Here is a 144,179-nt window from a genome sequence, read left to right as displayed (position 1 = left end):
ACTGCTAATCTTCTCAAGTAGGGATGGGCTGACTGTAGCATCTTTACAGTATGACCTTGATATAGGCCTGCTCGTTAAGATGTTTCAGAAGCTGTGGCTGGTACAGAATATGATAGTGAGGCTATTAGCTAAAATAGCACGAAACGCTATTACCTTCCCACCGTAGTGGTCCCTATTTTTCTACTTGCATTTTTACATGCTTTTGAACTGCTAGGTTGGCAGAAGCTGGGACAAGTAACAGGCACTCACTCTGTTATGCGGCACTCGGGATTCAACCCGCCAAACTGGCAATCTTCTGATCGACAAGCTCAGCGTCCTAACCCACTGAGCCACCGCGTCCCTTAGAAATCACATAACACAGTCCTAAAATAATTTCATTAATTGCCTCTATGTAACTGGTCATCTGGAGTCCAAGCTGGTGATAACCATCTGTTTTTTGCTCCAGGTAGAAGACCTGGTTTTAGGTGCTGACATTCTGGACTTAACATCCACAACCTAACCATATTCTTTTTATCCCTTAAGGGCCTTCTGTCAGTGTTGCTATTTTAAGGCTATATGCAGCTTGGAAATGATTCAGCAATGGTCTGGATTTCTGGTGAGCATGAATACCTTTCTGCTATTCTTGAAGCAGCTTGTCTTTTTCCAGGCTTTTGTATACTGTAATCCTGAAAATGATGCTGTGACTTTAAGGAACCCCCTCATTAAAATTAATGTGACTTTTATAACAACAACATTCTTTTTTTTTCAGGATTGTGTGAAAACAGGGCTGATTTATCAAGCAACAGAGTACTGCTGTGCTCATGCAGTTCCAAAGCATTTCTTCCAAATCATTTTCAAAGCATGTCCATTCCTGTCATGCTTATTATTGTGGGTTGTATTTTTTATTATTATTTCTTCATTTTATTGTTTTGTTTTGTTTATTTTACAAACCAAAACTCACCACACAATCCTCTGAACAGTCACTGAGCTTTAAATATTTAAATAAACGAAAAGGAGTTAAAATAACTCGGTGGAAAGAAAAGATATGATTGTGCAAATGTTCAGGGGTCTAACCGCACTATTCAATTTCCACATCTATACCAGGGCTTTTCAACTGGTGGTACGCATACCACTGGTGGTACACGAGCACCGGGCTGGTGGTACATGGCATCACGATCCTCCCCCCCTCCACTCCTCCCCCCCACTCTGCTCCTTCCCAGCTTGCTTGGTTGCAGAAAAAATGCTGCTAGGTGACGGCCTGCAGGAACTCTAGGCCGTGCGAAGAGTGCAGGTGCAGAGCAAGGCCCCGCCCTCCCCAGGGCTGGCCATACGGAGTCGCCAGCTGATCGGCGCATACGGCTAGCCCCAACCTTCACTGATGGGCTCCAGTCCACAGAGAGCTCCCGGCAGGTTGACGGTTTCCCAGCAGCAGCCCTGGCTGGTGAGGAGGCTGGGAGGGAAGTGGCGGCCTGGCACTGGGGCTTCCAGGGCTCAAGCGCCGGGATCAGCGCCGCTTTGCAGCTGATCGGTGCTTCTTTGGGGCTGCCAGGGCTAGAGCTTGGCATTGATCCTGGTGCTTCTGCTGAGCCATGAATAAGCACCAATCACCTGGGAAGCAGCACTAATCCCTGCTCACACACACACAAACACCTGCAAGCAGTTACAGCTGAAGGCGTTTCAGCCTTCAACTTTGGTTCTCAGTGCTTGCCCTCGGCTGCTCCCCTCCCCTCCGCACTGCCAAACCAATCCCTAGGCCAGCGTGTCTGACTGAGGAATTCTGGGAATTGAAGTCCAGAAGCAGTTTGTAATTGGGTGATGCCATTAAACTCTTGCACTGAGTGGGAGGGCATGCCACCGCGACTCTTGCTCTCTGATAGGCTGCAGGGGCCACTGTGGAGAGGAGGGTTATTTTGCAATGGGGCAGGTGAGAGAGAGACAGACAGGAGGGGCAGTTATGGCGGGAGACGAAAATGCTTCCAAGTGGCCTCATCATAGCTGCTACCTCCCGTTACAGGTTGTGGTTCTTTCGATCCTGGTGCGCAGCTCCAGTAAGCAGGCAGTTGAGCATGAGATAGTTCAGGGCGTCCCCAGCTGCCCCTTTTCCTCTTGAGCCTCTTTCCGGTAATGGAGGCCTTCCCCACAAGCAAGTGAGCTGGGCAGGAGCCCAGGTGACACCGGTGCCTGCGGTAGCACAGACCCAAGGGCTGCTTCATTCCCGCTTGGCCTCTCGCAAAAGAGGAAGGGAAAGAAGGAAGAAAGGAAGGAAAGAAGAAAGATAGGGAAAATGGGAAGGAAGGAAGGGAGAAAGAGGAAAGGAAGGAAGGAAGGAAGGAAGGAAGGAAGGAAGGAAGGAAGGAAGGAAGGGAGGGAGGGAGGGAGGGAGGGAGGGAGGGAAGGGAAGGGAAGGGAAGGGAAGGGAAGGGAAGGGAAGGGAAGGGAAGGGAAGGGAAGGGAAGGGAAGGGAGGCTGGGCAGATTGCGGGCACTGGCAGTGGCACCGATGCAGAGGGCGAATGCACACATGAGCAAGACAAATGCGCACGGCAGAGGCACTGCTCAGGGCCAGAGAGTGATTGCACACGTGGTATTCCCGGCAGCCAGTCAGGAGGATTCCTGGCCAGAGAGAAAAGGCAGGGGAGACAGTTGGCACTTTCCTTCTAAAGTTGAAGAGCAGCTGCAGTCTATCCCGACTTGAAAGGCAGGTGGGGAACGCAGCAGCCAGAGCAGCCTCTTAGTCATAAGGACACATCTCATTCGGGAACCAGGCGGGCTGGCTCAAAAACCTGGAACGGATCTTCCGTTTGGTCTGCACAGGGAAAGTGGGACCAATTGGAGGAGAAGCTACAGTCGGAGGCAGAGTCTGTGATTTTTTACAGGCTGGGGTCTGGGCGGTGTAGTGCTGGACAATGGAAGGGAGGGAGGGAAGGAGGAAGAGACAAAGAAGGAGGAAAAAAAGGAAGGAAAGAAGGAAGGAAGGGACAATGGGAGAGAGGCAGGAAGGAGGTCACCCACCCCAGTCCCACCCCCCTCCACCAGAGACCCATGGATTCCCCCCCACACACAAGCACCCTGCAACCTTGAGTGATGAGGCCCCCCCACACCCATTGACTTTGCTTGTCAAAAGTTGTAAAAGTGATCACATGACCCTGTGACTGTCATAAGTATGAATCAGTTGCCAAGCATCCAAATGTAAATCACATGACTCTGGGGATGCTGCAACAGTCATAAGTGTGAAAAAGGGTCATAAGTCACTTTTTTCAGTGCCGTCGTAACTTTGGTCACTAAGCGAATTGTTGTAAGGGGGGTAGTGAACTGGGGAATGAGGGTTACCTGGCCTCCTTAAATACCCGGCCAGGTAAGCTGACAGCCAATGGGGTTGGCCCTAGGTTTCCCGCCGAAACTGGGTTTCCCGCCGAAACCGTTCAGGCCAACGCCCCCTGGTGGCTGTTGCCATGCAGGTGCCTGCATACATAACAACTTTTAACCATTTGAAGTCCAGTCCCCAAAGAAAAAGCAAAAAAGAAATGTTGTCTATGTGTTCTACCATATTTTGCTAGACCTACTAAATGTAGATGTAATTTGTCACTATCTTGAATATAAGATACAATATTTCAATTTAGGAATGCCCCATCATTGTTCTTTGATAAATTCATTCCATTAATTTATTTTGCATTCAGCTCTCAGAACCCTTTATATGTTTTTTGCATTCATCTGGTACAACTCATTATTTGCATTGTTGTGGGATGCTGTTTTTTGGAAAGACACATAAATTTAAATTGAGCTACTCAAACTTGTCTAGAATTGTTAAACTTGTCTTGTTCTTTTAAGCCTGAATGCTAATAGATAAATTAATTTCCTCCTTCCAGTGACAGGATCAAGATTGTATCCTGTTCATATTAGTTGTAGTAAGAATGTTTGGAAATTGTCTTTCTTTATTTATTTTAATCCCAAATTCTCAGACCTGAATAATAAGAACTGGATTGCAAATATTTTTTTTTAAAAAATGATATAGTCATTAAAAATCCTGAAGGAAATTTCTTATTTCCTAGTATTAAATAAGCATTGCTTCCATCCTAAAGTTTGTTGATTTATCATTTAATTCCTACAGCACCTACCCTTACAAGAACTGGGATAAGCATGAATATGAAAATATGAAATATGAAAAGCTACCATTGTTTCAACTGTCCTACAAGAAAGCTTCATATCTGGCATTTAGACTTCATATGACAAACCTTGCATGAAGCCTGAGATTTCATTCAGGACACCATCCTTTCCTCCCTCACAGATACTATTTCACTGTAGGAAAAAATGAAAATTTGTACACATCCACTACATGCTAAAAAGACCTGCCCAGAGTCATTTTCTTACAAGATGGGTAGCAAATGGATGATACAACAGTAGTGGGCCTTATTCAAGATGACAAGGGTGCTTACCGCAAGGAGGTTGAGGGTTTGGTGGACTGGTGTAAGGAAAACAGCCTAGTGTTAAACATTGGAAAAACCTAAGACATGATTGTCAATTTCAGAAAAGGCAGGCACAACCACACTCCACTGTGCATTAATGATTCACCTGTGGAGATGTTTACCAGCATCAAATTCCTGGGTGTGCAGTTAACAAGTAGGCTGGCTTGGTCACTCAACAGCGAGACACTGGTGAAGCAGGCACAGCAGTGCCTGCATTTTCTGCATTGCATGAGAAAAGCATATCTTTCTTCCCCTGTCCTTACCACTTTCTACAGAGGGACGATTGAGAGTATCCTGTCATATTGCATTATAGTCTGGTTTGGAAGCATCACTGCTTCAGACGGGAAGGCACTGCAGAGCGTGGTGAGGATGGCTGAAAAGATTATTGGCAGTTCCCTCCCTTCCATCCAGGACATAGCATATAATTGTTGTTTGAACAGGGTCCGCAAGATTGTCTGGGACACTACACATCCTCTTCACTTCCTTGTTACCTTCTGGGTGGAGGCTTTGTGATATCTGAAGCAGAACATCCAGATTCAGTCACAGTTTTGTTCCATACAGTATTAACCTTGTGAACTCTAAAGCTTCCTCCTTTCGTTATGTATTCAAGATGGACAGTGATTAATATTTATATGTAACGTATATGTAAGAGTGTAGGTCTATACATATGTTGTATACAGTATGTTTAAATGTGTGTTGTGTATGTTCTCCTCCTCCTCCTCCTCATCATCATCACATAAAGAAAATAACATTTTGGAAAGCAAACAGAAGTCTTGATGTCTGACTTTGAATCAATCTAAAAAACTATCCTGAATGATTTGCTTAAATTTAGTTGCTTGTTCTCAACCATCCAAATAATGAACCCACAAAATTGTTTAGCATAAAACAAGAGCTGAACTAAATCTATACCCATAATAGGTTAAGTACAAGGATGGGATTATCTAACTTTTTTAAAAGTATATTCTTGAGATGTTCCTGCTTCTGTAATGTCACACAAAATGAGATTGTGCAAAATATATTTATTTACTTTTGTTTCTTAGCCAGAATGAAATGGCAAATGATTCATACTGTCAGTTATTTGGTCGCTTCTAGTAGAGTTAACAAGCTACAAGTGGTATTTCAAAACTATAAAGCTACAAGTGGTATTTCAGATTTAACTCTGCCACTTAAAAATGGTCTAAAATCATAATTCTGGGCTGTTTAAAACAGTTTGTGGAAGGAAATAGCAAAACACTTCAGCTAAAATTGTTGTTCATTGTATGAAATCACTAGTTCCTGTCACTTACTGATCCATCACCCCATCCTTCTCTGACTTATTGACTTCTCCCCGTTCTTCTTAGATGCACCAGTCTGCAGATCACATGGCTGATGCCCTTTCATAGCACCACATTGGGAAACAGTGTCCCATTTTCTCTTGAAGCTTTCACAATCAAATCAAATCAAACAATTAAATTTATGTGGCTGTCCTTCTCACACAAAGTGATTCTGAGCAATGTAAAATAAAGCAACTACTGAAGACAGTTAAAACAATTAAATAATTAACATGTGAGAACAAAATGGTGAGAGGATTAATTAAGATCAAGTATGGGATGCAATGCCACTATTATACAATGCTGCCCACTTTCACATTTCAATCAAAACATTTTAGAAAAAAAACATATTTCCAGAAAAACAGGAGGCATCCAAAAGATCAGCACACACACACACACACACACACAACCTTTTCAGCACCAGGGACCGGTTCCGTGGAGAGAGGTTTTTCTGCAGACCACAGGGGGTTTGGTTCCGTGTGCTGCCTGCATCTCATGGATGGGGCTTTGCTTGTTTGTGTGGCCCAGTTTCTGGCATCCCATGGACTGGTGCCGGTCCACAGACTGGGAGTTGGGAGCCCCTGCAAAAGATGTATCTGGGAAAATCTGGACATTTGGTAAACCTAACTGTCATGCTCCTCTACCTTCTAAATGTTATGTTTCACTTCAGAGTTGATTATTCTCCATTTCTCCCGGCTTTTCACTACCTTACTTGCCACAGTTGCTAAGTGAATAATTGCAGTTATTAAGTTAGTAACACAGCTGTTAGGTGAATCTGGCTTCGCTCATGGACTATGCTCGTATGAAGTTTAGTAAAAGGTGATCACATGACCCAGGACACTACAACCATCGTAACTATGAGTCAGTTGCCAAGTGTCTGAATTTTAATCATGTGACCATGGGGATGCTGCAATGCCCATCATCCTAAATCGCTTTTTTCAGTGCCGTTATAACTTAAAATGGTCACTAAAATAATGGTTAGAGGACTACCTGTACAGAATATCTCCCTCCAACTAAAAGAGTGAGTACCATGTAGCTTTTTATTTGCTTGAATGTTGCCCAAAAAAAAAACACCATGCAAAATATGAATGTCACAGAGATGCATGTGGAATTTTGCCTTGTACTTAAGGGCAGGATCAGTCCTATCATTCAGCAATCTGGTAAATGCTTGAGGTTTGGAATGGAAATGTGGGGAGTTGCCCTACATTTGTAAGCTACCTTCTGCTTTCAAGGACTCTGGAGAACATTGCCTAATTGCTGGTATTGAAGAAAGATTCAACTGCCTATGTAATCACTGGAGGTGGGGAGTGCACATGAGATGAAATGCTGCACCATCTTGTTGATCATTTCAGATGGCAGTATATCTTGGTTCAGCCCTGCTTGATTGCAACACTTGCAAATAAATAAAGAAATAAAGACCAAAACAACATGTGCTTTACTTATAGATAAATTGAGTAGCTCTTTGCTTCCAATTCTAACTATGGCTAGTGTAAGATCAAGAGCTCATGCAAAGAAATCCAATATTAGCCTAGTATTTCCCAATCTCTCTCTCTCTCTCTCTCTCTCTCTCTCTCACACACACACACACACAAACATATAATATATACAAAGCTGAAGACACCAGCCTGAAGATGATGAGTGGGACCTTGTTGAAACATTGCCAAGACACTCTCAATCTTAGACGGGAAAAGACCCGAATACGCCAAGACCTACATATACATATACATATACATATACATATACATATACATATACATATACATATACATATACATATACATATACATATACATATACATATATATATACATACATATATATGCATACACATACACACACACACATACACACACACACACACACACACACACACACACACACACATATATATATATATATATATATATATATATATATATATATATATATATATATATATATATGTATAACCTTAAAGCTATTTTTTTTTCATTTTCTGGCAGAGCCCTGGCTAATTTTGAGTCTCTCTGGAACAGCTGCTGTAGCGATTGTAAAATACAGGGATTTAATAAAAGAGTTTGAAAGGTTATCCCTGTTGGTGCCATTTTTTAAGATTTGATTTTTATCTATGTGCTCCATCTTATTCCTTTCTTTAAAGCCCTTCACTCATCCACCTGGCAAACCCATCTTTCTCGTCAACCTCTGACATCCAGATTAGTCAACATAGATCCATAGGTTTGTTATGTCTGGAAGAGACATGAGCATTCTTCAGCTTGCTTTTTATTTTTTTTCTCATAACCAAGAACAGAGAACGGTTGTTTCAATTTACCTTCATTTTTTGCCCTTTCCACTTTAGCTGAGATTCGGGTATATAAGGTAGCATCTGATTCTGAAGCAAGATAAGATCAGGCTGCTGAAAATTAGACATTGATCACTCTTTGGGAGTTGTGCACGCAGAAGGCAGGAAAGGAAGGGGAAAGGAGAGGGCATGCCTCATTTCAATGCCTCATTACATGCCTCATTACAATGGCCTTTAAAATCCAGAGCACGGAAAATTAATTTTGTAATGAACAGAACTTTAGAGAAATCAGACTTCTGGTCAAGGTTGATCAATGGATATATTTAAATCCTACTTATGTCTACATGCCAGCATGCATCGCAATGTAGAAAAAGCATCCTCATTTGAGATCTGCTCGCCTCTTCCCTACTCAGCTCACTCAGGGGTTTTCTCCTTGCTTTCACGTGACTCGAGCCTCTTAAGGTGAGCAATCTTAAATGCCTATGGAAGGCATTAGCCCTTCTTCCTCCCCTGCCTTCTGGTCATTGCTCAGCCATCTTTTTCATTTCACAATTCCTAATGCTATTGTGCAATGAGGAGTTGTGGCCATGGACTGGCTCTGCCAAGCAAGGCCCCAGATAAATGTTCCAAAGTTCTGTCTCATTCTCTCTGTTTTTCCTATTGTAATTCTTATTGGAAATTAATTAGATGCAATTGCATTCTGAATGCTAATGAAGCACATTGCCTGCTTCAGCTGGTGTCTTTCTCCCACAAGCTGTTCTATAAAGGTTCAAAGGCAATAACTGCGTACAGCGACATATACCATTGCTGATTTCTCTCTCGCTGTCTCCCTCCCCACTCACCCCCACACAAATGTACCTCTTCTGCATATAAAACACTTCCATTACCAATCATAATATTTTTTAATATAGTTGATCAGAAAGTGCCAAAGCCTATTTGCTGTTAAACCACAACTCCCAGCAAGTCTGACCATTAAGCTTTCTTGCTGGATCGCACTAGAAGTGGGATGTAAGACTCATGCTGCAATTGATAACAGGACTCTATGCAAAAGGATCGTTGTTTGTGTACGAAGGAAGGTTCAGTAGCAAGAACAGCAAGGTTTTTCAAGTTCTAGCTCAGAAATAAACATGGACATCCATCTTGAATAAGCACTGAGTTCATAAAGACACAAGGAAGAGGAGGAGGAGGAGGAGGAGGAGGAGGAAGTCCCTGATCATGTCAGCCTTTTCTTGCAGAAATCTTCTCTTCTTTTGTCTCAAACTGAAGTGAGAGAAGCACCTGCAGCTAGGAATTTTTTTAAAAAAATCTGATTTACTATCTACGTTAGCGTGATAGTAAAGAGAAAGGTTAGTTGAGAAAAGAGATTTTTAATTAGTAAAAGTCAAGTTCAGAGTTGACTTTCATGTTAGCATCCATGCCATTGCCAAGTCTGGCGGGAATAAAAGACATGTATGATATTCTTCTACATGCCTATGGCAAAATAAATTAAAACAGGATACAATAAAAGAATCATTTTGCTGAAAGTTCATTTTTATTCTAAGACTGTTTGTTAGACTGAATATTGGGGGAAAGGATTGCTATAATGGATTATCTAAGGATGGTCCTCCACTAGACATAATGAACAAATGCTCTGACAAATGATTTGAGCAGAAAACACCAAAGAAAGATGCCAAATAAACTTTGATGTCTGGAATTCAAGGTGAGGAAGTAAAGAAGAATGATTCATGCCTTGGAAATTTTTGAATTATAGTTATGCCATCAAAACCTTTGTCCTCCAGTATTAGGAAACATGCACAGGATGACTGTAAAGCATGTGCTTCAATTACTTTCCTAAAGGCCATAGACAGAACTGTGCATGCATAATGTTACAGGGAGAACTTTCTGGAGAACTTCTGCAACTTCTAAGAAAGTTGCAAATTCTGAAACTGTCAGCCTGAAAAGGTGTAAATCTTGCTTTCATGTGGAGCTTGAGGCAAAGGAGTAGAGTTGGAAGGAAGAAATGGTCACCCTTCACTTGGCAGGCGTATAGTTTCCATTGGTCAGAATACAGAATTTGCAAGCAATTTCTCCTTTTTGCTTAACAACCACACTTACTGTTCTCAGGTTAGCCCGTCCAGGTTTCAGTGATGGCCACAGTTTGTTATTATTTCACTTTTCAGATATGTGTGTTGCAGAGCTGGCTACGGGAGGAAGCCTAGCATGTTATACAGCAGTAGCTCCAATTCCTACCTCTACAGTTGGTGGACTTCATTTATAGAGATGCTGGAGATGAGCAGGATGAGAGCCCTTAAACTAATTAGGTTGATTCTCTATTCTTGCACTATTTCACTATTGGGTTGAGTCCTCAGCTGGATCATGCTGTTCTGTCCCAGCCTCCACGAATACTGCTCAACCACATACTCACGAGGAAAAAACTCCTTTGCATGGAACAATGCAGGACTTGGTAAGATAAACCCCTTTTATTTTTACACAGCTTTTATGGAACAAAACTCCAACCAGTCCTTTAGCTGTTGAAATGAACAAGGTTCAGTCTCAGAGTTCTCAGCTGGAATGCTCAAGGTTTAAGTCACTCAAACACAGAGAAAACTGACAAACCTGGTTAAATATCCAACAATCCTGAGGCAAGAAATCCAATGACAGAAATATTCCTGTTGGGTATTTTACCAGAGAAATATAGTAAAGAGAACACATATTTGATTATTCATATAACCACTGCAGCTAGGATTGTGTTTGCACAAAACTGGAAGGCACTGAAAGCTCCTCCAGAAGAAGAGGTGATCAGGAAAATAATGGAATGTGCAGAAATGAATAGATTAACAATGATAATTAAAGATAAGGCAGAGTCAGAGTATTATGAAATTTGGGGAAAATTTTATGAGTGGGTGAAAAAGAGAATATGCTTAAAAGACAGCTAATACTAATTTAGATGGAAGAAAAATGAGGAGATAAGGATATTATCATACCTAATATAGACACTGGAAATCCAGGGAGAGGAGCTGCTCGGACATCACCCCTGAATTGTATTGAAAGAGGAATGGGAGGGAAGAAAGGAGAGGAGAGAGGGAAGAGAGTAGAGGAGGGGGAAGGAAGTAGGAAGGTTGGAGGGAAAGAGAAGAAGTGGGGAGAAATGGGAGGGGAGTGGTGAGGGAAAGAAGAGAGGAGAGGAAGAAGAGGGAAGTAGGAAAGAAAGGAGAAAGGGAGAAAGAAAATAGAGAAGAGGGAAGAGAGAGAAAGAGGGTGGATACAGTGAAAGGGGAAATGGACGAGCAGCACCCAAACTTACGTGTATGTATTTATGTATGGCGATATATAATACCTACAGCATTATTGATATAACAAATGTTAAATACTTGAAAAAATGCTTATATTTCATTGTTTGGTTTGTGGTATATTAAAGGAACTGTGGGGGGGAAAAAGAAGAAGAAGCACGAAGCTATAGCATGAATGGTTGCCTTCAGCAACCAGCACCTCCTATGCCTCTCCTCTTTATAGTCTAGTCAGGCCATGGCTTCTTAGAGTCTTTTACTTTTTCTGGAGAGCCGCCTCACCATCCTCCACTGTCCTCCACGCCTCTCCTTCCTGGGCATCCATGCATCTGGAACAGGCCCCAGCTGCTCTTCGTCTTTGCTCAGTTCAGGCCCCCAACCCAGCTGTCTCTCTGCCTGAGCATGAGTAGATGGGCCTAGTGTCACATCTAGCTCTGAGTCTTCGTGCTCCTCAGAGCCTTCTACAGACTCCAGTGTGACCCCAGGCAACCCTTCCCCCTCATCCGATTCATCTGACTCAGCTGTCGGATCTGCTGGCAGGCGAGGGACTCACAACACATGCTGACATGAGAAATAAGCAGAAATAAGCAGAAAGTAACGGCAATAAAGTAGATAAAAACAGTAGATAAAAACTGAGCCTTGGTGGAGCAGTGGGCTAATGCCTCCTTAAGTAACACCAGCTGCCTGCAATTAGTGCAGGTTCGCTTCCCACCAGGCTCAAGGTTGACTCAGCCTTCCATCCTTCCGAGGTAGGTAAAATGAGGACCCAGATTGTTGGGGGCAATTAAGCTGACTTTGTAATAATGCCGCTTGGGAGGGGTGTGAAAGCCCTAATAAGCAAGCATATACATAGAATGAAGGCTACTGCTAAGCTTGTAAGCCGCCCTGAGTCTTTGGAGAAGGGCGGGATATAAATGGAATAAAAATAAAAAAAATAAAATTCTCCATCAGGAAAATTATTGGCTTCAAAAACGTTTCTCACCTGTATTCTGACAACAAGGGACAGGCTTCCCAAATATACGAAGGCACTTTGAAAACAAAATAACTACCAGTTGAACTTTCTGTCTCTCCAGCAAATGTTGTACACTTGGGGTATCCTTCTCTTCATTCCTTGACTGACTTATTTCTGAAGCTAGGGTTTCTGAAAGAGGGCAGCATAGTCAGTTTGGACTGTGAAAAAGAAATGACATTGCTGGGATTCCTTAGGGTTTTGCCAGAAAGCCTTTATCACCTCTATTGAGGAAGAAAGGAGAAGGAAATTAGCTCTGCTGCTAGAAATGGGAAAGTGACAATATTATATATGTCTTTCCTAAACTTATCGGTGCAGGGATGGTTGAGTCACATACAAGAATGCTGATGAAAAGAACCAGATGCTGATCAATCAGTCCTCAGTATAGCTTTTTTGGCAGCAAAACCTGCAAAATTAACAGGCAGGAGCAACCCAAATCAGCCTCGATAGCAATACAGTACACTGTGCTATACTGAAAAGTGCTAAATATGTACTGAAAATTTCTTGGAGAACTTAAATCACTTAACGTTTATATATTTTTTTTATTTTTTTACTTTCTCTCACACACGAATCATGCAACTCCCATGTCTCTGTCCCCACTTTGTTGGTATATTTCTTGAGAACCTGCAGTACACCCATGCCAGTTTTGTATATAAGCATTTATTTCAGGTAGGTTAGCTTTCAAAAACAGGTATATGTCATTTGTACTCATGGATATGATACACCATTTTCTCTTTCATACATCCAGATACATACACGTACACAAGAGTGTTAGATAAAAATAAAAATTAAAAAAAAAACCAGAAAAATAGCTGTGTGAAAAAGGAAGCACTTGCAGTAATATCATTAGCTACTTTAGCAAGGCTGCAGAATTTGCAAAAGCTTAATTTAATGTTAAACTAAAGCTGGATTTTTTTTTGCAGTAGAAACTCTTGATCAGCATCTGGTTCTTTGCATCAGCATTCTTGTATGTGACTCAACCTTCCCTGCAGTTGACTTAGGGTATGCAAACACAGCATTAGGTAACCAATACATTTAAATTAATAAGAACCACAACATGCCAATCATTTGACGACTGGCAGGGCTGCTGATTTGTAAGTGAATGACCATCCCATCCTTTCATTTTTTCAATCACTTAATGCAGCAATTTGGATGCAGTCTCTTCAGCATCTCCTACAAGTGAGGAAGCAATGCTCTCTAAATATGCTAAATTTTTTGGTAATAAATCTCATTAGTGCAATTTAATGAATACAAAACCCCAAGGAAAAGAAATGAAGTATTTGCTTGGCACAAAAACGATGTTTAGAGGTCCCTGAGCAGAAATGCCCTGTGTTTGTTTGTTTGTTTTAAAACAGAATTTGCATTTTGTTGCTCTAAGCAGATTATAAACAAACAGCATGCATTTTTTAAAAAAATTGTGCACCGTATGTCAGAGGGGCAAGAAACAGTAAATGTTTGTAAGCTGCTCAGAGTCACCTCTAGGCAACGTTGGCGTCCATCAAGTCTAATAAATAAATAAAACAGAAGAGTAGATAATCTTTGGAACCTGGCTTAGTATTTTCATTAGCTGTAGAGGACAGAGGGAATAGTCTTGAAGGACCAGGGGAAGAACTGCTACCAAAGTAATGGTCAGATAATGGAGACCTGAGTCCAGGCCAAGAAAGTAATTTGAGGAAATGTTTCAGACAAGATGCTCCTTAGTTCACACAAAGATAAATGAAAAGAGCAGGAAGCATATTCAGACTTCCAAGATGCTGTTGCTAGAGCTGTTACAATAAAAGTAGTACTGACTACATGCATTGGTTTCTTAATCTGGTTTACCTTGTAGGGTTTACATTAATATCTAGAAAATTAGCCAGAAAATATGCTCTTGCTTTAGGTTAATTTGATTTAACGTCACTGAGCATGTTATAGACAGTTTGTTGGTGATATTTTATCACTTGTATAGGGCTTTTTATGTTGTGCTGTTGTTTCTAATTTTGCGGTATCCAGAAAATGAGTCCATTTGGATTTGGGTGGGCTATAAATATTATTAAACAAACAAAAGAACAAACAAAACTGCTTTGCCAGCTTCTGTGGAAGCTATGTGAAGCACAAGTCTATGTTTGCTCACTCAACTGTAAATCCAGTCATGCTTAATGTTTCTGTTAAAGATTTTCTATTTTTCCCATAGTTAACAGCTGATAGAAATAGTATTTGTACATGCCAATTCTCTTGTTATACCCCCCACCCCCAATCAAGATACATTCTGCTTTCACACTTGCACTGTTGATGGTGTTACATATAAATTGCCCCCTGGAACCATTATTTCATTGCCAGGTACCCTGAATAGCTAAGTCTCAACACCCTCCCTGACACACTGCTGCTTCAGTATTTCATGCTTTGCCATCTGTATTGCTGTAACCTCATGTTCAAGCATTATTGATTGCAAACTGTCACTGTAATCACCAAACCTAAATCAGCATTTAGGTTTGTATTCTATTGACACAAGACCCATGATGCTGCTGTCAGAAGAGCCCTATTAAAACACTCTTAAGTGTGTGAGGAAGAATCTCAATTGCAGCCATAGGTTCACATATATCCTATCAAACAGCAGCTAAAAGTAAGCAGTCAGTCCATATCAGACTAGATACAGGGTTAGGTTCCAGTTTGCTTTTAGCAGGCTCATTTCATTATATTGCTATCTGTTACATTAATACACTCTGTTACACCTATGGATGAAATTCACATTTGCCCATATATGTATGTATGTATGTATGTATGTATGTATGTATGTATGTATTATTGATTTTTTTCACAATAACAGTCTTTAGTGCTTGGTAAACAATGTGTTGTCTGGGTTCATAAATTTTACAACAATCAATAATAGTTAATTTCTATGATTTCATAATCAACATACTAACTAGGAATACCTTTCCTTGGTCCTTTCTTCTTCCAATAATATTCTCCTTTCAAACAACATTGAGCAAATATAGCTCTTAGTACTTTCAATATATACAAAGTTGAATATAATAATAATAATAATAATAATAATAATAATAATAATAATAATAATAATAATAATAATAATAATAATAATAATAATAATAATTTAATTTGTATACCGCCCTTCTCCCGAAGGACTCAGGGCGGTGAACAGGGCAATACATAATAAAAAACAGAATACAAAAATTAAAAGTGATTAAACCATTATGCCCGTAATAATTAATACATATTAAAAATTAAAACTAATTATAAAAACCCAACCCCATCCCGTCAGACCAGGCCAGCTTGTTCAAAAAAGAAGGTTTTGAGATCGCGCCGGAAGGAGCGAAGGTCGGGGGCCATCCGGAGCTTGACCGGTAAGCGGTTCCAAAGGTCTGGCGCGCCCACAGAGAACGCTCTCCCCCTGGGGGCCACCAATCGGCATTCTTTGATCGGAGGCACCCTGAGGAGGCCCTCTCTGTGGGAGCACACTGGACGGAGGGAAGTTGACGCCGGCCGCAGGTGTTGCCGTAGGTAATCCGGACCCATGCCATGAAGGGCTTTGTAAGTCATCACTAACACCTTGAACCTCACCCGGAGAGCAACCGGTAGCCAATGCAGCTCGCGGAGCAAAGGTGTAACATGGGAGTATCGGGAAACCCCCAAGACAACTCGCGCGGCTGCATTCTGCACCAGTTGAAGTCTCCGGGTGGACCTCAAGGGCAGCCCCATGTAGAGAGCATTACAGTAGTCTAGATGAGAAGTCACGAGCGCATGAGTGACTGTTCGCAAGGCATCCTGGTCTAGATAGGGCCGCAACTGATGCACCAGGCAGACCTGGGCAAAGGCCCCCTTAGTCACAGCTCCAATATGCTCTTCCAAAGAGAGCTGTGAATCTAGAAGGACCCCCAAGTTGCGAGCCCTATCTATGGGGGGTAATAGCTCACCCCCCATGGCCAGAGATGGGATAATCGGAATTTCCCGGGATGCCGGCACGAACAACCACTCAGTCTTGTCAGGGTTGAGTCGAAGCCTGTTCCTCCCCATCCAGACCCGGACCGCCTCCAGGCAGTGGGACATCACGTCGAGGGCATCACTGGGGTGGTTTGGGGTCGAAATAAAAAGCTGGGTATCATCAGCATATTGATGATACCCAACTACAAAACCACAAATGATCTCACCCAGCGGCTTCATATAGATGTTGAACAGGAGAGGCGAGAGAACCGATCCCTGAGGAACTCCACAAATGAGAGGTCTCAAGGTCGATCTCTGCCCCTCTGCCAACACCGACTGCGAACGTCCCAGAAGGTAAGAGGAGAACCACTGGAGAACTGTGCCTCCCACTCCTAACCCCCTGAGACGTCGCAGCAGGATACCATGGTCGATGGTATCAAAAGCCGCTGAGAGGTCTAAAAGGACTAGGACAGAGGAGCAACCTCTGTCCCGAGCCCGCCAGAGATCATTCACCAGCGCGACCAATGCCGTCTCCGTGCTGTACCCGGGCCTGAAAAATATAAACATTTTTCTAGTATTTGTACAAATAACAATAACATCAGTATGTAGCGTCTTTTCTAATCTGCTTATTTTATAGTTGCGTTTGCAAAAAGTCACCGTGTGAATCACTATACGTCCTGTTTTCAAAATTCTTACTTAAGCTTAATTTCCCCTCAGTATTCAAAACATTTCTTGTCAATTATAATTTTCTCAGAATTGATTACATTTAAATATCCAAAACTTTTCGTACATTTAAATCATCCCAATATTTTTTTTTCATTTCCCATATCATAAAAAATACTATACTACTTATAACTCACATCTCTCTTACTATAAAAACCATTCATGCCCCAAATTTAACTATTCTTTTAACAATATTCAAACAAGTGTTTATTCATGTAGTACTCCATCTGGTAGGTCAGATCATCTCTCTTGGGTCTGGCTCTCGCCTTCTTCTTTTGCCAAAAAGCTTTCCAAATCAGTGTGTTCAGCTTACCAGGGGGTTCTTCCTGTATTTTTATGTGGTATTAAAGATGGGAGAGACCAATTGAAGCGCTTTTGAGGTGAGAGTTTCTCCCATTTATATTCATTGAAAAGCTTCCACTTTCCCTCTCCCTCAATTTCTCTTTTTATTTTTTGTCTCCCAAATTCTAGTGGTTCTCCTGACAGATCTATAGTCCATTTTATCAAATCTTATTTCTTATCTTCAGTTTTGTTTTGAAGTCCTGAAAAATAGAATGTCTTTTTCATTTCCAATATTATAGCAGAATATTGCAGATTTTTCTTTATCTGTGTTAAACTGTGATTTTCTTCATTTATAGCCTCCATCTTTAAATTACTTTCCTCTGGGTTTTTTTCTATTGTTTGATTTATTTGCTCATTCTTTACATTCATTTCCTTCATCGCCTCTATGGGGCAACTTTAGACCCATTTAGGGTCCCCCGGCAGAGCAAAACCAGCTGTGGGATGTGGAGCTCCGCAATCCCTTGGCCACATCGCTACAGCACAAAACTGGAAGTCAGGAATGCACTTTGTTTATGAGCCAGGTGGATGGTGCTTGTTTTCCTAATGGAACTTGTTTGTCATTTATAAGCATGTTGGCTCTTTCAAAAGCATACTGATAGATGTCCTTTCTCCACAATATTTATCCACTTTGAAGACAAATCTGCCCAGAATTACTGTGAATATGGTGATGTCAAAATAGGATGCTCTTAAACAGTCTGGGCAATAAGCAGCTATCACACTGATGAACCTATCAAATTAAGTCCAGAGAATAAACTGACAAAGACAATGCAGACACAAATTAAAAAAGTGTATTCAGGGCAATGTTTTCTATACTTGAAACAACTTTTAAAACTTTCCTCCATTAGAAAAAAAAATCAGACTTGATGTTCTTTATCAATAATTGTAAATGTCCTTTTTCAGATCAATCTTGCTTATTCTATGTTACAATCTGCTTTATTTTGCATACATATTTATAAAATAGTCCTTCAATATAATATAGCAATTAACTATTACATTACCATTTATAAGAGATAGTTCTTGAATGAAGTTTAAAATTAAGTTCAACTACCATCTAACACATGTCATTTTACTATATATCGTATGCCTATTGAAAAGGTCTTCTTAGATTTGATGTTGACTTTAACTGACTGGACATCTTACCATAAATATAAGGATTATCTATCATAACAGGTATGATTTATCATTATAACCTGTGCAATCTTAAAGGGGAAGTCTATATACCCTAGGTACTGCTCTGCTGTTAGTAAAATGCTCAAACAATTTTTGTGGCAGAATGTATCAAATACCAGCTTTTATTGGTACACTAGATACATACAAGGTTGGCCTCATCTTTTGATTACTATTATGAAGTCTGTTAAGATTCATTTTGATGTATATTTCAAAAAGCAGAAGCAACGTGGATGGAATGCAGGGGCTCAGATGATAAATGGAAGCCAGGCACACATAGGTTACATTAGAGATTGAAACAATAGTTTTATTTGCTTATTAGCAACTGTTCAAGGACCAGGTAATATGCTATGTTATGCTATTCAGTGTAGATTTGTGAGCTTGCAGGGAAAAATAAAGACAGGAATGTTATTGATCTCCAGTCAGTGGATTGTTATTTGTTGGTTATTCAGAGCTACCTTTGTCTTGAAGGAAGGATGGGCTACTAATGTTCATATGGCTGTCATTGGCCCACTTTCAAAAGTCTTCTGCCAAGATAGGAGTTCAAGGGCTTGGATAGAGGTTTCTCAGGATTTGTCCTAGCCTGCTAATGGAGCCACCACCACCCCCAACCCCAAAAAATGACATCGGAAACCAATAAAGATGACTCTCAGAAAAAGAATGAGACCTTCACCACTTTGGCCTCTGTCCCACCCACTTGTTGCTTTAGTCCTATCCACCAGGAAAATGTAATGTTGAGGTCCTTGGTATATGGGATTACAAGTAATCCTCGTTTTGCAACTGCCTTGCACAGCAATGATTCATAATTATGACTATGTGAAAAAAGTAACTTAGCAATCAATCCCCACATTTACAACCTTCACAGGCCTGTAAAACAAAAGTCATAAGCAGAGTCTTGGTTTCACTTAGCGACTACTTTGCTTAACAACCAAATTGTTGGTCTCAGTTGTGGTCCCTAAACAAAGACTACCTGTACCAGCTGTAGGAGTCAAAGATGCCTGATGAGACAACGTTTTATTCTTAAATGTTTTAACTAATAAAATTATAGCTATGTGAATATCTGAATATTTACCTGCAGTATATAAAATATACACCCACGTGTATCTACTGTATATCCATGTAGTTATATATGTGCATGTTGCTATTTAACATTGCTTTCTTATGTTTTATATATACTGCTTGGGAATTGTTCTATATCTGGTAGGATTGTGCAGGAGCTGATGTAATAAAATGATTTTGATTGGGCAGAAGCTGAGACTTAAAAGAGGTGCAGCATTTTTCATGCTTCTGTAGAAACTTGAAAAAGGACAGGCCGCCTTAATAAATGGCAGAGAGGTGCTGGCTTTGAATGAGCCCCAAAGCATTTCTTCTTCAGAATCATTTTCCAAACAGTCAGAGCCCTGATATCTGATAAATGGCACATACATCAAATGAACAAATGAATCAGTTGGCTGCATATGTCTTATTGTTCTGTGAGCAGAGGTCATGCATATCTAGACACACATTCGTTCTGTTGTAAACCACATTTGAAGATTACAGGAATTTGAAGATATATACCAAGCTACCATGTTTTACTACACTGATAAGAGGCAGCAGTAACAGAATTAAAATCATAGCTATCAGCCGGGAGGAACATCCTGGCTATTGTTACTGCTATTAAATAGTGAAATCTTTATTCTTAATAAAATTGTTCCATGAAATTACTAAGCATATATATTTATGGCAAACTTCTGTATTTTATTTGTGACATATATATTTACTGTTGCCTTGATAGCAGGCTTTTATGTCTCAATTTTTATCAGCTCTACCCTGTGCTTTTTTCATCAATTTCACAAATAGCTTTCTGTTTTTTATACTCTTTATCCTTCTGAACTGCAACAGAAGTGTGGAAGCTTGTCAACTGATCAGTGAGCAAATAGGAGGGGAAGTGTAGGAAAAGAAGTGTCAGAACATGGGGGCAGAGATAAAAGAGGAATCAGCCTAGAGTATCTAAGTAGCCATAAACAGACTAAGTCCAATGCCTCTTGAATTCCATTGGTCCTTATCTAACCAAGATAGTGCCAGTTGAATAGTTCCCTATGCATAAGCATGATTACAAAAAAGTCCCTTTAATGTGTGGTTCTGATCTTTCGTACCTGACAGGAAGGGACTTAATCCCAGGTAAGTGTACAAATATTACATTGATTATGTGTGACAGACTGTAGTCTCAAAATCATATTCAAACTTTTGTCTTCCATTTTATTAAAGCAAGTCTGCTTTGTCATCTGGAAGTAATGCTTCTCTTATTTTCCATACCAATAATATGAATGATTCACTGACTACATATTATGTGTTTGTTTGTGAGCCTGCATGTTTTGCTTTGTCACTTGCTTTTGTCTGTGTGTGTGTGTGTGTGTGTGTGTGTGTGTTGTGTGTTTGCTTGGCTTGCTTCATGCTTTTGTTTTATTGGAAATAATTCTCATTTTGTTAAAGTAGACACATCACATTTTAAAAAGCTAATTTGAATGGATTTCTTACTTTACCAGAAAATATCCAGATGATTAGGAAATGTCACCACCTATTTAGCCAAGGGATAAATCAAATTCTGAACTATTAAGCCAAGAGAGATGAACAGAAGATTGACTAGATGTCCGTTAAATTTGTCTGAATCCAAACCAAAGTAGACTTGGTTATTAAATTACTAACACAGAAAATAAAAATAAAAAGATGAAAATGAAGGCATACCTCTCCTTCCATCTCTCCCTCTTCCTTTATTGTCTTACTATAAAGAGGAATTTATCAGCAGCAAAATTTGTCTCCACAAATTTTCTTCTCCCATTAAGGTGCTGGGTGTGCATGTGTCTTCTTTCATTTGTAGAGTCTATGGAATGTATTTTAGCTATCTTTGGGGAATACTTCTTCTCAGCTTTCTTTAACCTTGTGAAATGGACAAAGGTGTTTTTCTCCTTTTTTTAAGAAATATGACACGCCTGCTTTAACACAGAAAAGAGAGCCATCCCAGATGATGTTTCAAAACAATTCAGACAGATTTTAGCTACCTAAAGCAACTCTTGGGAACTGCAAGAGATGGAAACTAATTCTAATAACATTATGAGAGCTAGTTTGGTGTTATGGTTAAATGCAGCCAGCTAGAAAGCAGGAAAGCATGAGTTCCAGTTCTGCCTTTGGGGACTGTCTGGTTGACTTTGGGACTGTCTCTCTTCTCTCAGCCCTAGAAAAAAAGCAATGGCCAACCATAAAAAAAATGCTGCCAAGAAACAGAAGTTGTCCCTGTAAGTCACCAACAGTGAAGAACGACTTGAAGGGGTCAATAACCAAGAAGATATATCTTCTCCTCAGGCCGGAATTTATCTAATATGGGTATGAACCTTAGCCATAAAATACATGGCATTTTGAAACTACATAATGGAAAACAATTGTAAAAATAGAAATATAGAAGATACATTCAAGATGCAAGCAGGTCAAAGAAATAATTTGGAATGCCACTCCAAAAAGAAAAAAGAAAAGGATAGATTTCCACGGAGAAGGAATTTCACAGCATGGGTACTCTTTTTATCTCAGTTAATTTACAAATAAGAGGTGTAGGAAATGTTCATTAAGGTGTCACAGCTGTTTAAATCTTTACAGCAATTGAAATTGTGCCCTGGAACTGATGCAAATCCTGAAGAATGATGTGCTCCATATTTTTGCTTTGGCAATTGGAGCATCTAAAGTTCCAGAATGCATTTTGGAATGATAGTTCTAATGTGTTCCACTAATTCAGCCCACTTGGATTGGGCAAGTTAAATTCCAACATATTCGAAAAGTTCAGCTCAGAAAACGAGGGAGGTATAGTGATTTTACCTTTCTGATCCTTTGCTGGCTGCGGTTTTAAGGGATGGACTATTTCTCTTCCAGGTTCAAGGCTTCTGAGATAACAGGATGGTGTGATGGTATACTGGGAGGAAAAAAAAAACTTTCAATTGTGTGCACCGACAAGCTGACTCCTGGTCACCCACTGAATGCCTTTATTTGATTCTTTCCAGCATTAGAGTTCTAATTCAAGACAGAATCCATTCAAAATCGGGAGTAGCCCAGGAGATAATTCTGTATCAAATTTCTTTCTTTTTTTATCACTTTCATTCTCGCTCTTTGAAATATTCTATGGATCTTAAGGTGTCACCCTAAGGAACCCAGATTTGCAATCTAAAGCATTGATTGCAAATAATAATAATAATATATATATTATTGATTTTTAAAAAAAAACTAACAACCTAGTGCTTAGTAAACAGCATGTTGTCTGGGTTCACATTTCACAACAATCAATAATAGTGAATTTCTATCATACCATACTCAACATAACACCTTTCCTTGATTTTCTCTTCTTCCCATATTGTTCTCTTTTGCAAACATTAGGTTAATACAGTTCTTAGTATTTTAGTAAAAAAGAGGTTAAATATAAACATTTTTCTAACATTTATCCAATTAGTAATAGCATCAATGTAGAACTTCTTTTCTAGTTAGTCCTCTTGGTTGCATTATATGTCCTGTTTTCAACATTCTCATTTAGACTTTTTCCCCACAAAATTGAAATCATTTTTATCTGTTAAGATTTTCCCAAAGTTGATTTGCGGTTAAATATCTAAGCTGTTCCCCTCATAATAATTCTCCCAACAATTACATTTCTCATATCATAAAAAATACAATACTATTCAGAATAAGAAAGAAGGAAAAAAAGAGAAAGAAAAACATATCTCTCTCAAACTAAATTCATTTATATTCCCCATTTTTTCATTTTTTAACTCTATTCCATTTGATATTTCCTAAGTAATCCATTTTATATTTTAACCATGTTCAAACAAATGCTGAAACTTTAAAAATTGCTTCTGATAAATCCAATCTTCTAATCCCTTGAATCTGATTTTAGTCTTTTTCTTTCGCCAAATGGCTTTTCTCATCCATCTATTCCACTTAGTTAAAAACTCTTGCCATTTTCTTGTGAATGTTGTTAAGGATGGGAGAGACAAATCAGGTAACATGTTGATTTCTTTTATCGTTTTTTGTCTCTCAACTCAGCAGTGGCGTAGCGTGGGGGGTGCAGGGGGGGGCGGGCCGCACCAGGCGCAACATCTGGGGGGGGCGCACTCGCACTGAGCTGCTCAGGGAGCCCCAAGGGCTGCACAGAGTCGGCTTGGCTCCGCTCTCGAGCTGCTCTTTCTTGCAAAGCGAAACGAGTGCGGCAGGTGAGATGGGCGGCCACATAAACTGAATAAAATAAATAGAAGCGCCCAACTCTCTGCCCAGGCTCAGGCCAACCGCAAGCGCCCCGCAGGCGCCCCGGCAGGCTTGGCCGAGCGAAGACGGACCCGCTGGCCAGCTGGCCTAGCTTTGTGCGCATGCGTGGCTTTATTTAGCGGGGCTCACGTGCGAGCTTGAATGCAGCGGCTCTTGCAGGTCGGAGCCCCGCCCAGCCGCCCTCAAGAGGGACCCGGAAGCATCCCGCATGCGCGCGACTCTTCTTGGAAAGTCTACACCGCTGCGGGGCGCGTCTTTTTGGCGGTGCCATGACGTCACCGGGTTAGGGGGCGCAAATTGCCCCGGGTGCTGACAACCCACGCTACGCCACTGCAACTCAGAGATTTTTTTGGTATCTCTGTAATCCATTTTGTCAGGCTTTTCTTCTTATCTTCAGCTTTGTTTTGTGATTATGGGGTGTGGACTATCTCTTCCAGTTCTGGTGCTTCAATCACGTCTTGTGTGTTTTCCTCCATCTGTGTTAAATCACGATCCCTTCCATTAGCAGATTCTTTCATTTTCTGAAAATTCTTATGCTGTGAGGTTAACATAAAGATATGTCAATTTATGTCATCAAAGTTCTTTTTAATTTCATTGTGGTTTAGAGCCATTGTTGTTTGGATTAGTTGCAACATAGCGAGCATTTCCTCCTGGAAAGTATTTGTGGTTTTTTTTCTTTTTGCAAGCTCTTGAGATTCCATGATAGCTAGAATTCATTTTCTTTCTTTCTCTGAAAACAGCTTTAAAGTCACACTCAGTAGGTATTTATCATCTAGGAAGGCCAGTTATGTTTTTTCAGTTATAATCTTTGCTTATTGTGGCTGGCCCAGAATGTTCTGTTTAGCTCTTTTTAAAGATCAAAGAAGTAGGTTATCTCATTCTGGGCATCCTGCTAATTCTTACAAGAAAACAGCTAAAGTTATATATTCTCTTCCACCACTAGATGTCAGCAACAGTATGTTTTTGTCCCCCTTAATAGTTTAATTTGCCGCTTCCTTCTGTGGGAGGGTGGGGCAAAGCTCCCTCTCCTTTTCATTTTCGGAGGCTTTTTTGCTTCTTAGGGTATTTTTTCTGAAAGTTCAGGATATAGAGTAGGAGAGAGAACATCAAATTTCTCACCCAGTTTCAGCACACTGTTCACCGATGTTCTGGTGAGTACTTGTGGACTTCGGCTGCAAGTAGCTTGGCCTTGTTACTGAGATGCAGCCAGCCTTTCTCCTGTCGGGTTATAGAGAATTTCCTGGTCGAACGTGATGACCGCTGTTGTTCCCAAATCTCTGGGGCACCCCTCTTTCTTCGCCGGCTCTTCAGGGTGGCTTTAGACCCATTTAGGGCAAAGAGAGCCGCAGGAAGCAGAGCTTTCATAATCCTGTGACCGTGCGCCACCAGGCAAAACCAGAAGTCCTGATTGCAAATTTTAAAAATGGAATAAATGATTAGGTAGAAGGGAAAGAGATAATACAAGGGAGCTATGGAGGTAGCTGGTATATGACTACTGAATAGCTACAAATGTCTAAACGTACACTTAGCTTCCACTAAAATCCATATGGCAAGGTTGTAGGGACACCTTTCTACAATCAATTTGCATGGAAGTTTTCTCTCCTTCATATAAGTCTCAGCCAAGGCACCCAAGATAGTAGTCTTACTCCAAATTCATTGGCATCCATAGTATATTGCTGCTTTCATCAGCATGACAGAAATAGAAAGTGATATTACACACCATATGCTCTTCTCCTTTTGCTTTGTCAATCTGCCCCTTTGTGCCACCCCACTCACCCTGTGGGTGTTCCTTGATTATTTTTTTTAATGAGAGGTACATTCATGTGAAGATTTCATAAATTACCTAAATTACATCTGTAACCCACTCCTCTGTGGGGACTGAGGCAGTAGATAAATTGCACAAATAAATAAACTATCCCATAAAGAAAATGTTATCCTTCTGAGGTTCTTATCCATCTCCAAATATAGAGATATTGCTTATGTAATTTATATTATGCTTCAATAACCCTTTGCCACTTTAAGGACCCATTGTGTGAAAATTGCACAAGTTAATCAGCAATAAAACATGAAGAAGCACCACCCTTTGCAAATGGATCATTTAAGTGGAGTGAATTCTAAAACAGAGTACCTGTCAAACAATGACAGCTAAGAATTAGTTCATCTATTACTTTCAGATATTTCCTTTATATACAGCTATTTCCCCCCCCCCCCCATTATTATTTTTCTTTTTCTTTTTTTGCAATTGTTCTGAACAGGAGTTTGTGGATTTTTAGTGCACTTTGTTTCCAACCAGCAATGTCCTAAAATTTAATTGGGGAGATGGCAACATTCAACTTAGCCAAATCCCTGCTCATATTTTATTCTATTCATCAACGGAAGGATGTAATAAAGCAGATGAAAGTCGCTATCATGCACTATCCCTGTGGACTATCTTCAGGTTAAGATTTTTTTCCCCTGCCTCCTGAGTAAGTATCCAGCTGAACAGGAAAATGAAGCAAAATAAAATAAAAATGAAGGCCAAGTATTGACATTTTCATTGTGCATGTCAAACCCCACGGTGGAGGTAGTAACAGCATCGCAACATGCTCATAGCTTAAGAGAATAATATTTTGAGCCACAAATGGAGCTACAGTTATGAGCTGAACAATCCATTATTTCTATTCTTTCAAGGAGTGAATGAGAGAACTGCCGATGCCTTGCCCTGATATTCACCAGCATTCAAATTCACTTTGTCCTCTTTGATGTCATTAATGTACTGATGTTTACATCACTATCATATAAAGATGCAAAAGCTGATAATAGAAGCTCAGTGCAATGCTGTTGCTGACATGAAAATTAACACGACAAAAGTCCTTCAGCCAGAGTTTTCTAGCACCCAATTATTCTCTAACACTGAGACAAATTTGTATCACCAGAGAAGCGATTCTTTTTTCTCCCCCCCCACCCCATGTGAAAGCACTGAGAGACAGACAAAAATAATCCATAATTTTCTTTAAAAAAACAAACACCTACAAGGCTACGTGCATATGAAAAGCAGCCACCTCCAGCACCACCCTTTTCCGTTTAAAGATGTCATCTGTCAATTAGAAATATGCTTTTCAAGATGATTGAGGAGGGACATAACCATTACAATTTAAAGGACATCTTTTTTATGGGACAGAGAATTCAATTGCTAGCACAAGCTGAAATCAAGTTGTCTCCTAGCAGCTCTCCACCTATAATGAAGTGTGATAGCTTCATCACAGCAGCTTTGCTTCCCTGGTGACAGCATTCAGTCTGTGAGATCCATTATATTTATGACCTTGAGATGAACTACAAGCCAGATTTTGCTAGTTGAAAACCAGCACTATTTTTTTAATGCATAGCACTGATGAAGTCAACCCGGGAATTACACTGCCGGGAAAATGTACCATATATTTGTGACACCAAATTATAACAGATGACACCTCACCATAATTTATAAAAGAAATGCATGCTGTCAATTTGGTCTAGTGGTTAAGGCACCAGGCTAAAAGCAGGAGTTTGGGAATTCTAGTTCTCCTTAGCCATGAAAGCTGGGTAGGTAACCTTGGTCAGTCACTTTCTTTCAGCCCAATCCACCTCACAGGGTTGTTGTTGTGGGGGAAAATAGGAGGAAGAAGGTGTGTTGAATATTTTTGTAAAAATATTAAAGGTAGGAAATCAATCAACAAATCAATAAATGTACATCTCAAGTTGTGACAAAGCCAGCTCTGTCTGTCACCATTTCTGTAATATGGGTTCTTAGAGTAGTGTTTTGAAACTCAGCAACAAAAGATGTGTGAACTCACCCAACATGGGGATATCCTGCATAAACAATTTCTCAGAAGATGTTCATCCAAGTATAGTGGGAAAAAGAAATTAATTTTATTACAAAAAAATGAAAATAGAAAAGGCAAACGGGAGGGATTTCAGTTTTCTAAAGGTCAACATAGGATTGGGTGAAAAGTTAACAATTCTGTTTTCATCTACCATAAATTTCATGCTTGATTCAGTCAGTTTGTTAATAAATAAAACCTATAGTACTACAAACGTTCTTTCAATCTGGAGTTTAGAACTGCAATAACTTGCAGTTGTGCAGTTGATTTTTAGGCTCTATCTCAGTATAAGACCCCAGATGATGTTTGACATATTTTAGAATTAGATTAAGAAGGGAAAGCAAGGAATAAGAGCTAACAGTCTTGTAATATTTCTAGAACTTGTTCATCTGCCATTTTTGCTAATAAATTAAAAAACAGAGAAGTAATTATTATGGATGGCATTCCAGGCATTTTGCTAGCAGATAAATTGTTAGTCAAGCAATAGTTTTTATTTCACTACTTTTCATTATATTAAACCACACAAAACTTTCATATATTCTAATAAAAAAATTGTTTGGGGTCTGTGTAGTCCGGAAGATAGGCTTAAGATACAGAAGGATCTGGACAGGCTTCAACACTGGGCGCTATCTAACAAAATGAAATTATATTGTGAAAAAAAGTTCTACATTTAGGCAAGAAAAACCAAATGCAAATTGATTGCAGGTATAGTATAGGGGGTACCTTGCTCAATAGTAGCAACTGTGAGACGGATCTCGGTGTCCTGGTGAACAATCACTTAAATATGAGCCAGCAGTGTGCTGCAGCTGCCAAAAAAGCCAACACAGTGTTAGGCTGCATTAACAGAGGGATAGAATCAAGCTCACGTGAAGTATTAATACCACTTTACAATGCTTTGGTAAGGTCACACTGGGAATATTGCATCCAGTTTTGGTCACCACAATGTAAAAAAGATGTTGAGAAAGAGTACAGAGAAGAGCAACAAAGATGACGGGAAGCTAAAACATATAAGGAACGGTTGCTGGAATTGGATATGTCTAGTTTAATGAAGAGAAGCACTAGTGGGGACATGATAGCAGTGTTCCAATATCTCAAGGGCTGCCACAAAGAAGAAGGAGTCAAGCTATTCTGCAAAGCACCTGAAGGCAGGACAAGAAGCAATGGATGGAAACTAATCAAGGAGAGAAGCAACCTAGAACTAAGGAGAAACTTCCTGACAGTTAAAACAATTAACCAGTGGAACAACCTGCCTCCAGAAGCGGTGAATGCTCCAACACTGGAAGTATTTAAGAAGAGACTGGACAGCCATTTGTCTGAAATGGTATAGGGTTTTCTGCCTGAGCAGGCGGTTGAACTAGATGACAAGGTCCCTTCCAACTTTATTATTATTATTATTGTTGTTGTTGTTTTATTGTAATTTATTTATTTTATTGTTGAGAGTGACCCAGAGTTATTGACAGTTGATGAGCAAATAAGCAATTTATTAAATTTGTATGCAGTTTAATAAATAATAACTATTAATATTATTGTTGTCATTATCTGCGCATTTGGTGGTGTGTGGAAAGTGAAAACTGTAATATGTTTTATTCCATTTTCTTCATCTAACACTGCATCACTTGGGTTATTTCCCCTGCTTGAAAACCAGAATGTCTCCTCCTATGAGTTATAGAATGTGGCTGTGCCTATGATTTAGATAAGGAAAAGAGCTTGAACCAACAGAAATACATCTTTAAATTTCACAGGCTTGTTTCCTTGTTTTTTAAGTAAGTTAATTTCTGATCATGAGTCTAACTTAGCTCTAAAATAGTATGTCTATTGTTGTGTACTGGATTCATTGCGCAGGAATGAAGACAAGGCGAGTGAGTTCAGCAAAGAACATGGTTTATTTCTTGCAGGATCTGAACTAGAGAACAGGGCTGCAGCTGCAGCAATTTATACCTTGGCCCCTAGGTGGCAGTCAATAGGTTTGAAGCAACCTATTGCCACCTAGGGGCAACCAATAGCAGCTCTGGAGATGGGTTGTCTGAGATGCTGGGACCCGTTAGCTAGCTCCCTGCTCTAGCAACCTACCAGCCATTACCACGTGGTGTTAACAAACAATCCCAATACATTACATCTATAATCAAAGCCTCTGTAATGTGAAATGCAATGGATAGGTTCTCAATATGTTATTTGCAGTTTAAGTAATAAATATAATTCATTCATTTAAAGATGCTGTTTTAGGCTGAAGTCTTACACAGAAATGCCAAACCTGCTTTTTTATTTATTTAAAAAAACAGATAAAATCTTTACTCTGTAGAACAGAATTGGCATGCCACATATTCACTTATTACTCATTTTACATACACTTCTCTCCTATATTTTTGCCATGAGGCCCCAGAGGAGACTATCATTATATAAATTTACAATCCAAGGCCAACCAATTACTAATAGCAATAAAGCATAAAAATAGTAGTACATAGAAAATCAGAAGAAAACAGCTAGCCAGCAGAAGCGAGCTAAAGCCATTTTGAAATTGATTCATTTCATTTCAGCCTTTGGTGGGTTACAAATTATATATATCTCTGTGCTTTTCATGTTCTGGGTATGGCAGTCAGTGAAGTATCACATCTTCTGGAGATGCTGGCTCCTCCTTCCCTGTTTTAGGGAACCCCCTTTTTCAATTTCCTCTAGCTAATGTGTCCTCCTGGGGTACTGCTCAGGATACCAAGAGCATACTGATCGAAAGGTGTTACTTACTTTGCATAGCTGTGGATTACTTGCCTCTTTCCTGCACAAGAATGACTCAGGCTTTCTGTACTATCTATGCCTATGTTATTCCTAAGCAGGAGGATGAACACACTCAAATTGGGGACCTTATATGGGCTGATCCAGCACTCCTACATAACAGAATAACAGAACTGGAAGGGACCTTGGAGATCTTCTAGTCCAACCACCTGCTCAAGCAGGAAACTCTGTACTATTTCAGACAAATGGTTATCCAATCTCTTTTTAAGAGAATCTCTGAGGAATCTTTTCTCATTTTATATATATATAAAATATACACACATACACACACACACACACACACACACACACATACACACACACACACACATACATATATACGAATGTATGCATGTATATGTATGTGTATGTGTATTTGTGTGTGTGTGTAATTTCCTTAAGTACAGAACCTATCTCTTGCCTTGTGGGCTAAGCATTAAGCCCAAATAGCAAGAATATAAAATTGAAGAAAAGTTTTCCAAGGGTTGTAGCATGAACCTCTAATAATAGGTTCTCCATAATGTCAATCCCCTCCCCAAAAAACAGGACAGAAGTCTTCAAAACTATTCTAAATCTTGATAAAGTCTGGTTCATTGTGTTTGTTTACCTAGATACAAAACCTCTTCTGTTCTGCTGTTATTCTACACTGATTTAATCATATCCTTAAGAAAGATGATCTTAAAACCCACTCTATCTTACAAGGGGAATTCTATCACTTGACATTTTCCTATACTTTCAACCCAGTCTCTGTTGCATGTTTTATGTTTACTTGTGTACATGTGGATTTTCCTCTTTTCTAGATTTTATTTTGAATAGGAAAAGCCAGGTCAGAAAGTACAACCCTACTTTGGACTTCTTGGATTAAAAAGCTGATGCAGACCTTATTTATTAGACTTTTCACCATGCTCCTCCACCAATTTCCATTCAGTTCTAGAATAAATATTTCACTTCAGCACAAAAGTTTCAAAAATCTCCTTTGTGAAGAAGCTTGGTAAAACAAAGTTTTATTTTTTAAGAGAATTAGATTTAGCTATTAATTATTTTTCCTTTTCAGTCTCCCATCCATTCTTTAGTGGTTGTGAATTTGCTTTTTTCTTTCTTGCACTAAATTCTGCCCAACACTAAATTTCCTTCTTTTTAACATATTTCTCAAAATCTCTTGCATTGAAATTGAATGACAGCATTTCCTTCCCACTGCTAATGAGTTTGGAAAGCCTAAAATAATAAAAGGCTGGCTTGCTTGGGTTCCAAAAATGATTCAAGACCATCCATCATTCTTTCTTCTATCCAAGTCTCACTTATAAATTCTTTTTTGATACTCACTTGCTGCACTTCCATTGCTAACATTGTTTTGTTTTGTTGCTTTGTGTCTCTTCCTCTTTATGTTTTACTTTGCATTTGTAATGAAAGAACAACCATTAGAATATGTTGTATTGTTCTTATTTTCTTTCATTCCCTAAGGAATTATCATGAATTCCTTGCTGTTATAGAAGTGTGTCAATAAAAAACTCTCTTATCTGTAAAAGATGGTTATATAAGGTTTTACAGGACTGAACTTATCAACACATACTTCAGTCTTGGGCAGATCTCTGGGCAAGAAGAGCAATTCACTTTCTTGGGGATCACAGGAAGCCACAATGTTGTTATAAAAAGGAGTGAAGTGGATTTCAGGTGGGAAAGAGAATTGTGACTGGGAGACTTTAAAGAGCAAGAGTGGGAGCATAAAGCCACTTCCATTTCCATTCTTATCCTTTCCAGAATATGAAAAAACCAGCCAAAATTTTGACATTTATTTTCAGTGTTAAATGACCATCTTGGATGAAAGTAATTGCTTGGATAGGAGGGTAAGAGAGAAAATGGAAGCGTTTTGATTCCCTTTTCCATTTGAACTTTAATTTTTGAAAAATAAATGAAAAGGGGAAAAATGTTGCCAAACATCAGCTCTGTTGCTGTCATATTCTGGCTTTGCAATCTTGGAGTACTGGGGATTACAGCACGGATTCTGGGGAGCCTGTTAGAGCCAATAATGCCTTCATGGCCCATTTCTGACTTAATTATTAAGAATTTGGAAGAACCCTTGAGTCATAATCATGTTCATAGACATTTTAAAAAAATACTTGTATTCTTGCATGAATCTCCTATTCTTTGCCACAGGGAAGAGGGAATGAGACAAGTAGAGGAAACAAAAATGCATATTCATTTTCCTTCCATTGCTTAGACATGGTTTAGATCCCATTAAAAATGAGCTAACTGTGTGGTGGGCCAATGATTAAATGCAGTATTGCAGGCTAATTCTGCCAACTGCCAGCAGTTTGATCCTGACCAGCTCAAGGTTGACACAGCCTTTCATCCTTCTGAGGTCAGTAAAATGAGGACCCAAATTTTTGGGGGAAATATGCTGACTCTGTAAACTGTTAGAGAGAGCTGTAAAGCACTATGAAGTTGTATATAAGTCTAACTGATAGTGATAGTCATAGTGCTATATGCCATCAAGTTGGCGTTGAATTTTAGCAAGCATATAGAATTTCTTCATAATGATCTGTCCCCAATCTGACCCTTCATAACTTCCAACAGTATAATCAAACATGTACTGAACTTTTAACCATATTCCTCATTCGCCTTGATCATGAAGTATAATATTTTACCTGATTGTTTTCAAAAATATCCTTTTGTGAGGAATCCAACTTTGAATGGATTCTCCAACATGGTTATTGTTTTAGAATATATTGCTTTAACCCACTGATACTGTGTTTTAGTTTGCTGCTGCTATTTTAGTGAAGGCAAGCTTGTAAATTCTATTTCCAAATCTCTAATTTGACTATACCCAAATAACATGAACAAATCCCTGTTAATTCTCCATTATCATTATCGTGTTCGGATACAAGGCAAGCTGCAAAATGTGGGACTGCAGAATTCATGTTTCAGTGTTTCAAAATGTCTGGTACTTGTGTTAATGGAAAACCTTTGAATTTTCAAAGGACGTATCAACAAGAGATATTTTAAAAAGCTGCAAAGATCTCTGACGTCTTCTGGCAAACTCACACCAATAAACATTATACAACAGGGCTGGCCACACATCAAAATTATTCAGAGACGCTCTGCTAGTCAGTACTGTAAGTAGCTCAGCTTTTTCAGGATTTACTCGAGGAATCCATTAATTTAAGTTAATGTGATTCCTGAAGCAGTGGCCCTAGAAAATCCCTGAGATGCAGACCAGGCAGAAAAATAAAACCAAAAACTCCTGGGAGACATCAGTAACCGATCCACTCCAAATTATTGCTATGGAAGCTATATGGATCTGTCCACGAAGTCAGTAGAAGTCAAGCTTGTCATTTAGTGCAATGCTTTTCAATCTTTTCACAGATTGTACCACTTTTAGGACTTGACAATATTCAAGTACCACCAGTGATTAGCAAAGTGACAAAAACTTGATGACCAAAAAAAGGAAAAAAGTAACAGTTTTAATCTCTTCATTGGTGGCTCCTTTGCTGGATCACTTTCCCTTTGCACTGATGAAGGTATGATGAGTTTATCCATATTCATTAATATGGACCACTACCTTGGTGGTCAGGTGGCTGGTTGGCCCTTCTTCATCTGTCCCTATCTTCTCTCTCTTTCACAGCCTACTCCTTTGTTGATCCCTCTGTTTGTCTCACAGAAGCCTCTCCTCTTCTCCTGTCTTTCTCCTCACTGCTTCTCTCACAGAAGCCTCTCCTCTTCTCCCTCTTTCTCCTCATTGTTTCTCTCAAAGAAGCCTCTCCTCTTCTCCTGTCTTTCTCCTCACTGCTTCTCTCACAGAAGCCTCTCCTCTTCTCTTCTCCCTCGTTCTCCTCATTGTTTCTCTCAAAGAAGCGAGAGCTTCTCCTCTGTCTTTCTCCTCACTGCTTCTCTCACAGAAGCCTCTTCTCTTCTCCCTCCCTCCCTCTTTCTCCCTCCCCTTCTCTTTCCCCATTGTCTTTTTTTCTCTCTCTCTTCTGCCAAAACCTCCTTTTTATATCCTATCCTCTGCCCCCTCCACCTCCTTTCCTCTTCCAGGTGCACCACTCTCTGGGGCTCAGGGAGAGCTCCAGCATTGGTCACTACCCCAGTCTCACTCTCCCATGCAGTCACCCACTCCCTGGCTGGCTGTTGCACACAGCGTTGATCAGTTGGAACTGGGACCTCAGCAGAGCCCTGGCAACACCACAGCTCCAGATAAATCTCTGCCTGAAGACTGCATGTGGCTGCCAGCCACCCTTAGTCAGCTGGAGCCACGTGTGCAGATCCTGGGCCCTCAGCAGTCTCAGCAACTCTGTAGTTCCAGCTGACTCTCCCTCAGGCCTGTGCGATGCTGCTGCCACTTCAAGTCATCCCCCTGCTACACTTGTCTAGGTCGCATACCACCTACCAGATGTTGAAGTGCCACCAGTGGTATGCACACCACTGGTTGAAAAGCCCTGGTTTAGAGGGTGTTATCTTTCCCTCCCTGCTTGTTCACATAAAGCCATGATGGAGAGAATGTTATTTTACTATTTACTACAATAATTCAGGGAGTAACTAGTAATTCTCAAACTAACTTTGCAATTGCAGTCTTGGGAGTAAGAGGCAAAACTGTGGGTGGGGGTTGTAGACAGCAATCAAATTTCTTTGTCACATGGGATCTTTGGTTATACAGCAAGCCTCTGTCTTGCAATTCACCATAGATTCATCATTCTTATTTCCATTTTCATCTAATGTTCTTTTAGTTTCTCAATCCACCATTCTGTTTCTCTACTTTCCCTTTTCCTCTCCCCTTCTTTCATGAGTTTCAATGTTTAATTTGTTCGAAGTTGCCTTTTGATGATTAAATTCCTTTTTTAAATCTTCCTCTTATGTTTTTTTATCTCTTTCTCAGATTGTTTGTAACCATGTAAATAATTTATGTGTGTGTGTGTGTGTGTGTGTAAATTTTTGGATTGCTAACAAAGAATGAAAGGGAGACTAATATGGCCATTTCAAACTCATTTGTTCTCATCAGTCAGCCATACCCTTCTGAGATTCGAACCTGGGCTGATTGAACGTTAGGCAATTGTTCTAACCCCTAGGCCACAGGCTCTTTCTCGCTTTGTTAGCTGAGAGGCAAGGGATATATGTGTTAAGCGTTTGTTAAGTATTTTAGAATACCTTACTAGGCCCCAAACATGGGACAAATCTTATTGCCTGCTTCAGCCTAACCCAAGGCCATCCACAGGCTGTAGTCACACCATATATATATATATATATATATATATATATATATATATATATATATATATATATATATATATATATATATATATATATATATATATATATATATATATATATATATATATATGTATGTATATATATATATGTATATATATATATATGTATATATATATATATATATGTATATATATATATATGTATATATATATATGTGTATATATATATATGTATATATATATATATGTGTGTGTATATATATATATATATATATATATATATATATATATATATATATATATATATATATATATATATATATATATATATATATATATATATATATATATATATATATGTAGGTCTAGAGTCTCGGGTTTCTTCCCGCGTTCCTTTCATCTTCAGAAAGTTGTGGCGACGTTTCGACGAAATCCCATCCGTCATCATCAGGCCGGAGTATTCCTCCTGCTGCTTTCAGGAGCAATGCGTGGTCTGTCTGTTCCTTTCCTTCTAACTGCCGGTGGGGCTGTGTTCCGACTGGGTGGAGGCGTGGCTGCTTTCTGATTGGGTGGGGGTGTCTTCCGACTGGGTGGAGGCGTGGTTGTCTTCTGATTGAGTGGAGGCGTGGCTGTCTTCTGATTGGGTGGATGTGTGGTTGTCTTCCGATTGGTTGGAGGCGTGGCTGTCTTCTGATTGGGTGGGGTGTGTTCTGAATGGGTGGGGTTTTTTGTTGTGTCGTAATATCTTGAGTGTTGTGATTTGGTGTCTTGAGGAGTGGGCTGTGTAGTGGCCTCCAGAGCTTTGGCTTGGCTCCGAGTTCGAGGACCCACCATGCATCTCTGGTATGGGTCAGTCAGGTTCGTGTGTGCGTTCTTCTGCTTGGGTGATAGCACTTTTGCTTGACTTGTTCTATCTTCTGTGTGGGAGAGTTTTTGTTCTGGGTGTGGATGAGTCTTGCTGGGGCTGGTGGCATTTGGGGTTGTTTGTTGGTTTTTTAAATCCTTGTTTGCTGAAATTCGTTTGTCTATCAATGCTGGTTTCCAAATGGCATGTAGGCGGGAGGTGTCGTCTCGCTTGTTCATACTGTCTGGGTGTTTTTCTATTTCAATGGCTTCTCTGATTATTCTGCTATTGAGATGTTCTATTTTGGCGATTGTTTTTGTACCTTCAAAATTGATGTTGTGTCCCGTAGTGTTTATGTGTTGTACTAGTGAAGATGTGCGATCTTTCTTCTGTACTGAGTTCTTATGTTCTTCTACACGTACAAGCAATCAGCCCAGGTTCGAATCTCAGAAGGGTATAGCTGACTGATGAAGACTAAAGAGTCAGAAATGCATCTCAGTTTCCCTTTAAATTCTTTGTTAGTAATTTACACAAATATATGAACTGTCCAGTGTGACTACAGCCTGTTCGATGGCCTTCAAGATAGGCTGAAAACAGGAAATAAAGATTTGCTCCATGTTTGGGGCCTAGCAAGGTAATCTAAATAGTTAACATTTGAAACATATATATATATATATATATATATATATATATATATATATATATATATATATATATATATATATGGATCTTTGGTTATATACTTGGTTATATATATACTTGGGCGTCCTCCTGGATTCACGACTCAATTTTGAAGACCATATAGGAGCCGTGACCAGGGGGGCTTTTGCCCAGGTTCGCCTGGTGTGCCAGTTGCGACCCTATCTGGACCGAGATGCCCTACGCACAGTCACTCATGTGCTCGTGACCTCCCGTTTAGACTACTGCAACACTCTCTACATGGGGCTGCCCTTGAGGACCACTCGGAGGCTTCAGATGGTGCAGAATGCGGCCACGGGAGTTGTGATGGGGGTTTCCCGATACTCCCATGTAACACCTCTACTCCGCGAGCTGTATTGGCTCCCGGTTGCCCTCCGGGTGAGATTCAAGGTGCTGGTGATGACCTATGAAGCCCTAAATGGCTTGGGTCCGGGATATCTGAGGGAACACCTGCTGCCGGCATCAAGTTCCCTTTGTCCAGTGCGCTCCCACAGGGAGGGTCTTCTCAGGGTGCCACCAGTAAGAGATTGCCGGCGGACGACACCCAGGGATAGGGCCTTCTCAGTGGGTGTGCCTGCCCTTTGGAACCAGCTGCCAGTGGAGCTCAGGACTGCCCCTGACCTCTGTTCATTCCGCCGGGACCTGAAGACCTGGCTCTTCGAGCTCTCTGGCCCAGGCTGAGAATTCTAATTTTAGCCTTAATCTTAATTTTAACTGGGGTTTTATTTATGCAGGGATGAATATAATTTTTTTAATCTGTTTTTAACTTTTGTATCTTTGCTTTTTAATCACCCTGTAAACCGCCCTGAGTCCTTCGGGAAAGGGCGGTATATAAATGTAATAAAAATAATTATATATATATATATATATATATATATATATATATATATATATATATATATATATATATATATATATATATATATATATATATATATATATATATATATATATATATATATATATATATATATATATATATATATATATATATATAAAATTTAATTTAATTTAATAATATTTCTATACCGCCCTTCTCCCTGAGGACTCAGGGCGGTTCACAGGGCAAAAGTCAAATACAAAATACAAACATTAAAAAGAGATTAAATGATTGCCCAAGTTAAAACAATTAATATGCAATTATAAAACCCCAAGATAAAATTAAGAATACAGAAAATAAAAAACCCCACCAATCCCCATCAGGCTAGGCCGGCTTGTTCAAACAAAAACGTCTTGAGATCGCGACGAAAGGAGCGAAGATCGGGCGCCATCCGGAGCTCTACCGGCAACTGATTCCACAGCTCCGGAGCGCCCACATAGAAGGATCTCCCCCTGGGCGCCACCAATCGACATTCTCTGATTGGTGGCACCCTGAGGAGGCCCTCTCTGTATATATGTATATATATATATACACACACACATACACATACTGATGTGATTGATCAATCTTGTTTCAGGTCTCTTTTTTGGATGCTTTTTATCAAGTGGGATCCATTCTATGACCATTCTATGATCCATTCTTGCTATGTGACCAGCCCATTTCCATTTCAATTCTTTTAGTTTCTTGATATATGTGTGTATGCATATGTATGTGTGTGTTTATATTTTCTAGCCATGTCATTTTGTACTACTGAGGCAGTATTATCAGAGAGGTTCAGGCCATGAGCTTCAATCATTGTATCCTGGCAAAGAATTACTAAGAGCACTCCAGAAATATTCCTACTTTTAGTCATAGTAACCTGAAATCCTCTCTGTTGATTTTTATGCAGCTTGGCATGCTTCACAATGCCCTAGCTTTCAGTTAAATCCCAATCCATCCTGGTGCAAAGTGAAATATGATGGACATTTTAATAACCTAGAGACTGTAATATATATATGTGTACATACACACACACACAGAGTACCTAGAAAGCCTATGTAAGATTTTTATAACATGTGACATGTTCATTCCATTGTAGTAGTCTAACATTCTTTCAAAATTCATTGCATTCCAATCAAGTTAGAAGTGCTTTTATGTGTTCACCTGATTCTGCTGCTAAATAATAGGAAGATAGAACTCTGATGGCCCATGGAATAGTTAACCATCAGAAAAGCCTTGGGTTGTGATAGCCCCAGACCAACACAATCTTCTTTATGGACTGGGGATCTGACTGCAAAGGAAGCTGGAAAATAGCTTATTACATCTTTATGATTGCAGTCATGTGCACAGATGGCAAAAGTTTCAGAAGAACAAATATAAGCAAATGTGAATCATAAATGTCAGGTAAAGTTAAAAGCTATATGTGAAAGTATAATAGTAACAGAAATGTGACTCTTTAGCAAAAAGCACAGGTGGAGAAATGAAATTTACAAAAAGTCTTTAATTAAATGGTAGAAGGAATTAGAATTATTTTTTTAAAACCATCTAATTCAAATGCCGTACTGACATAAAGGCAAATCAGTCAATTTTGGTTTGTTTAATGGTGTTTCCAATTTCCACATCTATTTGAGATATATTTAATTTTTAATCACCTGAAAAAAATAATAAACATTGCATTCTCATTTCTGAATTTATACGTTTCTATGTATTTTTATCTTAATTCTTTACCTAATGTATTTTAAACTATTTTTGCTATTAATTAATTCACCAAAATACACATTCTGAAGAACAGCTTAGTTTCCCTTGACAATTTGCAAATGTAAAATCGTATAAACTGTTATTAAAACTGACACTGAATTAAGCTTTCTTCTATTTCTACTTACACATAGTAGCATGTTTTTAGCCTACAGAAATTGACCTGTTCCAAATTTGCTACAGCGTTGTTCTATATGAGGCAATTTAATTCCATAGTTGCATGAATATCAGTTACAAACTCCCTCTAACATTTTCACCTCACATACAAGGTTATACATAAACAGTCTTTGAACTGCTAAAAAAAACAAAAAGACAGCCCCGTTCCTATCAACTCATTTCTACAGTCCAAACAATTATAAATAAGTCATGTACCATTGTTATGTCTGATTAATTTGGCTGAGAAAGCCTGCAGGTAAGTTCCAGGCTTCTGAAATCATTTTCAATGCTTAATAGCAACTCTGCTTTGGATGGTGTGACCAGTTAAGGTTAGGTGGCAGCTTAGGAGAAGCAATCAAAAGCCCTCGGAGTCCCTGCCCAACTGCAAAGTGTCATCTTTCTTGATTATTTTTTCTCTACATCTCCCAGCCCTCGTCAATCTTTCTTTCCCTGACATCTCTTGTCATATTCATCCCATACTGCTCCATTTTTTTTGGAGAGTTATCATGCTGATGAACAGATCCTTTCTAAAATTAAATTACCGGTAATAAATAATAAATAATAAATAAATTCTTTCGAACCTGCTGCTTGGTTGAAAAAGAAGAAAAATTCTCAAACCTGAAAGGGAATGCTTTCTGGGCATTCTTATGGACATGGATGAATAGCATCCCCCACCTGCCTCATCGCTGCTTCCTGGGATAGAAACTGTCCAATGTGGCCACACTTTTCAACATAATGATCCTGTGCCTTTCTAATGTATAGGTGGGTAGAGCTTGTCTTGCTGTCGTTCATTTTAGTGACCTTTCAAAGTTACCACAGCATTGAAACAAATGACTTACAACTGGTTCTCGTGTTTGTGACCATCGCAATATCCCCACTGTCACATGATCAAACTTTTGGTGCTTGACAACTGTCAACTGGCATGTATTTATGATGGTTTGCAGTGTCCCAGGATCGCACGGTCACCCTTTGTGGCTATCCTAGCTAGCTTCCCACAAGCAAAGTCAACGGGGGAAGCCAGATTTGCTTAACAGCTATGTGATTCCCTTAATGACCAAAGTGATTCATTTAACTATTGAAGCAAACAAAAAATTATAAAATTCGGCATGACTCAATAACTGCCTTGCTTAACATCAAAATTTCCTGTACCAATTATGACCGTAAATCAAGGACTACCTGCATATGATACCGTTCACAAGCACTTAACCCTAATGTTTCAGGGGGGAAAACACTCACATCTGTAAGTATGTACAGAGCAATTTTAATTTAGGTGAGAATGCTTCTGATTGTAAGCAGTAGCTATTTTCACACATACTAGGAAATTAGTGCATTAAACAGTTAACATGGGCCCATTTATAAACAAATGGTGAATTGCAATGATTAATGCAAGAGATTTAGACAAAGTGTTGCAAGTAAAAACATATTTGTGTCAGTTGAAGTTTGCCCTCAAACTAAATTTGCTCTGGTTTTCTCTCAAATTAACCAGCCTTATGAAGTTTAAATACATCCCAGTCTAACTCAAGTTTACCAGCCCACATTGTTCATTAATAAAGCTACACACCTTCAATACCAGAGCTTGTTCACATTCAGCTATGACATCACCTTTGCCCAGGGGATGCCTGGTTGGGGAGTCCTTCTAGAATGGAATGGAATGGAATGGAATAGAATAGAATAGAATAGAATAGAATAGAATAGAATAGAATAGAATAGAATAGAATAGAATAGAATAGAATAGAATAGAATAGAATAGAATAGAATGGAATGGAATGGAATGGAATGGAATGGAATGGAATGGAATAGAATAGAATAGAATAGAATAGAATAGAATAGAATAGAATAGAATAGAATAGAATAGAATAGAATAGAATAGAATAGAATAGAATAGAATAGAATAGAATAGAATAGAATGTTGGAAGGGACCTTGAAGGTCATCTAGTCCAACCCTCTGCTTAGGCAGGAAACTCTATACCACTTTAGACAAATGGTTGTCCAATCTCTTCTCAAAAACTTCCAGTGTTGGAGCATTCACAACTTCCAGAGGCAAGTTGTTCCACTGATTAATTATTCTGTCAGGAAATTTTTCCTTAGTTCTTGGTTGCTTCTCTCTTTGATTAGTTTCCATCCATTGCTTCTCATCCTGCCTTCAGGTGCTTTGGAGAATAGCTTGACTCCCTCTTCTTTGTGGCAGCCCCTGAGATATTAGAACAGTGCTATCATGTCACCCCTCACCCTTCTCTTCATTAAACTACACGTACCCAATTTCAGCAACCGTTCCTTATATGGTTGAGCCTCCAGTCCCCTGATCATCTTTGTTGATGTTTATTGCTGTTAATGTGCCCTGCTTGTCATTCCAAGTAGACAAATAGACACCTATCTATCTAACTTTCAATGACACACTTTCAAACTGCTAGATCAGCCTGAGCAAATGATGAAAGCTCACTCCACTATACAGCAGCATTTGCTTCTCGAACGTGGGCTTGTTGATTGCTAACCCACCATCCTAACTATATGAGCCACTGTGCTCCCTAGCTGGAACTGCCTAAGTCTATCTTTATTGACAGATATTATTTCCCTTTCTCATCCATTTTTTCCCTAGTTTTAAAGATTTCCTTTAATGCAGACTTCACATGCATTAGTCCTACTTGCATGATGTAGGGGAATGCTTGTTATGAGAAACTAAACTAGGCTTTACTCCCAGCTTCTCTTTCTCAGCAAAAATAGTGTAAAGCATTTGTTTGGGTTTCTGAAAAAGTCAGCAGGAAGCCATAGCCGAATGCATGCTGTCATAGAAAAGAATTCAGCAAAAGACAGCTTAAGTTCAAAAATAAGCTGGATTTGTCCAAGAGCCTCAGAGAAGGAAAACATCATCCCTGTATCCTTATGGTAGAAGCAGATGGGCACTGACTTGGAATCCTGATGACTGCTCTAGCCTTAAACCTTGTCTCTCCCCCCTCTTGTTCATAGGGCCCAAAATGGAGCTATTTTAAAGCTATGCATGCTTTCTCCCATCATATTAATTCCAAAAGTGTTTCTAAGCCCTAATGGTCCTCAGAAATCTTTTTTTAAAAAAACAAAAGCGTAAACCCAGTGCTTTGCAACAGACACAACAGATGTGTTAGAGAAGGAAAGGCACAAAGCATTTTGGTAAATCAGTTCTTCACAACCATTCGCTCATTTTGCATCTAGTAAAGGTCTGCAAATGGCCATTTTCTGAAAGCACTTACAACATTTTCTCAAAATGTGCCCAGCTGACCCAAAGTAAGTGAGCAGTGATTTAACATATGGATATGTTTTTATTTTTTATTTTCCTGGGCTCCAAGATCACTACAGATGGGTACTGTAGCCAAAAAATTAAAAGACGCTTGCTCCTCAGGAGGAAAGCCATGGCAAATCTAGACAGCACACTAAAAAGCACAGACATCACCCTGTCAACAAAAGTGTGTATAGTCAAGGCTATGGTCTTCCCAGTTGCAATGTATGGCAGTGAAAGCTGAACCATATAAAAGGCTGAGCGCCAAAGAATTGAGGCCTTTGAACTGTGGTGCTGGAGAAGACTCCTGCGAGTCCCTTGGACTGCAAGGTGATCAAACCGGTCAGTCCTAGAGGAGATCAACCCTGACTGCTCTTTAGAAGGCCAGATCCTGAAGCTAAAACTCAAATACTTTGGCCACCTAATGAGAAGGAAGGACTCACTGGAGAAGAGCCTAATGCTGGGAAAGATTGAGGGCAATAGAAGAAGGGGACAACAGAGAATGAGGTGGCTGGATGGAGTCACTGAAGCAGTAGGCGTGAGCCTAAATGGACTCCAGAAGATGCTAGAGGACAGGAAGGCCTGGAGGAACGTTGTCCATGGGGTCACGATGGGTCGGACATGACTTCGCAGCTAACAACAACAACAACATGTTTGTGTGACCATCATTTTCAGTGGGCAACATGGCACAAGGGTTTTGGTTACAAAAAAAAAAATCTGCAGAACTGCAATTCTAATTTTTCCAATTGTCCAACAGAATAGCATAATTGTTTTAAAAATGATTTATTTCTCCATGTTCACTGGCATGAAATAAAGTAACATAGTCACTTCCAGCTATTTGTACACCTGATCAGCTGACCCCATATAAAAAGACAGGTCTTTTTCTATTAGAAACATAAAAACTGTGCTATTAGTGAATCCTCAAAAGGAATAGGAAGAACAGTGGGATGCGAATCTCTGTCTCTGTCTCTGTCTCTGTCTCTGTCTCTGTCTCTGTCTCTCTCTCTCTCTCTCTCTCTCTGTGTGTGTGTGTGTGTGTGTGTGTGTGTGTTTGTGTTTGTGTGTGTGTGTGTGTGTGTAAAAAGAGTCAGTTGTATGCCTCATGTGCACACAACTATAACCCCAAACTTACCCAGCAAACAGTGTGAACCACAAAAGGTTTCTGAACAGGTGGCCTATTCACTATTGATTGCTTTAATTGAAAAAAGAACCTATCAGTGTTCAGCCAAACTGTCACGTTTTTTTCTACCTGCAATGAAACTCTGAATTAGCCATGCTATGCCACTGCAGGCCATTGATCCCGGTACAAAATTGATAACAACATTTTCACTCTGTCCCTCAGTTCCATCTAATAAGGCATTGATTATTTATAGCAAACAAACTTGTTTTAAAAATAAATCAATTGTCTTTATAACCCGTGTTCTGTGAGAGGATCAGAAAGAACTGAATACAAAACTTCTGTGTTTGGTTGGACTCTAATAGCAAGATTCAGAATTCTTTTACAGGGTCTACAGCATAACCGACACTTATTCTCTTGAATCACATCTAAGAGTTTCTCAATGGAATTGAGTCGACAAAGTATTTGGAAGACAGGTTCACTCAAAAGTGAATACCTGAGTGAGCTATCAGAGAACAATCATAGCAGATAGAATTTTCACAGCATCAGCCATCATCTCAGCAATGTCGCGTGGTCACACAGAGAGACGGACACTTGAGCTGGGTAGTACTTCTTTATTGGATCAGGAATGAAGCTGGGGCGAAGGGGTTACCTGGCGTCTCTTTATACCTGCCCAGGTGAATCGCGACCAATAGATTCAAACCTGGGCTTCCCGCCAGTGCAAGGTGGCCAATGGATTAAAACCCTGGCTTCCCGCCAGAGCTGACCATGCCCTGGGGCTGTCAACAACTTGCTCTATTCAGGCTTTCCTGCCAAAAGCGGTTATAGCCTGGAGCTGTCCAGCCCCCTGCTGTGCTGACGTTCCGTGTATGCTTTAAGAGCATACACTACACCCCTTCCCCCATAGTGAGGGATTACCCTCTGTCATTCTGTCTCCCATAACTATATACACTTATTTACACTATACACAAAATTTACATTTGTAATCCCTTGGTTGCTTCTCCACCCCCCTAAGAATGCACATAGTCCGCGAGGTAGCTTGGAGCCTTGTGCGGCCTGCTTGATCTTCTTGGGACTGGTTCTCCTGGTGGTGTGGTGCTGTTTCTTGACTCTCTTCCTTGCTGTGATTGTTGTGGTGGATTGTGGTGTGTGTGTGTGTGTGTGTGTGTGTGTGTTGCAGTGCCCAGGTTTTGTGTTCTGCTGGGTTCTGGTGACTGCCTGGTTTCTCTGTCAGTCTCCTGCCTGGGGTGGGGTTGCCACTGTGCCCCTCTGGTAACCCTCCTGGGTGTTTGTGTTTGTGTTTGTGTTGGCTCTTCCTCCTCAGCCCCCAGTGTGTCCTCAACAACCCTTTCAGGAGCCCTTTTCCTCAGCTGGTCCAGGTCCCTCTTCCAAAGGAGTCCCCCCTCCACCCTTACCTTGTAGGAAAGGGGTCCTGTTTGCTCTAGTATCTCCCCTGGCACCCATGGGTGACCTGAGCTACAGTTCCTAGCCCAGATGGGGTCCCCTGTGTTGAAAATTGTTTTGATGTTAGGGGTCCCGGTGTCTGCTGCTACTCTGTCTGGGTGAAGCCTGTCCAGTGTTGTTATGAGGCGTCTGCCCCATCTGAGTTCTGCTGGGCTGTTGCCTGTGGCGGTGCAGGGTGTTGCATGTTGGTGTAGGAGGAAGGTGGCCAGTCTTTGCTTCCAATTCCCCTGCACTATGCGCTTGAGGGCATCCTTTGTTGTCCGCATGAATCGCTCTGCCAACCCATTACTGGCCGGGTGGAAAGGAGCCGAGGTGGCGTGCCTAATCCCCAAGGTCCTCAGGAACACCTGGAAATCCGAGGAAGTAAATTGTGTTCCATTATCCGACACGATCACATCTGGTAGACCATGCATTGCAAACATCCCCCTCAATGCTTGGATGGTTCCTGCTGAGGTCATGTTGCCCACAGGCACTACCTCCAGCCATTTAGAATGGCTGTCTACTGCTACCAGAAACGTGTGACCTTGGAATGGGCCTGCATAATCTATGTGCACCCTGGATCATGGGGTGTGTGTTTCCTCCCACTTGTGAACTGGTGCATGTGGCTGTTCTGGCCGAGACCTCTGGCACGTGTAGCACCCAGCTACTAACCCTTCTATCTCCTTGTCCAACCCTGGCCACCACAGGTAGCTCCTTGCCAGAGCCTTCATTCTTACCACTCCTGGGTGGCCTTCGTGCTGTGACTGGAGGACTCTTTCTCTAAGCTTTGTGGGAATGATGACTCTACTCCCCCACAAGAGACATCCCTTGTGTGTTGATAGTTCATGCCTTCTGGAGAAGTATGCAATGAACTCTTGCCCTGGTGATTTGTCCTGCCACCCACTGCTCACCCACGATTGTACCCTGCTCAGAACCTTGTCCTTGGGGGTCTCTGTGGCTATGTCCCTTGCATTGAGGGGGCATTCTGGCAGTTCTTGTATTGCCAATATTTGGGCAGCAGGTGCTGGGTCCGGCTCAGTATCCCTTAGGGGAAGTCTGCTGAGGCCATCTGCGTGCCCCATCTCTTTGCCCAGCCTGTGTACCAGCTTGCATGAATATGCTGACAGGAAGATGGACCAGCATAACATCCTGGGTGATAGGATTTGTGGTGTCTGCTTCTCTGTTGTAAACAACCCCAACAATGTATATTTGGAACTCCCTACCATATAGGTAATCATGAAATTTTTTGACTCCTGTAACCACTGCCAGCACCTCCTTATCTATCTGCACGTAATTTCTTTCTGCAGCTGACAGGGTCCGGGAGTAGTATGCAATGGGGGCCTGGGTTCCATCCTCCTCTAAATGGCTGAGGACTGCCCCAATCCCATAAGGGGATGCATCACACGCAATGCAGATTGGCTTGTCCTCTCTGAAGTGTGTGACTGTTGCGTTGCCTGCTAACAAGTCCTTCAGTGAGTTGAACATGTTTGTGTGTGTGTCCGACCAGTCCCAGTGTGCTTGTTTGTCCAGCAGCCTGTGTAACGGTTCTGCAATGGTTGCCTTTTGTGGCAGGAATGCATGATAAAAGTTGAGGAGGCCCAGGAATGCCTGCAACTCAGACTTGTTTTTGAGGATTGGGGCTTCTTTGATTGCCCTGACCTTGGATGCAGCTGGATGGATGCCTCGAGCATTGATCCTGAACCCCAGGAACTCTGTCTCCTTAACCCCAATCTTGCATTTTTCCCTTTTGAGTTTCAGACCTGCAGCCCTAAACCTCTGAAGCACTGCTTTCAATCAGTCTCCCAAGACGTCATCGGAACTGGCTGCAATTAGGATGTCGTCAAAATAGGGGCAAACCCCTGGTATCCCCTTGAGGGTCCTTTCCATCACCTCCTGGAAAATTCCAGGAGCTACGCTAACCCCGAACTGCAACCGGTCTACCCAGAACGCCCATTTGTGTGTGATTATTGTTTGTGCTTTAGCAGCCTCCGGGTCAACTGGCAGCTGCTGGTAAGCTTGGGCAAGATCCAGTTTTGCGAACACCGCCCCGCCTTGCAGGGAGGCCAGGATGCTGCTTACTGCGGGGACTGGGTAGGAATGGGCACCCAAAGCTCGGTTGATGGTCCCCTTATAATCGGCGCAAATTCTAATCTCGCCGTTCGCTTTGAGTGGCGTCATGATGGGGTTTTCCCATTCTGCTCCCTCGACTGGCGTTAGCACCCCCTGGTCTACCAGCTTATCCAATTCCCGCTCTATCTTGTGTTTTAGCGCAAACGGGACTCTCCTAGCCTTCATTCGGATGGGCTGAACCTGGGGGTCTAATTTAAATGAAATTGGGGAACCGGTGTATCTCCCTAGCTGCTCGTCAAACACATCTGCAAAGTCCCTGCAGATACCTTCCAGTGAGAGGCAACTCTGCATCTGGTGAATCCCCGTGATTCCAATGCCCAGCGCCTTGAACCACCCTAACCCCACGAGGCTGGTTCGTTGCCCTTCGACGACCAACACGCTTAACTTGCCCGCGAACCCCTTGTACTGAACCAACATCGACGCCTCCCCCCGAACGTTAATGGGTGAGATTTGGAAGTCAGAGAGGGTCAGCCTGGATGGCCTCAAGGGAACCCGTTGGCCACTCCGCTTGCAAATGTCTTTAAAGGTTCTGGCGGAGATGATTGACATGGCTGACCCTGAGTCCAGTTCCATCGTGCAGGGGACCCCTTGCAGCTTCACCCTCAATTTTATTTTTGAGGTTAGTGCCACAGGGCCCCCTGTTAAACAAACGTCTGGCCGTCCCTCCGTGTGGCTGACCGTCAGTCTTGGCAACCGCTCCCCGGTACCTGTAGCGAACTGGAACTCTGCCTCCACTTCGTGCAGGCTATCCCGCTGCTTGCTCCTGCAGACCGCCGCGATGTGCCAGGTTTTCCCGCATGCCCGACACTTTGCCGACTTGAAACGGCAGGTAGACCGGGGATGCTGACCTCCGCAGCTGGCGCAATGGGTAGACCGGAAGCTGTTTGTGCCGCAGCCGGAGCACTGGGTAGACCGGGGTTGTCTGCAGCCGCCGTGCTGGGTAGACCGAGGCCTGCAACCGCAATGCTGGGTAGACCGGGGGCGATTCGTGCTGTAGCCGGGAAGGTGGGTAGACCGGGGACCGTTCGCTCCGCACCTGCACTCCTGGCACCTCGGGTCCACTGTGGCTGGTCCTGGCTCCCTCACGTTGTCACGGTTGGAGGTGACGGGTCTCTGTTGCCGGTGTATGGTGTCCACTTCGGATTCTGGCCCTTCCGCATCGCCGCACCTGCTCATCTGGTGGATGGAACTGCCCTCTCTTACGTCGGACTACTCGGCCACGTCCCAGGCTAAGAATTCCTCTTGGACATCCCTCAGGGTCAACTTCTGCTTCACGAAAATTTTCTGGCGCAGCTTCCTATCCCTCAACCCACAGACGATCCGATCCCGCAGCCGGATCTCTAAGTTTTCGAAGTTACAGAGGCGAGCTGCCTGCCTCAGAGCGGCCATGTATTGCTTGGCAGACTCACCCAGCCGCAGGTCCCGTTTCTCAAAACGATACCGCCACACGATCTCGGATGTCTCGGGCTTGAAATGCTCGGTCAGCTTCGCTAGCAGCTCGTTGTACCCGACGGTGTGGATGTCGTCAGGTGAGCAGAGACTGACCGCCAGCTGGTACGTTTCCATGCCGCAGCTGCAGAGTAGCGCCGCCGCTTTCTGCCGGTCATCTTTCACCCCGTTCGCCCTTAGCTAGTACTCGAGCTGCCCCACAAAGGCTTCCCACTCCTCTGGGCAGTTGCCATTTAAAAGGGGATACTGACCCAGTTGTGCCATTCCGCCGTCTCGGTCGTCCTGCGTCTAGATCCGGGGCTGCCAATAGGATTCTGTCTGCGGCTAGCGTTGTCTGGTGCAGGATCCCACCTTCGTCGCCAGAGCAATGTTGCGTGGTCACACAGAGAGACGGACACTTGAGCTGGGTAATACTTCTTTATTGGATCAGGAATGAAGCTGGGGCAAAGGGGTTACTTGGCGTCTCTTTATACCTGCCCAGGTGAATCGCGACCAATAGATTCAAACCTGGGCTTCCCGCCAGTGCAGGTGGCCAATGGATTAAAACCCTGGCTTCCTGCCAGAGCTGACCATGCCCTGGGGCTGTCAATGACTTGCTCTATTCAGGCTTTCCCGCCAAAAGCGGTTATAGCCTGGAGCTGTCCAGCCCCCTGCTGTGCTGACATTCCTTGTATGCTTTAAGAGCATACACTACAATCTCGAATACAATATTGTTCAGTTCACGTTCAAAATGAAGAAGAGGTCTGTTATGGATTTCCGTGGAAGCAGATTTGCAAATAAAATAGTCTCCAAAGATAGCATGTCAGTTTCATTGAACAGAGTCTGCAAGCATCAATTGCTTCCTTTTGTCAATTTTCCACAATTCATTAAGAATACATGCTAAAGAGGATGATTGCACTCAGAAAATACATTTCAAAGAGTGAAAATGTATGTAACAAAGAATTATATTGTTTAGTAGTATCTAGACAAGATACCCTTTGCTCCAACGTAGCTGCCCCATTTTATTGATTTACCTATTTCTTCCTTTATTGCTGGTATGCTGTGTATCGGGGGTTGGGGACCCCTGATCTAATAAATATCAATATTATACAATTGCCTCCATAGGAAGCAGCCAGGAAAAGGGTGTCAAAAGAAAAAAATAAAGATGGCACTACTTTTTTTTAAAAAAAGGTATGGTATTTCAATTGCATAGGTGTAAACATCAACTTGACTTTTTTCCCCTCTCCTTTTGCAATGAATATATCGACTACTTCTTGTTGTAATAGAGTGTTCATGTATGGTATTTTGTACAACAATTACTGCAGGTAGTAGATGGCAGTGTTTATAAGTTTGTAGTTGCATCTGTGGTATACTCTATGGCTTTTCTCTGAATATAACAGTTTCCTGCTTCCTGTGGCAGTTAAACATTAAAGCCCATGTGGCTTTTGTTCTGTTGGGCTATATATAGAATTTCTAACACTTCTCTTAATAGAAGAAGATATTAAGGAATTCTGTGCAAAACACAAGAGGTTTGAAATGCAACATCAAGAAACGATGGAACAAGCAATGGGATACAGAAGCTGGGAGAATAAAGGAACCAAGATTCACAGAAAAAATGTAGATTGGAACAATACAATATGCAGTAAACGAGATACAAAAACAGTTTTCCGCCCATGCCATCACTCTGATAAATAATTTCTACAGCACTGTCTTATGCCTAAGAATATTTACCCATGTAGTAGGGCTATATTACTATTATCCTTCTCAACTTTCCTATTGCCTCGTCCTATTGGTAACTTATTATTTCTCATTTTGTTGTTTGTATGTACAATGAAAGTTAATGCATCTGAGACAAATTCCTTGTATATCCAATCACACTTGGCCAATAAAAAATATTCTATTCTATTCTATTCTATTCTATTCTATTCTATTCTATTCTATTCTATTCTATTCTATTCTATTCTATTCTATTCTATTCTATTCTATTCTATTCTTCTATTCTATTCTATTCTATTCTATTCTATTCTATTCTATTCTATTCTATTCTATTCTATTCTATTCTATTCTATTCTATTCTATTCTAGAAAAGAACCTTGCAAAGAGTTTTTGTTGCTGTTATTGCTAACTCTTCCTTCAAGTAATGTAAACAGACCTAGATATCACCGATGGACAACACTGGAAACAAATAGACTATATTCTAGGAAATAGGACATGTAAAATTGCAATTCAGTCAGAACACTTTCAGATGCAGACAGTAAAACAGACCATAAATTATGGCAAAATTTAGAAAATTAAAGAGATGCCAGGAAGACATCACCTTGAAAACATACTATCAGAATATAAGATCAGTGAAAGTATGCTTTACTTATATGAAAGAGAGCATGAGGAGATATTGGGGGAAAAATAGGAGGTGTCATGAAAATCAAAGTGTGAGAAAATTTCCAACCTTTCAAGGAGGAAAAGATCTAAGTGGCTTTCTGAATGAGCTGACATGATAGCCAAAGAATGACAGGGCATGAAAAGGTCTAAAATATGTCAGTTAGAGATATCAATATAGAGCGATATATAGCAAGAAAAGGAAAAATTAAAAAGCTTTTAAAGAAGATAACAAAAAGTATTTAAATTTTAACACCTGAAATTAGTATATGCAAAGCTAACTTCAAAAGAGATCTGAAGCAGGCAAAAAAGGTTAAAGGAAGATGGAAATAGTTAACTGAAATTCTTTAATAATAAAATTATGCAATAATATAAAAAAGTGCAGAAAGGGAATGTCTTCAAAGCCCATTTGAAAGTGAGATATGACAGTGAAGTAAATCGCTTGTCAAACTGATGCAGATGGATTATTTATATTCAACTGTTTAAACCTGCAGGAGAACAGACAGTTAAAATGCTAACAACCGTATGTCAGTAAATGTAAAACAAGTTTAAGTGACCTATTTTAGGGGAAAAAAATCAGTGTATGTAGCTATTTTAAAAAATGAAAATACAAAAGAATGCAAGCATTCTTGAACCATTGCACTCAACTTTCATAAATGCGATTTTTTATTTACGAATTTACAAAGAAGAATGGAATTATACACGGACAGAAAATGAACAGATATCAGAAAAGGCCAAATTACTTGGCAGGATTAATAAAAGACAGAAGGACGCAAGATTAGACAGCTTAAAAGACTTAGATGTTGTTATGGAATTTAAAATGGAAAGTGAAATATCTGGGTTAATATTACAATATTAAGTATACAAAGAAATATCATAAAAAATTGATGGCAAAGAAATGACGGTGGCAGGTGGCTTCTTTTGCAAGGTACAAGTAGAGATAGATGGACAATCCAAGTGAAGATGAGATTAATCCTAAGGCAACCAGAGATGAAAAAGAATTAAAATAGTGATAGTGTACATTGGACACTAGGAAACCTTTCCCACACCAGCAAGGCTTTGTGTCCAACCCAAAAGACCAGGTCCAGACATGAAGATTCAATTAAGCTGATTTATTTGCTAAAAGCCTATGCATCCTTCTTCTAATTATTTTACAATTTCATTTTGTAATAACAGATGCTGATTGAATTCCTTCTACTTTAAAAATACTATCATTTCCCACAACAAAATGATATTGAATAATACCACATTCCTAAATTAGTTATCAAAACTACTGCATTGGTTATCTCTTTAAAGTTCTGAAACAGGAAACAGATAGGAGAGGTTCTTAGTTATAAGACACTGAAAAAGACAGCTATAAAGCATGAGAATATGCTTTTATATATCATAGTGTGAATGTCAACATTGCAAAATTCACACATATCTAGACTGAAAACAGTTATACTACACAAGATTAAGGACTACAGCGGAAAAAAGTATTTAGTCATTCCACTGAAGACGTTTCTTGGATGAGAAACGTCTTCAAGGAAAAACGAAGTCCAATTGCCTTTCGAAAAAGCATCTTTGGGGCAGCCATGACTTGGATGTCTGAGCATTTTCACAGACATTTAGTCATTCCACAATTTAGAATCACAAGCCACTATAGTTCTCTCTCAAAGGCAGAGAAGAAGGTGGGAGAAGTTGACAACTGTAGCCAATTTTCCAGTTAACAAATTTGGCTGGGAAATTAAAAGTAAGGCAGTGAATAAAAATAACTGCTTGCAGGCTTTTATGTCTGATTCTTTAAATAAAAGAGGAAGAGGTCTGAAGCATTTGCACTGAGTATCTTTAAAGTCATGAGAATTCACATAAAGCTCTGTTCTTGAGCCAGATGCCAAAGAGTGCAACTATTTTAAGGAGAGAAAAGAATGAATTTGGGTAGATACAAATGTGATGCCCAGCAATAAAGACGAACTGCTTAAAGTGTCCTAGAAGATTCGCAGCAAGCTGAATTCACCCTGAGTGGCAACAGGAGGAATGAGTCAGGGACTAGTGGCCCAGTAAACCAGATCGTTTTTATTCACTAATTCTATCTAGGTCGAGATAATATGGCTAGCATGCCAGCCTAGAAGGAAGCGACATACCATATGGGTTTATCAACCACATTCCAATGTCATTCTGTAATTTCCACTGGGTCCATCTTTTCTTTTGTCTTATCTTTGAAATGCAGCAGACTAAAAGCATACATGCTGTGATTCTGGGTTTTCTCAAAGCTGCTCAGCAAGCTGCTGGGAGCTCAGCATATTCTGTATCTGTATGCAGGCTAATATATTTATATTGTATCTTCAAAGTGATCTGCTTGCTTTAAATGAGTCAAGGTTTGGCCACAACATCATGCAGAGATAAGAAAAGTCATACTTTGGGGAAACTGTTAGCATCTGTTCTCTCTTGCATACTTTTCTCCATGAATGTCTACATGCTGTATATCAGGTCTGGGTATTCTTTGGTATAAATGGAAGGAGAGATAGAGCCAATATAATTTGGCAGATACCAGCTTCTTTAAAGATAAAAAACAAGTTTTATTGAATATATAATTAAAAACAAAAGTGGACATGTTACAACTTCCCTGGCTTCAACACTGGTATTACAAGAAAGAAGAAAGAAAGAAAGAAAGAAAGAAAGAAAGAAAGAAAGAAAGAAAGAAAGAAAGAAAGAAAGAAAGAAAGAAAGAAAGAAAGAAAGAAAGAAAGAAAGAAAGGTAGGTGAATTTTTCTACATTGTAACAGAATGCGCATATAACATCTATGAGTTTTCTGGTGATCATTCTTTCATCCGTCTACATTGTAATTAAGTATCTTTCAATTCTGTCCTATAGAAGGTTTCTAAACTATCAATTAAGCAGTAGGTATTCATCCCAGCGTTCCTCCTTAACTCTAGCCCACGGGTCGGCAACCCGCGGCTCTGGAGACGCATGCGGCTCTTTAAGTTGTCTCCTGCGGCTCCCAGTCGCTCCTCCGCCATTCTGGAAAAAAAGTGGGAGTAAAAAAGTCCCATTAAGAGAATGGGGTAGCGGAGGTTTGGGGAGCTGCGTGCGCAGCTCTCCAAACCACCACTACCCCATTTGGAGAACTGCTGCCTTTGTCCATGTTTGACGAAGGCAGCAGCTCTCCAAACAGGCAGCGGCAGTTTGGAGAGCTGCACGTGCAGCTCCGCCGCCACCTCTGCAAGCCTCCGCCGAGAGAATGGGGCGGTGGAGCACTCCACCAAGAGAATGGGGCAGTGGAGGCTTGCCTCCCATTCTCTCGGCGGAGACTTCTTTTGGGGGATCCAGCCTCTGCCGCCCCCTTCTCTCAGCTGCCCAGCTGAGAGAAGGGGGTGACAGAGGCTGGATCCCCCGAAAGAAGTCTCCGCTGAGACGAGAGAATGGGGCGGTGGAGTGCTCCACCGAGAAAATGGAGTGGTGGAGGCTTGCCGCTCATTCTCTCGGCAGAGACTTCTTTCAGGGGATCCAGCCTCTGCCGCGCCGAGATGAGAGAACAGCAAGCCGCCCCATTCTCTCGGCGGAGTGTTCCACCGCCCCATTCTTGGCGGCTTGCCACCCCGTTATCTTGTCTCGGCGGAGACTTCTTTCAGGGGATCCAGCCTCCACCACCCCATTCTCTCAGCGGAGTGCTCCACCGCCCCATTCTCTTGTCTCAGCAAAGACTTCTTTCGGGGGATCCAGCCTCTGTCACCCCCTTCTCTCAGCTGGGCAGCTGGGAGACGGGGGAGGCAGAGGCTGGATCACTCGAAAGAAGTCTCCACCAAGAGAATGGGCAGCAAGCCTCCACCACCCCATTCTCTCGGCAGAGCGCTCCACCACCCCATTCTCTCAGCAGCTTGCCACCCCGTTCTCTTGTCTCAGCAGAGACTTCTTTCAGGGGATCCAGCCTCCGCTGCCCCATTCTCTCTCCACTGCCCCATTCTCTCTCCGCCATCCATTCTCTTGGCGGAGACTTGCAGAGCTGCTACCTTCGGCTGCTTTTCTTTCGGGGCATCCAGCTATTGAGAGAAGGGGGAAGCAGAGGCTGGATCCCCCGAAAGAAAAGTAGCCAACAGCAAGCTGAAACAGAGAGAAGGAGACTGCAAGAAGGGCAAGATCAGTGCGGGCTGAGAAATGCTGATGTCATGTTTCTGGCAATCTCCCTCGATTTCCACTTGTGAAGTTTGGGGCTGGCCTTATGGAGTTGCCAGAGCTCCCGGGAGGATGCATACACAGGGCGGCTGATCAGCCTCTTGTTTTGCGCATGTGTGCGCATGCGTACTCTTTTTTTGCGGCTCCCAGTTTTTTCATTTGTGAGGGAACCGGTTCCGAGTGGCTCTTTCACTGTTTCAGGTTGCCGACCCCTGCTCTAGCCATTTGTAAACATTGTTCCAAGTTTCATAATAGTCCGTTTCGGTTTTGTTTTTGATCTCTAATGTTCACAGCAGATACCAGCTTCAAGTACATTTTCACTGCGATCCATAGTAGGTTAAAAATGAATCGAAGCTCATGAGGCTATCTATTCTAAAAATGGTTAAGGACCTTTTACCTCTTGGAATTGCTAAAAAAAATTCTGCTGTCTGAAAACCTCCCTGTAGCCCAAATACTAGCACTAGCCTTGATCGATCTAGCATAAAATTGCTTTGCAGATTCCTTACAACATGACTTTTATGGCCTATGCAAAAGGACTGAACCATAACAGTGGTTTAAATTGTAAGAGGCCAAGTCTGTGACTTTTCCTTTGTGCTAGGATTAACTAGGATTTGGAGAATTACATTCACATCCCATAGAACTGTCTCTTTTGGAGCTTTCTTTTGTTTCTTTTCTTTTGGCAAGATTGAACCCTTGGAAAGATTTGACTTCTCTCAGTGTTCAAAAGGGGCAATGTGTTTGCTCAACAGGAAACGATTAAGGTTTTTGCTATATTTTCACTCAACAGCCTTGGAGATAAGACTCTTCTCTAAGGTGGCAAGCTTTTTTTTAAAAAAAAAAGCAAGAGAAATATTTCTGTACAATGAGGGAACCAAAGTTAAAGGAAGAACTTTGCTGATTTAGGAAAGAAAATTTGCCTACTAGTTAACAACAACTTTATTGATTAACCCTTGGGCCATATCAAAGCACAAAGTTCCAGCACAAATTGTTACTAAAATTTGATAAAAGCAATTTAAAATGGAATTTGATAAAATACAATTTAAAATGGAATTAGAATAAAATACAATTTAAAATGAAATGGTAATAAAATACAATCTAAAATGAAATTGTAATAGTGTACAATAATTTAAGATATAGATAAAATATGATAAAATTATATTTCAGAGTTGCCCTTGCAATCTACCCTAATCAGCCCCACATATGCAGATCTCAACTGGACCATTTTGCTTAGGTACTGTGCTATGTTAAATTTTATTTTCAAGTTCTGGCCGGACATAAGGTAAGTTGTTTTGATATGGGGATCCCAATGAGTCATTCGTTTGGTATATAGACCAAGATACCTGTCTCTCACGCTCTTATACAGGCAACAGTCAAATAGGATATGAGCCAGGTCTTCTACCTCTGCTGCTCCACAAATGCAGAGATGTTCATTATAGGGTATAGCATGAAATCTCCCATATCTGACCATTGTGTCAAGCTGTTCGAATCTCGCTCGCATAAATATCTCCCTGAGATATTTTGGGAGTTGTGACTTTAAATAACTGTCTACTTGAAAAGTATGTTTGTATTTACTCAGCCATTTCAAGTTACCCACCTTACCAAGGATAGCTATATCAGTTTGTGCTTCTATATCCTTAATTCTTTGGGCAACTCTTTTTTTGGATTGTTCTCCTGTTACGCAAGAGATGGGAAGGCCACAGCTTCTTACAAAATTTGTTAGTTTGGTGATCCAGGAGATTTGTGATTATAGTTTTATTTGCTCTAAAGGGCATAACTTGGGGAGTCTATCAGTCTCCATTTCATTAACTTTGCACCAGTAGTTATAAGCTCTAATTTTAGATAATGCATGAATTGTATGAATTCCCAATTCAGCTCTAACTGCTGCAGCAGATGTTCTTGGATCTACACCCAAAATACATCTCAAATGCTGGGAGTGTGTTTGTTCTAGGACTGTGGTTGAGTAAAGACCCCAAATTTCTGCTCCATACAAGACCATTATGGTAACCTTACCCTTATAAACCTTGATTAATGGGGCTAGGGACCCTGAGTAACTATGGTTCTTTAGTTTGAGAAGTAAATTCAAATGGGCTTTTGCTCTAAATGTACTCCGTTGATGATGGCAGGCCCAAGATCCAGTCTTGTAAAAAGTTATGCCCAAATATACAAAGGTGTTAACTTGTTCAATTGGTTCACCATCTAATTGCCACTTATGTCTCTGATGGTTTCTTCCAAACACTATTATTTTTTTTTATTTAGATTTGCTGATGATTAGGGAGTTATCCTGGCAATAAGAGCTGAATCTTCTTAATAGCCTACATAATCCTACTTGTGAGTATGATAATAAAATCATATCATCAGCATAAAGCAAGCTGTTACAGTAAGTATTTAGGATCATTGGCATGTGTACCATGGTATCCTTCATTAACCCAGGCAAGTCATTGATGTATAAATTAAATAATAATGGGGCCAGGATACACCCTTGCCTTATCCCTTTATTTGTGTGAATCCTGCTAGTCAGGGCCCCATTAACCCCATACCACACCCTCAAACAGGTACTAGTGTAAAGGGCTTTAATCAAAGCCAGGAGTCTGGGTTCTATTTTAAGGAATGTCAATTTACTCCATAGTACAGTACTTCTCTATTTACCATATCAAATGCTGCTGTAAGGTCTATGAAAGCAGCAAACGGGTCTCCTCTTATAGGCATATTTGGCAATTAGATGGTTCAAGACAAAGCAGTTATCAATAGTAGATCTGTCTTGTCTAAGACCTGCTTGTTCTTCTGTGAGGATGTTGTTTTCCTCTACCCAGATTTCTATTCTGTTCAAAAGGTACCTAGCACATATTTTTGCTACAATGTCAATCAGGCTGATGGGCCTGTAGTTACTAGGATCCTTTTTATTCCCTTTTTTATATATGGGGACAACTATTGCCATCTTCCACCTGTCTGGTATATGGCAGGTGTTATTTATGTGTGTAAAAAGAGCTGCTAATACAGGGCCCCACCAATTGGGAAATTTCTTAAATAATTCTGCTGGTAAAAAGTCCTCGCCTGGGGCTTTATTGCTCTTTAAGCTTTTAATGATGGACTGTATCTCCTTTTCTGAGACTGGTGGCCAAGGGGAGAGAGTTCTAGGATTTACCAAATCACTGTTTAAAAATAATTTCTTTACCGGTTCAGTGGGAGCAAACAAGCACTGATAATAATTCTCCCAGTCTGCAGCAGAGCTTGGTATGTTGAACGCAAATCTCCTTCAGGATACCTGCTACAGAGTGCCAAAATAATACTGAGTTATGACTTCTGGCAGCCAACTCGAGTTCTGACCAGATTGAAATGGCAAAACATTTTTTCTTTAATGTTATAGTTTTTTTATATTCCCTTCTTGTGTGTAGCATCTTAGCTTGTATATGGGCAGTAGGATTTCTCTGGGCAAGCCTCATGGCTGCCTTCAATTTATTTTTCAGTCACTGGCAATCAGGATCAAACCAGCGAGGTCTACCCACTTGGGCTCTTTTTGTAGTAGGTTTAGCTGTTAGGTGTTTTTTTTAGTATATTACAGAGATTAGAGAATGCATTGAAGGCTGACATCCAGTCAGTAGTAGATGACTGGATTGTTCTAGCCCATTAGTAGCATTCTCTGTTTTAAGGCATTCTAAAATTGCCTTAGTATCAACTTTGGCCCAAATTAACCTTTTATTTTGGGTCACCTCTACCTTTTTGGTGAGCCATCTGTCAGCCATGTTATATGGTCTTAAATCTGAGCTGCCTCGCAATGTCACACTTACAGGCTGATGGTCGCTATTGTTGCTAAGGTGTACTGTGACCTCTGAAAAGAGGTCAGCCTTATCTCTAGACATGCAAAAGAGATCCAGTATGCTACTTGAATTGGCCAAGTGGTATGTATAAGGGTATGTGTAATTCTTATCCTTACCCCCCAAAATTTGGAGGTTACCCTTAAAAATTAAGGAGACTAGGAGCAGACCAGTGGCATTACTTTTACAGTCTCTCGAGAGCCACTGAGGATGGTTATCAAAGAACTCCCCTGGGATTCCCTTCTTCTGGGCAAGCTCATACAGAGAGGGACCCAGCCTAGCATTCAGATCTCCTAGTAATACCACTATGGACTGAGGGTACAGTACAGATATATCTTCTAGGATAACTTCCAAGCCCATCCAGTATTCAGAATTATAGTGTTGGGATGTGCTTGGAGGAATATAAACATTTACCAATATTAATACTAGTTGAAAGGGGGACTTGGAACCAGCTAGTAGGGAAATAGATTTCACGAAGATGAAAAAGTGATTTGAAAAGGGCTGCATCACTAAGAAACATGGAGCAGGTGCTTCCCCCAAAAAGAGGGTGACAAATTTCCAAGACTAAGATAAAGGTGAAGCATATACTGATTAGGTAAGAACTAGACAACATCCTAATAAATTAGCAATTCTCGAAGCCTAAACTGCAGTTCTAAAACCCATGGAAACACAGGACAAGAAGGAGATAATTTCAATAGATGAATAAGATTATATATGTGCATTCCATTTCTGAATGGTGAGATTTTTTTTTAAGGATCCCATTGCTTAACCAGAGGTACAATCAATGGGAGCAGTTTATTCGAAAATCGTTTATTAGCAACTACAATAAGAAAGAGGTGAATAAAGTAAGAAAATCACCACTCTGGCAGTCCAACATCATCCTATTTTCTGTCAGATTCTTTCGCCAATCTATAGCTTTATGGTTTCTGCAGAGAGCAAAGACAGTCCTCTACTGTCTCTCCCACGCCAGTTTTAGCACAGCTTGAGTTCTTGATCAAAACAGATGAATCATCACTGTCCATCATGGATCTTGGGTCACCCTAGCTCTTGCTGAAAAGCACAGTCTGCTCTTTTCAAGGTTGTTAGGAGGAATTATTTTTGAAGAGACTTAGCTCTTGAGAGCTACATGCTATAAATCAACTGTAAAAACCTATATCATTAGCAAGTGTTACTGATTTGGCTGTATTCAATGAGTAAGGAAATATCAACTCACTTTGAAAATGAGGAATTGCAATCCTGATGCACTGTGTGTCTGAAATCAGCTCTTGAATGTGGGCAAGGAGATGATCCCTGAGGACTTTTCCTGCTATATTATTTCAGTGCAACACTTTCAATAATAATGACCAAATTTTATTATAATCATCCATACACAACATACTTCTAAAAGCAGCTCATTTGTAAGTCAGGTCTTCAGTCCATTGAGCAACTGGGACCATAAATTTATCTTCCCAATCTTGAAGAACTACACTTTTAGCATTAAGAATAGTATGGAGAATTTATTTCCATTGTCCATCCAACAATTTCAATGTAGCAGAAATGGACATACCAAATATCAAAACCTGCCACAAAGTCAGATTGTGAAAGGATTTCTTTCCAGAATATAACAATTTTAGGCCATCTCTAAAGCAGCGTTTCCCAACCTTAGGAACTTGAAGATGCGTGGACTTCAACTCCCAGAATTCCCCAGCCAGCATAGCTGGCTGGGGAATTCTGGGAGTTGAAGTCCACGCATCTTCAAGTTCCTAAGGTTGGGAAACGCTGCTCTAAAGCATATATTTGAAGTGCAACAATTATAATTGCATATCAAACAGGATAATTTACTTTTTTCTTGTCTATACAAGCACATTGGCACCCAAAATAGCACTTAAACTGAATACATTGTACTCTAAACTCTATTCAAATTTTTTGATGCAAACATCAAGACATTAATAAAATAGAGATCAATAATTCCTTATTTTATTTGGTCTTTAATACTAGGTTTTTTTATCAGTACTAAGTTCTGGATTATCTCACAAGGTTAATCAAAATGAGATGTTACAGAAATAGAATATGACAACCATCAATCAATATAAAAGTGACAATTTTGCCTACACTATTATATTTTCAGCCCCCTACTCAAATTAACTCAAGGTGCTGCAAATACACTATTCCTATAGTGGAATACAAGAATACAGTATGTGAAATTTATATTAAGGGAAGTCTATCATATTTGTTATTAGTCAACAAATGGAATAATTGAATAATTCAAGAGTCAGAAAATCAATTTCCCAGATTTAATTCACAGTTGAATCTTTATAAGAGAGACCTTCTGAACTGAAGAATTCTATAGAAAATTTACAAAACAGTAGATTGAGGTTTTCAAACATTTTTTTTTCCAGATCTCCACATGATGATTCCACTCCAAATATAAAATATACTGGTAATTACATGTAGTTTGACAGTATTTATCATAGCTCAAAGGAGCAAAACCTTTCATATCTTATTCATATTTAATATAATTATTTGAAAAGCATAATTTGGAGTCAGAATACATAATCAATACATTCAATGTGTGCACATATGTATAAACATGACAACTTAATACATTGATATTTTTTTGTTTGTTGGCATTGATTCAGACTTAAACCATTAACACAATATCTTACAACTTGTTTAAAAGCATTAACCAAGTATATAAAAGCTGGAATCAAAATAAGAGATTCAGAAATAAACAATAAAATATCATTAGTATCACAATATGCTGTAAGCTTTCTGGAATCACCTGTGTGTGAGTTGGATGGCCATATAAATTTGTTTAATACATTTATGAATGAATTAATGACTTAAGAATATTAATTAATGTTCTAATGAATTATTAGAAAAGACACAAATATTGTCTAACACCACCAGTTATTGGATCTAAACTTACATCAAAAAGAAAAAAAATCAAACAGAGAAAGCAGATAACTTTGTCTATATAATCCCTGTATAGAATGAAAAATTAAATGGGAAAACATATTTACCTTAAAGTTAGGAACACTTTTGATTTAGGAATTTGAACACTAGCTGGACACATTTTCCACATCTTTTGGGAAGTTCAAATATAATTAACAGCGTAAATACTCTGCCTATGTATTTTTGAAAAAGTGTTGTGTCTTCCAATCATATACAGTTTGTTTAGGTGTTGAAATAAATATTAATTTATGTATTCATTTATGCTGTTCTGAGTCTCCTTCTGTGAAGATAAATGGTAGGTAAATGGCAAAAATCCAAAAGAATACAGGATGGAGCTGTGTTCTAGACCCAACCAACAGCATATCAACTTAAGATATCTGAAATTCACTGGACCTCACTTACACAAATATGTAAAAAGTGGGTTGAAAACTCAGACTCCTATGCAAAAATAGAATATTCTTTATTGGTGATTGGACAAAGTACAAACAACAAAGAAATCTGCGGCATTGTAAGATTCATATATTATTATTGAATAATACATCAATCAAGGTACTTCCTTTTTTATTATAATAATATAATGCATCAGTTAAAGATAATATACCGGTATGTGTTCTTTTGGAAAAACTGATTTGCCTAGTCCTTTGAAAACTCTCCAGATATGAAACCTTATTTACAAAGTTTCTTTTCACCACATCTTCTGCATTTTGTATTCATTTATCCAATGACACCCTTGTCATCTACTGATTTTGAAAACCAAGAATTACAAGAAAGGATGTTATTTACTTGATGGTTTGCAGTGGGGATGGTAGCTGTAAAAAGTGTATTAATGATGAGGGATGGAAATGTGTTGTAGGTAAGCCAGATTTTTATAAACAAAGTTCTTTTTAATCTTAGTCCTTTTTAATAATACAAAGATTGTAACAAAATAGAGTGGAAGTTACAACTCTTTTCTTATATTGTACAGGTAGTCCACAACTTTTGACTGTGATTGAGCTCAGAATTAGAGTCGTCATGATGGTTGTTAAACAGGTCACCATATGACCACACCCAATTTTATGCACACAAAACCACACACTCTCAGGTCTGAGGAAAAACCTTTCTCCACAGAACCGATCCCTGGTGCCCAAAAGGTTGGGGATCTCTGCTCTAAACTACACCTTCCTACCACCTTATGATCAGTAGGTCACAAGGTCCAGAAGAGCTGGATTGGCATTTCCAACAAGAAGAACTAAAAATAGACAGAGTGTACAGAGGGGAACCTGGAAAACTCTCAGAACAGGTCATTAGAGGCATCTGAGAAAGGATCAGACAGTGTCCACCCATGATTTAGAATCACTCCTGCAAGGTAGCTTCATTGAAATTGGTAAGATTACTTTGGAATAAATAGACTGAGCATCAGGCACCCAAAGATGATTCTCGATCCTAATCTCAGTCTCATTCTTCATCAAGTTTTACTTGTTCTAATAAATGCTTGCTGCACAAGAAATAAGATGGCAAATAATGTGGAAATGGTTTGAGAGCACAAATATAATGCCCTTATCAGCCGCAGCAGCTTCAGTATATCTGTGTTCAATTTGTTGCCTAATCAGTAAGATACCTTTCAAATTCTATCAGCACATGAAAAAAATTGGAATGTTGGATTTTTTTTAAAAAAACAATAAGCAACTATCTTGAGTTCATCACCAAACGTCACAGGTGATCACCATCTAATCAGCAGCAAGGAAGAAGTTGATCACTGCCTCCCTCGATAAACTAATGATTTTCAACCAATGTGAAGGTTAGCCTCTCTTTGGTTCTTCAGATACATGATCAGAATTCCCCACAAGAGGAATTCTCTATGCAAAAGTAGGAAAAACTCAGCAAAAGAGAATCGAAGAGAAATAACCTGAATGTAAAAAAAATAATAATCCATAAGCAGGATAGTTTGTATAGCTGTATAGTGTGCTCAAGGAAACTATACAGATGGACTCTTTGTTACATGACAAATACACTGCTGTCAGTTTTGCAGCACTGAAGTGCCAGTGTTACACAACACCAACAAGTTACAGACAGCAAGATACTTAGCTCATCTCAGAGCAAGCTCATGACTGTTTCTCCCCACCCCCACCCCCCATGTCCCAGATTATTATACCATGTTTTGAACCATGTTTTTGTAATGTTTATGTAATTGTAGTGTTACCTCCACAGAGGCTGCCAAAGCCCAGGCCCTCCCAGCTCCATTCCCCTCCGTGGAGCTCTGCAGTTGTGCTCAGTAGATGTTAGTAAAGTGTTTTTTCTAGCAGAGGCTCACATGAAGTGAGGAGGTGCCAGGCTCTTGTCGTCAAAAAGGGCCTTCCAGGAACAAAGATGACCAGCCCCTAGCCCCAATAGTCAATGCTGTGATGGTGTCTAACAGCCCCAGGCTGTCATAGCAGCAGCAATAGTCAATGATTTCCCCAGGGACCATTTGGAAACAAGTAGGGTGAGGAAAAGCCCCAGCTCCAGGCAGCAATGCAAACATGAACAAAAGCAGTCAGTGTGCTGCAGTAACAGCTTGTCCCCCCAGGGCAACTCCCCACAAGGTCCAAAACTTGCACAAGCAGCGATAATCACAGTTCGGATGGCCTCCCGTCTTCACAGCAGGGACGACCAGCCTCTCCTCTTCTGTTGTTGCTTGCAGTCTCAGGTCTCATAGGTGTCAAACCCCTCCCCCCTTATCCTTTATTATTAAAAGCTGAAGTTAGCAACCCCAATAACTTTCTCTCTCCTTATACTCTCCCTTGCCTCCACTTGGGATATCCTCCTTGTGAAACAAAGCAGTAAAATTCCACCCTCTCACTCTCTCCTTCCCCCCTCCTTCACAGGAAGGGATCAGCTTAAAACCTCCAACCCTTCTTTGTCTTCACCTGGCCTCTTTCCAACAAGCAGCAACCACCACCACCACCCCCTGTCCTTTCTTTTCTTCCTTTTCTTTCTTTCCCCCTAATCCATGCCTGCTAGGCCCAAAACTGGCAGCAGCTGTCCGAGCCTCCCTCTCCCCAGTCAAGCTCCTGCAAAGACTTTTAGCCAGCCCCACTACATAATGTTATTACTGATAATAGACATACATGTCTGAAAGGGACGTGGTGGCTCTGGGTTAGGACGCTGAGCTTGTCGATCAGATGGTCGGCAGTTTGGTGGGTCAAATCCCGAGTGCCGCATAACAGAGTGAGCGCCTGTTACTCGTCCCAGCTTCTGCCAACCTAGCAGTTTGAAAGCACGTAAAAATGCAAGTAGAAAAATAGGGACCACTATGGTGGGAAGGTAACAGCGTTCCGTGCGCCTTGGGCGTCTAGTAATGCCGGCCACATGACCACGGAGACGTCCTCGGACAAGCGCTGGCTCTTCAGCTTTGAAACAGAGATGAGCACCGGCCCCTAGAGTCGGAAACGACTAGCACGTATATGCGGGGGAACCTTTACCTTTACCTTTTATACATGTCTACATACATACATCATAGATACATATATATGGATGAGGCTCAAGATTTTGTGTGTGTTTGCTTTCAATTCATTCTTGATGCCTGGTTGATTTAAGAGGAAGTCTTTTTGGCAAAGTTTTGGGAAGAGATTTGCCTTTTTCCTAGGGCTGAGAGAGAATGACTGGCCCCAAATCTCCAGCTGGCTTCATAGCTAAAACAGAACAAGAACTCATGTCTCCCCATGTCTAGCCCGGTGCCTTAACCATTATACCAAACTGGTTCGCTTTTTCCAGATGCACTTTTAAATATGTATATATTTAGATACCAGGAGAGATCATCAAAGGATACGGACTGCAGCATGATCACTGTGCTTAGGTTTCCTAATTATCTTTATCAAAGACAGGTGATAAAAACAGGATGCAGACTGGATGAGGACTAAGAATACAAACAAGGCAGAGATAATGCTCAGGAGTGGATCCTTTCCAGTTTACCTTGCTGTGAGGGAATTGAAATCTTCCCAAAGGAAGAAGGAGCCACAGCTCAGCCACTTGAGCTTCTGGTGTCATTGCTGGAAGGGAGCTGGTAATTATTTATTTTCTTCTGGAGAAATGAGAACAGGAGGCCTCTGGGAGTCCACCATTTCTACCTCTAAAATTCCCCAAGTATAGCTGAACCACTGTATACATAGCTGCTGGCAATCTTTTTTTTTAATATAGTGAAATATAACAAAGATGAAAACAAGATAATTTGTGGTAATGCAGTCACAGAATTTTTTTTTACATAGTAGTGATTAAAATTATCCAAAGCTGAAAAAAGAGGAAAACATCCCTGTTATTATGACACAATTAGTTCAGTCATTTGACATATTCTTAAGCCTAAAGATCTATATAAACCTGTATTTTTGCAATATAAAGATATTTCAAAAATCAATAGAGAATTCACCTTTTCAAGCCACTCTTTAGCATCCAAAAAATTGCTTTGCTTCAGTCTATGAAGGGTAATTTATTTATTTATTTTATTTTTATTTTAATTCCATTTATATCCCGCCCTTCTCCGAAGACTCAGGGCGGCTTACAAGCTTAGCAGTAGCCTTCATTCTATGTATATGCCTGCTTATTAGGGCTTTCACACACACCCCAAGCGGCATTTTTACAAAGTCAGCTTATTGCCCCCAACAATCTGGGTCCTCATTTTACCTACCTCGGAAGGATGGAAGGCTGAGTCAACCTTGAGCCTGGTGGGACGCGAACCTGCACTAATTGCAGGCAGCTGGTGTTACTTAAGGAGGCATTAACCCGCTGCTCCACCAAGGCTCTTTCCTAAGCCAAAGCTTGATAGAACCGGAATTCATCTTAAAATGTCGACTTTTATATTTTTGGTCGGTGGCTTACCACCATATTTTCTTTTTCAACTTCTAAAATTCTCCCCAAGTTTGTGTGTTTGTGTGTGTGTGTGTGTGTGTGTGTGTGTGTGTCTGTGTCTATGTCCGTATATTACATTTGCCTATGTATTGAAAGAAAAAAAAACAGCCATAAAAGAGCACAACCAAATAGGTAACTCAAAGAGCACTCAAATTGCATACAACACAAACACACGTACACAAAAATCTTTTGTAAACATTCTTTGACAATTTCCTAACACAAACATAAAACCAGAATTTCCAATAAATCGACTTTATCTTAGGACATAAGTTTATTTTCTTTTTCTTAAAATGTGGGTCCTTTAATTTTAATCATTTAATTAAACCATTTAACATTAATTAAACAATTAAGAACAATTTTATTACATGCAAAGTTTAAGCTATTTAGATCATACCACTTTGCTTTCTTTATACATATTGTCAGAAATATTGTAAGCAACCTTCCTGATAAGCTTTCTGTGTTCTACATTTTGTTGCATCACAAAAAGTACAATATTATGGAATTATAAGCTTATGAATAATGAGCAAACATGATTATAAGTTGGGGTCAAGTTGCTACCAATAAGGAAAAGAGTTTATGGAGATATTAGCATATCCCTCTGCAGTAGCATTTGCTTAGGGAAATAAATGAGGACACTCAGAATAGCAAGACAAATGTACAGTATTTAGGACATTGGAACATGTCAGATATTCACATGTACCCATTTTTTACTACTGTAATTAGCTAAACAAGTTTCAGGGTCACCCATGCTATTTAAGATGTCCATGCTATTAATCAATACCAGATAAAAGTGCATATGTAGACTTTCCCTTTAGAGCATTTATACTTCATGGGAATCTTGAGAAGGGTGCACTTTTAACTCCTGTTTCTTACACACATTAACCTGGTGAGAAAACCCTTCCTAAACTAAGTGGCTTGAAAGTTCCATCCTAAAATTCCTATTGATTGGCCCCAGATAGTTATCCTGTGAATAAGGTAAAGGTACAGGTTCTCCCACACATGATGCCTTTTTATTTGGTAGTGTATGCTTCATAGATATTAGTCCTTTTTCTGCATTTTTCTATTTTTGGCTTTGGGATTTCATATATTTGTAAATTACTGAGAATCTGTTAAATTATGGAGGGATACACATTTAGACTAAATCGAATAATAAATATGACCATGCAGGATGAGCAGCTCTCCAGAATATTAAAAAGAAGCCAGTCTCAACCTCTTGGAAGTTCTTCTATGGAACCATGTGCTCTAGCATGAATCTTAAATCTCTGAAATGTTCCTCTCCTCTATGGAAAGACTCTATATCCCACTAGCATGATTAAAATAACCAAAAATGCCATGCTTCCATGGCATCTAATTCAAAATTCACCAGTTTCTGCCTCCTTATTCACAGGAGGTATAAACAGATAACCACTGAATTCTAGGACAAATAATAGCTTTCAGCATCTCCTGGTTAAAGCAATATGAAGATGTTTAAACATTCACCAATTAAATATTAAAAGGATTTAGACCCAAAACCTCATTGAACACTTGGTTAAGCATTGCTTAATATGTTTCTGCCTCAATGATTCCTCTGTAAAGTGGCATATGTTGTTTGCCCTAAAGGAGCAGCAATCGTACAGTTCACAATTGTTTGGCTATATCAATTTCCAAGAAGCCAACTAGAAAAAAATAAACCCCACTTAATTAACTGTTATAGTAAAGTGGAGGGAGGGAGGGAGGGAGGGAGGGAGGGAGGAGAGAGAGAGAGAGAGAGAGAGAGAGAGAGAGAGAGAGAGAGAGAGAGAGAGAGAGAGAGAGAGAGAGAGAGAGAGAGAGAGAGAGAGAGAGAGAGATTGCATGTTTCCCAACTGAAGAAAAACGCATGGATCTTTCAATTCCTCTATCCCACTAAAGAGTATTAAAACCAAAAACTAAAGCAACCAAAACACTACCATTGATTAAATATCACAGTCTAAATCTTCAGACACAAATCAGTACAGAGATTGTAGTAATACAAGAGCCCTGAGGATGCAGGGGTTAGATTGCAATATTGCAGGTTGACTTTGCCCACAGCATGGAGTTTAATCCTGATGTGACTGAGGTTCACTCAGCCTTCCCTCCTTCTAAAGTCCATAAAATGAGGAGCCAGATTATTGGGGGCAATATGCTGACATTGTAAACTTCTCAGAAAGTGCTGTAAAGCACTATGGAGCAGTATATAAGTCTAAATCTTATTGCTATTGCTATCACAGCAGGCAGTCTATCATTTTACCTTGATGCTATGCAGACTGTACACAAGACTTGGATTCTTTCTTCCTTTGGCTTCCAACCACATTGTCCCACTGAGATACATTTTAGAGGGAATTTTGCATGAGTCAAATACAAAAGCAGTGCTGGGAAAGGCTTGCTCTGGCTTCTGACTGAGACAATAATGTACCTGCCAGGTACCCAAATCCTTATTGTTTCCCTTGCATATATACCCTTGTGCTTTTGTTTTGGGGCCTGCCATTCTGTTGGGGGGGAGGGGGGATGTTTGCTTTCGCTTGGGATAACTTTCGCTTTCTGCCTTTCTTCTCCCACCTATATCCCCTTGAGAAAGAAAGGAATGTGTCTCCCTTATCAGGGAAACGGTAGCAGAGAAATGAAACTGGAGAAGACCTTGAGATGCACGCCAACTGTGCCAGTTACCCACACATTGTGCCACCTGTGGATTGCCTGGATTTCAATCAGATGTTATGACTTTGGTGGGAGGAGGAATATTGCTGGTTTAACTATATTGTTTAAGTGGGATTTTCTCCAGATCTCGCCTTGACTTCCCTACTGTCACTAGCCCCTAAACAAAAGTTTCCTTTTGAGACAATGCCTGTTTCAAGAGTTCTGATTTCTTGGGTAATTAGCTGAGGTAGGTCCTTACACTACCTTACTACCTCTTTTGTTTTTTTCCTTGATCCAAAGAAGGAACCCAGTCTAGAATATCATGGGTTCCTTCTTGCTAAAGCATTTGGTTTCCACCGAATCAGCCAGACATGGTAGGCATGAAACAGGTAGCTTGTTCCCATTTTACTGTAATTGAGGAAGACAGCTCAGGAAAGAAAATTTGGAGGGCTTATAAAGAACCAAATGCATTAATAACAAACTAATATCCTATGCATCCTTTTTGATAAAGGAAAGAAAATAAGATTTGCATGACATAAGGGATATTCATTAGAACATTTTTTTTTAGCTTTGCCTCTTGCTCATTTGTCTCTTTGTCTTCAGAACCTCCAACTGCAGATGGTGAATGTCATTAGATTGAAGAACATGATCATATCTTCTCTCGTTCTGAGAATTTGGCCATTGTCCTCATCTTCATCACAAATGGCAACAAAGAACTCTAGCACTCTCTAACTTTTTCTCTGCCAGGTTCTTGGCTGTAAGGATGGATGAATTCAAATTTCTCCTATATTCAAATCTATTGCATCTTAAACTATGTTGGTAAGGCTTATGAAGAAATGTATGGGTTTTACAAAGTTCTTTCAAAAAATTAATCTGGGATGCATTAGTAGATTGAATAATTATATCTAGTCTCACAGTGAAGAGGATATGACATAGCTGCTTGATACGTTGCAGTAATAAATGAGGACATAAGATCATTAAGATAATTTTAATTCATCTCACCAACTGATTGAAAAAGAAGGAAGGAGAAAATCTCGCCCACTTTAGAATGTTTTGCACTATTCTAGTCTAGCGTCACACCTATTTGGGTGGCAGAATTTTTCTACTCCAATTAAATATGTTTAAATAAATTTTAATCATTTCTATATGCAACTCTAACAGTAGTTTGAACAATTTTATTTATTTATTAAACCAATTTAAATAACTGTCTATCTCGCAAACAAGCAGTCTGGGTGGCATACAACAGAGCTAAAAGCAGTTAATAAAAACCGAGATAAAACAAAGGATAATAGACAAAGGGATGTTTAAAATAGCAGAGCCATTTCAAGAATTCACCTGTCCCCTGTCCAGTCCCTCGGCCTATTGATATAGCCAGGTTTTGAGGACTTCTGGAAGCTCAACAATGTTGAGTCAGGTGGGAGAAGATTCCATAGTGCAGGCACCGCAGTAGGAAAGACCCACCACCTATGGCCCATCAGAGGTAACTCCTGAGGCAGCTGAATCCATGACGTGCCCTCTCTGCTGGACGTGATAAAGATGGGTAGCTGAAACTGGGAAGAGGAAATCCTTCAAATAACCCTAATAGTCTGTAACTTGCAAATTTTTCTGGTTGCAAGAACTTTAATAACAGACAAAATTGTTCCATGTAATAGTTATGTAATAGTTATGTAACTTTAATAACAGACAAAATTGTTCCATGTAATATTTATGTACCACTGAGGCAAACATAGACAAATAGATAAATTTTCTTAATTTCAGCCTGTCCCAGGTGACAATCTGTAGCTCTTCCCAGCCTATTGTGATATCCATCCATCCATCCATCCATCCATCCATCCATCCATCCATCCAACCTATTGTTTTCTCATTCTTCTACTTCCCTAAACTTTGGCCACCATAGTTGTTGGGTTTTTTTTAAAATCTATTGCCTGCTTGGCAATCAAGACAGCAGTCAGTGGCTGTTTTTTTTTTCTTTCTTCCCAGGATTGATTAATCCTTCTTGCAGCCTATGGTGCTCTTGGAAAATAACTTAAGTTGTTCCCACCACCTCATTAGAAGTATAGTAGCCCTTCTGTTTTGATTTATGTTTTCCCCTCCCACCTCATGTCTTTCCATTTTCATGATGTTTCTTTCCCATTATGTCTTATTAACCTTTGAAATGTTTGTGCAACATCAAGAGACCTTTTCAAAGTTGTTGGGCTGAAAGATTGCTCAGCAATCAATAAGAAAACGGCTCATTAATTTCAATAGGAAATTCCAACATGTGTGTTCAGTACAGTTTTTCCCTGAAAGAAAGACTTGAATTTTGGTCTTTTGCCTGTTTTGGTTGTTCTTCCTGTTTTTATATTAGAGTGGAACATAGGTTTAAGTCCAAATGTTTGCAAAATGACAAAGTAGATTTCCTTTCACTTCTTAACTTCTTCTTCTTCTTCTTCTTCTTCTTCTTCTTCTTCTTCTTCTTCTTCTTCTTCCTATTATTATTATTATTATTATTATTATTATTATTATTATTATTATTATTTATTATTCAGTTTATTATGTAGTGCTTATATTCTTAGTTTATGAAAGAAAAGAATGATTACATAATTCTGTTTTTAGACAATTTGCATAAACCCATTCACCCATTTTATAGAATTTTCTTAATTTGATTAAACAATTTCTCGTAAGAATTATTATTTTTATTTATTTGATATGTTCATTAAGTGTATTAAGTCATTTGAAAGAAACAAGCTTAACAAATTCTGATTCTAGCAATTAAATTTTCTGATGCTAACACAGTCACTGTGGACTTGGTAAATCTTGAAACAGATGCTTTTTTATAGTTAGGAAGCAATCAGTGATTTTCAATTGTTATTAATTTATATATTCATTTAAATAATTTCTATAATTTCTTTTTTCCCAATTCAGACTAAGCTCTTGGTGATTTCATGGCAGCAGCCAGTCAAATTTGGTTGCTGCCCAATAGCTAAGCAGGAACAATCCTGGTTAATACACAGGTGGGAATCTTCTCTAAGCTAGACTGGGAAGTAAAATAATTCCAGAGGTCAATGGTAAATCACTCCCCTATTGCCAGGAAAATTATAACTGGGCCACCCAAGCCAAAGGACCCTATAACAATATAGATTATAATTTATCTCCCTCTTCATCCAAAATGCACTGAAGTGGATAAACCAGGAAATGCATTAACAGGTAAGGAGATCTAGCAGCTGAAAACTTGATTATTAATGTATTAAATATATTTCTAAACTACTTTTCAGGACAGATTGTCCTGTCCAAAAGAATTTAGAGGAAAAAGTTAAGACATGCAATCCATAATGAATACATTAATCAAAAACATATTTCAAAGCTACTACCTTGAAAGTCAAATGTCATGTAAAGTGGTTGTGTTCTTAAAATTTCCCTTATGTGGATTATGTACCCTAAGCCTATGGATTGTTAGTGTGATGTAGAAAGCATTTCAGTCTATTTTCCTTTAATCAGCAATGGCCAATTCAAAGTGCCATCCCTTTTTCCTTCATGATCAGAGATCCTTCAGTACAACTCTGCCATTTCAAACAAGAAATATACAAAAAGTCTGTGAATTTCCAAAAGGTCTCTATAGGTAATCCTCGACTTACAACAGTTCATTTAGTGATCATGCAAAGTTATAATGGCACTGAAAAAAGTAACTCATGACTGGGTTTTTTAAATGTTTACAGCCATTTCAGCATCCCCATGGTCATGTGATCAAAAATTGGATGCTTGGCAACTCTTTAATATGAATAAAGATTCATATTTAAGATGCTTGCAGTGTCCCAGGGTCAAGTGATCACCTTTTGCAACTTTCTGAACAAGCCAAGTTGATGGGAAACGTCGTTACTAACTTGACAACTGCAGTGATTCACTTAACAACTGTGGCAAGAAAGGTCATAAAATGGGGCATAACATTCCCTTAACAAGTGTTTCACTTAGCAATATAAATTTTGGGCTCAATTGTGGTTGTATGTCCAGGACTACCTGAAGTGCAACAATCCACCTTTAACTAAGAATAGGAGGCAGATCAACCAGCAAGTAAGGTCTCTGTGTAGGAGAAAGTCTTTTCATCTAGCAGAGCATTAGTATCATGAGGATTTCAGGAGCTTTTCTTGACAACAAGGCCCAAGGACTTGAAAAGTGCCACATTGCAAGGAAGGTTGGCTACAGTCTCTGCTTATTGACCTTCTTTTTCTTCTTGTCATATGGCTAATGGTGATAAATATCTGCTGATTCTTCCCACAGGGGTCCTGTGGACATTTCTGTTAGATGCTTCCAAGAAGGACAGTTGAGATGCCATTTTTTATGTTTTTTGTTGTTTCTTGGTCATATATTTGTTATGACCTACCAAAAGTTATGCTCTAAGATAGGCAATCAGACAAATCTTTTACATAACTAAGCAAGCTTTGTTTTATTCATGGCATGAAATATGATGGATAATAAGATCCAAGCCTCTATTTCTTAATTTTGGTGTGTTAGTTATATTATTTATTTGTTTAGTATTATAGCATAGCATAGCATAGCATAGCATAGCATAGCATAGCATAGCATAGCATAGCATAGCATAGCATAGCATAGCATAGTATATTGCATTACGTTATTTGAGAAAACCTTTAAGAGTAAGGTACTTTTCTCTTTAAGGACACTAGTTGTATATACTGGCAGTTAAGGCTTGAAACAGGTATTTTAATATCACTTTCAGAGCTCTGACGTTAATAAATTAATTCATGCAACCCAGTTAAATTAGAAATATCCTGATGGTTCTAATGCAGAGGTAGCAATGAATCTGGAAAATCCTGAAGTGGAACTGATAGATTTACAAGAAGAATTATGCCATCTCAATGTTCACCTGGAATCCGTTGGAGATATAAGAAGAGCTCCGCTGGATCCAGTCCAGGACCAGCCATTTGATCCTTCCACATCATTCTGAGGACAACCAAATGTATCCCAGAAGTTCAGAAGCATAAAGAAGAAGTCCTCTTTTATTGTTGTTCCAAAGCCCTGAGATTTATGCTATTTCTGATTCTGAAGGTAGCAAACAACCAGCCAGATTGTAATCATTCAAAGCTTGTTCTTCCATTTCTTTGTGGAATGCAAGTTATCAAACAACAACAACAAAAACCCCACAAAACACTGTGAGTACAACTAGGAGGTCATTTTGTGGCTCCTCCAACATCATGGCATAGACTTGTCTTCATGTTTAACCTCAGTTCTGTTGTATTTTCAGCACTAAGGACAGCAGGATATATTTGGAAGCTGCTGGGGTGAAAGAATAATTTTGACCCATATTCAAATGACAGACTTTGGAATAATTCCAGTTTGATTGCTGCAAGAGATCTTGTCCAGCACACATGCGCGTGCGCGCACACACACACACACACACACAGAGAGAGAGAGAGAGAGAGAGAGAGAGAGAGAGAGAGAGACATATATAGGAAAGCCAACTTCGCCCAAGGACTGGTCACCAGCAATTTCAATCAAGTGATAATCTATAACCTATTCTGAATCCTGAAGAGTCATATTTATCTATTGCTACAAGCACACAGTAAACATATGCATGCACTCACACACCTCAACAAAGCTGCCTCAGATCAAGAGATCCGAGAATGTTTTTTTTTTAAATATAGGGGTGGTAAAGTTATAGAATCCTCTCCTTGTGCTAGCTGACTGAATATTAAGGCATTTTGCTATTCTGGAAATCCTGAATTAAGTTACAGTATATATCTTAAGTTTCTGCCACTTGCAAGAGGGGGTTTTAAGTCAAAATATAAAGCTGCAAACCAATTCCCCAAGCTGGCTTTGAAAAATGTCTTTCTGCAAGCTAAAAATGTAAGTCAAACTCATCAAACACTGCTGGATAATCAAGGCTTTAGGTCCTGCTTTACTACTATGGAGAATGAAGCAACAGACATATGTGGGGAAGCCAGCAGATGGCAAACAAGAAGCTATTGGGGCAATTGTTTCTGTTGCATTCCCTGAAATAGTCTGTTGCCCCAAGGGGCAACTATTGGACAATAGTAATAAATCACATTGATGAGTGAAAATTTCCATCGCAGGTCTCCAACCTGGGATAACTTAATGACATCATTATGAAGCATCAGGAAATGTCATTCCTGCCCTTGGACTTGCAGAGTGAAACCTTAACGTCCTCTAGGAAACAGGAGTTTGACCAGAGTTACTGGTAAATTCACTCCACAGCTTTCAGCTTAACCATAAATCTTCCTCTACATTGCCCCAAGCCTGTTCTCAGGATCACAACTTATGAAAAGGGTAAAAGAAGAAGAAGAGAGACATTTATTTGCAGACTCATGACTGTGTTGTGTCAGATGCTTATGAAGTTGCTTACATTTTCCATTTGTTTCACATAGCCATTATGAAAGAAGTGAGGCTTCCAGTTGTCTGGAACTACATGGAACAAGGTGAGGGATGCTGTGGTATTATAGACCATAAATTCCTGGCCATAATTTAAAGATTAGTTTAAGTAATGTCTCTCTTTTGATTTGTGGGTTTTGGGGTTTGTTTGTTTGTTTGGTTTTTGTCTTTTGGAGTTCCTGAAATAACTGAACAGTATGATTCAGTCCCCCCAAATAAGTTGGAATTCATCTCATACTGTGTTAAGAGCTGTGGTGGCAGAGTGGTTAGAATGCAGTACTGCAGGCTACTTCTGCTGACTGCCGGCTGTCAGCAGTTCGGCAGTTCAATTCTCTCTGGCTCAATGTTGACTCAGCCATCCATCCTTCCGGTAAAATGAGGATCCACATTGTTGGGGGCCATATGCTGACACTGTAAACCACTTAGAGAGGGCTGTAAAACACAGTGAAGAGGTATATAAGTCTAAGTGCTGTTGCTATTGCTACTTATTTTACCCAGCTGATACAGAAAATGGCTGACCTGACTACAGGTTCTTAAGTTAGCAGATTCTAACAGCCAGAGTTGACATTTTTCTTCTGATTTTGCTCATAAAGCAGATCTAAGGACCTTCAGGCTTAATCCTTTTTTTTCCTCCCTGAATTTGATATCTGAGGGTGCTGGTTGGGTGTTCCCAAAGAATCTTCTCTCAGAAGTAGAGCACCTTCTATACAAATTCTGTTTCACTGGCAAATGATCACATACAGTATATCTAGCCAATACTCTATGACTCAGAACTAATTAATGTTCTCCATGGTTATTCTATTATTGGTTTAGTTTCATGAACCTAGGCAAATGTTTACAGCTAATTAATTATCTTCTGCATTTTCTGATAGAGTTGGACCATGTAAAGTGAGAATATAGCAGTATTATTTGGTTTCTTCCTCTTGGTTGCAGGTTAGTCAGTCATGACAAGTTCTAATGCTAGGGTGCATTTCAGGGATTATCATATATAATAGCAAGCTTTGCTTGGCCATTTCCCTTTGCTCTGAATTTGTTTTCTGTTCCTGAACGTTGACAAGCAGAAATTAAATTAATTCAGAAGAATGGATTTTTTTTTTTAAAAAAAGGGCTGCTATTTGCATATGTACTTAACACAAAAATATAGTGAGAGCTTTAAATAACAACAATGATGTTCCAGAGAAACAACAAAAAACTGAGCCAAGTATTTTTAACCAGATGAAATCTCTTTATGTGACAGAGAAGGTTCATTTCGTTAGCCCCATAAAATGAAAACATTTAATATCTCTCTCTCTCTCTCTCTCTCTCTCTCTCTCTCTCTCTCTCTCTCTCTCTCTCTCTCTCTCTCTCTCTCTCTCTCTCTCTCTCTCTCTCTCTCTCTCTCTCTCTCTCTCTCTCTCTCTCTCTCTCTCTCTCTCTTGTTTATCCAAGGCCAATTGATTAATAATTCTGGCAGTTTTCTGCTACCAAATAAAAAAATCAGCCACCTTTGCTTGGACTCAAGGATGCCAATTATTCTAAATTTTAAGTGGATTAAACCTATCAGAGAAACTCCTGACAAGTAGCATCAGTTACAGCAAGATCCTAAATGTCTCTGCTGCACCAATTTCTGGCTCTTTTTTTCCCCTTCAAAATATTATTAATACTCGCTATCAGCATCGCACTGACAAAATCCCAAGGGTGGCTGAAAATAGAAAAATGTTCCTCTTAAAAGTATCAGAGAGAATCACAATTGAGCCAAAGAGATTTTCTGGTGGAGATGAAGGGATTGGAAGCAGAGTCCACAGGAAAAATGCAACAGAAAATACTGACATCAAGTATTTTTTTTTTCTATAGAGGCAATTTAAATGGCTCAATATAAGACTTCTGCTCTCTTTTACTTTTATATCTATAATTCTGTGCCTACGATGTGAGAAATGGAGGTTCCTTGTAATTTAGTCTGAACGGCTAATTGAAGTTAATTAACGGCTGCAGTTCTGAGTATCTTTCATTTGACATTTGTGTACAACTCAAGATAAGGGATTTGACAATTTCGGCCACATTAAATAGTTCCATCAAGCTCAGTGAGACAGTACACCTGAATGCACCTCCAAATGCATGCTTATTTAGGCTCTAATCAAGTGAATGATTTACAGTAAAGTAAAGTAACAAAGTCAGGTTTCACATACATGTAAAAAATTGGACTGTTAAGTCTCTTCTTGAACATACACATTTAATCTGAGCATTATCAGAGTAATGTCATATATATTTGTATTTTGGTCTTGGTCATTTTTTGCCTGCCACTAGTGATAAAATCTCATGTCCCAAAAGTTTTTGCCCAATGGGAGAAAAATTCACTTAGGCAGCTTGTGCAAACTTTTATTAATCAACAACTCTGTTACATGAATATCAGACAGAATAATTTCAAAGATATCTTTGTTGTGATTACATAATTCATTGGCGGGCAAAATTATTTGTAATCTACAGCCTTGATTTATCTGCATTCCCAGTCAGTGCTTTAATTTGTAAAAGAGACTAATGTGGGATCAGACCAAAGTTTTCCAAAGTTAGAAGTTTCAAGATGAAGAATAGGTCTATACCTGTTTGGGAATATCAATTATTTGTGTTTCTTAAGATCAATTTTGCACTTATTTTAATATAACATTGAATTCTGCTGTTAGCTGACTTAAAAACAACATACTGTTAATATGTTGGGCATTGGAAAAAGGTGATAGGGTTAAGTAAAGTCACAATGAATCCTGCCACTCGTAAAGCTTTCCTTCTTTATATAAAGATCAAAGAACTAGGCATTGTTTCCACCTTGTATGCATTTTTTCCATTGGTAAATAAAGCCCAAGAGATGGTCTCAAAACTGATGCTTCTCAATAATGTACTGCAACAATTAGTATTGAAAGGCTGCAATAGACACTGTGACTAATTTAGCTTGATAGCCTTAATTTCCATGAACTGGTTTTATTTCATGTTTAAACCATCCCATGTCCTGTCAAATGATGGCTTGCATGAAGAAGATTCAACACCTGGAGAGTAGTGTCTTCCCCTCTCCAAGTCACACTGTGATGTCTGCATTTGCAACATAATTTTTTGTAGCAGAGAGACTGCAAAAATACAAAAGCTTCCCTATGAACTAGAACTTTAATCACAGATCTTTAAGTATGTAATTATTATGGTTTGGTACATTCAAGCAGTGGCAAAGTTCTTATAAGTAAAGTGTCAGAATCCACTTGTTGGGTGGGGTGTGATTTCTTTATTCTATCTTCCTGGGGGGAGGGGGGGAAGTAATGGGTGCTACAATGTATCCTTTCTGGTTTCCTATAACTGCTACAATATATCCTCTCTGCTTTCCTCTATCTGCCTGCTCTTTGATCTATTTCCCTTACTGCCAGCCTGGGGTGAGAATGGAATGTGTCTCCGGCCATCTGGCTTATCTCTAGCTGCAGAAGAACAGGCATGAAAACCTACCAACCTTGGGAACGGCCTCTTATCAACCCCGTTCCCACAGTGGGTTCACACCTGGAGATTGCTCATTTGAACTGACCAGATGGACTATTGGGGTGGGGTTTGCCAGTTGCTCCTTTAACCTATTGATTCACATGGGAAATCCTCAGATCCTGCCTTTAATGCCTGCTGTCAACTTCTCCTAATAAAAGTTCCTTTTGGGATGAAGCTATTCTAGGAGTTCTGTTTTCTTGGGAAGAGGGATTGAGGCAGGTCCTCATATAAAGCTCATCCTATAAAAAGCAGTGAATAAACAGAATGTGTAATGTATGTATGTTCTTATACGTAATGCTGCATATGCATGCTCATTCACCCCTAATTGGCAGTAAATGTATTTGCACATATATTTGCTCACTTAATCATTTATCTTTGTCCTCCCTAATTTCTGGAGCTGTGCGATGCAATCTTACATACAAGTCTCTTTTTATGTGATTCATTTTTTTATTAAAAGCAAGTATTTTTTAGATACACAGAAAATATTATTGAGCAGCATGGGCCAGGCTTCAGTTTATACATCTCACTTACCTTAGCTGATACTGAGGATACTCTGATTATAATCTCTGTTTCTGCTATGATGTTGATTAAATCATAGTTTTGTTGAATTTTGTCAGGGTTTGAATAGTTTTCAGGAACAATTTTCTAGTACTTTCCTCCTCCCAGAAAAGTATGAGTTTCTGCAGAATAAGTTCACCTTGCATCTTAAAATAAGCAAGGGCTGCAAAATGTTCACAAAAGAAAAATGTATGTGCCAAGCATCTAGTGTCATTGCACATGTATGTGGGTGGCTGATGTCTAAGCAAGGTTTTCAGGAACTGCAGATGTGAACTGTGAAGGACCCACCCATTTTGAACTGTAACTCATTGCAATCATGCAATCTTTAATATACTGGACTGGCAGATGCCAGCTGAGTCCTGAAACTGACAGTTGGGATCAGTATGAACCAGATCAACCTGTGAACTGAGTTGATCTGAAGTAAAGTTGATCTGAGATAAGCCAGTCACCTATATATTTTTCTAAAAGATACATGTGTGTTAAAAAAATGTAAGGGTAATCAATTATATTTTGTGGGGGTGTATGAAATAAATGTGCAAAATTCATATTTTGTCATTCCTAACATGTTCATCATATCCATCTAAATTATTAGAGAATTCTTAGAGAAAATGGAAGGAAACAATGGTACCACAATAGTTGAGACTCTCAGACACATCTAATTTTATTTGTCCTGTCAGAAAAAGTCAAGAAATACACCAAAAATACTTCAGTCTCTTCTACCTACTAACATACAACAACCACAAAATTATAAATTATCCAGTAGCTGTTCTGGAAATTGTTTACTTTTTTCCAATGATTTTTTACATTTTTAGATGAGAAATGGATTTACAGGTGTAGTATGAAGAAAGAGATAAAGACAGGGCTAAAAAGACAATGAAATTTGGCACTACAGTTTTGGCTACATTATACAACCATTTATCATTATTTCTTTTGTTTTCCATCTCCAGTGGGCTTTCTTTTTTCTTGCAGGTAAAATATAAATCAGGAATCTGATTTGAGAGCCCATCTTTAGGACTCTTAGTGACAATTTGATTAATTTTAAAACCGCTGTTGTTTACTTAGTTTTTCTCTACATTCAGGTGTAATTTAATTTGCATAATTTGGGCATATACAGCCAAGAATTCCCCCACTGACCACTCCCAAGCAACCCCTATTAATAATACAAGTTAAGATTTTGGTGGATCACACCCTTGGTTTCTTTTTTCTTCATGAAACTGAAGGTTAATTTGACACAAACCAGCTCTGCAAAACCAACAATATTTAAATAATTCATTCAAACCTTTGTGTGTGTGTGTATATATGTATATATATGTATATATATATATATGTATATATATATATATATATATATATATATATATATATATATATATATATATATATATATATATTATAAAGCAGAAACTTATATGAGATTACAGCATTTCCTAATATAATGTCTTAGATCAAACACCTTCTTGAACTGTTTCCTCCTGTGCATTTATTCATCAATTCTTATCATTCTAAATGGCTCCTCTGATTTCATGTGGGGTTAAAAAATCAGCATGTTTTATTTACTGAAGATGAACTCACTCTAGCTGTAATATAAATCTATGTAGCACATTTAGGTCTATGATTGGACTCATGTGATTGGAGTCTTCCATCTAAGCACTGATCAGATCTTGAAGTGGTTGCCTTATGTGGCCTTAATCAGTACTGTTTAGGAGACTACGAAGTGCCATTGCCTGACAAGGTCACTAGTACTAATCCAGCTGCACTAGTAGCCTGTATATTTGTATAACACAATTTGTATAAAATAGTTTCTTAGATGATGCCAAGCACTTGGTGCAAACGAACACAGACATTATATTTCCATTAAGAGTAATGTATATGCTTGATCTTTGAAACACATGTGGATTCTTTTCCTGTGAGGAAAAAATGGCTTCCAATGAGTAGCTCCATATCTCTTCACCATCTACATACTGACAGCAATAGTAGAGGTTGGTTTCATTAGTAAAAATGAACCCACAGTCAGGTAGGAGAATCTTCCTAAAGAGTGAAGCTGTGATCTGCCATAGGTGCATGGCATGACTACATGAGAGGGGTTTTTGGTGGTGGTAGTGGTTTATTCCACAGCTGCTCTGACTTTATGTCACAGGTGACTTTTAAAATTATTTTGCATTTCTTTAAAAAAATGTTTAGTCATTGTATAGGGTGAAGGACAATCGAAGAGGGAAGAATTTTAAAATGCCAGCATGCAAATGTGGTATAAAACAGCAAGGTTATACTCATAAAATCCTTTTGTAACCTACTCATCATCTACACAATGTGCTAATTTAATTTGATATGTCAAATACTGTCCAGTACACAGGAGAACCAGTACCTCCTCCTATTGCAGAAAATTTGAAGCGGACATCCAATGTCACTGTTTCAGCTTGTGCTACTTCTAATCTAATTTCCACTTTAAAAAATTATTTGCTGCTTGAAAGTTTGTTTGTTTGTTTGTTTGTTTGGCTGGTTGGTAGGTTGTGTTTTGTTTTGTTTTTTTCTGTCTTTTACATTTTGAGGAGAGTACATTATTATTCAACTCTTTCGGATTCTCAGGAAAGAAAATGGGCTTTGCCAATGAGGATAAGAATTTCCTGAAGCTAATTGGTACCCATTGGCATAGGTAGTACAAGTGTTTAAATGTTGTCATAATATCACCAGGCAAAACCTATAGCTTTTGTACTTGTATCTAATCTTCGGATATGAAAAGGCAGTCATATGCCTCGTGATGTCATAATGCATTATTTCATCATTTTTGAGTCATGGTGGTTAATAGCTAATTCCGGATACCAGTGCTAATTCCTCTTATTATGCATGTCTAGCAACATTTCATTTGTGCGATAACATACCTGCTTGGCTAACCATTTTTTTAAAATATATTTTTAATGTATTTTGACGAGGATACAGAAAACAGGCTATCTATGTGTTACTTTGAATCTCTCTGTTCAAAGGGTGGCTAGCCATGTGATGGGACATTTGCGGTGGCATCTGTCTGTTGTCCTACTCAGCAAGATTCCCAGTTGTAGAAGTGAAAGAGATTTTATTTTGATTCCTCAAGGAGTATGAGAGGCTTATATCAAGGGGATATAAGCCTCTCATACTCCATGAGGAATCAATTAAAATCTCTTTCACTTCTCCAACTTTTTCTCTCTATCTCAAATTCACCACCACCACCCCAAAAAAACCCTGGGCCCTTCTGAGATAGCAGTTCATCCTTTTTCACTAGGTCCAACTTTGATCTGTTGTTTTTGAACTTTGGCATTCAGCTTTGGTTTGTGGGAGGGCAGAATTGTTGTATTCAAAATTGTGTCGACAGTCAGGAGACACATAGGAACCTGCTTGCATTCACTCTCATGGGTAATATTTCCCTCTTAAGAAACAACCAAAGATTAGTAGCCACAATTGAATAGTTTAATGCATGTGTGGGGGTTTTGGTAAAGAGACAGGAATTTCCTTGTATGTAAGGGCTTTCCTATTCGTTTTAATGTTAGGGACAGAATAATGCACATTGGAGCACCAATGGTGCTAAATTGCTTTAAAAGCATCCATATAACATCACCATTCCTTCAAAACTCTTTGAGATTGATTTTTGCCCAGACAATTATGTATTTTATTTGTATATGATGGTTGTGCACAATAAAGTTTCTCCATCTGAACTTTCCTTTCAGGTCACATTGTGATAAATAAATTCCACACCTTTGTTTGCCAAGTTTCAAGGCTATATTTTCAGCCAAGAAAGGCCTATTAAATTATGTTTACTATTTCTTTTACCTTCTTGTCAATGTTTTCTGGGTTTGCTTTTTTTGTTTCATTTTTATTTTCTTAACAAATACTTAGCAATGGTTTTAAAAATATTTGTACATTGTGAGATATAGTCAACACCTAACATGCCTTTGTACAAGATCCTGACTTAGTTACAAATTAACGAGAACAATGCACTAAAGGGGAGGGTGAGAATGAATGAAAGAGAGAAACTATCCATTAAGATGACACCTGCACTTGGAATTAGTGTATTCTTATCACACTGATTAGCAAGGCGCCCTCTGTGAACTAGAGCAATGATTTAGAGACATGATGTGGTTTTCCCACTCCCTCCATCCACAGGCCATTGCATGGCTTTAATGGCCTTCTGTCTTAGTGGCCTTATTTTCATGATTTACCGATCCTGAAGAAAGCCAGGGAGATACAGACCGCGAGCTGGTTTGCTTAGCCATGCTGTAGTGGCTGATGACAGTGTAGAATCTGCCCCGGGAGTTGGAATCCTGAGCTGAATAGTAAGCATCGAGAGAAGCGGGAATGCACCTCTTATGCTGGAGAGCAAGGAAAAAAAAGGAACCATGAACACTAATTAAGCAAAAGCACTTTTTTATTTAATTATCTACTTGCCATCAACTTAGCTCACTCTGAACTCCTTGCAAAAGTTTAAATATTTTGAGTACAATTCTAGCCACCAATCCCAGTTCTATGGCAGTTGACTTTTGGCTGATCTCAAAAAGTTAAAACTAGTATTGGGCCTGGCTATTACTTGCAGGGGTGACTGCCAAAAAACCCCAGGGCTGTAGTTTAAACTAGGAAATAAGAAAGTAGAAAAAGAAGAAAAAAGCAATGGGACACCATTCTGCATTGTTGCCAAAATCATTGCATGGATCTGTCCATGGAACAAAAACCACCAGCAGTTGACTTTCACTCAAAAGAAAAATTACTTTCCTATATGCAATTTCTTCTTAGGATAGCCCTGCAAACCTCAGTAAAATTTCAAGTACATGTATTTTCAATCCAATGTTTTGTATAGTATAGGCCAGGGGTAGGGAACTTTGGCTTTTTTATGAGTTGTGGACTTCCTGCTGACTCAGGAATTCTGAGAGTTGAAGTCTACAAGTCATAAAAGAGCCAAGATTGCCTACCCCTGGATAGGCTAACGAACAGAACCGTATCCTTGGATGTAAAGACACAGACATGAAATTCAACAAGACAGTGAATCATGCTTGCCAATAGGTAATTTTTCCTCAGTTTTATTACCCCTGCTCCTCCTTTTATTCTGTGACAATAAACTGAGGATCAATAAAGAGTTCCTAAAACTTTCAAAATGCATAGTGTGTAACTGTATTCCTCTTACATTTTTAATCTGATGCTGAGACTAAGCTGAGTCAAAAACCTAGTTTTGTCAGCCTGTTCAAAAATAGATGGGGGTGACTGGCTGCAGTCTGCTTGAAGATTTATACCTGTCAGATTCAGAATAATTGAGGCTGTTGGAGAGTATTGCAGACCTTTATTTCCTAAAGCACTAGCCACTTTTCAGCATGTTGTTGACAAATTATATCTTCAGTCCTGACCGAAAAAGGCAGTATTAAATGGTAGTCATGCAGCGAACTAGATTCTATCACTGGCTGAGACAGTTCATTCATCCCAAACTTCTTACCTTATAAACAAATCCATCTGGGCAACTGTGGTCATAGGTAAAAGCTTTGTATACCACAAGAAAGACTATGCAGGCAAGGAATGCAAGAGCCAGGCTTATGAGAATAGTGACCTGCAAAACAATTAACAGTTAAATTAATCTCCTGTAATGAATGTTAGCTCCCTAGGAAATCATTTGTATTTATAGTGAGCTTAACAGAATTGGGGCTGTGATTGTTTTTTTAGCACAACATGCAGCACTTACCTCTCATCATCACAGATATTAAAATGAATACCAGTACATTTTCTGAGAGGGCATATTAACATTAGGAAAGCCAATTAATAACTATGGAGGAGCTATATTGAAGACCAGAGCTTTTTTTGTCATAGAACGCTCAGAACGGAGTTCCGGCACCTTTTTTGGATGGAACCTTATAGGGTAGGCAAGGCGGGTTGTATGACATGTGTGAGTTCCGGCACCTTTTTCTTTTACAAAAAAAGCACTGCTGAAGACAAAAAGCTAAACTGCAACAAATATTCACGAAGAGATGTCAGAGATATTAGTGTGATGTAGTGGTTAAGGTGCTGGCTCTGAAATCAGGAGACTGTTTCTAGGCCAGCCTTAGGCATAAAAGCCACTGGGTGACTTTAAGCCAGTAATTCTCTCAACCCAACCCAACCCACCTAACAGGGATGCTGTTGTAAAGAAAATAGAAAGCAAGAATATTAGGTATCTTTGCTGCCTTGAATTACATACTTACATACATGTAAGATAGATAATAGATAAATTATAGATGAGATAGAGATAAGAGATCATAGAGATAGAGAGATAATTGTGATAAACCTAAATCATCATCATCATCTAAAGCTTTATAGAAAGTCAGAAATTGAAATCCAATCATTGACAAACTCTATAAGAATTTTTAGCACAGTTATAGTAATGGGATTTGGCCCAAGGAAATATCCCTCTGTAACAATACATTAGGATAAAATCACAAGCAGTAATGTTATTGAAATGTCAAATGGCCAAACTATCAAGAGCCATCAGGATGAAGCCTAAAGGTATCTGGGCATTATACAGTTGAATAACATCAAGCATAGATAAGTTAAAAATGCGATTAATAAACAAGACATCCAAAGAGTTAGAATATTACCAAGGACAAAACTGAATGTTGGAAATGCCATCAATACCTGGGTCATGCCTATGATATGATACACTGCTAGAATTATTAACTGGACACAAGCTGAACTAGACAGTTTAGACTGAAAAAACAAGAAAATTGCCCACTATTCACTATTCTAGTGATATTGATGGACTATACCTGCCCCACAGAAATTGGAGCAAAGGTTTACTTCAGGTCAGACAAACTGTTGAAGAAGAAAAGTGTGCATTGATTTATTATGTAAAAGAATGTCAAGGACAAACATTAATGCTTGTCAAGGACAAGCATTGATGTTTAAAAATGAGAAAGTATTAAATGTATAGGAAACAAAAAGTGAATACTGAAAAAAATGTGTTAAAAACATGAACAGAATGTTGACAAGGAAAAAGGATTACATGGTCATTTTTTACAAATGATCATGAAGAAAGTGGATAAAAGTAAAACCTTGCAATGGTTTACAACAGGAACATTAAAAAAAGAAACTTAAGATTTGGTTTCTGTTGCACAAGAGCAAGGTATTTGAACTAATACAATCAAGGTCAGAATTGAAAAATCATCACATAATTCAAAGTGCATCTGGGGCAAAGAAACAGATGAAATATATATATATATATATATATATATATATATATATATATATATATATATATATATATATATATATATATATATATATATATATATATATATAACATATTCAGGTTGTGATAGATGGTCACACAAACTGATTATGAACAATGACAACATAACACAGTCATCAAAATAATTAACTGGAACATCTGTAAAAATTATCATGTACCAGTAATGAATTAGTGGGAACATATAGTTGAAAAAGTAGTTGAAAATAAGCAGGATTCAGTTTTGTGGAATTCTGAATATAGAGTCATAAAATCTCGACTCATAACACGATATAACTGTGGTTGAAAAGAAGAAAGTGTGGATAGTTGACGATAGTAGAATAGAAGACAAAGAATTGGAGATTGTAGAATAGAAGACAAAGAATTGGAGAGGATCATAAAGTATCAAGATCTGAAAAACTGAAATTGAAAGATTAGGGCACAAGCCATCTGCAGCAGTCCCAGGGATTATCAGCACATGGGTGCCAGACCAAAAAATCTTGTATAGCACTTAGAAAATCTGTGCATTGACATTTCCGTCCATCAATTGGTAAAGGCCACATAACTTGGCATGCACATATACTATACTGATACATTGTGACATCCTGGGCTCTTGGGGAAAGAAATGATGCATGTGAAGGCCAACACCAGCTAAAGAACGTGCAGCTGCGTCTTCACATTGTTATGAAGAGATAATGATTGAATAACAAAACAAACCTGGCCTACAAGAAAGATCAAATAAAAAATAGAAAAGAGATATGGCAAGACCAAGTATTACATGTCCAGTACATTATGAAAAACTAGCAGGTAAAGCAGAAAACTAGAAAACCTGGCCATGGAAAGTTGAAAAAAGAGACAGAAGGGCTAATTTTGAACAAAATCAATTCTTAAGAACAAATGCACATAAAGCCAAAATTGAGAAGACAGCACAGACAACAAAACAGTGGAGCACCTAGTTAGCTGCTGAAAAAATCACACAGTCTCATTAATTGAGCCTTGGTGGAGCAGTGGGCTAATGCCTCCTTAAGTAACACCAGCTGCCTGCAATTAGTGCAGGTTCGAGTCCCACCAGGCTCAAGGTTGACTCAGCCTTCCATCCTTCCGAGGTAGGTAAAATGAGGACCCAGATTGTTGGGGGCAATTAAGCTGACTTTGTAATAATGCCGCTTGGGGGTGTGTGTGTGAAAGCCCTAATAAGCAGGCATATACATAGAATGAAGGCTACTGCTAAGCTTGTAAGCCGCCCTGAGTCTTCGGAGAAGGGCGGGATATAAATGGAATTACAATACAACAATTACAATAATAACAACAGCATAGCAACGTAACAACAAGGGTGTATTGCAATATCTGCAAGAAACATCACTTGCATGCAAGCAAGAGCTGGTAAAACCACAAAATAGACAAAGTAATAGAAAATGAAGAAGCTAAAGTGTTCTGAACTTCAGAATTCAAACAGACAAGCAAGCACCTGCCACAACACCTCAGACTTAACAATTGTTGATAAGAAAGAAAAAAAATATGTCTGGAGGGTGCGGTACTTGAAGTCAGAAGAACAGAAGAAAAAGAACTGGAGAAAATCACATAATACAAAGATCTGCAAGTAAAAGTAGAATGACTATGGCAGAAGAAAACAAAGATTCATCTGAACATCTGGCTGACTATGTGGCCAGTCACAATAATTACAATAAATATTAACATCTGAAGCTATGAATTTCTAGCGTATACAATGTAAACAAGGTCATTTGGACTGGAATCTAATATCTAGGCAGAAAAACATAAAATAAAGCAATGCTAAATATCACCAAGTGTGTTTCCATCTGCCAGTGAGAGCACAGTAACACCTATGAAGCCAAGGGTCAAAGTAACATAGTTTCCCACTGAGATTGATCTGGGAACAGCTCAAGGTGAAACCATTTTCTGGAGGAAAATGACAGAGATGTTACTGGCGGCAATGTACTCCAAGTATAAATGCTGATTTTGAATACATTGGTGCTGCCCTAACCCACTTGCTCAACGAACACCCAGAGAATAGGAGACGAAGGAAGGAGGGAACAAGCAGGAAATAGGTCCAGCCTCTGTACCTGGTTTGAAGAAGCCATAAACAGTAATGCTCACTGAATCTGGCTCCCTCTTTTTCATTTTTAAAAATGCATTACAGTATAACTGGGGCAAGTGGTGGGGCATGCATGTTTTCAACACTGAGTATGTTATTATTTTCACTTTCAAAATGTACTGTTTATCTTCAAGAAAATGTAGCGGCAAAAGGTAAGTGTAAATGTAATGGTATGCACTTCAGTATAGAAGTAGGCTGGATTCATTACCAAACTTATGAAATGCCCCTCCCCTGTTCTGTACCAGCCTACTACCGGCCCTGCAGATAAGGCAGGGACAACCCCTTTACAAGAAGGCAAGAGGCTGGAACTAAGCCTGCCAAATTTATGGACACAAAAGCAAACAGAGCAAAAACAAGACACAAACCATGAAACAGGAGCTATTCAAACGGTTGCCTTCAGCAAACCAGCCCTCCCACGCATTCCCCTTTTAAACAGTTCAGGGCGTGGCTTCTCTCTGCCTCCTTCCGAGGTGCCCCATTGCCTTCCTCTGTTTACTCCTGCCTCCTGCGTCAGGCGTCCTTGAACAGGGCCACGCTGTCAGGCTCACACAGCTGGGTCTGCGTCGCAACCAGGTGGGAGGGGCCTGGCTGAGGGCTCTCATCAGCAAGCTCTCCAACACCCTCAGCAACCTCTCCAACACCCCCCTCCTCCTCTGAATCGTCCGACCCAAATGCCGAACCCACAGGCTGACCCTGAATCACAACATCCCCAATGCATACCAAGTGCTTGTGGTGTCCTTGTCAAGGTAAATCAGTCAGGAACCTGTGGCCCAGTAAACCAAATGGTTTTATTCATTGACTATATTTCTAAGAGAGTACAGCTAGTAGGCTGACTGAGTAGGGAGGGATAAATAGTAAGAAGGTCACACAAATGTGTTTATCTAAAATATTCCCAACATCATGCTGTAATTTCCACTGTGTCTGCCTTTTTCTTTGTCTTGCCCTTGTAATGTAGTTGACCAAAGCTTAGCTAAACTCTTATTTTTCTTTGGCTCATCGCTCTTCAGTGAAGTGTCAATGCTTTGCTGGGAGTCCAGAATATGCTATTTATCGATTGCATGCAAATAAAATTAGGCCATTTCTTCAGAGTGATTTGATTGCTTTAGATGAGCCAGGTTTGGGGCATAATGAAAAGAAAGCCTTTTTGCAGATATCTGTTTAGACAAAACTGATAATCATTTTTATTAGGAAGAACAAAAAGTTTGTTTGCTATAATATATCAGGAATTCATAAAATCTGGGAAGACAGTATGACCAGAAACAAAACATTACTTGAGTTTCACCACTGAAGGTATGATATTATGACCTTTGTCTTCCATAAAATCTTTAAAAACCTGAAAGCTGCCTAGGTACACCTCTGTCCAAGGGCAGCCAATCTATCTTATGGTCAAAGCATCACTGTTCTTTTGCCTTTTTGCAGATATCTGTTTAGACAAAACTGATAATCATTTTTATTAGGAAGAACAAAAAGTTTGTTTGCTATAATATATCAGGAATTCATAAAATCTGGGAAGACAGTATGACCAGAAACAAAACATTACTTGAGTTTCACCACTGAAGGTATAATATTATGACCTTTGTCTTCCATAAAATCTTTAAAAACCTGAAAGCTGCCTAGGTACACCTCTGTCCAAGGGCAGCCAATCTATCTTATGGTCAAAGCATCACTGTTCTTCTTTCTTAAAGAGCCTCCAATATTTTTGCTGTGTAAACTAAGGCATACTGAGTGCAATCTGTCTCAAATAATCCCCGGTTCTGCTCCCCTGTCTCAATAATGCAAAAATCTGACTAGGAGTTCTGTCCTAACAAAGTGCTGAAACAGTGCTGATCTGCCTCAATCAGATGTTTCTTGCCTGTAAATTTTGTGAAGCAATGCTGCTGTGTCACACAATGGAAAAATATATGGTAGACGGCTGCTTTGCTTTTAGCAGAGCTTCAGAGGGATATCTCATTAAAATTCTGTAGAAGCAAAGTGTCCTCAGTAGCTAGATTGACTCTATATCTTATAACAACAACAACAACAACAACAACAACAACAACAACAACAACAATAATAATAATAATAATAATAATAATAATAATAATAATAATAATAATAATAATAATAATAATAACCCCCTGCTCAGGCAGGAAACCCTATCCCAGACATGTCAAACTCGTTACGTCACGTGATGTCGGACAACATATCAGGACAGTTTTGCCGTTGCTGGAAATGTGGTGGGCACGGCTTCCGCATGACGCATCCGGCCCATGGGCCAGCAGTTTGACACCCCTGCCCTATACCATTTCAGACAAATGGCTGGCCAGTCTCTTCTTAAAAACTTCCAGTGTTGGAGCATTCACCACTTCTGGAGGCAGGTTGTTCCACTGATTAATTGTTCTAACTGTCAGGAAATTTCTCCTTAGTTCTAGGTTGCTTCTCTCCTTGATTAGTTTCCATCTGTTGCTTCTTGTCCTGCCTTCAGGCGCTTTGGAGAATAGCTTGACTCCCTCTTCAGACTCAATATTCAGGAAGTTTGTCATAGCAATTACTCTATCCACCCAACCCTACTCCTATCTCCTCTTAGATACTTCCACCACAACCTACAAAATTGAAACCACTTCCACTTGGGGCTGGTTTTTTTTTTTTTTTTGGTGTTTATATGTCTCTTCTTGTTTAAAAAACTCAAAATGGATCACAGTACAATTCAAGCAACTAAAATATGCTATAAAATATAAACAATAAATCAATCAGATGGAAAGAAGAACCAGCAGTATAGAAGTTAAAACTATCCTAAGAACTTGTGTATTTAGTGACGTTCTCAATTCAAGCTCTTCCTTTTTTAATGTTATATGTATTAACTTCCACCTGTTTTTCAGTTCACCTTGTCTGGGTCTTCCATCATCAGGTTGCAATCTATTGATGTTCTCAGCCAATACAATTTCAAAGCCAGCACAATAAATATGTATCTGTGTCAATTTGAGTGTGCATGCCTATACCCAGTTACCCACAATTAACATTTGAATTAGCTTAAAAGCTCTTATTATGACAAACAGATTGGGACCATCAAAGTCCCCAATTTTAAAGCTATGCTTCAAGTTTGCAACTGTTATTATAATTTCATGGATTCTTTTACAGAATATAAAGTTCAGTACGTGAGCATGTCATTTTGTAATGAATAGAATAGAATAGAATAGAATAGAATAGAATAGAATAGAATAGAATAGAATAGAATAGAATAGAATAGAATAGAATAGAATAGAATAGAATAGAATAGAATAGAATGGAATGGAATGGAATGGAATGGAATGGAATGGAATGGAATGGAGTGGAGTGGAGTGCAGTGCAGTGCAGTGCAGTGCAGTGCAGTGGAACGGAACGGAACGGAATAGAATAGATATAAAACAGCTAGTACAATATTCTACTGTTATGGCAATTAATTTTCTGAAGTTGATGGATGGCACTTCTAGCATTAAACCTATTCTAACTTTATATATCTTTTGGCTGAAATGCAATTAATTTATGACCACACTTAAAATACGTATTTCCTAGATTTTAGCTTATATTCTGTTTAATATTATTTTCTGCATTTTATTGGACTTTTTTAAAACTTGTATTCTTTTATAGCACTACGACTCCATTCACATGTACTAAATCCATCAATCAAGTAAGGTTTTATGAGACATTGATGATAACATGATATTTACCATCCTTCCTTATATGCCTTATTTCCAGTGTTTTCCATTTAAACAAAGCCTTGTCCTTATCCAATCTTAGGGGAATAGTTGACCAGAAGGAACCTTCCATAAAAGATCCTTAATCCACAGTGGGAGGAGAAGTTGTTTTTTATAATAATTTATGTTTTAGCACTCATTTTCCCTAATGCCCCCTCTTATGGCACTTGAATTCTAGCGCCTTCGTGTGAAAACATCATTTCACCTTCTTCTCAAAACCAGATATCTCATGTTCACATGGGACTTCATATTCTAATTTTTAGTTCTTAGACTCAACTGCATGATAAAATCAATGCATAATTGAAAGTGGAAGCCACATAGTTAATTCCTTTAATTCCTTTAATAGTTACTATTATCATAACTCCATGATCTGATTTACTCATTGGATGGTCCTAACTAAGGAACAAACAAATGCAGCTTACCTGGGCAGTTCAAATAACCTTATTTTAGTTCAGAGCTGATTCCGAATCAACCTATATAGTCAGAATTATTTGTTATGTACATGCAGGTGCAATCTGGAGAGAGGGAAGGAAGTAGGAAAGGGAAATGGCAGCAAGATCCTTTGAAGAGCCTTGGTGGAGCAGTGGACTAATGCCTCCTTAAGTAACATCAGCTGCCTGCAATTAGTGCAGGTTCGAGTCCCACCAGGCTCAAGTTTGACTCAGCCTTCCATCCTTCCGAGGTAGGTAAAATGAGGACCCAGATTGTTGGGGGCAATAAGCTGACTTTGTAAAAATGCCGCTTGGGGGTGGGCGAAAGCCCTAATAAGCAGGCATATACATAGAATGAAGGCTATTGCTAAGCACATTGATTTGTGCTTCTTAGATTGTAAGCCACCCTGAGTCTTCGGAGAAGGGCGGGATATAAATGGGATTTTAAAAAAAATGATGCAGTTCTCCAAGAGGCACTACATCTTCTAATCCCACTCTTCCTCTTTTCCTTAGATGACCCTACAGAGATTTGTCCACAGCAATTTTCATTAAAATAAGAAGCAATAGAAATATATTTCAAAGTACTTAACATCTCTGCTGGTTTTAGAAAACTCAGGAAACATTTTTTCATGCTTGTAAGAATAATTGAATGTCCATGCCTTAGAGAAGTGAGTCATGTATTAAGAGTACTTCTCACAAAGATAAAGTTTAAAAATAGAAGACGGAGGCAAATACTAGACAAACACTTTGGCTCTATTTGAAGCTGAGTAATGAATGCATACACTTAATGAATTTCCCTTTTGGACAAATTGAAGGATTCAGTATTTGGTTGAAACTTCATATACTGTGTAGCTGCCGGGCAGGTTTAGCAGAAGAGACAAGCAAGATACATCCTGTAGGTCCTTATAATATAAAGGAAAAATCTTTATGTTGCCTCTAAATGAGATGGACTGCATGTAATGTTCATCCTTTCTGTGGTATTACAGTTCTTCTTCCCTTTTCACTATCAGCCATCCCATCCTATCATAATCTTACTGTGGAACAATGGTGGCCCCATTCTACTATAAGTGATATTTTCCCTATATCAAGATAAGCTGGTCTTCCTATGCTTAAAAACAAGCATGGCTGGCTGAGGAATTCTGGTAGGTTTTTTTTTTAATCCCATTTATATCCCACCCTTCTCCGAAAACTCAGGGCAGTTTACAATCTAAGCACAAATCAATGTGCTTAGCAATAGCCTTCTTATTAATATATGCCTGCTTATTAGGCCTTTCGCCCCCCCCCCCAAGCAGCATTATTACAAAGTCAGCTTATTGCCCCCAACAATCTGGGTCCTCATTTTACCTACCTCGGAAGGATGGAAGGCTGAGTCAACCTTGAGCCTGGTGGGACTTGAACCTGCACTAATTGCAGGCAGCTGGTGTTACTTAAGGAGGCATTAGCCCACTGCTCCACCAAGGCTCTTGAAGTCCACAAGTCTTAAAGTTGCTGAGTTTGGAAATCCCTGCTCTTACAGCCATAATATATGGCGTATGGAATCAGAGTTCAGTGCAACTGGAGAGAACAGCTCTACACATTCCATGGAGAGATCCCGCCACTGTTTGGAAAGTTTTTATCCTTAGACTAGGGAATATTATTTCAAAATATGTTGTGCATAATATTTAGGAGAGCTTAAAGGTGGGAACAAATGGTTGATGTTTGATGTTTCTTTAATAAAAGCACAACACAGATAGAATTAAATTAAATTAGACTTATTATTAAAAAGAGGTTTTTCATTCCAAAAAAACAAACAAACCCTGTTGTCTATTCCATTTTTTTTTCTTTTGGGAATCTCTAATGTCACCATTGCTTAGTTTGCTTTACACATCTTGTCACCAAAAGCCTGCCTACTGAGATGATATCTCTGCCATTAATTCTCCCTGCCCTGCTATTTTGAGAGAGCAATGAGATGACAGAACAAACAAGTACATCATATTTCCAAGTAATTTGTCAAATAATTAAATTAAGCAGCTGGCTCAATTAGACTGGCTAAACTCCATCACATAATATCATTTCTGGAGGTTGTTTGGATCCTAATGGATTTGATGTCTTAAGTGTTTGTGGAGCCAGGTTGCAGTTAGGAGACATATTTCATTGCCAAGTGCCAAACTTCCAGTGAGAGAATAACAAGTACAGTGTGCTTAACAAGCACTGGGTGAGTTATAAATTGTGGGTTTTTTCCTAAGCAGATGCACTAAAGTGATAAATGTTTTACACTTGAGTGGGAGATTTGCATAGAAGAAGGTTAATGGGACCAAAATGGTAGCAGCTTTTTTAAAAAGACTTGCTTGGGTCATGTGCAACTTAGATGTGATAAGATTCATGTTAAAATATTCTGTTATTCGGTTTCTTCTCGCTCATGGAGGACATGGAGTGAGCATAATAGGATCGATAGAGAAATGTTTTAATTAATCTATAGCCTGATCAGTCAATTGACTCTAAATCAGGGGTGTCAAACTCACAACGTCATGTGACATGTTGTGACGTATCACGACTTTTTTCCCATTGCTAGCAATGGGGCGGGTGTGGTTTTGGTATGACACATCAGGCCTGCGGGCCAGCAGTTTGACACCCCTGCTCTAAATATTGTGCAAGAACATGGAAACAAATATAATAATTACAGTTAAACAACACAATTAGCCTTAGAAATAGTTACAATAGTTACTCAAATCTCAAAGGCTTGCAGAACAACCATACGTTTGCAAGCTTCCATAAGACCATGGGAGCAGAAGCTGCCTTTGGATCAGAGACAAGCTGTTCCAAAATAGGGTAGTCCCCACAGAGAATATCTCTTTTCATGCCCCCTCCCTTCTCATGTCTTTATAGTTTATAGTAGGCATTCTCTGAGCCCATGGGATAGGCAATCTCAAAGATACCCATGCTGTGGACCCCTTTTATAAGTGATAACTAGCACTTTGAATTGTACTTGGAAAAATATCCAGTGAAAGTCCCATTGCAACAGTATTATATGGCGGTATCAAGACTGTCCAGTTAGGATATTGACTGCTATGCTTTGCATCAACTAAGGTTTTTCGTGGTCTTCAAAGGCAGTTCCATGTAAATTAATCAATACTGGAGATGACAAAGACTCAATATTTATTGCTTCCTGTTCTAGGTAAGACTATTCCTGCCCTGGCTTTCACTTGCAGGATCTGTAAGTTGAGGAGGACTTCCAAATTGTAGATCTGCTCTCCTTGGGATAGGATTAGTGATTCTCAGTACAACTGGATATAATCTGTATATCGATGATGATATCTCACCTAAACTAGTGAACTGCCTCTCCCAGCAGCTTCAAATTCATGTTAAATCAGAGAGGGGAGAGGATCAAGGACTGGCATCCCTTGAGGGAATGACCAACAACCTGGTCATTCTCACCATACTCTTTGATAGCCAATTGAACTCTATTTCGCAAGAAGGAATGGAATCATTTTAATATGAGGCCTCCAAATCCCAACTACATAAACCACGGGTGTCAAACTCACCACGTCATGTGACATGTGACATATTGTGACTTTTTTCGCATTGCCGGAGCTGGGGTGGGTGCAGCCTCCGCATGATGCAAGTGGCCCACGGCTGGCAGTTTGACACCTCTGACATAACAATTAAGCAGGACTATACAAATGGCAAAATACATGGCACAACATAGGAGAACAAACTCATCAGGACACGATTCAGCAATCCATCTGCATGTAAAAGACAAAGGCCACTCTTTTGAAAACAGCAAAGTCCACATTTTGGACAGAGGATGGCTGGTTTGAAAGAGGGGTCAAAAAGGCCATCTATGTCAAAAATGAACAGCCCTGTCTCAACAGAGGGGGAGGGATACGGCATCATCTATCTCCAGTCTACAACAGAGTCTTTTCAGCAGTTCCAAGAAGGCTCCACACCATTTGCACTACTCAGGTGACCTTTAGGTTACAGATAAACCTCCAAGTGACCCCAATGACTCGCTAAAAGAATGCAAATGACCTGCTGTCTGCAAGGAATATAAATCCTTCCATTCCCTACCATCCAGTCAGAGCTGAAGAAGCTTCTTGGATGAGAAGTGAAACTTCTTCAAAGAAAAACAAGAAAGTCCAGTTGCCTCTTGAAAAAGCACCTTTGGGATAACTATGACCTGGATGACTGAGAATCTCCATAGACAAATGGCAAAAGTTATAACAAAACAAGGATGGATAGCCATACTTTCTTCATCCAAGTTCAGCCACAGATCACATATGAGCATGACCAATTAGGTGTAGTCCTATGCTCATGTCTGCATCCCAGTTTCAATGGATCTGTACAATCTGTTTCATCCAGGGCTCTGCAACTCTTATCCCACCACTGTCTGAATATAATAGAAATTGGATGTAGGATGATGGTTTCCCAAAATAAGTTAATCCAGTAAGGGGCAGATCATTGCTTCTTTCAAAGTTACCAGCATCAACACAGAAAGAGAGGAGAGGTGGGGAAGGGGGGGGACAGAGGAAACAGTGATAGTTACCTAAATGCACATTTGTCTCCAGACAATTAACTAGCCAGGAAGGTCAGGGGTTAAGTACTGGAGATGAAGCTACAAAGAACCCTTTTGCCCATGTTCTCAGAAACATCCCAGTAACTATGAAAGAAACTACATCCACCATTTCATCATATCCTGCCCATCCAGCTTCCAATTCAGAGCACATATGAACAATTTTATTCACAATATAATCAGTCAGATTATAGTAACTTCAGATTATATAGCCATATATAATCATACAGACACATTATCAATACAGACACATTATCAGTCAAAGATAAATGGTTGATTACTGAATGTCTGTATTAGAGCTTAGCTTTTTTAGCAAACTGCAAAAAGAAAAAAAAACTTAATTTATTCAAATCTACAAAACTGAGCTAACTCCATCCAGTCTGCTAAGTCATTTGTGAAGGAAGGCACATTTTGATTGCATGCTTCACAACGAATCCCCATAGTTAAGCCAGAATACAAACCCACAAGATTGCACAGTGGGGAGTGTGTTGTGTGTGTGTGTGTGTGTGTGTGTGTGTGTGTGTGTGTGTATTAAGCTTGGAGAAAATAAATGCAGTAGCAACTATCTTATTATTCCTTGAAGGAATTTCTACTTGGATTAATCTGTTTTCCTAATCTTAATTTTTCATAATTGGTTATCCCACACATAATGATATCATTCATTCAGTTTTATTCTATAAATGAATAAATCACCAACATCATAATACTCTGGAATGGAGAAGTCACACAAGCAAAAGAAAAAACAATAAGTCAGAACTATCAGTGGAAGGACTTGCCTCGAGAGTTGTGGGTGCTCCATCACGGCAGGATTTTAAGAAGAGATTGGACAATCATTTGTCTGAAATGATTGTATAGTATAGTATAGGGTTTCCTGCTTGAGTGGACTAAAAGACTCCAAGGTCCCTTCCAACTGTTATTCTGTTATTCTGCCCTAAAATCCCAGTGAAATGTCTGACAAATACATTGTTTTTCTGAGAGGTCCTTGGTGCTCTCTGAGCTTGACTGTTTTTGTGCTGACATTTTGTTTCCCAAACCAGGTAACATCATCAGTGCTAATACACTGATGATATTACCCAGTGCTTTTTTTGTAAAAGAAAACGGTGCCGGAACTCACACATGTCATACAACCCGCCTTGCCTACCCTACAAGGTTCCATCCAAAAAAGGTGCCGGAACTCCGTTCTGAGCGTTCTATGAGAAAAAAAGCCCTGATATTACCTAGTTTGGGTAATGAAACATTGGCAAGAAAACAACCAAGCTCAGAGGGCATTAAGGATCTGTCATTTCAACCCTGGGCTACAAATATTCTCCTTTATCGGCACATTATTTTTCTCTCTTAGTCCAAAGAATAACTGTAATACAGGAAACATTACACTACCGATTAGTTAAGAATTTACTATAAAAGGATATAAAAGCCAATATCTGTAAAACAATTGATTTCATCATGCACTGAATATTAAATATCAAATTTTGATACTGGGAGATGTGGCTTGACAGTTTCCTTATGATTGTTTGTTTGTTTCTAAATGTATTATTATGAGTATTTATAGCCCATTCTTCCAATGTCAAAATAATGTTCAAGGTAGCTTACAAATCTCCTTTTTTACAAATAGAACTTTGTTAATATGAAGTGCATGACATTGTCTAACGCAGGGGTCTTCAAACTTGGCCCTTTTATGACTTGTGGACTTCAACTCCCAGAATTCCTCAGCCAGCAAAGCTGGCTGAGGAATTCTGGGAGTTGAAGTCCACAAGTCATAAAAGGGCCAAGTTTGAAGACCCCTGGTCTAACGTACTGAACTGATTTAAAGTTTCAATAATAAATATAGCTAGGAAGTAGTTTTGAACCTTTTTCTTCTCTAATTTGGTTTCAATCTGAATAGAGCTGGAAGGGATCTTGGAGTTCTTCAGGTCCAGCCCCCTGTTCATGCAGGAGTCCCTATATCATTTCAGACAAGTGGCTGTCCAGTCTCTTCTTAAAAACCTCAAGTGATGAAGAACCCACAATGTCTGAAGGCAAGCTGTTCTACTGAATAATTGTTCTCACTGTTAGAAAGTTTCTCCTTAATTCCAGGTTGCTTCTCTCCTTCATCAGTTTCCATCTGTTGTTTCTTGTCCTGCCCTCTGGTGGTTTGGAAAATAAATTGACCCCCTCCTCTTTGTGACAGCCCCTCAAATACTGGAATACTATCAAGTCCCCACTAGTCCTTCTTTTCTCTAGACTGGCCATTCCCAAATCCCGCAATCGTTCTTCACATTTTAGTCTCCAGGACTTTAATCATATTAGTTGCTCTTCTTTGCTCTTTTCCCAAAGTCTCAACATCTTTTTTGTAATGTGGTGATCAAAACTGGATGCAATATTCCAGATGTGGCCTTACTAGGGTTTTATAAAGCAGTACTAATACTTCAGGGGACGCGGTGGCTCAGTGGGTAAGGACGCTGAGCTTGTCGATCAGAAGGTCTGCAGTTTGGTGAGTCGAATCCCGAGTGCCGCATAACAGAGTGAGCGCCTGTTACTCGTCCCAGCTTCTGCCAACCTAGCAGTTCGAAAGCACGTAAAAATGCAAGTAGAAAAATAGGGACCACTATGGTGGGAAGGTAACAGCGTTCCGTGCGCCTTTGGTGTCTAGTCATGCCGGCCACATGACCACGGAGACGTCCTCAGACAAGCGCTGGCTCTTCGGCTTTGAAACGGAGATGAGCACCGGCCCCTAGAGTTGGAAACGACTAGCACGCATGTGCGGGGGAACCTTTACCTTTACCTTTTTACTAATACTTCACATGATTTTGATTCTATTCCTCTGTTTATACAACCAAGGGTTTTATTAGCTTTTTTGGCTGCTACTACACACTGATAACTCATGTTTAAGTGATCCAGTGTGTTAGATTTCAGTTCTTGTAATTCTCAGACAGTCCATTTCATCTGATGAAAATGATATCTTTTGTAAGATTTTGAGAATCCACAACCAGTGTTTCCACCCCTAGTATTCCAATTATTTTCACTCCTGTCATGGTTGGTTCTGTCCTACAAGCCTACAATGGAATAATTGTAGAAGATCTTTACAGTATATATTGGAAAGACATGAGCCAAACATTTGTAATATTTAAGGGAAAATAAAAATGAATGATAAACTATTAATACATGGATTAGATAGGATGCTTAAAATTTCTGATATTGAGATTGAGATTCAGAAACATGATTATTGCTTTTCCAGATTATACTTTAACTTTCCAGTGGGTGTTCTCAGTGAATGACTATTTTTCAGAGCAGCCTTTCTAAAATGACCCTTATGAAAAGGAAAGTTTGTGATGAAAAAAATTGGGACTGACTTGTCTTTCAAATCAGTAAATTGAGCAACTGATTCAAGTAATAGAGCTCCTGTATAACAGCTTGTCCCCTAGTTGCCAGCTTTTATAGGTGATATCACGTTGCATTATGTTTCATCTAGGGCACTTCACCAAACTATTAACATGGCATTTCGCATTAATGGAAGTCCCAGAGCTTCAAGGACATTTTCAAACGCAAGACCAAATACAATTCAGCGCTGAAATTATCGAAGACGTTACAACATTTATGGATACCGGAATTTGTCATTGGTTTGCCTATACTCAGTTAACAAAATGATTTAAACTGGATAAGAAGCAGGGCTTTTTTTCACATAGAACACTCAGAACGGAGTTCCGGCACCTTTTTTATATGGAACCTTGTAGGATAGGCAAGGCGGGTTGTATGACATGTATGAGTTCCAGCACCTTTTTCTTTTACAAAAAAAGCACTGATAAGAATTTTGTTCTTACTAATGAGAAAATTGATTTTGAGTTGGATTCATGACTAATGACTTTAATAGCAAACGTGATTGCTAAGATGTACAAACTCACTGTTGAAAATGAATATGGAGGATGGTATGTTAAAGGTTTTATGATGTGATAATATGTGGAGTAAAGAAGTGAAATTTACACTGAATTATAACTTCAAAGGGAATTCTTACAAGATGATGTACCACTGGCATTTAACAACTGATAAATTGTTGAAGATGTATAGTAGAAGGGTGTCTCAAAAGTATATTGCAAATGTAAACAATTTGAAGGCACTATTTTATCATTTCTGATGGACAAAATGTGCAAGTAAAGCCAGAGCCTTTTTTCTTAGGTTTGACGGACAAACAGATTGGGGAAAAAAAAAACCCATGGAACTTTGTTTTTATATATAACAACAGGTGCAAGGCTTCTATATGCACAGAGATGGAAGGAGTCACATATTCCCACAATGGAAGGATTCATGGTGAAATTAATGAAGTTGACAGAGATGGTCAAATTGATTGTTGTGATTAAAGCAATCTTTATCTAGCTTCCTTTCTACTTGGAAACCACTCTTGGCTTATTATTATTATTATTATTATTTTGTCTGAAGCTGAAAGAAATGAAATTTTAACCTTGGACTTTGATGATTAGGTTGTTTATGATGATAGAAAAACTGTCTGTTGTGGTTTATGGTTTATTTTAGTTCAAGGGATAATTGATTTTGAGGGTTTTATCTGTATCAAAGAGAGTTGGAAGTTATCGTTCTTCTATAGTTTTTGTTTGCTTTTTCCATTACCCTTTTCCCTTCTTTTTAACTCTTCTTTTTTTCTTTTTGTATGTTACATTTTTTTTGAAATTTAATAAAGATTTTGGGGGAAAAAAGAACATTTATGGATACAAATGAAGCAGATTTCAAGTGAAATTATAGAATTCCACCAAACTCTTCCGTTTCAAATGATCTGTTTTGCATAGTCAATTTTTCCAGGAAAAATTCATGATAAAGACATGCAGAAATATTTTTATTCCCAGAAATCCTTCTGAGATGCACATCTGAACTTTCAAAATGGCATCCTATTTACTATTACTAGCAATAAGGGATTGTGATGGTACCGGCATTAGGGTAGGGTAGCAGTTAATGTCTATTGAAAAATATAGGGTTTTTTTCAAGTATGGACAGAGAAATTTCCCAGTACCTCATTTTTTTAGTAACAGGCTACCTTGTAAACAAAAATTATCTGGACAATTTAACACATTTAACAAATAAAATCAAATGCAAGTTCAAAAATACAAAATACAAATCAAATACAAGTTCAAGGCAACTAAAAGCAGCACATACAATAGATTTCACCTAAAATCCAGAAAAGCTTAGAAAAGAAATTGCATTTCCATAAACACTTTAAGTACAACAAAGGAGTAAATGTTACCCTAAGTCACCATTGCCCAGCTTACTTCCTCTGTTATTGATAGCCTACCTTCATTTAGCTATGAGAGGTAATTTTTTAAAAAAGGCAAATTTATTAAAGCATCTAAATAGGCATTGCTGCTTCGCTGTTATAAACATAGATTGAACAGCTGAGGGCAAACAAAGGTTAATTTTCTGGAGTTTGGGTTTTGTATTCTGTTCTCTATTCTCAGATCATTTTTTTTTCATATTTCAGTGTTCTAGTGGCATTTAATGTAATATTCCTCAAAATTGAGCTTCAGTTGCAAGGGCCCTACAAAGAAATGAGTTTACATATAAATGCAGAGAAATAATTTCTCTACCTCAGATGCAGTGACCTTTTCATGTGAGATGAAATGAAAAGCAGCTATAGCATATTTATTGCTAGGTTCTAGCATTTTAGTTCTGTTTGAGAATGCTGATGGACCCCTGTAGATCAAGAAACAAAACTATTATTAGCATTCATACATAGTCCATTACTTTGTCTTGATCAGAAACTATTATTGTTATTGATTTGGAAGACCCCAATAATTATCCAGTCCAACCCTTTGTATTGTCATAGCAACTGCTGTTGTGTTCATCACACATTCAGCAAGACTAATTTTCACATTTAGACCATTAAATTTCTCAATTGCAGATATACCATGAAAAGTTAGAATGTGACATAATTTACAGCATTTTCTTATACTGGTTCTATAGAGGACACCTTTAAATATAAGTCTATATCCAGTGAAGGCATTCAACCTGAAGACATAGAATCCATCAGTGGAATATATACGCAACTCTCTTTTTTCACATACACCTCTACCAAATCCATTCCTAACAGCTACAAATAAAATCTAGGGCAAGTGGGTCCTGATGACCCAAAGGATTTTTGCTCCATTGTTCCTGTCAGTGCTGTCAGGATGTCTTTTCACCCATCATATGTGTATCCTTGTTCATTTAGTACCCTTTCAATACCACTCTAACCATACTAATATTGACTTCAGTTTGTTTCCAGCTTTCCTGGAATACATAAACATTTTAACACCACACTAAATCCTGTCCTTAAGAAACTCAGCTGCCTTGACCAAGTTTTTTCAGATTTAGAAAGAAAAAAAAATCCATATTCATCATAATATTTGGTATCCTCTTTCTGAGTCAACCCTTGGTTCTTCAGATACTTCCCTCTGTAATACCAAGCATCACACAGTGATTATATAGCATTTTATAATATCTTTTATAACCAATAGTGAGTTGTCACTAATCTGTTAGCAATTTTTTAAAATCAGTTGTGCTGAACAGATTAAATGAAAATACATTTTGGAACAGGACTACTTTCTCCTTCAAATGCCTTCTTAAAGACAGATAAGGAAATCATAAAATTCTCTGAATATGTGTTTGTGACATGGACTATGTTCCTCCAGGCCTTCCTGTCCTCTACCATCTTCTGGAGTCCATCTAAGCTCACGCCTACTGCTTCAGTGACTCCATCCAGCCACCTCATTCTCTGTCATCCCCTTCTTCTATTGCCCTCAATCTTTCCCAGCATTAGGCTCTTCTCCAGTGAGTGTGTGTATTAAAAATGAAATTTAGTTAGTGTACACATACACAACACACATTTAAACATACTATATACAACATATGTATAGACCTACACACTTACATATAAGTAACATATAAATATCAATCACTGTCCATCTTGAATACAAAACAGAAGGAGGAAGCTTTAGAGTTCACAATGTTACAACTGTATGGAACAAAATTGTGACTGAATCTGGATGTTCTGCTTCAGATACCACAGAGCTTCCTCCCAGAAGACAACAAAGAAAACAGGTTGTGAAGAGAATGTGTAGTATCCCAGACAATCTTATGGACCCTGCTCAAGCAATGCTTATATGCTATGTCCAGGATGGAAGGGAGGGAACTGTTAATAATCTTTTCAGCCATCCTCACCACTCTCTGCACCACCTTCCTGTCTGAAGCAGTGATGCTTCCAAATCAGACTATGAAGCTGTATGACAGGATGTTCTCAATCGTCCCTCTGTAGAAAGTGGTAAGGACAGGGGAAAGAAGATGTGCTTTTCTCATGCAATGCAGAAAATGCAGGCAGTGCTGTGCCCACATCACCAGTGTCTTGCTTTTGAGCGACCAAGCCAGCCTACTTGTTAACTGCACACCCAGGAATTTGATGCTGGTAAACATCTCCACAGGTGAATCATTAATCATTAATCATTAAGAGTGAGGAAGATTCTCAGGGATGACTCACACCCTGGACGGTATCTCTTTACTCTCCTACCATCCGGTAGGAGATATAGGAACATAGCCAGCCGTACCAACAGGCTGAAAAATAGCTTTTATCTGTGGGCTGTTAGGCTTTTAAATGGGACATAATCTTATGCAGAATTGACTTGGGAGGCCGGTGTGTGGTGTAGTTGGTTCACATAGTGTGGTGGGATGGAGGGTTTGTTGTCACTGTGTGTTGGGGGGAGAGAGCACAGGGGGAGGCTCAGCTAATCTCAATGTACACATGTTGTACTTTGACAATAAAGGTTTTTTATTATTATTATTATTATTATTATTATTATTATTATTATTATTATTATTATTATTATTATTATTATTATTATTATTATTATTATTGCACAGAGGAATGTGGCTGTGCCCTGCCTTTTCCAAAATCGACAATGATCTCTTTGGTTTTTCCAATGTTTAAAACTAGGCTGTTGTCCTTACACCAGTTCACCAAACCCTCAACCTCCTTGCAGTAAGCACCCTCATTGTCATCTTGAATAAGGCCCACTAGATATTTATCTAACTCTTAGATTCTGATTAGCATGGCGGCCTAGAGGTGCAGACACTAGCCTCACACTCAGGAGGTTGAGAGTTCAATCCTAGGCAGTGACAGATGTTTCTCTATCACGGCACAAAGAGAAAATATCTGTTGTGAATTCCACCTAGGCATCAGGAAGGCCATCCAGTCAGAAAATGCTCAGCTCCATTCAGTCATCCCAACTCCACCCTGATAAAAGGGATTACTGGGGGGTTAAAAGAAAAAAAAATCTAACTTTAGATTCTGTTTCTATCATACTTATAGTCATTTAGGCTTATAAATGTTCCTCTCCTACTACATGTACTTGGAAAAAATGTATTTAAAGATAGGTTTGTTTGAAAATGATGACCTTGATGAAAACATAAAAGCTAATGTAAGGAACAACGTTAAATATGAGTTTTATAAAAGAGAAAATATATAAAATATATACTTGGAGTGATCTGATTGATTTTCATTACTGGAATTATCTCAATTTCTTTCTCACCATTTATATGACCCATTTATGTCAAGGTCAGATGAACAGTTAATTATTTATTTTTTATCACATAAAAAATCCAAAACAAGAAATGAATAGATCAGGGCTGATCATGTGGCAAAATAAGAAAAACTGTACAACTGTCATTTTAAGTGGTGTAAGAAATGCTTAGCTGAGCAGACCAAGGCTGAAGAAATATCCCTGGTGGGATTTAGAAATGATTGACATTAATGCTTTTCTTCCAGAGAAGGGATTGAATGACTTCTGGTGATTTCACATTAACTTCAGTTTGACCAGAAGAACCATGAAAATAGATTTTGCAGAGTGTTGTGAAAGTGGAAGGAATGCAATAGCATCCTCTTACTCAGGGAACATATTTTTTAAAATTATTAAACTTGCATGCTGCCTACTTACCAATATCTCTGAGTAACTTTAAAGTAATGTGCTTATTACTTATTGATCCCACAGAAACTATGTTTCCTATGGCAAATTTAGAAGAAATTTAGTGACACAACGGCATCGCTGTGCAACACTTTAAATCTGAGGAAGATGGGCAGTTTAGAGCACATAGGATTGTATACAAAGCCCCTGTTTGCAACTTCTTTAACCAAAGATGCCTTTTTCTAGATACACGAAGAACAGCTAGGAAATGATAATCTGCCTGAAGCAGCTGAAGATAGATTGAGCATCTCTGACCTCCCTGAAGCATCTTCTTTTTTACTGAAAAAGTGCTGCACAGCTTTACTATTTACTATACATTTCCATGGCATTATTTCTGAATAGAGGAACTAAAGGCTAGTATTGTTTATCAGTAGAACAGAAACCGTTGGTGGAATGCAGCTCTTTCTGTGATCCAAGGTTGCTCTACCAGACTGGAAGAAGACTCTCTTGAACTAATTTAGAGACATACTCACCCATACATGCATACATATTACTGAAAGGGGGAAAAGCAAGGAATGTTTCATCTTATGAGTGGATGGCTATCACAGATAATTGAAAGAAGCCACTGGATACAAGATCATTTCAACAATCTTCAGGGCAGTAGAAGGAATAAAAAGAATATGAAACATAACAAAGCTAAGATGTGAAATTGAATTGTTTATATTGAAGTTTGGTAGATTCTAAAGCTTTCTGAGAAAATTAAAAACTATTTATCAGATGTGTACACTGCTGAATTCTCAAGACTCTCAGTGGCCAAGAAGATATACAGTAGAGTAGATTAGAGTAGAGTAGAGTAGAGTAGAGTAGAATAGAATAGAATAGAATAGAATAGAATAGAATAGAATAGAATAGAATAGAATAGAATAGAATAGAATAGAATAGAATAGAATAGAATAGAATAGAATAGAATAGAATAGAATAGAATAGAATAGAATAGAATAAAATAGAATAGAATAGAACAGAATAGAATAGAATAGAATAGAATAGAATAGAATAGCAGAACTGGAAGGGATACAAAAAATAAAACAAATAAGACAAACAGAATCCACATAACTTATCAGGCCCCAAAAGTTATAGGTATAGGTTCACAGATGAACAGATCTCCAATGAGTGGTCATGGCATCACCCAAAACAGCACTTTTTCACTCTCCAACCTCCCCAAAATAGGAGACAACTATTTCCTTAGGAAATGACCAATATGGTCAGCCTGATTCTAATGAAGAGAGGCAGTCTTGCAAATAATCAGGTGCCAATGCATAAAGGGCTTTATAGTTAGATGCCATCACTGTAAATCATACTTAGAAGGTAATAGAAAGCTGATACAGGTTTCATAAATCAAGTGTGATCAACTACTGCAATGGTCAACTTCCGCAAACACCCAGTCCACTGCATTTTGCACCATCTGAAGTTTCTGAGTAGTCTTTAAGGAAAGCCCCCATGTAGGTGATGTTGCAGTAGTCTAGCCAAGTGGTGTTGACAGAATGGGCCATTGTAGTCGGGCCCAAGTAAGGTTGCAACTGGTACTAAATCTGATCAAAGGGCCTTATGACCACAGCCTCCACCTGCCCACCCAGAAATACCCATGGTAAGTCCAATAGGTCCTCAAATTGTGGACCTATTCTATCAAGCCTTCTCCTTGAGAGTCAAGACTGATGCTGTCACAAAATCTATTTTGCTTGGATTTAACTTTAGCCTACATTGACTGATCCAGACCCTAACTACCTTCAGACACTAAACCCTCAACAGTGACTCTGGAGTGGCTCAAGATGACAATAAACAATTGAGTCTCAATCTTATACTGAAGATATGGCACCCCAAACCAAATAGTTATTCTCTCCTAGTGACATCATATAGTATTAAAGAGCAGGATGGAGAGAATCAATCATGTGTCACCGTAGCTAATTGCTATGCTTTTATCCTTTATTTGTAATAAAAAATAAGTTAATACATTATAAAATTCTCAAAATTAATAAAATATAGATAGATTATAGATGTTCATTTAATTTGTTGATGTCAAGTACAACTTTTACTTTCTCTAATGCCTGTGGGATATATATGGTAAATAGAAGATCAAGAGACAAGATTTCATCTTTATCAGTGAGAAGTTAGTATTTTATCAGATCCTGAATACAGAATATAAACTGAAAAATAAAAATAGCAACCTATGAGAAGTTAAAGAAAAGTTCAACTCTTTGGAATACTCATTAAGCTAAAAATCATGTCTCCGATATTTGTTAAAATTCAGGATACTTTAGTAAATACCTGTGACCAAATTCATGTCAACAGAGGAGGAAATACAAATAATATTTGCTTTGAAATTTTAATTTTCAAAATACTGATCGTGAATTGTATCTAAGTCTAGCTTGATTAGTAGACAATTCTACTTTATTTTAGGCAGAGAGGCTGTAATGAGGTAAATCAATCCACATATATTATAATAATTCTGTATCTTTTGTACTTTTTTGAATATCAATATACTTAAAGAAAAACTCAGCAGATAACTTAATATTTAAAAAAGATTGGCAACATCCACAAACAAGACCACTGAAGGTTGGTTTTGATGACCAAAGACTCTTTGATCCAATCAAGAATGTCATCTGTGGGACAAGAAAGATTTGTCACCTGGGGCAAATTCAGCTGCTCTTTCACCAAGAGATCTCACAGGTTCCTTGTCAGAAGCTCGTGGGGGGGGGGGACAGGTTTCATAGGGATCACCAAAGCCTACCTCATTCAGTAAAGGGAAATCCATACAATGCTTACTTTACATATTCAGCCACTTTGTTCATCATGATTTCTAGAGTCCTGACAGAGAATATAGAACATTGTTGAGAAATAAAATCTTCTATGGGCTTCTGTTTCAGTACATTTCCACAGCAAAATGATAAAACTTCTATATAAAGAAATTCTGACAGGTCTTCTCTGAGAACAGAACAGAACTGAAATTACTTTGGGACTTTGGTGGCTAGGTCTTAATGTAGTTTTAACACTATTTTCCTGTATTCCACCTACACAGAGTGGGCGAAGACATTTGTCATAATGTATGTGCAGGATGAGTCATGAAGTTGAAAAATAATTGGTCAAGCTGCCAGAATGCTCCATAACTGAGCTGAGCAACACAGAAATGCAATATCATGTTTCAGAAATGAGAAACTCCTGAAATAGCATATGTTTTCAATAAGAAAAAGAAAAGAAATAAGAACAGTTGTGCAGGGGCAACAGCTCCTTTGGGGAATTATCCCAGAGCCCTGTAGAGGTATCTGCATCTAAAACAAACATAAGCACAATGGAGTATGTGCTGACATGATACTGTACATATATGGGTATGGCTATAAGCATATTCTATCTAAGGTTTCTACAGACAAACAGAGGCATTGTGAGCATATAATAGAGCAATCTGTCTCTCCTGCCCACTTGAACCCTATTCTTGTAACACAGGTGTGGGAGAAAACAAGCTAGTGATTGTGATTCATACAAAAAAAAGAGAAAGGATTTAATCACAGTCTACATCTTGAATCTTCCTGCCCCACCTGCCCACCAATATTCTTGCCAAGGTGGATGATGGCTCTACTATAAAAGTTTCTCTTCTAAGGAAACTCTATTTTGTCCATGATCGAAGTTCAATACTATTAACAGGTTAGTTTATTCAATTGGCTCAGAATGAAGGATTCATTTAGAATTACTTAACATGTACAAGGAGTTTTGATATTTCCTACAAAGGTGAAGTGACTTTCCTGAAAACAAAATGTTCTACTTGATGTTACTTCACAAGGGTGAGGGTAGAATTGTAGTCTATAAGAGACAAGAAACATTGAAAATAGTTATGTGTTTTTAATTCTTTTCTCCCTCCTCATAACATCTATTGCCCTAATACATATTTCCTGTCTTGTACATGCAGTTTCCATCTTGCACATGCAATTGTGCATCTCTGATTGAAGAGATTCGCTCCTAAGGCCAAACATTCCCACCATATGGAGTGTTTTTGACCAACCCAAGCAGCAGTTCCAGCAGTTCCTTGCAACTGTTTTTTGCAATGCTTTTAGAATAAGAAAACATTAAGGAAGCTGCATGTCTTTTCCTATAACTGCAAAGAAATGCTTCAAGTCACTTTCCATGTCCCCTGCAAACTCACCCCAGCCAGAATATCAAGTGAATTTTTTGAAAACATTTACCAAATAAAGAGATGGAAACTCACTGATGAATCCTGATAACTACAACTTCACTGTGCTCTTCCATCATCTGAACAAAGACTGTCCTGGAATAATATTGCTAAAGAATTGCAAGAAGTTGCAAAACCAACTGGAATATCAAATACTGCATATTATGTTGCAACATCAATATGGTTGGTTTTGCACACAAAGTATCAGTGATAACATTTGTAACTCCTGTGGGGTTTTTGTACACTCCAACACAGAACATTTGAACTGTGAAAAAAATATTTCCATCAACTACACAGTAAACAAGTAATTGAGAAGACATGAACATGTAGCAAAAGACATTACTGAACAGCAAATAGAAAGAAGGTGGGATGGTATTATTAGAGTTGCCTATTTGAATCCAGTGTTTAATGTTTATTGGGGCCATAGTTAGATGTAGTTTGTGTGACTCCATGCAAGAGCAGGAGCTGCTTTAAAGACAGTTCAGAAACCATCACTGAGGTACACTCAATGCACCTACTAGGACATTAAGAAAACCAAGATCATGGCATCCGGCCCTCTCAATTCCTGGCAAGTACATGGGGAAGAAATGGAGGTAGTGACAGATTTTATTTTCCTGGGCTCCAAGATCACCACAGATGGGGACTTCAGCCAAGAAATTAAAAAACGCTTGCTCCTGGGGAGGAAAGCTATGGCAAATCTAGACAGCACACTAAAAAGCAGAGACATCACCCTGCCAACAAAAGTGCGTATAGTCAAGGCTATGGTCTTCCCAGTGCAATGTATGGCAGTGAAAGTTGGACCATCAAAAAGGCTGAGTGCCAAAGAATTGAGGCCTTTGAACTATGGTGCTGGTAAAGACTTCTGTGAGTCCCTTGGACTGCAAGGCGATCAAACCGGTCAGTCCTAGAGGAGATCAACCCTGACTGCTCTTTAGAAGGCCAGATCCTGAAGCTAAAACTCAAATACTTTGGCCACCTAATGAGAAGGAAGGACTCACTGGAGAAGAGCCTAATGCTGGGAAAGGTTGAGGGCAAGAGAAGAAGGGGACGACAGAGAATGAGGTGGCTGGATGGAGTCACTGAAGCAGTAGGCGTGAGCTTAAATGGACTCCAGAAGATGGTAGAGGACAGGAAGGCCTGGAGGAATGTTGTCCATGGGGTCGTGATGGGTGGGACACAACTTCACAACTAACAACAACAACAAAGGACAGTCATTAAAACATATGTTATCAATCTTGCACCAATTACGTAGGTTACCATTCAGACACTGATAAAAGTAAAGCAAAATAGAAAGAAGTGCACCCTTGATGTCTAGCATGCATCTAAATCTCTCCCCCTTCCATTATAGAATTATCCCTCCCCTCCAATTGATTTTAAGTCCAGATCTACCAAATGAGCTAAACAGATGAAACAGACGACCAAGTCACACATTATCATCAGTGAAAAACACTAGATTTCTAAAGCTATAGAAGATGGGCAGAAGATTTATTGACTTTCTTTTTCAGTACTGACTGAAAACTGAAGCCACCCACTAAGTATCTTTTGTTCATATGAATTAATCTATGGAATTAACATGGTTATGGCTAATCTGTGGTCCATTCTTAATGGATAATGAAGGATGTAGCAGGCCTTTAATCTTCTGTATATCTTTTTATCCAACCAGGAAAAAAATTATATCCCTGGGATCGGGAGTCTGACTGTCTCTCTCAATGTGTAGGGATAACTCTTTGAAAACTGATGAGGACTGGACCACATTTGGCCCTAAGAGAATGAACAAGAAAATAAAGACTAAATTCAAAAAGAGGTTCAATTCAGCTAGAGCTATTTTTTTTGGGGGGGGGAAGAGAAAGAGGAAGGGTCACTAAAAAATATTTACCTGTAAAAAAAAAGATAGTTGGGCATCAAGGTTGCGATGTTGCTGATCCTCTGTTCCAAACTTCCTCCTTTCAAGTCATGTGATGCAGAACAAAGATATTATGAAGGCCCTCAAAAGGATTCTACAAGTTCTGCAGGCTTCTCTACCTTTTCACACAGGTATTCTCAATGTATAGTCTGGTAGTTCCATGGATCTCAGTTTCTGCAATGTCCCATCAGCCCACCAAATAAAATCTCCTGAACAAGATATAAAGGAGAGGTCTCCTTGCATTCTGGGTCCCTATAGGAAGCATATCATTTTTATTTTTTTAGAGGGTTTTTTTGTGGGGGGGGGAGGAATTTATTTTTGAAAATAAAAGAATTTAGTTTTATAAATAGAAGATGTTATTGTTCTTAAAATCAGTATGTTTGGAGGCAAAGACTACGATAAACTTAATGTGACAGAGAATACACAAAGTAAGCAGAATTCAATGCTGGAAGGAAAACCTCACTCTCAATTTTCATTATTTTAAAACAAGTTTTCACCCTTTAGCAAAAGTGGAAATTGATGTTTGATAATGCAGAAATTTCTATGTCAAGGACATAGGTAAGAAGATTTCTGGAAGTCAAAGGAACATCAATATCCTTGGGAATTTCTATTTCTGTACTCTAATAGGAAAAGTCAGAATATACGGTGCAAAAACAGCACACTGGATTAATTTGCATAATTTAGACAGTTCTGCATTAGGCATGTGATCGCAACCTATTTTCAGCAGAAACACAAAGTTGTTTTTACAAGAAGGAGATGGAAGGAAAAGCTAGAAGTAATGTAGGACATTGCCTAATTGAGAAGGATCGCTTTTTAAATATTAGATTTTGCTCTTTTTTAAATATTTTGAAGGTAGGGCAACATTCCTTGGAAGGGAAGGAGGCATAGCAGACAATATTAATTTTGGCCCTAAAATTGTTATTTTGAAGTCATTTTTATGTTCGAGGAAATTAAATATAGCTGCTGCCAAAATGTAATTTTCACTCACATGGGAGGAAAGGAAATAACAGCAATTAAATATCTAAATAAGAACATATATCTTTTTTTCAAAGTAAATGGATTGTTCTGGTTTTATCTAAAAATACAAAAGATTACATAACTTTCCTAATAACAGCAATTAATGAAAGTTTGTTAAAATATAAATTTACAATGGGCCACCCATATAGCTGTATTTATAAACTTCAATCACTAAGAAAATATCTGCAAAGTTACATTTTTTTCTCATAAGACTATCTTACTAAAAACAAACAATTAAAAAAAATCCTTAATCAATCTATATTTGAAAAACAGACTCAAATGTTTCAAGAAGCATCGCATGACATTTTAGGAAAGAAATCCTGTAGATCAGGGGTCTTCAAACTTGGCCCTTTTATGAATGACTTGTGAACTTCAACTCCCAGAATTCCACAAGTCAGAAAAGGACCAAGTTTGAAGACTCCTGCTGTAGATCAACGATATCAGCAAGGGTCCCCATCAAGTTCAAATGTGTTTACTCAAAAGTAAATGTTCATCAGAATTAGTAAAATGGGAGAAGCAAAGCTGAGAAAATGGTCATTTTGCAAAATGAAGGCTTCTCAAACAGCTATGTCAATCCCATAGATATTAGTCAAATCACTTGCTCCTTCCTTATATTTAGACATTACAAATCTGTTACAGAAAAGTCCCATGAATAAACGCTGGGTGGAAGGACAAAGGAGGCTGCAGTTCCTCACATCCAATTTAAGAGCAAATCCCTCTGAGCATAGTAATAATTGCTTCTTAATAAGCAATCACACGAAGATTTAGAAAATATGAAAATATGGCTTATATGTATGGTAAAGTCCTTTTTTTTTACTCTTCCAGAAAGGTGAAAATGAAATTTCTAGCACATTGTTCACTGGAGAGTTATCTAAAAAAAAGAAAACATGATTATCTCATTTACAAGATCTGTTAGACTTTATTTCCTTCAGCCCTTTCCTTTCCTTCCTTTCTTTTATTTTTAAAATGTACCAGAATCAAAACTGATAAACCTTAAAACATTTATGCCATGTCCCTTGTCCATAAGCGCAAATGAAAGATACGTTTCCAGCACAAGGTAAAAGATAGGTATGTAATCAGAAGGTAGTATTTTTAATAACCTCCTTACAATATGCACTAGAATAAAAATGAAGAACAATTTTTAAAGCCACATAGAAAATCATAAAAATGATCTATTAGCTCAGCTCATTTTTATTAGGAAATAATTCAGCATAGTCAATCAAGTTAATATGGAAGGTGAAGTACCTATGAAAAGCAGGCAGAGGTTTACTGCCTGATCTCTTATGATGATAAGTGATTAACAGGTGATATAGACAAAATAAAAATCAGATCAAGAGTCAGAAAATAGCACTGTCATTTTCCATTGAATGACAGATCGCTGGGTTTATTTGCTGACCCAGATAACAACCACTGTGAGAAGAATGCTTGGGAAGGGAAAGAGAGCAATAGAAGTAGTTTGGGAGATCAATTAAAGAAAAGTAAAGAGAAATAAAAGTGATAGGGAACTATGTTGCCAATAATGTTTTGTAAATAAATATGCCTCCAAATTTCAGGCTATACACTCCATATGAAAAAACAGTTTTCCTGGTTTAAGAAAGCATAAGATACTGATTTCAAAGGATTCTCAGAACTTTTCAAAGCATGAAATGTTTCGCCCTTGCATTGATTTAAGCCCAACTGCTGTTACTTTTTACATTTGATATTCACTGTTGGCAGATTTTTGCTTCCCAGGCCCATAGTTCATTTCAAACTAACTCTTATAGATCTTATGTTGGAACAGAATTCAGCAGTATACAGAGCAATACTCCAGTCAACAGAATTACTCTGCAACTTCATATGTCATATGATCAGTGTATAGTATACCATAAGATCACTTTTCGATGCGGGTACCATCCATATGGCAACATAGATATATACAAGCTGGATTTCCCACATCTATAACTATAGAAGGCTTGTCAATTATGCATGCAATTCTGACTTATTCTTAATAAATGGGGATTTTATTTATGATTTTTATGGAATGAGCACTGCATTGGGATCAAACAATGTTTTCTAAGTTTGTTTTATTCCATGTTTTAAATAACTCATGGCTGCTGAAGATTTGAGATTACAGGAAAGTCTTCTGCATTTGATATTAATTTAATACCAAAAGCAGAAGCTGCTAGTTTTCTACAGAAAATAGGATGTTTCCATTTCAGGCCCTATTTTTTTTAGAATTAAATCTTTACAGAATCAGACTACAATTCTTTTATTTCCAGTTCGATATTAAAATTTCATATATATATATACTCATATGCAGTTCATCAGAAAAATATAGACATTTTCTGCACACTTTTCTTTAAAATATATAATTGTATATATTTTTCACACTCCGTACATTTTTTTGAAAGCTGTGCATTAAATAAATTCACATTAAGATGTAAATTGGACAAAAATCTCATGATAACCAGGAAAAAAAAATGACAGGAGCAGGTGTATATTACCCTAAAATTTGGTGCGGCTCATTCTCATACCAAAATTAATGATTCCTCATTATTGATAAATAAAGCTTATAGTTGTCATCTCATACTTTAGAGCAAACAGAGATCAAAGACAATAGATAATACTTGCCAATAAACAGGGCTTGATAGAAATAGTTTGCAGGCATGAGTTTCATGTTCAAATGCAATTTCTGGGTGTTTTTTTTATTATGTCCACCCAGCAGTGGCAATATTACCAGTAATCATCTTTAGTCATGGAGGTGGACATCCTTTTAATCTGGGATTTTTTGCAACAGTGTAAAAATTTGCAACTGAGCACAAGCTCAATCTGTTGCATAATCAGGTTTGCTTCTCCATTGTGAAATCATGCCAATAAGAAATAGATGGAGTAGAACATAGATTTAATATAATATATGCTTTTTACAAAAAGATGAAGAATCATTTACCTTTAGACTCTGGAAGGATCTTGTGATTTGAGACCGAACTTTACCCAGAATTCAGATAATTAAGGTAATAGTAAATCATAGCATAAAATAATATAATGTAGTGCCTTTCTTGTGAAAAGTAGGCTTGTTCATATGGTTAGAAATAATTGTGAAATCTAACAGGTTGAATTATCTTCAACTTCTGTTTCAATGCCATTTCCCCCCCTCCCCTCCCAAAAAAAGCAACTTTGGAAGGCCAGGAGGAAACATTTAAATCATGGTTATAATGAAGTCAAGAAGTTTGATTTCCCCCTCTGAATTCTGACTATAACTGTAGGTTTCTCATGAGTAATAGCAGCTTGGAAGAGCTAGGCTTGGCCTGGCTGAATCCCTCTTCTTCTTCAGGTCACCCCTAATGGTGACCTGAAGAAGAAGAGGGAAGAAGAGTAGCCTTGGTGGAGCAGTGGGCTAATGCCTCCTTAAGTAACACCAGCTGCCTGCAATTAGTGCAGGTTCGCATCCCACCAGGCTCAAGGTTGACTCAGCCTTCCATCCTTCCGAGGTAGGTAAAATGAGGACCCAGATTGTTGGGGGCAATTAAGCTGACTTTGTAATAATGCCGCTTGGGGTGTGTGTGAAAGCCCTAACAAGCAGGCATATACATAGAATGAAGGCTACTGCTAAGCTTGTAAGCCGCCCTGAGTCTTCGGAGAAGGGCGGGATATAAATGTAATAAAAATAAATAAAATAAAATAATGCAGATGCATTACCATGCATTGGAAAGAATAAACTTAAGCTGTAGGTTCCAACTCAGGAATTCTTAAGTCCAGTGCTTCTTTTGTGCCAGAACTCACACACATCATACAACCTGCCTTGCCTACCCTATAAGGTTTACCTTTGTAATTGGAAAAAAACAAACAAACCCTTCAATTTTTAGTGTATCTAAAAGACTAGGATTTTGTTCAAGGTAAGTTAATACTATTAATGTTATCATGCACTGTGTGGCTTTAAATTATAAGAAGGCATTTTATTAATCTTTTGGGACATTTACCACTGGCATACCCTTTTAGTTTAATGAGTGGAAATGTCAGCTTTCTGCGTGGAATGAAACTGGCCCAATAAAACAAAATGTGGTTGCTTGTAAAAGATTGAATTATTTTTTAAGAAGTGGTCAAACAAGGTGGAAAAATTTACATTTGGAGTTTAATATGGATATTGACTTGAAACAAATTGAGGTTGAAACTTTGTCAGTGAACAGATTACTTTTAATTTACCTTTAAGTTAAACCCAATTTAATAAATAGATCTGATTAAACCTCATACTGTAGGTCTACCTTTACATCTGACCAATACATAATGAATATTATTATGAATAATAAAACCTCCAAATCACAAGACATTGGCTTTATTCTTATTCTTCCCCTCTGCCCTTTGAATATAAAATATAAAAGACTAAAAAGAGATTTTCGTAGACATCCCAGCCTTTGAACTATCCAATGAACCGAGACAGCAAAGTTTCACTGTTGGGCAAGCTTCCACGCCAGCCGCCTTTCTTTCCTCTTGCTTCACCTCTTTTTAACCTCACACATCACCTTCTGTAAGAGAAGGCAAAAGGCTCACTCACCCTCTCGTGCAAGATGGCCATGTTTATGTGTCTCTCACCGCCATCATCGGCTTCCATATCACATGGTCCGACCCAGCCAATCAAGCCACCTCTGACTGTGGTGCTCTGGTGCCTCATGGCTCCTCCTAGAGGAGGCAGACAGCACTGGAGGGTACCCTGCTCGCACTTTACTGCCAGCCAGGCATTTTCAAAAGCAAACAAGGATAGGAAGGGCAACAATAGGAAAAGAACGCAACTTTGGAAAATCCATCAAAAAAAGGCGCCGGAACTATGCATTCTTTGACAAAAAAAGCCCTGCTTAAGTCCATGATTTTCAGTAGTATGCCATTTTTAAACCAGAATAGGAAAGCTGCTCTCTATTAATTATTCTTATGAAATTATTAATTATTCTTATGAAAATTACCAAACCTCTGCATTTCTTACCTTTAACCTTTCTGTTACACCATCAGTGAAACTGACTGTGAATTCAGCAATTTTGGGCACTCTAAGTTTTCCTTTGTTCTTCTGGTCTGGTTGATATTCTGTTCTTGTTTTCACAATCACCTAGAAACAAAAATTGACATCTTCAGTTTTCGCCAGCCAAATATATATATAGTTTTATTAAAGAATTGGTTTCCAATAAGTCATCTCTGTGAATATCTTCATATATGCAGAAGTCATTGTTGTAAGATATAAAAAATACACACACACACACAGAGAGAGAGAGAGAGAGAGAGAGAGAGAGAGAGAAAGAGAGAGAGAAAGAGAGAGAGAGAGAGAGAGAGAAACAATGAAGGTTAAATAAATGAACTGACAAAATTTTCCATGATAGTGAGAGACTAAACTAAGTCACCCTCCTTAAACCTACTAGTGTCCTGCACTTCACATCTGGGGATAAGGAAAGGTGAAAAAAAATCATTTCTTTCATAAAAAAAAATACAGATAACATCTTCCTCCTGACATCTGTATTTTCAAAGTTATTATTTTAGTCATCAAATGCTTCAGAGTGACACAAATTACATGGGACAAGCTTTAGGACTATTAAATACTATGTAACTGAACACCGTAGTGGTCTCTATTTTTCTACTTGCATTTTTAGGTGCTTTCGAACTGCTAGGTTGGCAGAAGCTGGGATGAGTAACAGGCGCTCACTCTGTTACGCGGAACTCGGGATTTGATCCGCCAAACTGCCGACCATCTGATCGACAAGCTCAGTGTCCTAACCCACGCATGTGCGGGGGAACCTTTACTTTTACCTTTTTTAACTGAACACTAGCCATTCTGGCCCTGAATTTCAGCAGGGATGCTCTGGGAATCACAGATTAAAGGCCTGAGCCTTATCCTTGACTAATTTGGATGGTATGGAATTTGGGGGGCCCATTCTGCAAAGACAACATGTAATAAGAGTCCCTAATTTGATAGAGTACATCTTACTTAGCCATATGATATCTTCTTTGGCTTATCTAAAACTACATGTTTTTCTCATAATAAATATTTTGTTCAACATATTTTCTGCCAGTGTTGCCAATTAATCATCCATAAATCAACTGAATGGGAATGATGCACTTCAAATGATACTGAATTTTGTATAGAATTTCTATTTCTTTGTCCACCTTCTTCAGGGACATCCAATGACATGGAACAGGGCTGAGGCCATACTAGGTGCTGCTGAAATCTGACTAGCCTAGTATACACTCAATTGGATAGAGATGGGCAGCTATAGAAACTAATTCAATGAATAAATATTATCATGAAAACATGCATTTGATTTGAGAAGCAATGTACATGCCTGTGTGTACTCCAACACTCTTTTTTTATAAATCTAAAGCACAGGTTGACACATGCTCAGAATTTGCACATTCAAAATTTGCATAAGTACAAAATTTTCTCCATCTAATCTACAACAAATGTTGAAGTAGTTCTAAAACATGCAACAGTTGGTACATGTTGGACAGTGAAATTACCTAAAAGGAGGATGAACAGACGACAAAGCTATATACTCCTGTGTCTAAAATGACTAAATGACTCAACTATATCACTGAAGCAAGAACATTTCATTTTAGGATGCCACTATGGTCTGCTTTAAATTTTCACCACATTCCATAAATATCCTTCTCCCATTTCTATGTTTAGAACATAGTGTCTAACCTGGGAATTCTGATAGTCCTACAGATTTTTAAGAACTGTTGCTATACACACACACACATTTTATATATATACTGTATTGGAAAGTGTTTGTGTGTATATACACACGCACACACTTTCCAATATTGTATTATATTTTGCATTGGCTTTAGACAGTTAGCTACTTTGGAAGCTATTTTTGGCTGAGAAAATGAGATATAGAAGAAATAACAGTATTATATGTGGATAATGAAACAAAAGTTGGAATTTCATCCAGAATTTAGGTGCCAAGTCAGATGGTTTTGTTCCAGAGGCTACAACATTTGGAAAGCTGCCATTTTCACATCAGCCCACATATCTGAATAATTATAGACTGTCTTTTATGCATTGTCTTATTTTTAACAGCTGGCAAAGTCATTGATAATTCAGAATCCATACTTTACATCTTAATATATGTGTGTTCCTTCAAAATAGAACTGGAAATGATATGTTTGATATTTACTTCCAAGAGTTACACATGAAAGAAGGCAGGTCTCAACTGTTTTGCTTTGAGAAAGAAAGAAAGAAAGAAAGAAAGAAAGAAAGAAAGAAAGAAAGAAAGAAAGAAAGAAAGAAAGAAAGAAAGAAAGAGAGAGAGAGAGAGAGAGAGAGAGAAAGAAAGAAAGAAAGAAAGAAAGAAAGAAAGAAAGAAAGAAAGAAAGAAAGAAAGAAAGAAAGAAAGAAAGAAAGAAAGAAAGAAAGAAAGATTATAGTCATTGCCCTTAATAATAAATATCTCAGGACAAAGAACTTTTCTGCTGGAAATTCTAAGCAGAATAGACTGCTAATAATTTCTTGTAAATGACTCTGCTTTTCACTACTCCCCTTTAATCCATTTGCTCTCAAAAGTCATTGTTTTATTGACAGCACCATCCTAGGCCATTACCTCAGAAAGAAAATCCATTGAGATCAATGTGACTTACTCCTAGATAAGTTTGAATACAAGCAAGTTTAAATTCTTCCCCAAAATAACAATGGTTTGAATCCTAGGAAATCTTGGTGCAACTTGAGTATAAAGAAGGGTGTGATGCCTATAACAAGGATGAAGAGAGAACCATGGGCCAAATTACCTAGCTTTGTAACAAGGACAAAATGTGTACTATTTTAAAAATCAATACTTTTCTATTTGTTGAATATTTACAAGAAGATGCCTTAATGTTTAATTTCAAAACAGAGAGGCATTACAGTATCTGTGTAGTATACCATTAACGTAAATTCTGCTTCTTAGGGAGATGAAGTTTGAGTAGAAAATGGAACACACTCCTTGAATTCTCAGATGCACACTAGTTTCATAAATATATGGAAGAGAAGATGAACAATGTAAAGAGGAGAAAGTTGCGTGCTTTGTTATAAGATGCTCTATTTGTAAAAAAAAAGTATTTGCTTCAAAATTCCTTGATATAGATTCATTGACCACAGTTTCAGTTCATAAAATGGGAACACTGTCCTGTAAATAGTAAAAGAAATGCCATGTGAATTTATTTTCCTACTTTCTGGTATCTGGGAGCATGAAGTTTGATTGCCCGTCTTTACTAGCAATACATTGTTTCTGCATATAACACAAAATCTTAATTATTACCTCTAAGTCCTTATATGGTGTTGGGCCTGGGTAGAAACTGCCTGAACAAAACAGGCAAGCAGATAATGCCTGCTAAAGCTCCCAACTTATTTGGTGTAAGGAGACATGGAAATAAATAAATATTCTCTGTGGGGGCCTCCCTTTCTAAAGAACCATTTGTAAGATTGACCCTTATGGCCTTCTGGAGGTTTATGAAGAGTTGGTTATTGCAGAAGGTCTTTGGAAATAGATTTATTTTCTGAAAGAGATGTGGCACCCAGAACACAACCTTCAGACTTACTGTTATTATCACTGTTGATTTGTTTCATTTTTTTTTCTTATGTATCTCTGCTAACATTGAAACGGAAAGAAAGAAGAACCCTTCTAGTTTCTATAATCCATCAGATCCTGCAGAGTAGCAAACCATTTTTATCTGAGAAATGTTGGGAGAACATATTAGATCGCCAGCACAAGGTAATTGATGGACCCCGTTGGGTTTCAAGACAGCTCAGAGTTTTCCACAAGGATCTGCTGAGTAGTTTGGCTGGGGCCCTACTCACAGTTTGGAAAAGCCTCCATCACTTTGTCTGAAATGGTATAGGGTCTCCCTGCTTGAGCAAGGGGTTGGACTAGAAGACCTCCAAGATCCCTTCCAACTCTGTTATTCTGTTATTCTGAATAGGCACCTGGCTGGGGGCCTTAGACTGGAATGCTGCTATGCAGCCTTTCTCCCTACATAGTTCCAAGATACATCTTGGTTTTCTGGGGAGATCTGGGAAATAAAGCCCCCCAAAAAGCCGATGAGTTCTGGGAAATGGAGTCCAACTTGTGCTTTGCTTTTTGCATTGCCATAATGAGCACGCACACAAAGGGTGGAGTTTGCATGTCAACAGCACAATGGTGTTTTTATCATTTTGATGAAAGCATCAGATCCTGTAGACGCAGGATATCAGATCCTCCTACCTTATTTATAGTATAGAACAGGTTTTCAGATGTAAAAATGGGACAATTTTGGGAGATGCCACACATCAATAAATCACTGGCTTCTCCAATCTTCCTCTTTGAGGTTTCAGATTGGTTTTTTCCTCCCATAAATCATCTCAGAAATAAAGGTGTGTCTGTTTCAAATGCCATGAGGTGCATTTGCAAGCTATCTGGGCTGCTCCACTTTGCTAATCCACATTTATTTATTTATTTTATTTTATTATATTTATATACCGCCCTTTCCCGAAGGACTCATCACACTAACAATAACAAGTCATCGGTATGTATAAATAACTCTTCAGTTTTAACAGCACATGTGACTAAAGAGACTGAGACTTACCCCAATGAAGCAATAAATATTATATAATATAGAAGCAACACAGGTGCAACAGGATAAAGTAATGACAAGTATTTTTAAAATAAAAACCGTTGGACTTCTCAGTAGAGGAGAGGTTTGGGAAGCTTGTTAAAGAAAGTATCATATTATGCTAATAAGGTGACAAAATGTTATTAATTCCAATCATTGGCTAGACAACATGGAACTAAGCACTTCTAATTAAGAGTTTGGCCTGATTGGTCTTCCTGTTTATATTGAAAGTTCTTGGCATAAATGAAATGTGATCCTCTTAAGGTGGCCCCCTGCTATTTTGTATCAACAAGTACTGTCTCACTAAACTGAAAAAGCTCTGCTTCCATTAAGTGCGGTGACATCTCTCTTTCCTTTCCTGTTCTCCATTTATTTTCTTGATTGGACCTTGATACTTTCTTTCTCCATGCTTTGTAAAGCCTGGATCATTAATTAAAGAAAATTGATCATTAGCACTAAGCTCAGTAATGCTCTGCAAATGTATCTGTGTTCTTTTTATAAACAAGTCAAGCACAGCATTCATTCCCTTTCAACTCTGCACATTTGCAGTCCTTGGATATACCTTCCTCCATCTCTAATCATAAAATGCAAAGAAAGCATTATATCAGAACGACCTCTCTGCAATCTCTGATTCATTTTCAAATTTATTTGCTTTGTCTCTCTCTCTTTCAATATGCAGTAATTCATATTACTGCATTGTTGACTTCCAGAAAGCAGGGCAAGACTTTAATTATATTAAAAAACTTCCAAAAAATATTTTATAGAAGACCTTTTCATTTTACAGTCTGCATCCAGACTATCCCTATCTGGCCTGCAATGGGAGCGGGGCGTCTTCAGCAGGCACAAAACAGTGTTGGTGGGAGGCATGGCAGTCCCAATTTCTCATGTGATCTCATGTGATCCATTGGGAAATTAATAGCCCACCCCTGTTTTATAGCAACACACACTCTAGTGCCTGGGTATTAATTTTGCAGGAAGATATAGTTGCAACTACAGTATATCTCATCTTCTGACTTACAAGGCTGACATTTTAATGGCCTTCTTGGCAACTGGATGGGGAGGAACAGACTTCAACTCAACCCCGACAAGACCGAGTGGCTTTGCATACCTTCATCCCGGGTCTATTCGGATATTCCATCTCTTTCTATGGGGGGTGAATTATTACCCCCCGTAGATAGGGCTCGCAACTTGGGAGTCCTCCTAGATTCGCGGCTTACCTTGGAAGATCACATGGTGGCCGTGACTAGGGGGGCTTTCGCCCAGGTTCGCCTGGTGCGCCAGTTGCGGCCCTATCTAAGCCGGGATGATTTATGCACGGTCACTCACGCGCTCGTGACCTCTCGTCTAGACTACTGCAACGCCCTCTACATGGGGCTTCCCTTGAGGACCACCCGGAGGCTCCAACTGGTACAGAATGCAGCCGCGAGAGTTGTGTTGGGAGTTTCCCGATACTCCCACGTGACACCTCTGCTCCGTGAGCTGCATTGGTTGCCAGTTGTCTTCCGGGTGAGATTCAAGGTGCTAGTAATGGCGTTCAAAGCCCTCCATGGCATGGGGCCGGAGTACCTCAGGGAACATCTGCTGCCGGCATCAAGCTCCCTGCGCCCTGTGCGTTCCCACAGAGAGGGCCTCCTCAGGGTGCCACCGGTCAGAGAATGCCGTCTGGTGGCCCCCAGGGGGAGATCCTTCTCTGTGGGCGCCCCGGAGCTATGGAACCAGTTACCGGTTGAGCTCCGGACGGCGCCCGATCTGCGCTCCTTTCGCCGCGATCTGAAAACATACTTGTTCGAGCAAGCCGGCCTGGCCTGAGGGGGGATTGGTGGGGTTTTTATCATTTTTATTGGGGTTTTTATTATGTATCAATTGTATTTTAATCGGGCATGCATTTAATTATTTTTTAATTTTTGTAAATTTCTGTGTTTTATTCTTGCCCTGTACACCGCCCTGAGTCCTTCGGGAGAAGGGCGGTATAGAAATGATAATAAATTAAAAATTAAAATTAAACTAGCAGAAAATGGGACCATTCTGATATCTGGGAGAATGCTTCTCTACAGAAGGTGGTAACAATCTTGAAGGCTCATTTCCATGATCCTTGAAGATGGCATTCTCTGAGCAAAAGAATGAGGAGGCAGCCCCACCTTAACAAAGGATATTGAACAGATGAATACTATGAAGAGTTGCTGGTCCCTCTGATCTCCAAACATTCAGCCACAAAGGGCTTTAAAGGTGACAGCCAAGACTTTAAATGTCACCAAAGGCCAAATAACAACCATTCAGCTCTCAATACTCAGGATACTGTGGCCACTGTATTCCAAAAATAATCTATGCCATTTGTTTTGCCTATTTCCCCTACAACTGTGAGGGGGGTTGGGCTGAGAGAGGCTGGCCCCAATACCCAATGAAATTCTGTGGGTGTGGGGGTGATGGGATTCTAAGTCTTTCCACTCTTAGTCTAATATTATAACCGCCCTGTTAAAAACCTCTTTCTCCAGATTCTATTGGATCCAGTCCCTAAATTGCATTGGATAGACTCTATAGACCCTGACTAAAAGATTAGTCATTAAAACATAACAAAAGGATCTCCCTCATGACCCTAAAAATAGGTTTTTATACATAGAATACTTATCATCCCAATGTGCCATTGGTACCTGCACTTGATACTGCAGATGTTTGTCAGTTTCACAGTCCTGTAATGGGATTTAAAGAAGTGGGTGGATAAATGGATGGATGGATGGATGGATGGATGGATGGATGGATGGATGGATACTCACAACACACAGGTTATTTCTTTAAAATATTTCCTAGAATAAGCAACAGGGATGATGCATTTAACTACCCAGAACTCTTAAAACAGAAATCTGAATGAAGGTGAAATTATTATTTAAAAGCTATGTGGGGAAAAAATCTGATAAAAATAAGACCAAAGGAAACTTATAGAAGGAGATGAAAACTGAAGCTAAGATCACTACAAGCAGCCCCTAATTATAGTCAAGCATCCAGCATGAATTTTTCATGTATAATGAAAGAGTTATGATGAATTAATGTAAATGTGTGTCCCAGCTCATAGCAGAAGACATGTATAATAAACTGGGTGCAACAAAACAGCTAAAAAAGATTGTGTCCTCTGATTTCCTCACTTTTTAAAATGATTCATAATTCCATAGGTCTGTTACTCTCTTAGCCTCTTTGTTCCTGCTACATGCTAAAGAGAAGGAAAGCTCCAGCTTTAATACTATTTCACAGGACCTGCTGAGATATACATACTTGGCATTTACATTATAATATAACCTCTTTAAAATAATTTGCAGAATGATCTTGGTAGAATCATAGAGCAATCAAGAGTAAATGTTTGGAGGGAGGGAGGGAGGGAGGGAGAAGGTAGGAAGGAAGGAAGGAAGGAAGGAAGGAAGGAAGGAAGGAAGGAAGGAAGGAAGGAAGGAAGGAAGGAAGGAAGGACCCACCCTTCAACCATTAGTTTTCCTCCCTAGGTTGTATTACCATCAGCATGATATGGGGTTCTTTTTAAAAAGAAGTGATAATTATGTGATAAAGCATAACATCCTCAAAAAGTGTTAATTATATTATTATCAGGCAGAGAATTGAACTGAACACTACCCCAACTATGGCCATTGCATTTATTTATGCAGTCAGATTGTTAAGCTTAAAAATAAGCAATTTATCACGTACTTAATTTTAGCAGCTAAAATAATAATCACTTAATAAAGGAAAACCTTAGACAAACTAACAGTTATGGATCAATAAAGATTCCACAATCAGTGTAATTTCTGACATGCTAGAAAATATTACAAATTTCTTTTGAATAATGAAAAATCAGAGGTAAGAATCACAATTCTAACAAACCAGGATGGATCTTAATTATAACAGACCCATTATTGGAAATAGTTATGATGCATTTTAACCAGTGCTGGGATTCAGCCAGTTTGCACCAGTTTGGTAGAACTGGTAGCTAATTTTTTGTTGACTTTGGTGAACCAGCTGAAGCCCTAGCCCTTTTTCACAAGGCCCAGAACAGACTGCTGGAAGTGTGTGGATGCCAATTCCAGAAGTCCGTTCTGAGCCAGGGAGTCCTCCCAGGCCCAGAACAGCCCACCGGAAGTGTGTGAACTCTCCACTTCCAGAAGTCTGTTTTGGGCCTTGGAGGCCCAGGCGCAGAACAGAGTTCCGGAAGTGGCATCTATGCAGAGAACCAGTTGTTCAAGTATTTGAATCCCACCACTGATTATAACTATTAAGAATTTTATTGTTTATTTCTTTTGATCTTTTTCTATATTTTTAGTGATTCCATTTTTCTTTTATTTACCTACCATAGGTTTGTGTTATTCAGTTACTTGTTAATTTTTGTTAATTACTATTGTACAAAAAAACCACCCTAACATGATATACTAATACTTAATTAGTCATTATTCCTTTTTGTTACATAGGGGAATGGAATCTCACACAAAGTCCTTTAGGATCTCATATTAATAAATACCTTTTAACAACAATTAATTGAAACATTCTCATTGCTAGATTCCATCTAGTGACATGCTATATATTTCCTGACATATTGCAGGCTTCCCCCAGATGACTACTGTACACTCATACCTTGGTACTTGACTCTTTCAAAACTCATTGAATTTGATACCTGACACATTTTGACATGGAAAATTGATCCCTGTACCCATCATTTGTTTGGTACTTGATGCGCAGGCTAGTACTTGTCAATGTCGGCTGCCTCATGACTAGTGACCCTTCCCGACTGAAACAAAGCCTAACATGTTAAGTCACATGGTTTGCTCCTGGAATCAATTAACAGAGAGTACCAAGGTACCAAGGTACCACTATAATTTATCTTTTCTCAGACAATTCCACTTGCAGATTTGGCTCATTATTTATTTATTTATTCATTCATTCATTCATTCATGAAAATGTATCTGCTGCCCATCTCACTATCCAAAAAGACTATTTTTTCCAAGCCATTAAGGCCAATGGGATGGCCTTGACATCCCAAAATGTGCATCAATCTGATTCTGAAGCTACATCATGTTTCCTCCTTTTAACAATTCCCAAGAGAGGTATTGCTCAGTCATGACTAGGGAGATACAGTCACAGGCAAAACCAGCAGAAAATACAGTCTCTCTGTATTAACTAGTATTAGCTAGAATTAACAGGTTTCTTAGTCAGAAAAGGTCTTGCTGAAATATCTCCTTGCTTAACAAACTTTCCATTCAGGAGGATGAACAGGAAGATGGTAAACTGGAAACTTTCCTTCCAGCTCAGAGTTTAATATAAGCTGAAGAACTTAAAGTTGCAATGCTTACCTCTTTTCTAAGTTTAGTCTTCATATTCCAGTATGAACTTTATTTAAAACTTGAATGGATGCCCAAATTAAAAAGGGAATTGGAAAGATAGAATAAGGAATCAAATATATAATATAGTGCAAAAATATGTTATTTCTACCTTTAAAAAACAATTTTGCTTTCTTCTTCCTCAAAAGGACCCACCCAAGATTCATCTCAAAAGGCTTATCATCTTGACTAATCTAATTCCACTTCACAATTTACTAGGAACAGGATCTTTCTTGCAGCTTCTTTGGGTTTTATTACAAAGTTGCCTCTCAGATCTACTTTTTAATCCCCAGAGTATAGAATGTTGGAAATTGCATGAGAGAAATAATGGCTCCTCTTAAAGTCTTAACATCTTGCAGTGGCTTAATCTTTAAATATTCTGAATTTCCAGTAGAATCAAGCATTTTTAGAGAAACTTTCCTGTTGGGTTGTGCTCAAAAAGTCATGTTGGGAGATTATTGTTCAATGTCTAGGCCTTTGGCCTGTCATGCCCATTGTAGTTCCACATTGGTGGTCACCCATCAAAGTAAGTAAGTAATAAAGTTTGATCCTGAATATTTTTTCTTTTAGATCAACCTAAATTGACAAGATGCCACCGTATGTTTGGACTTAGTATGAATCAGTTAAAATTAAATCCAAACAGGATGGAGATATTGTTCTCCCTGAGAAACTGGACTCTTCGGTTCATCCTATATCAAATGAGCTTGCACACCAACTGGAAAGGAAATTCATAGCTTTTACCCCCTTTGTTAAATCCTTTTTAAAAATGTGTTGACTAGAGTTTTGCAATGTTCTAGATGTGTACTTACCATGGAATTGTATGACACTATCACAGTATCTTCCTAAATAATCCCTTGCCTTCTTCACAGTGTCAAACACTGAATCAATAACTTCTCTGAAGAATCTATTATGACCCCAAGATCTTTTTTTTTACTGGTTAAAGACGTTTACGTTTTACGTTTTATTTAATTTGTATACCGCCCTTCTCCCTAGGGACTCAGGGCGGTTCACAGGGCATATAAATAACAATACAATACAATACAAAAGTTAAAACAAAGATTAAATCAATGCCCAGTTAAAAACAATAATACAGTTCTAAAACAACAATTTAAAACCCAAATCCCCCGTCAGGCCAGACCAGCTAATTCAAATAAATGGGTCTTCAGGCCACGACGGAAAGTTCGGAGGTCTGATGCCATCCGGAGCTCCACCGGCAGTTGGTTCCACAAAGCCGGGGCACCCACAGAGAAGGCTCTCCCCCTGGGGGCCGCCAGTCGGCATTCCCTGACCGGAGGCACCCTGAGGAGGCCCTCTCTGTGGGAACGCACAGGGCGGAGGGGAGTTGACGCCGGCAGCAGGTGGTCCCCGAGGTAACCCGGACCCATGCCATGTAGGGACTTAAAGATCATAACCAAGACCTTGAACCTCACCCGGAAGACAACTGGTAGCCAATGCAGCTCGCGGAGCAAAGGTGTAACATGGGAGTACCGGGAAACTCCCAAGACAACTCTCGCGGCCGCATTCTGTACCAGTTGGAGCCTCCGAGTGGTCTTCAAGGGAAGCCCCATGTAGAGAGCATTACAGTAGTCAAGGCGAGAGGTCACGAGCGCATGAGTGACCGTGCACAGGGCATCCCGGTCCAGATAGGGCCGCAACTGGCGCACCAGGCGAACCTGGGCGAAAGCCCCCCTAGTCACGGCCACCACTCAATCAGTATATATAAGAACATAGGGAACTTTTAACCCAGTGCTTTCACTTTATATTTACTTGAATTGAGCCATATTGTCTAGTTACTCAGTTTGGAAGATATTTCTAGAGCTTTTTACAATTACTTTAGGTCAGGGGTGGCGAACCTATGGCACGCGTGCCACAGGTGGCACACAGAGTCGTCCCTGTGGGCATGCGCACCATCACCCAAGAGGGAGGCAGGGCCAGGCTACCCCACCCACTCTCCACGTGCTCCTGCTCTCTTTCTCTCTGCACTGAGAGCCAGGGAGCAGCTGCAAGAGCTAGGCGAATCCGGGCTGGATGGTGGAGGCAGCTGCAGCACAAGTCCAGGTAAGCCTCCAGAGTGATTTTGCGCTTTCCCCCCCGGCCGATTATTTTACGATGCTCCAGCGGCCTGATCTGGGCATCGGAGGCCTGTAAAATGCTTCTGCTGCCCAGATCTAGGGATGCAGAGCAATTTCACTCCCCACCCCACAGCCGATCTGGGCAGCAGAAGCGTTTTCAAAGCTTCTGGAGTTCGTATCCATGGCCATGGGGCGATTTTACGATACTCCAGAGGCCCAATCCGGGCATCCAAGGCCTGCAAAATGCTTCTGCTGCCCAGATCTAGGGCTGCAGAGCGATTTCACTCCCCACCCCACAGCCGATCTGGGCAGCAGAAACATTTTCAAAGCTTCTGGACTTCACATCCATGGTCGTGGGGTGATTTTATGATGCTCCAGAGGCCCAATCCGGGCATCCAAGGCCTGCTAAATGCTTCTGCTGCCCAGATCTAGGGCTGCAGAGTGATTTCGCTCCACCCCCGGCTGATTTTACAGGCCTCCGATGCCTGGATCAGGTCGCTGGAGCATCACCCACTCGGTGGCCATGCCCCCGGCACCCAGTGATGCATAAGTGGATTTCGGGTTGCAGTTTGGGCACTCGGTCTCAAAAAGGTTCACCACCACTGCTTTAGGTTCTTACTACCTTGAACAGTTTTCTATTATCTGCAAACTAGGATAGCTCACTGCTTAACTCTACTATAAGGTTATGTACAAAGAAGTTGAAGGACACTGATCAGAATAAGGAGCTTTGAAGAAATTCTTCTTATCTTCACTCATTGACAAAATTGCCCACAAATTCTTATCCTTAGCTTTATATTTTTTAACTCATTAGTAACCCATAAAATAACAGATAGGTCCCTCTCATAATTATTAAGCTTACTCAGAATCCTTTGATGAGGAACTCTACTTAAGACATTTTGAAAGTCCAAGAATACAGTGTCAACCTGTCACTTCTATCCATGTGCCTAACAGTCTAAAAATTTTTTTCTAGTTTAGTAACATAGGGTTTACCTTTGCAGAATCCATGCTGATTGGCCTTCAGCAAGATTAGTTCCTGTGCACCTTCTTAAAGGTCCAGGAGAGAGGGATTCAGCTTACTGAAATCTCCTTCTGGCCATTCAGAGAATGTGGAATCATAACCATCCCTAACCAGGGACTTCTGGAAGGTAAAGAATTCTGAGAGTAGTTAGCATCTGGCTTGACCCTATGTTGGAAAATATCTTGCTTCCGAGAAATACACAAATACATGGCCTGGGCCTGAGGTTACCTGAGGAACTGACTCATCCCCATTACCTCAGTCTGCCTCACCCAATCAAGAAAGAAAGATACGTTATGGATCCTGTCAGTTAGTCAGGAAAAATGTCTTCTCTGCCATTGCCCTTGCTCTCTGGAATATTCTCTCTTCAGAGGCGAGGCAGGCATCCACTCCCTGGCCTTTCAAAGATATTTGAAGACCTGGCTCTGACAACTTACATGGGGCTCTCTGGGCAGCCCACACCCTGAGGATGGTTAGTGCCTTGATGGCCCTTGCCCCACCATTTAACTTTTATTTCATCACCAAGAGGCTTATTGCTTTCCTATTGTTTTTATGTTAGGTTTTTATCTTTGTAAGACCACCAGTGTCACTGAGAGTGAGTTGGATGGCCGTATAAATTTTCTTAAATAAATAAATTTTATCTATTTATTAAATGTATACCTATCTATCTCACTATTGGAACAACTCTGGGTGGTGTTTTTTTTTTACTTATTCTATTTTTGTTTTTATCTGGTTCTTCTTATTGATGCACGGTATTTTTATATGGCTTTTAACCTTTGATTTAACCTTTGGTGTTATTAACTGTACATCGCTCAGAGTCACTCTGTGAGTGAGATGGGCGGTATCTAAATTTGACAAATAAGTAAATATCTCCTTGTCCTCGGACTGAAAATGCATACAGTTCTCACTTGTTTTCTCTTATATTGATTGCCATTATTTTATATCACACTTTCCAGAGTACAAAGGCTATTAAGCATAATCAACAATCCCGAGCTAAAGTGCGATAGACTTAATAGTTCATTGTTGTTAGCATATGGTTGTTTATGATTGTTTCTACTTTTATACCTTGTATTTAGCTCTGGGAAGTCGGGGACGGGGAGGGGGGAAGGGGAGGGGGGGAGGGTCGGGTAGGGCTGGGAAGGGGGTGGGTGGGAAGGGGCTGTTAAAGATAAAATGTATTGAAAAACTTTTCAATAAAAAAACCCAATCCTAATTAAAAGCCCAGAAAATTATATCTTTGAAAACACAAATGAAAACTCTGCCATTCTTCCCATTAAGCGGTTGGTGATAAAGGACCTGTGGGAGGAGAGGGAGTTGTCTTCACTCGTGTTCTCCCATCCTTTTTCTTTATTCTATTATGAAGAAAGTTGCCAACTAATATGTTTGACATTTTGAAGTGATGGCCTTTACAGCTGAATCCCTGTGGGTATATTCTCCTATAATAAAACACTGTTCCTTAAAGACAAAAAAAAACCTAAAAGCAAAACTCCTCTGAAGATGCCTTTTGGTCTGACATAAAGTTGCATCAAAGACAAATATCTGAAGGTGTACCTTTTCCCATAATTTATATTGTCATAATGAGTATAAAGCCAAAGAAATCCCATCTCCTTCAGGGGAATTCCAACTGAATAACAAAATATTATCTCTGCACAAAGCTCTGTAGTGAAGTTGCTAAGCATATTTTTTCCACCCAATTTAATACCTATCAATCAATCAGAATAGAGCTGGAAGGGACCTTGGGGGTCTTCTAGTCCGACCCCCTGTTCAAGCAGGAGACCCTATACCATTTCAGATAGGTGGCTGTCTACTTAAAATCCTCAAGTGATGGAGCAACACGACTTCTGGAGGCAGGTTGTTCCACTGATTAATTGTTCTCGCTGTTAGGAAGTTTCTCCTTAGTTCTAGGTTGCTTCTCTCTGTGATTAGTTCCATCCATTGTTACTTGTCTTGCCTTCTGGTGCTTTGGGAAATAAGTTGACCCCCTCAATTTTCTGGCAGCTCCTCAAATACTGGAATACTGCTATCATGTCACCCCTAGTCCTTCTTTTCTCTAGACTGGCCATACCCAGTTCCTGCAACCATTCTTCATATGTTTTAGTCTCCAGGCCTTTAATCATCTTCATTGCTCTTCTTTGCACTTTTTCTAGAGTCTCAACATCTTTTTTGTAATTTAGTGGCCAAAACTGGATATAGAATGCCAGGTCTGGTCATATTATCACATAGGCAGCCAATTGCTATACATTACATATAATAACTGGGGTTGGAGGGCTGAGGAATGGAGAGAGGATCTTTCCTGCTCTATCTCAGGCTGCACTAGTTTACTCTTCTTAAATAAGGGAACCAAGGACCAATTAGAGACAAGGAACCAGCAGCCTTCAGATGTTGCAGGATAATTGCTGTAACCCCTGCCCAAAATGGCTGGTTTTACTAGTGTATTTCTTTACTATGCTTTGAATTCTTGTATACTTGTGATTCGTTTTGTTTAGTTTTCATTGCTTTTCATGCTGAATTTGATAATTGGTTATATATTTGCTTGGTTCAACTGTAAAATATATCTTTTATTAAGCAAGTGTAGGTAATCAGCAATTATCACCAGCAATTAATGGGTCCATGTCTCAATAGAAGTCTTACAGCTAATCCCTGTCATCTCCTGATCATGGCTGCTCCTGATCATGGCTTGCTGTTGTTAGAGAAGCAAAGATAAAGGATCCCCTTAACTCCATCTCATCCTAACTGTCTTGGTCTTCTCCTTATTCTCTGAGTATAGCCATATCCCGAGTATGACCAGATCATGCATGTACCTCCAAGTTGGACAGATGTGAGCAAGAGTAGCCTGGAGATATTATTATGTGTAGAATAGCATAAATATATTTGGAATAAAACTGGGCTTTCTTTATGCTTGTGCCATATTGTGCAAAATGCACTAAAACTGACAGATATGCTGCCCTTATGTTTATGACTAATGTCAGTAAGATACTGCAGTTTATTTTATTTTACTGAAATACGTTATGTGAAAGTGTCATGTAATAAGTGGAGGACAAGCAGATGTGATAAAGTTTAATAAGAGTTCATCTCTGAGCTTCAACTTTTGTGATAAGAGCAGTAAAATGTCAATTCTTCTTTGCATTATGCACTACTCTCAACTGGCAGATTTACCTCGACTCTTTTTGTGAAAAATTGGGCATGATAAAGTGCCTGTAAGGGTGCTGGATTATGTGTGTGATTTTTTGATCAATGAAATTGCTTGCATGTACTCTGGTTTGGATGCCAGTTGTATGGAATCCAGCAAGGTGAACAAGGCAGAGTCTTAGGCTGCTTCTGGGTTTATTTATTTTATTCATTTACTGATTAAATTTATATACCACTCATCTCACTGTCAAGCAACTCTAGTTGGCTTACAAGCATAAAAAAAATAGAAGTACAAATATTAAATATTAAGTAAATGAATTAAATAGGCTAAAACCAGAATACTGTGGGATACAAGTAGAATCTTCTATATATGAGTTTCTTTTGATAAGTTTATTTTGAGCTTATTACACTCAAGCAAATAAATACAGTTCTCTTTGAGATGAACTGTGCCACCTACAAGTTTGAACTTGCTAGTTCCCATAGGCAACCAAATAGGATGTGAGTTGTTGGATTAGGAAGATTGTCAAATATGAAGAGGGTTGTTTTCTCTCTCTAACACATATAGATACACAAACACACAGAGACCCTTTGAGAAGAAGATGGTGGCAGCTTCCCTTCAGATGTGTATGTGAATTGCTATCAAAGAGTAGTAAGATCTGATCAGGGGACCTAAACAGCATTGTTGCATGACCCTTGTCAGGACTTCATTGGGGCAAAGTTTCTTCTGTTTCTTTCAAGGACTTTCAATACGAATGAGTTATGGGGATTGGAGGTTGTAGGCACAGTTCTTCAATGGTTCTGCATCTTCCATAATGGACAGTTATCACAGTATTTGAAGCCATAGTTGCTCCAATGTGAGGGGAAACAGGGCTCTCCCCTTGTGTTATTTAATATGTATATGAAGCTTCTAAGTAAAGACACTCAACAGTTTGGGGTGAGATGCCATCAGACTTGTGATGATGATACTTTTTGTCATCTTAAGCTAAGTTGGGAATGCCACAAAAAGTCTGAACTAATGTCTGGATGGGGCAAATTAAATTTAGGTTAAATTCCAAACTTTCTGTACGTCCAAGAACTTTGGTCCTTGGATAGTCTGCTGTTCCTTCTGAAGGAATTGGTTCGTGATCTAAGAGTCCTCTTGGGCTTACAGATACAGCTTCAACATCAGGGCCAAAGGCCATGGCTTTTGCTCCACTTGCAACCATACCCAGACCAGAATTTTTTTAGTAATGCTAATTCATGATCAGCTTGATTAATGTGTTCTATTCTATATGAGGTATCATTTGGAGATGTCCTAAAACCTGCAGTTGGCCCAGAATGTGGATGTACTTGTAGACCAACCTCACCATTGCAAGGTAATATCTCTAAAATTGCTGAATTATACCAGTAGGCTTCCAAGGTCAGTGCAAAATATTGAACACCACCTCTACAGTCCCACAAAGCACCTCAAACACCACCTCACCAGGACTGAATTTGCCCATCTCATATGAATATTTTGATAAGGCTTATTAAGGTCCCCATTCCTCCAGTATGCTGGAGCTTAACAGGTTGGTGACCAAATGGTAGATCCTTTCTGTACCCATAATTTGTGCATCTCTCTCCCCCATGACATTCTGAAAAACAGCCAAAAGCTCTAGTTCACTCAGTATTTAGAGTTCATGTATTACTTTGTATAGTTTTATATTTCTACTCTTGGGGGTATTCTAATTAGAATAAGCCTGCAAATAAATAACAAGTGCAAACAAATACTGAAACTAAGCAAGCTTCACATTTCTTAATATAGAAATGTGAAACTTAATGGAAACAAACATTTTGAACTGGTAGTGCCTCTAGCTCTCCTTTTGTTTGATTAACTTCAGGAAGATTAATTTCCCATCTTTTTAGGTTAAAAGGACATAAAAGGGAATAATAAAGGCAATATCCCTACATTAAAAGGAATAAGGTATTACTGAACTGATCACAAAGGTTTGTGAATTGAATTGAATATTCAATTTATTTATTTATTTGAATTGAATATTCTGAAGAAATAGTAAGAATATAGAGGATTTTTTTCCATTAAAATTGAAAAATGAATTTCATATTTAATTTTAAAATCTCCTGAAGATAATAGGCAACCAATCTCTTGTAAATGTTGCCCCTCATAGCTTAAATAAATTCTAAGGTTTCCTGAAGACAACAAACAGACTTAAGGTATAGATAGTCAATGAAGAACAACACATGCAATTTCAAAGTCATAGCAGTCATTTTTAAGAGGGCAGGTTTATACAAATCTACTCTATCCCTCTCCAAATTCAATAAAAGTTTAGCCCTTCCTTTTAAGAGCTTGCATGGAGAAAGCAAAAGTGTTGTGCATTTCTTTTCATTTCTCCTTCATTGACTGCATTATTATTTATTCTCTCACAAAGAACAAAATGTCTACCTAAAATTGCTTGGTTAAAAATAGTATAGAGTTGTCTGAATCACATTGTTTAAAAGCAGCCCTAGGAGTAGGCCACATGCTTGTACCTCACTTCTTTTAAAAAAAGAATCATAGCAGGAATTTAATAGAAAAGGGAAAAAAAGAAATACCCACGCTTCTGCTTATCGGTAACTAATTTATTCTGTTCTCAAGACCTAAGATGCAAAAAAAAACCCACCTCTAAATATGGCTTACTTACTTAATTTGGCTTATTATTTGAAAAACAAAGAAAAATAAACTAACTCCACATCCCAGGGAAAAATTTGTGATATGTTGGGGCATCTACAGGGAAGGTTTTAAAAAGTCAAGATGATGGCTGTGTTTGTCAGTTGAAACTCCACCTTTATTTTTTACTTTGGTTTGTACATGCAGTGAATGTTAAAAAAAAATGGTCAGGGTTTTGATTGCATGGTTGTTCTGCCATCTTGACTTTTTGACCCCTGTGGATATTCAGGGTGACCTATTTTTTTCTACTTTGCATTCTTAGCCACTGAAGTTCCCAGAAATGCAAAATGTATATTTCAGTCAACTAAGAAAATTAAAAGACAAAAATAAATAGTGATCAGAACTTGAGCTGCAAAATACCTTTCAGCCATACGTACTAACGGACTCTGACTTCACTCAGATATAGTAATGCACTGGAGGAGGATGAGACATTAGATAAGGTCTTATGTCATATCCCATTATTAGTTCATTGAACACAAAATAGCCTAAGGCCTTTTCATGACAAACCTAGCCTCTTTCATAGATCACAAGGACTGAATCTGGAATGCTTTGTAGGCAAAAGATGAGCTTCACTGAAGAAAGTACTTCCATTTTTTTTACACCATACCAGAAACTTCACCGATATAATCAAACATTTCCAAAGGCAGACAAGACCTGATTCCTTTCCTTATGCTAGATTCTGATTCTATATGATGCTGGTGACTTTTTGCTTTCAAGTCGGTCTGGGCTTCTGGTGATTACATGGACGAGGCCATGTACTTTTCTTGGCAACATTTCTCAGAGCTGGTTTGAAATTGCCCAGAAAGAAAATGACTAAATCACCTAGTTGACTTCATGCCTAGGAAGGACTAGAACTCACAGTCTCCTGGTTTCTAGTCCAATGCCTTTAACTACCGCAACAAGCTGGTTCTCTTCTATATGATACTAAAATACAGATATAGCACCATATTTGTTTCTAGACCATAGCAGTGGATGCCTCATTGTCTACAAGGTAATTCTTGATTTGGCAAAGGGCAATGTGTTTTCATGAACATTAGTCTGATTATTTCAGTGCCACAATCTAAATTCCCCATCTTTAAGATTCTCTTGTGAACAAAGAAGGAGAAGAGCTGGTTGGGTTTCAGCAGTTTAATTATTTTTAGTTATATTACATTAAGAGACAGGGCATCATCCACACTATTGTTGTTTTAGGCAGTATGCTAGAAAATAAACTTCTGTATGGTCTTAGTTGGAGTACTCTATAAACACGTATAGAGATAGCACAGATATATTCAAACAGATAGTATGAAATACTATATATATGCATGGAACAATTGACAAAAGAATGGCAAATTTGGAATTGAGATATCCCTATTTTTTAATGATTTTGAGAAGATTATTGCCTTTTCCAAGAGAATAAATAAAGTATTCAGAAGGATATTTTCTCCCATTTGTTTTCTTAAAAAATAGATTATAACATAACAATATTTAAATTTTTCTTTCCAGCGCCATCAGTGAACTTGCTTTCCTTCACTAAAAGCTTCTTACAAAAGCCTAATTTGATCTTGAATATAGATGAAATGTTAAAGTTGCAGATATAACTCAGGGTGCACAGAAAACTTGTAGGTAAATATAAGTTTCTTCTATATCAGGTTAGATGAGTTATCATCGAATATATATATAGTTTATGCTCTGCCAGTATTTATTATAAGTTATCTTTGCATATATGGATTTTTTTATGCTTTGAAGATAGCAAAAGTGTGAGTAACAGAATTTTAACTATTGCTTTGGGGAAAAAATAATCATCTACACTGCATGTAGGAAATTACTGTTAATTTCCAAAGCTTCCATATAGGAAATTGAGGTTGCTTGATTCTCATAAAAATATTGTGAGATAAAGTTGATTTGTTAATCATTTCCTAATATCCTGCAAGGCTCTTTTCCTGGAACATCTACCATAATTGTGCATCTCCTTTAGCAAGTGTTGATTTTAAAATTATGATAATTATATACATTGTAGTATATACCTCTATGTATTTCTCAGTTAGCATCCCCTATTCTACAAACCAGGGATAATATGACTTACAAGTCATGACCAAAGGCCAAATAGAATCAGACACATTCACAAAAGCAACTGTTGGGAAATGACAGTATAATTCAGTTTTGCTCATGTCTTTATTCATCATAAGTAATCCAAGCCCCAGTGCTTGGCTTAAGTACTGTTCTGTAATATAAGTCTGGATAAAGGAAACAAAAGTGATAGTGATAGCGAAATTGTTCTGTCACCCTAGACAGGCTCAAATAATCCATAGTACACCAGATATTTGAGACTCTAAAAATGCTCAATTATGACCAACATCATTAAGAGATTGTAGAAATTGTTATCCAAAACATCTGCATCACCAGATATAGCACATGCCACATGGGGTTTTTTTCAAGGCTTTTCAGGATTGATAATAACTTATTTGCCCCAGCTTTTCATTCGTGTGAATTGAGTTCCTTGCCTAAATAAAATGAAAGTAATATCGCCTTTATTCCAACCTGAAACTGATAAATATTTACCTAAATTAATTGTGTGGTTGAAGAAGGGTATGGGCCCAGATCTCCATGACCCAAGGAAAATATGTTATCCACTGGATCAACAGCTTACATCTGTTTTATTAGAAATTCTGTGTATCTGATAAACAATACTCTTATCTGTAATATGTACTATTCTTAAGTTCAATGTAAATGTTTTTATTTTAAAACAAGGCAGACTTTGTTGAATCAGATAAGAGGCTTATCTAGTAAAATATTCTACCTCTATTGTAGCCAATCATGAAGGCCACAAGCAGGACATAAAGGCACCAACACGCTTCAGATGGTGTTCCACAGCAAAGTACTGAGAAGCCCATTGTTCTGATTCTGCAAATTTTATATAATGATCAAGAGTAATAATCATTAGCAGACTTGTTTTTCTTTTCTATATTCTTAAGATTATTATTTTTGTAGTGTTTAGAACAAACTCCCCCAAAACATGGGCAGTCTCTCCTTTATTGGCCTTTGGCAAGGCCATGAAGACTCAGCTTTTCCTCCTGGCTTTGGGACTGGGACATTAGAATGGGATCTATGGCATGGGAATATGTGTCTTGTAGTTTGGGGTTTTTATTGGACCTCAATGTCATTTTAGATGTTTTTATTTGTTTCTTTGGTCTATTTTAATGTAATTCTTTTTGGCTTGCTGCCTAGAGGCTCTTGGATAGACGGGTGTCCATATAAATTGGATAAATACGTTTTTAAAATTATTGGAGAGAAACACATAAACATTTTAACATTCAAAGTAATCTTTTTTTTAAAAAAAATCTAAGAACTGATTTGCATTACAACTCCTTGCAATCATAAATGCAATTTTATGGATTGTTAATCTTTTCTATCATTTTCTCTCTCAATCACTGCATCACCAAATTACTTAGTAGAATTCCTCTATATAGGAAAAGATATTATGACTTATTATAATGTATTAAAGAGAGAACTTTTAATGTTTGGGCAGGAGAGCGACATTATTGGGACGAATTAAGCATAACTTGCTTAATTTGTTCTTTTCATCTTTGTGTGTGTGCCTTCAGTCCACGTAGTATGTTTTCTAATTTTGGGGTTGAGAACTGAATAGACAGATGCACTGCAGTGATTTTCTATCCACATAAAACACAGATTAAATGAATTTGAGAAACATTTATGTTCTTACATTATCTCTTCCAATAATAATAATAATAATAATAATAATAATAATAATAATAATAATAATAATAATAAATGATAAGATAATGTGTACAGATTAGATGACAACAGACCGTATTCAAATAATGGCTCAGCAAGAAGTAAACGGTGATACTGACTTTTGAGGATCCCATTCAAAATCTAATCTTCCACTTGCTTGAGAAAAGCATTCTCTTCCCATAAGCTAATAGAGGAGGTGGGTGTAGGAATGTAGGCATGAAATATCTCCCTGCAATACTTTATCAAAAGAATTCGTTGCAGCAAGTTACATTCATGTCAGATAAGCAACTAGGATTGCAGTTGTAAAGCTGATTTTAAAATACACAAATTCATTGTAGTTGTTTAATAGGTTTATTTTCCCCAGTCTATTTTATTGGATAAAAGGATAAATAGACTCTGTCATTTTTCAGGCTTTAGCCATGATACATTTCTATTGTATGCTGGTCTGCTCCGCTTTTGAAAACAGACAGGTGCACACAGCAAAAGTCAACCCCTTTAAAGAGAACAATGGGTCTTTTCTGTGCTTCTGAAAGGCAATAGAAGAGAATCGTTGGAAAGCCTATATTACCTATTTTCCTTTTTGTTTGTTTGTTTGTTTTGTTTTGCTTTAGATTTTGTTTTGTTTTTCAATTACCTTTTCTGGAGCAGGGAACTGTAAATGATTGACTTCCAAGGGTGTTATCAAAGGAACCGTCTGAAAACCATCCTCATTGGACGGCTGCTGCTTGTTCTTTTCATTCAAATTGCTTCCCAGCTTCACCATCCTTAGATCTCACTTTCCAGACCTAAAACATATTGAGGTGATCAGTATTAAAGGGGTAAGAAGGAGGATGGAACAGAAAGGAGGGGAAATTAAGGACAGAATATGTCAGCTTGCCATATTTCAATCACCCTGCAGGTCATATGGTTCCCACTTGCATATCTCTGTTAAATTGGAAGGGAGGGAAAGAGGGAGGGGGAAGAGGGAGAAGCATTTTACCTTTATTTCTTGCTTTAAAGAATATATCATCAGGTATAAACCACCCACAAGAGAGTTCAGCTAAGCTTCTGTTGGTTTAGCTCCAGACAAGGATTGTTTTATTTCAAGATCAGGTTGTAGGAGTGAACCTAGCTTAGCTCCTTTGTTGCTAACAGAAAATATCTAACCCAGGGATGCATTTGGCCCAGGTTTTTATCTGTATATTACATCTATTATTTTTTTAAAAAAAAAATTAAAAAAAAGCATAGCAACTACACAAAACCTTTCAAAAGTGATGCGTAATAACAATCATTCTTTAACAACCCCCTCTTCTCTGACAACTGATACATTTCAGAATGAGTTATAATCTACGAACAAATTAACAAACGAAACACAGTGTCAAGGATATTCAAGAGAGCCCCTTTTCGTCCTCATTTTTTTTTCTTAGCCATGATGCATCTGCGCCAGTAATCAGGGGCGGGTCACAAATACATGCCTCAGAATCAGACGATCGAGGGGGGGGGAATCCTCCTCCCGCCCCCCACCCCCATCATCCTCCCACTATTTACTTACTGCAGGGCACACCTCGCTCTTGGAAGGAGGTTCACGACGAAATTGCGCAAAAAAGCTGGTTTTTTAAAAAAAACTCCCCGGTGGTGCTGAATGGACAGCGCCTCGCTCCTCAGCTGGCTGGTTCCAAACGCTACTGAAAGAGGATCAAGGAGTGAGCGCAGAGACAGCCGCTCGAGTCTGCGGCAGGCAAACACTCCCAAGCTGGGGCGGCGGCTTCCGTGCGGGATCTGGCACCACCTGCTGTCGCCCAGGGCGGCCACAAGAGCTAGCAAAAGAGAAAAGGAGACGGTGCTTATCTACAACGCCACCTACAGTCTGCACAGAGCACGGTAGGCCAGCTCAGCCTGGCCTTCCCGTTTCCAGCAGCATGCTCAGAGTGTTAAGCCTGCACCAGGTCCATCTCCCATCTGCTCTGATGTCACTGACAGACAGGTGACGATTTCAGGAATTTGAGCAGATGTAGAGTAGCTACAGCAGGCAGAGCCATGTTACCAAGGAATCATTAAGCCGGAATTTTCCAAAGGCTCACTTTTCAATTCTTGAGAAAAAGCATCCTCTGGAAGCTGAGGACCATGGAAACAATATGATTCTAAGAATGTGCATCCAAATATGGATAAATGTTAAAT

The 144,179-nt window shown here is 39.0% G+C and overlaps 1 protein-coding gene across 1 annotated transcript; it reads right to left on the bottom strand.

The window, feature by feature from the left end:
- Positions 1-84,551: 84,551 nt before the first annotated feature.
- NSG2 (neuronal vesicle trafficking associated 2) lies at positions 84,552-143,522 on the bottom strand (the record flags this gene model as incomplete). The annotated part of the gene is made up of 4 exons (XM_081316320.1): positions 142,657-143,522; positions 119,413-119,532; positions 85,853-85,963; positions 84,552-84,743 (listed from the first exon to the last, which is right to left on the bottom strand). Exons 1-4 carry the CDS (start codon positions 142,783-142,785, stop codon positions 84,552-84,554), a joined length of 552 nt encoding a protein of 183 aa, XP_081172446.1. The 5' UTR covers positions 142,786-143,522.
- Between the last annotated feature and the right edge of the window lie 657 nt (positions 143,523-144,179).

The sequence above is a fragment of the Vipera berus genome (genome assembly GCF_964194415.1).
Source record: "Vipera berus genome assembly, chromosome: 2".
Taxonomy (NCBI): Eukaryota; Metazoa; Chordata; class Lepidosauria; order Squamata; family Viperidae; genus Vipera; species Vipera berus.
This window is presented reverse-complemented; position numbering and strand designations above follow the sequence as displayed.